Source organism: Juglans microcarpa x Juglans regia, chromosome 8S (genome assembly GCF_004785595.1).
Source record: "Juglans microcarpa x Juglans regia isolate MS1-56 chromosome 8S, Jm3101_v1.0, whole genome shotgun sequence".
Classification (NCBI taxonomy): domain Eukaryota; kingdom Viridiplantae; phylum Streptophyta; class Magnoliopsida; order Fagales; family Juglandaceae; genus Juglans; species Juglans microcarpa x Juglans regia.
Genome location: NC_054609.1, coordinates 17,385,452 through 17,521,772, shown reverse-complemented (window position 1 = coordinate 17,521,772; position 136,321 = coordinate 17,385,452). Strand labels below are relative to the sequence as shown.

The window sequence follows — 136,321 nt, the reverse complement described above, 5'->3', positions numbered from 1 at the left end:
AATGGATTGGGGGAAGGAAGAGATTAAATTATGGTTTACTTTTGTCCAAATCAGCTTGAACTTTGGTAGGGGCTAATCGGCTTTTGGGATTCATATATTTATTCATGCACGTGGGGTTGCAAGAGAGAGGAATTCGGCCCCCCAAATACCCAAAACTGATTTTTTTTGGAAGAAAAAACTGCTTATTTGATTTAAACTTTTTCCTTATATTAATTACACTAATTACAACTAGGAGTGAAAAAAATGATGAACCGGTAAACCAGATCGGACTGGATTGAACTGGTGTATTTGGTCTGATACCAAGTTTGATCTGGTTTGATATCGTTTCTATTTTTCTCAAAACCCATCAAAATCTATTCGTTTCCAATTTTTCTTTTTCTAACAAATCGGACCGAACTGGTTCATATATATATTAATTTTTTTATATTATATAAAATATTTTTTTATATGATTTGTTATATTATATATAATTTATATATAAAATAATTTTGTATTATATGATAGATTACTAATTAATATAATATTAAATTTTAAAATCCTATATAAATAATTATATATTATCACTATAGTCTATAATATAATTATAATATATATTATAATATACTGCAATATGTTTTCACAATATTATTATATACTATAATATATTCACAATATTATATATACTTTATAATATACCGGAAAAATTGGATTGGAATCAGTAAAACTAAAAGTACCGGTTTAGGAGTGTAATTGGTGCGGTATTGGTTTTTCAAATCTCAAAACCGGTATATAACTGTTCAGTTCTAAAATCTGTCCAAAACCGAACTGAACCGAACCAGTTACACCCTAATTATAACTATATATATAAAAAAAAGAAATGATATATACAAGCTCCAAATGCACAAGTTCTATGCAAGGCCTTTATAAAAAAGTGAACCTCACTAAGAAAAAGTGTGAAAATTTTATTTTTTTTATGGGACTCACATTTTTACAAAAGGCTTGTACAAGATTTTTATATTTGAGGCTTGTATATAACATTACTCTACTAGAAATACTTTAGTCAGAAAGAGATTCTATAAAAGTAAGCATACAAATTGACGTGATTTGGTGTGATATGTTAGATTTACTTTATAATAAAATTAGTTTTACAATCTAACGTATCACATTAAGTTACGTCAGTTTGCGAACTTACTTTTATATAATTATTTTGTGGTTGTAACACTTTTCTCCACCAAAATCTTTGTCCGATTATCGTGTCTGTTAGCCTTAGCTTAAAGAACATATAATTCCTTTTCTTACCAATAGGCTAGTGCGTTGTCATAGCCAAAAGAAATAGGCTACCACAAATGTAATTACTATAGTAATCTAACGAATAGATTGTTCTAAAAATCTAATGCAGTTGCTAAGAAGAGAGTTGAACAAGTGGGATGAGGAAAAATGCATGGCTTGATCAACAAAGAAGAAGAGTAGCTCCCTAGAACCTGGCAAAGTACCTCCCCTCGTGCATAGAACAATCATATTTGACTGGCTTACACACATTTTATCAATAATGTCGAGACCTCTAATTTTCAAAAAGATGAATTTCATTCATATGAGGCTGACTTTACAGAATGAATACAAATTTGCTTTATATACAAAGCCTTACTTAACTATAATTGGCTAATACATTAATAGAAATAATGTAACTAGCTTCCTATATACGTGTGAAAAACATAAAGCACTAAACTTCCCCTCAAGATGGAATATATATATTTACTAGTCCCATCTTCTCAATAAGGTGATTAAACTGATATAAACCAAGTGTTGATTTAGTCAGAACATCTGCCATCTGATGACTGGATGCTGCGTGGAAGAGCTTAATGACTCCAACTTGCAGCTTTTCTCGTACAATATGACAATCCAACTCTATATGTTTTGTTCTTTCATGATGTACTGGGTTTGATGAGATGTGAATCGCAGCTTGACTATGACAATACATCAAAACAAGTTGAGAATGCACAATATGAAAATCTGCCAACAAGTTTTTCAATCAAATAATTTCACAAATAGCTGCTACCATTGCTCTATACTTTGCTTTAGCAGAGGATCTGGAGATAGTTTGCTGCTTTTTCGACTTCTAACTAAATTATCACCAAGAAAACAGTGTAACCAGTCACAGATCTCCTGGTATCAGGCATACTGCCCAGTCTGAATCTGTGTAAACTTTCAGCTGCAGATTAGTTGAAGAGGAAGAAAAAAAATAAGCCTAAGCCAATAGAATTCTTAATGTATTGAACCACCCTCTGAGCTGCTATCATATGTGATTTTCGAGGCTTGTGCATGAATTAACTTAACCTTTGAACTGAAAAAGCAATGTCTGGCCTTGTAATGGTCAAGTATATCAACCTTCCAATCAATCTTCTATATTAAGAAGGATTGGCTAATTCATCACCAGTGTTTGCACTTAAAACCAAATTCTGTTCCAATGGAGAACAAACTGGTTTACACCCAAGCAATCCACAATCTTCTATTATGTCTAAGGAATATTTTCTTTGACATAGATGTATTCCCATGGAGGACCTATCAGCTTCAAGACCCAAACAATGCTTTAAAGGTCCTAAGTCCTTCAATTTAAAATGAGCATTAAGAGATGCTTTCAGAGAATCCATAGCTGAAACATTATTACTGGCAATTAAAATATCATCAACATAAACTAGTAACATGATGATTGAAGAACCCTCTTGTTTACTGAAAATAGAGTAATTTGACCTGGATTGGGTGAAACCAGTGGCTAATAGAGTTGAATTTTTTTTTTTGCAAACCATTGTCTTGAAGCTTGTTTTAAGCCATACAAAGACCTCTTGAGTTTGCAAACCAAATTCTGCTCCCTCTTTCTGTCAAATCTAAGTGGTAAAGACATGTAAACTTCTTCATGTAAATCACCATTCAAGAAGGCATTATTCAAATCCATTTGAATAATATGCCAGTTCTTGACAACAGTTATAGACAAAAATATTCAAACTGTGGTAAGTTTTGTCATAGGACTGAATGTATAATAGTAATCAAAACCTTCTAATTGAGTGTAGCCCTTGGCAAACAGCCTAGCTTTGCACCTTTCCACACTACCATCAGACTTAAGTTATAAACCTACTTACAACCAACTGGATGTTTACCAGTAAGTATAGAAACCAATTCCCATGTACCATTGTCTTCCAAGACTGAAATTTCAGCGCCCTCCACTTAGGATACACAATAGCTTGAGAATATGTATTGGGTTCAAGCAAGGTTGAAGTAGCAAGAACAAAAGATTTGTGAGAAGAAGATAATTTGTCATATGTCAGAAAGTTGTTGAGTGGATAGGAGATACTCGAGGAAGAAGAACCAGCAGCTTGTTGATCATTGAAAAAGGATGAGTGCAAGCTGGCCTGTTAACAGTGATAAGATTGTAGATAGGTAAGAGGATGTGTGGATCTAGTTGATTTCCTAGAAAGATCAACTTGAGGAGTAGAGGAAGGAATATAAGTATTATTTGAAATTGGAGTAGGTGAAGAAAGAAACAAATTTGACTTTGGAGCAGGAAATGGAATGGAACAATTAGGAGAATTGTTCTCAGATTTAAAAAAATAAGGATCTGAAGCAGATGAATGTGTTGAGGAAGAAGTATCAAAAGGAAAAACTTCTTCATGGAATACTACAACTCTAGAGATGTAGTAAGTCTGAGTGTCTAGGTTTAATAACCCTTAACATCAAAGGGATATCCTAGAAATACAAACTTTATAGCTCTTGGTGAAAACTTTGATTGATTATGAGAGAGTGTTGAGCCCAGCCAAACACTCTCCGATGTGAAAAATAAGGTGTTTTATGATATAAGAGTTCAAAAAGATCCTTATTCGAAAGAAGAGGAGTTTGATTGATAAGATATACAGATATAAGAATACTGTCTCCCAAGTAAGAAATAGGCAGTTTAGCATGAAATAAAATATACCTTGCCACATTGAGAATGTGTTGATGTTTGCACTCCACAACATAATTTTGTTGTGGAGTAGCAACACAACTCAATTGGTGAAAAACTCATTTAGAAGCAAAAAAGTCTTTTAAAGCAAACTCAAGTCCATTATCTGACTTAATTGCCTTCATTTTGACTGAAAATTGTGTTTCAATGTGAAGAAAGGAAGACTGCAAAAGAGGACTAGCCTTAGATTTTGATTGTATGAGGTACACCCAAGTAGCCCTAGAATAATCATCCACAAAACAAATGAAGTACTTAAATCCATCATGAGTAGGGGTAGCCATGTGACTCCAGATATCACAATGCACATCATGAGTAGGGGTAGCCATGTGACTCCAGATAACACAATGCACTAAGTCAAAAGAAGTATCACATTTATTATTGCCAACATGAAATGACAAACGCTTTTAGTAAGAGGGCAAGTAGTACATGAATCAAATTTAAAAGACAAACAAGGAATGTACTTATGCAAAAGTTGTAGTCTAGAAGAAGAATGAAATCCTAATCTAAAGTGCCACAAGGCTACATCAGATTGAACAGAAAAATAGTTATAGAAAGGCTAGAAGTCACCAATTTGTACAAGTCACCTTGCAATTCACCCATCCTAATCATCTTCCAAGTTGCTAGGTCCTGTAGAAAACACTTGTTAGCTTTAACAATTAGACAACAGTTGAGAGAATGAGCTAATTTGCTGACTGATATAAGGTTGAAAGAGAATGTAGGTACACATAACACATTGGTTAAGGTCAAGGTAGGGCTCAAAACTATATCACTAATGTGTGTAACTTCTCCATAGGAACCATATGTTAACTTGACAGAAGTAAACTTTTGCATAGGAACCATATGTTAACTTGACAGAAGTAGAAACAAGGTTGAGGCGTGCTGGTATAAAGAGTGGAAGAACAAACCATGTGGTCTGAAGCACCACTATCAATTATCCAAGAACATAGAGGAATTGAAGTTTTAGCAGCAGAAAAAATTTGAGAGTTACCTGTGAAATTATGAACTAAAGCCATGTTAACAAAGGGGATAGTAACAAATGATGAAGCTGGTTTCAGCAGAGCCATTAACTGATGGTATTGATCCATAGTTAAAGGCATGTTGGATGGAATGTCAGCAAGTACAACAGAATGTTGGGTGACATTAGCAGATGTTAGAACCTTAGATTTATCTCGAAACTTAAAGTTAGAATGATAGCCATGAAGCTTAAAGCACTTATCCACTTTGTGACCAACAAGACCACAATGACTATAAAGGAGCTTACTACGTGAATTACCCCTAAAGGCCTTAAAAAGTAGTGTCCCCTTTAGTAGCTAGAGCTACTGATTCAACAAATGTAAAAGAAATACTTTGAGTGCTAATAAGCTTTTGTCTCTCTTCTTGGATAACATGAGAGAATGCTTTGTTAGTAGAAGGTAAATAATCCATCATCAAGATCTGACCTCTTACATTATCAAAAGCATTAATAAGTCCCATAAGGAACTTCATGACATAGCTCTGGTGATGATATGCAGCAAAAATCTTAGTAGAATTACACTTGCAACCTTTAAAATAACGGGCAGGTAAGGGCTGGTAATTTAATAGTTCATCCCATAGAACCTTGAATTCTATAAAATATGTACTAACATCATGTTGTTTTTGGCGTAGGGCAGAAATAACAGTTTGTAACTCAAAAATTCGAGGACCATTACCTTGTGAGAATCTCTCCTTCAACTCAAGCCACATTACATTAGAAGAATTAACATATATCACACTCTGAGCAATCTTTGGAGACAAAGAATTAAGCAGCCATGAAAGCACAATTGTATCACATTTACTCCAGGGAGAAAACATGGAATCATCCTCTGTTGGAGCAGGTAAGGAGCAATCAATAAATCCAAGCTTGTTTCGTGCCTTCAACGAAAGGAACATCGAAAGGAACCAGGAGTGATAATTTTTGTTGCTCAACTTCTCACTAACGAGAAGAACACCAAGATGATCAACATTGGTGAGGAAATAAGGACTATGTGGATCAGATTCAACAGCGGAAGGATTAACAGAATCAACCAGGAGTGGAAGAGGATGAGTAGAAATCAGAGGAAAATCCTAATTTCTTCTGATACCATATCAATAATGTCGAGACCTCTAATTTTCAGAAAGATGAATTTCATTCATATGAGATTGACTTTACAGAATGAGTACAAATTTGCTTTATATACAAAGCCTTTACTTAACTATAATTGGCTAATACATTAATAGAAAGAATGTAATTAACTTCCTATACACGTGTGCAAAATATAAAGCACTAAGTCTTAATACATTTTGCTCACTTTACACTATTACCCCTCAGCTCACCCTAATCCTAGGCCTTTTGCTCTTCTGGTGTAAACTCCAAGACTTCATGCACTATTGCTTGCATTAAAGTGATTGTTGAAAACTTCTTAATATTGAACAAAGCCAATCTCTGATAAAAGAGAAGACAAAGGCAAAACACTTTTAGTTTTATACATGGGTATGGATGAGACTAGGCAAGCCAATCTCTGATTATCGCCATGCATGGGGGCTTTGCATGCTTATGGAACTAGGGCATTGAGAATTCGATTGGTGGTGAGTTCGGTGGTGGAGCTTGTGTAAGATGACAAATCGTGGTAGATCTAACTTCCCGATGCATGTCTAGCTAAAGAAGAGAAAAAAGAAAAAAGAAAAAAAGGAAGATAGGCAAAATGAAAGAAGGAAGAGATCTCTAAAAACATAGAATAGAAGTAGTGCATAGGGCTAGCTCTGTCATAAGATCATTTTATGTGTTGATCTTTTTTAATTTTAAATCATAGATTTTAAGCAAAAACTTAAAAAAAAAACCTTGATTAGAAAAAAAAAATGGCATTCTATGGGTTTCTACCTAAAATATATTCAAACGTGCTTATATATGTTCAAATAAGAACTTTGAAAAATCTCAAATATCTTTTTCAAACTTTCTTTGATACAATTATAAGTATGGCTTGAAAAGATTACTGGACTCAACCATCAATTTGAATTTGTTAGAAACCAAATTGATTTTAGTGCATATTTCGCTCGTAGAACCAGTTGAATCGAGCAATTTTATTTGATCCCACTCAAATTAATTGTGTTCGAGAGAAATTTTATTGCTTGTATGAATATCATGTGATAGAACTAAATATATATTAACTATTTCATTTTTGTGTTAGGTAAGAATTCTAGAAAAATTGAAAAAAAAAAATATAGTGCTCTTAATTTACTTTATTTGGTTGAAGAGAGAGAAAAAATTAGGAGAATAAGGGCTGGTAAAGCCAAACTATTTCATCTCATATAATTATTATAATTTTTCTCAACTCTCACACAAAATATAATAAACAATTCAAAATTTTCAAATCTGAAAATAAAAATAATATTAAAAAATAATATTATAACAATATTTTATTCAACTTTCAACAAAATATCTCATCTAAACTGCGTAACCAAACGAGACCTAAGAAATATTTTGTATCGAGTAATATTGTTATTCCTATTATTCATCACCCATTAATATGACATCAAATGATGAGAAAGCTTATTTATTATTTTTAACTTATCCAACAATTATTTGATACATGAGCATTGGCATTGGCTTCATTAAAATCATCTTCAAAATTTAATGAAAACTACATATTTTTCATAATTTCAAAACCTTCCTATCCATAACCTCACATTAGATTAGCCATTAGATTCATCAAAATAATAATATTATTTTTTAAATAATAATAATTTTAATATTTTATTTCATATTTTACAATTACACTATCCAAAGATAGCCCAATGATTAATAATAAAAAATTAAACGGAAGGCATCCCAATTAACATTGGTAATTTTTTTGCTGGCCTGGAATTAGATGGGAGTATCGGATTTTTTAGCTAATAATGTTATATTATATTTTTATAACAAATAAAAATTACTGTAGCTATAACCTTATAGTATTAACCCTATACGAATTTAATTGTGTTATTATTTAAAGAACAAATTGTTATATTACTGTACACCGTTTTCGTATGAAAGAAGTTAGTTTTAGTTTTTGTAATAAAATATTACTTTTGATGATGAACAGTACATCTTTAAATTTGAAGATTTACTTAAAATCACTGTAGCTCAAAGTTTAAACTTTTGCATTTTGATGAATCCAATGTAGATGATTTTATCTACATTTCTTCAAATTTTAAAGATGCATTGACTTTTGATAAAGCCAATACCAATACTTTTTAGGGACAGATGGAAAGATCATGATGGTTAAAAAGTTGAAGAATAACAATTTCTTGTGTATTAGATTTGTGACTATGCACAAAATACAAAGAATATAATCAAATCATAACTTAGAGATATTTATCATTTTCATAAACAAAAATGGTTGAGGCAAAAAAGAAGAAGAAGCATGAATTGCATTCTTACTAAAGTTATTTATTCTTAGTAAAGGTATTTAGATTGACATCGTATTGTTGTTGAAACTAATCAATTGATTCATATTTTCAACCTCTTTTTTAATAATAAATTATTTAAAATATTTGAATTGTATTGTCTATATTTTTTTAATATCCAAACACTCGATTCAAATTTGTCCTATTCATTGAGTCTTTGATTTTGAGCTTCGCTCTAAAGCATGTCGTACAAAGAAAATTGAGTCGGTGGACCATAACAATTATTTTTCCTTCAAATCTTGAAATCCCCTTTCTCTCCCTCTAATAATATTAACTGCTGGATGGTCTACTTAGGGCCTGTTTGGCAACATAACCGTTTTTAAATATTATCATATATATATATATTTTTTCCAAACATCACTAAAAATATGAAATATTTTTCAATTTTAAATTTTAAATTTTTTCATCTAATTATTACTTAATCATTATAATTTTTACAAACTCTAAAACAAAACATAAAAAAAATATTACTTTTTTTACATTTTTAAATAAAACAAATATTTAAACAATTTTTTAATTTTATAATATTTTTATTCAATTTTTTTTTTTCATTTATCAGAATTCAATGAAAAATTTTAATTTTAATTATTTATTACTATTTACAAATATTTACAAATATTTTAAATATCCAAACAGACGATTATAAACCATACACAAAACAGGAGTCCTCGTTGCTGTGCAATCGGGGAGTAGTAAATTAAAACTGAAAAACATAAAACCAGTAGGTAATGTTAGGTAATGTTCGTGCACGACACAATTTAACACTGCTATTATATTTGGTAGGAAGTCAATGGTTGTCCTTGTTAGGCAAATAGTGGTGCTTGTTGTGGTTGGCTGGCTAACTGTACATGTCGAGGTTATAAACTGTTAAATAAAGTTAATTCGAATTATTTTAAGGAGTGGAATCTCTAAAGGTTAGATTTTTGTTCGTCTTATAGCCAATGTTATTTTTGTTGTAATTGTACCTCTACGTCGCTTAAAAGGCTACTAAAATCTCTTAAAATTTTCTACGCTTCAAGATCAAGAGATTTAGATATTTTTTTAGAAAATTAGAGAGAGATGAGAGCTTTTCTTTTTGCACATACACTTTTTCTACTCTTCTTTTTTTAATGTACGGAGAATTTTTATTTGAAGAGTTTTTTTATAGGAGATTAATTAATTTCTTTGAAATTAACCGGTAGCAGTGATGAGTTAATTAATAATCTCTCTACACATGTGGACACATCATGGGTTATGCGGTACCCACTACCAAATTCAACAAAAATATTTTTAATTATTTTTTAAACTTACTTTTAAAAATATAAATAACTTTCCAACTTTCTTTTATAAAGAATCTCGAGAAACTTGTATTTTCTCAAGTTTGATTAATTTTCTTTTGTTTGGGGATGTATTTCCACCAAAGTTCTAGCCTCCCTACCTACCTTTTCATCACTTTGATCGTTGTTCACTCGAAACATTTGTGTGCTGATGAGTTATTGAAGTTAAAGAAGAACCCGTGGCCAATAGGACACAGATCATATAAAGCAATATATAATTCCATGAGATTGAAACTGTCTCCCTATTAAGAACATTTAGTACTACTGATGATGAACCATGGCATCCATGAGCTTTAGCTTTTCATGCAATTAACTTGCTTGTTCTAATAAGTTGTCAATGATTTGAAGGAGGCTAGCTTCGCATGCAACCCTTTTAATTTAAATGTGCTTCATTTAATGGCTCAATTAGTTTATTTGAGAAAAGAAGAGACCCATAATCCAAATTGAATGTTCAATCGAATTACTTTGAATGAAAGACATTCATAAGATTCAGTTAATCTACCCCATTAATTTCTTGTTTGAAAAAGTTTATTTACGAATTTGTTTATTTATTGACATATCTAAGGTATAGTTCTGAACATGAAAACTATGAGTGGTTTGGATTTAGAGATGAGTTGAGATGGGTTGAGATGGTTTGTGAATAGTAGAATAAAAGTTGAATTATTTATTATATTTTATGCGAAAATTTGAGAAAGTTGTTTTAAGATTTGAAAAAGTTGAATTGTTTATTATATTTTGTGTGGAAATTTGAGAACGTTATAATGATGAGATGAGATGAGTTGATGTGAATTTTGAATTCAAACAATGCCACTTTCCACACGAACTAACATATATAAAAATATATTAATTTTTTATAACTATAATAAATCTTACATTAAGCAATTTATTTATGCATCAACTTATAAGTAATAAAATCCTAATTATTTCATATGAATGCAAATTTTCTTTTATTTCTAACCCAAAAAGGATTGGACATGTTAATTTGGTTTTAAGCCAATTTTCAAGATTTTTTTTTTTTAAAAAATTCAACTTTAAATCAAACATATATTAATCTAAAAGAGAAAATTATTATTTTAACTTTTTATTCGATTATTTGCTGAAATTTAGTCGAGAAGTAAAAAAAAAAAAATCCAAATAATTTATACAAAAATCAAAACAAAAAAAATAAAAATAAAAAAAGAATTATATAATTAAATTTTCTTTTTAATTCTTTTCATCCAAACTTATCTAATATAAATTAACATATTTCAAGCAATTTTTAAAAGATTTTCTATCTACTATAGTAAAACAAGGCAAACAAGGCACACAGACTTTGGTATTATATTAATACAACTTTACTATATATTAGTTATTATTTATTTTTACACTTATATCTGACTGTTTTTTATTTTATAAATTTATAAAATATTTTTTATAAAATATAAAGTGTAAGATAATAAATAATAATAGAATAGAATAATTTTTCTAATCAAATATCATTTGAGATATTTTTCTTGGAAGAGTTTCGAGCAGTGTGAACAGAGAAGCCGCTAAAAGGGACGTCGTTTTCAGAAGTTCTACGTCCTCTTCTCCTCCTCCTTGTAGCTCTGGCCTGTAGGTGGGGGATTTCAGAGTTCACGATCAAATGAGAAGTGACCCCTAAAACTGGATAAGCCATCTAGCTCTCACTGCTTTTACTGCTGCTGATGCACCAAAAGCTATAGCTAGGGCTAAGAAAACCTAACATCTATACCCTAGGAATTAGGATGACTTTCCAATTTCCAGATAGAAAACCTAACCAAAAGCCCTTTTATCTCTCTCTCTCTCTCTCTCCTTAATACTGCAAATTCTTGTGTACAAAAACGTGTGACATGCAGACCAAATCATTCCTGTTATTTCTTTTTCGTTTCACATCGGAAAGACTCGTTCTGCATCCTGATCATCTTCTCTCTCTGGGTATCTATCTAGTTGGCTAAAGAAATGAAAATGGTGAAAGAATTTTTTCACTATCAATGCAATCAGATGGTCATTATCTACTTTCAAGGGAGCAGTCAGTACTACTCCGCCGCCGTCCGATCGTCCTTTTGTTTGTTGTAACAGTAGTAGTATCAGTTTTTTAGGGCACACGATGATGTTAACAAAGTGTGGGGATGAGAGCAGAATTTTTTGGGAAGTGGGATCACTGATCTCCCATATTTTATTTTATTAGGCCCCAGTCATCATCACTGTCACTTTAACTTTTCCACGAGAAGATAGGGATTTGAACGGAGCTTTGAGTATCTATAAAAAGAATACACCCTATTAAAAAAAAAATTATAAATATAAAATGAGAGAATAAATAGTAACACATGTATAGCCTCTCTTTAATATATATTTACATAAACAACAATGCTATCTACAGTTTTATATTATACAATTTTATTTAATTTTATCTTTAAAATTTTTTAAAATCATAAAAATATCTATTCTAAAATAATAATTTTTCTCATTTAAAGGACTTATATATATAGTCTTTAAATAAGGACTGTAAATAAAATTTCTCATATATAAATATATAATTATACTATTAAAAGATAAATGACTTGTATTAATTTTAAATAGATAAACTTCATAATTCTTTAAAAAAAATAAATTTCACCTAAAAAAATAAAAAAATAATTTTTTTATTAATAAAATCTATTTTTATAATTTTTTATTAATAAAATTTATTTATTTTTTTATAAAATTTATACGAAATTTATCTATTTAATACTTATATCCAATATTACTCACGTTAGAAAATAGAAATTTAAAATATATGACATGTTTATTTTAATAATCATTTTCGTGATTGTACCTAATCAAATATATAGGAAATGCTTTGAAAAAATACTACTTTGTTTATTCAATTTATCCTCTCATTTTGATATCTCATATATTTTATTTATTTTTACTTAATAGTTAAGAAAGTTACAAAATATTAGTGTATTGATTTTTTTTATATTTTTTAAAAAAATTTTAAAATAATAAAAAAATAGGAATAAAAAATTTTTAAAAAAATATAAAGGTAAATTTAACCTAGTGGTAACTTGCATCGGGCTACTCTAAGCGGTAGAGTAGCACCGCTCAATGCTTTGTGTCCTGAAGGTATCCCAACACATTTGTTTTTTTTTATCTTTTTTATTAGTAATCAAAGAAGTATTTTTTTAATGATAATGTGATTTTTTAAAAAAAATGTTTAAAATTATTAAAAAAATGCAGTAAAAATACATTAAAAAAAAATGAATTACAGTAATCGAGACCAAATCGGAAACCAAAATGGGTAGCTGTAGTGGCGTAATGTTTGTAAAATTGTATTCATAAAGTACTTGATTTATTTCACGAGTTGTCGGTCAATCAATTGTTTGCAAATTGAGATATGAAAACAGATTCAGTGAGTATAGAAAATAGTTGAGGAATATTTTTGGTACAAACATATTAATTTTAAAAAAATAAATTTATATTCTGAAGTTATTTGCAGCATTCTATATTTTAATTTTTTTTTATGATAAAATAAATTTAATGAATTACATAAAATCAAGTTAATTTTTAATTTTTCTTTTATAATATAACACTGCTAATCAAAATAATTATCAGGATGTCAAGATATTTGTCTTAAAAATTGATTAATGTGAGATCCTTCGAAGTAGCAAATTAAAACAAGTAAATTAACAAATTAATCAGGATTGTACGGTCGCCCCTTCCTTGCCCTTTTGTCTAATCAGGATATATGGCATATAGCATATATCCCCTATGAATATGGCAATTTTAATTATTAGATGAAAAAAGACAAAGCACAAGTGGATCGACTGTCATGCAAATATAGAAAGTTGCAATGACATATAATAAATTAAGACTCGATCGGCATATATATAATAAATGATTTAAAAGGTCATATATAGTGAGTGAAGCTTTTAAGTGACAGAACTTGGAATTAAATACATGTCAATGGTACTACTGATCATGAATTAGGGCTGAAATAGTTTTTTTTTTTTTTCACAAATTTGATGACTTTGTGTGCATCATTTTTCAAGTAGGCCTGTGCAAAATGCATGGGCCCGGGATCCGACCCGACCGAAAGATCCAATTGGGCCCATCCAAACAAAAACGGTTTGATCGGGTTAGTAACAAGTCGAGCTTAACACTCTTAAGAGCATTCTCATTGGGTTCTCCATAACCTTTTTTTTTTTTTATAATTTGAGAAAAAATTTAAAAAATGTTCTTAAAACTTCCTTCCATCCGGATCCCTATTTTAGAAAAAAATTTAAGGAATGAGAACTATTATTCATCCCCTAAATCACTTTTATCAATATTTTATTAATTTCAATTAAATTAATTCTTCTTCTAATCATCTACAATTTCTCTCATACTCATATTTGTTATAGTTTTAAATAATAATTTTAATAACTACAAAATATAAAAAAAAAATAATTTTAAAATATTAAAAATAATTTAAAATTTTATTTAAAATTTCACTAAAGTAATACTTCAAAACATAAGAAAAAATATTGAGTAGTTAAATTTGTAAATAAAAATGAGAGAAAAAAGTAATAAAGAAATAATAGATAAATATTATTTTAATAGAACAGAGAATGGATATAGAATGAGATGTAGAAGGTTTTTGAAAGATGAGTAAAATTTAAGAAATGTACTTTTTAACTAAATTATAAGAAATTTTATGAAGAACCCAATATGAATACTCTAAGTCAGTCGACCATGCTCTAAGAAGTAAGCAACCAATTAGACCATGCAACTGCTTATAAAATACTGATATATGAGTAATGATTTATACAAATTCCAAACATACAAATTTGTGCAGATCCTTTATAAAAAAAAGTAGACTATTCTATAAAAGAATGTAAAATTATTAATTTTTTTTTTGTAAAATTCACTTTTTTATAAAAGACTTGCACTACTCGACACTCAACACACAAATTGCCTTATATATATATATATATTACATTAATTACAGACAGCGAGCCAGCGTAATTAGATCGAATACCGGCCTAGCTATGTAGCCAGATAGTTTAATTTTGGTATATATGCATGGATGGTGAGAAGTGTTAGGGCGGGGGTTTAGCAAGAGTAGTACGTACGTAGTAGTTGAGAAGTAAAGCAGGTAAGTCTCCTCGATCTGTCAAATTAAAACTTGGCCATTTAAAGCTGGTATATTGTTTAGCTATTTTTACGAGGGAAAATTCTAGTACGCCGTTCAAATTATATCACTCGGTTTGACTGTTAGAAGTCTTTTTTTTTTTTTAATCGAATGATAAAGAAATTGATTTTAAATATATTAATATTTTTTTTATTTTTTTAAAAAATTTAAATATATTAAAAAAATGTAAATAGAAAAAAAAAAAAATTTACAATTAGCAGTAACACCAAACGATACTACTCGGACGACAAAGTAGCACCGCACTTTTATGAGTATACAGCCCTAGCTGGCCGCTTGGAGAATCGAGATCACTCCATGCAGTTCTGCCATGCATATATAATGCCCCAAAGTAGGTGCCAAAGTCACAGGCCATTGCTTTGGTAGGGTTATGTACACACATTTGTTGAGATATCTCTCCTCATTGAGCTCATTATAATATATAATGAGGACTACTACAGATACAAAAGGATTCTATACACTGACGTAGCACACTCACAGCGTGTGGAGAATCCGCCGGCCCTGAGGTGGTCCCTGACTACCATGGCGGCGACGCGAACAGTAGAGACGGGCTGAGACAGAGAGGGAAAGGGGAGGAGGGGAGGGGCCTTGCACGGGAAGAGAAAAAAAAAAGGAAAAAAATAGAGAAACACGTAGCACACTGTGAGTGTGCCACATCAGTGATTTTGCCGGCCCTGAGGTGGTCCCCAACCACCATGGCGGCGACGTGAACGGTAGAGACGGGCCGAGACAGAGAGGGAAAAGGGAAGGAGGGGAGGGGCCTTGCAAGGGAAGAGAAAAAAAAAAAAGAAAAAAAAAATAGAGAAACACGTGGTACATTGTGAGTGTGCCACATCAGTGTGTGAGATCCCTTTGTGAGATCCCTTTGTGTCTATAGTGTTTTCCATATATAATATATAAGAGCATTTGATACTACTCGTCTTTAATTTTTATTCTTATGAATGGTTTTTTTTTTTTTAATGCAAGGTTAATAAATGTTAGAGCTTGGGAGTAGTTCCTGAAACTTAAAATAATATTATATAGTTTCAACCATTTTATACGGACCAACAACTGGGCTTTTATGGAGTTTTCATTCTCAAACTGATCTAATATTGTTTTAATGTCAAGTTTATTGATTAAATGCATGCAGGTGAATCTAATTTGCAACTGATCATCTTATATATATTTCATGCATGCATTCCATTGCATCCTCGTCTTCATGATCATAAGATTGAAGCAATGCGGTACCGAACACACATGCTTAGATACATTCTGATCATCTAATCTCACTAAAAATTCAAAGAACACATGCATCTTATTGGCTATATTTTTCTCGCCAATGACATGATCACTACTTCTATCGATTTTATCCATAGACAGTAAGAAATCACTTTTGACGTTTAACTATCACGAGATAGATCAGTTTTTTTCCCTTTCTTCTTCTTCTTCTTCTTCTCGGCTTCATCATTTAGATAAGAAATTTTTTTCTCATCAGCCATTATTCACTATCCCACACCTTATGAAAAACACCCATACGGTACCTCATGAAAAAGTTATAGGCGTAGAGTGTGAAAGTGAATAGTAACTAATGAGTAGAATTCCTTGATAAGATAAATATCTAGGCAGCAATATTTGTCAAGGCAAGAATTGGTCTTTTGGAAAACTTTAAAGCTTTGTCATGATATATAGCTCTAGTTATGACATTATTCTTACTGGTCCATATATATATATATATATATATATATATATATATATATCATGTGCATGCATCATGTCTTTTAATTGTCGAATACAAATATTCTACTACTAGTACTTCTTCTTCATTACTTTTTCTTCTAAGAATTGCTTCAAAATCTTGTGCTATAATGGTATTCTCTCTGCTAATTAATATTCAGGTCAGCTAGCAGCTTCTCATTATAACTCTTAAAACATGTAGCATTATCAAGCAAATGCATGCGCGTTTGGTTCTTTGAAATACATGCATGTAAACCATCATGTCAACGTCTTTAGTCGTATGATTCTTTTAATTTGGTCGTATATATGTCTTGATCTGTTCCTTATAAACATTTCCATTAAAATACTTTTAAAACAAGTACCAAATGACAAACATTATTGAATTAATCATGCTGACTTTTGATGATTACTTTACTTCTTAAATATATAGATCATTTAGTATGAATGGACCTATTAATACTGAATTACCTGAACCAGTCATGCACGAACGAACGAACGTGTCAATATTTATGGCCAACCAAAATTGTAATTTGTTCCAATAAAAGTGCTGGCCAGATCAGATATATGATCGATCGCGTGATAAAGCAAGCATTTCAACACGACTTCTTCCAGCTAGCTGTATGCAGCGATGGTCATGCTTGCTTATTAATGAATTATGCAATGCAGAACTTTAATGCTAACCAAGAATTATATTGGCAGCATATATTAATACTAGCATTGTTGCTGCTTAATATCTTCTGTTTTAAATATGTCAGAGGCCAGCAATCAAATGTATATAATTACCTCTATATATATAGTAACTACGTACAGCTAGGAAAATGATAGGGTTATTACTTTTCTACTACTCATTTTATATTTAATTTTTTTTAATTTTTTTAGTTTTACTTAATGATTAAGGAAGTAATTATTAGTAAAATTATATATATTTTTTTAATGGTTAAGGATGTAAAAAAAAAAAATACTTAAAAGAAAATGATAAAAAAATAAAAAATTGAAATGAACTATGAGTAGTAAATGGGTAATAATATGGTAGTAACCCTTTCATACCTATATATATATATTATATTAGAAAACAAGGCCTTTGCCTATGTACCAAACAAAATTGGTTAATAAATGTAAAGATTATTGCCTGAGCTATATGATCGAGTGATGAAGCCTTTCAAGACATATGGTTTCTGCTCTAGGTAGCTAGTCTTGCAGGTTATTGAATTGTGCAAAATATGCAACATTTAACTTAGATTTATTGGTATTGCGGTTTTTGGGTGGTTAATTAAAAGACATCATTGATTGTTTTCTGCACATATAAAATATGAAAGAGGCAATCAGCTGTCTCCGCCATTAGTATGAACATTCCTAGCTACCTGCAGAAAAAAACTGATACATGATCACAGGTAATTCTCATGCTAAACAAACCAAGAAAATGAGTTATAAGTAAAGGAGATTTTCAACATATATATATATATATATATATATATATATATATATATATATATATATATATATACACACAAGCTGATCATGATGAGGTCGGATATTATCAACAAAATTAATCTCTCATGTGCTGTCGGCCTCGTGATCATGCATCAAGATGATCAGCAATTTAGTTTGCAGATTTGGGGTGTTTATATATATATTCTTCATCACAGCTAGCTTACTGTGATAAATAGAACTTTTTAAATTGATTTAATTTCTTTGTTTAAAGAATACAGTTCTATTAAAAACCGTGATAAGAGAAAAACTTATTATACTAATTTTCCTAATTCTGAAAAATTACGTGTTAAAAAAAAATAGAAAGAAAAAATGTATGCTCTTCATATATATATATATATATATATATATAATGATCACCAAATTAAACATGAAAAATATATCAAAAAACACATATATAATGTGTCAACCTTTTAGGAGGAAAGTTTCTATTTTCTTTTTATTTGTTAACATTTAAGCTCCCTAATAATCAGGTTCCAAACATTATTGGAGAAATAAAAAAAGATCCGTCTCATGTCTCATTGTGTATTAGTAAAGTAGTACATTTATTAATTCGTTCTCCTACATGCAAAACCGAACTTGACGATCGAGTTAATTTTAATACCATAGGTGGGTGGAGAAAGTAACCATGCAGCTAGCTAGCTAGCTAGCTAGCCATGCATATTTGTACCTAATTACTATATATACTTGCAACCATGGCAGGTCATGGTCACCGTTGTTTATGCTTTTATGGTTACTTAAATACAGTGCTGCATGGAGTCGATGCATGCTGCATGGTCCAGCTATATACATATATATATATATATATATATATATATATATCAATACTGGTACTAATTCTAGTGGAATAACTAAATTAATTTCAAGTTCTAAAAGTATTTGATGATCATTTATCGGCGGTTGACTTGGTTTAATTCTGCCACAATATTGGCTTACCTAAGTACACAGAAATATTAAATTCTCTTGCTGGCTCTTTGCCTACCTAGCTAGCCTTCTCATGTCATGCTTGCAGCTAGCAATATGCATCCATGCATTGTTAATTTGCACTGCAGTGCTTCCTGAGATCACCATGTGAACCTACATTAGTTAGGAATATGAATATTGATATAAACCAAGTGTTTTAAATTTGAGCATCCACCTAGCTAGCTGCTACTATTTCTTCATTACTGCTGCTGTTGGCATCTCTATTACTGTTACCATACATCATCTCAGTACCCATTAATCCTCATCTGTCTGCTTCAATTTTGAGAATCTGAATTCATAGCTTGGATGGCATATACAAGTACCCAATCTGGAAGTTTTTAATCTACAGCTATATATATACCTCAACATGCTTGCACTGGTTTTATATATATATATATATATATATATATATATATATATATAGCTCAGTAGCAGCTAGCCCTAGCAGATAGATAGTTAGGTGGAAGAATATTATATGGCAAGTGTTGAATCATTTTAGGACGAGATAATTGTTGTGAAAATTACTGAAAATGTTAGGAACCGCGTGGATTATTAGTGCTGAAAGAATATACTATATGTATTTTGGAATTTCAAAAAGACTGTTGAATGGGATCAAGAGATAAACTTAAATATTCTTGTTTAATTAATTATATGTGATGTTCTAACAAAATATCGTGAATTGTTTAGCTTTTTTCCTTTCGAAATTAATTAGGGTTTTTCTTTTTTTCCTTTTTAACAGATGATGCAGATAATTGGTATGTTAAGTTATTTTTTTCTTAAATCATATTTTGAAAAAAGCGAAAGCATTAATTAAACATCCCATAAAATTAAGAAGTCTATTACGTAGTACGTTGTACTGCATGGAGAAAAGAAGTTGTACTGAGGTGTACGCTTTAGAATTTTGATTTCTTGACACTAATGAAAAATTCAGAACAATTGATCAGAAGACCAAAATTCATAACATTATAGTACTATAATATATATATATATATATATATATATTTATAGAAGATAAAACTTCGAAATTAAAAAGACTCGTACGACGTGTATAAATGAATCATCTTATAAAGAAAACTTAAAATCTTCCCGGAGTGAAGAAGATCATGAGGAAATTCATTAATATGGTCGATCTGAGGGTTTTGTGATCATCAGAATTTTCTCCTCGGATCAGAGATCATGAGGTTACAGCTTGTTTTAGTTGAATGAAGATCTAATTAAGACGATTATAGATTAAGGTCAATAAAAGCATTAAAACGTAGAAATTAATTATCAGAATTAATAGGGTGACCGCTTAATTACCACTGGATTATATATGGATACTTGAGTTTGTAAAGGTGCGGCTTTAATTAGTATATAGTCATTCTAAAAATATTCATAATTTTGATATGTTCGCTCGACCAAAAGGTTTACATGACGCATATTGTGAACAGTAGTTGGATTAATGAACAAACATCTCGATCGGGAACCTACCACAAATTTTTCCCAATTTAAAAGTCTGGCAGAAGGTCTCATCTCTTTACATGCAAGGCGTGTACATTGATGAGTGTAGTCCCATGTGAAATGTCGCAAATCCCTTTTGAAACTCGCTCGAGTATGATCAGTCCCGTGGGAGATCTAGCATGCAAACTCTTTGGTTTTACTACATTATTTCTATTTTTTACTAGATACTACCCCAACTCCATTGCAATTCTATTAGAGTACTAAGTTTAAAAACTGATCGAATATGCCAACAATGTCGATATTTTATTTTTTGTGTGATAGGTTGGCATCTAGTTTATGCCTAAAACTCATGAGTGCCTTCATATATATGGTAATTGATCCAAAGAAAGAAGATGAAGTTTAAATCTGGTGTTTAGATCATTTGTTAATCAGGGACTTGAGAGATCACCAGAGTTGTATTTTCTAAAGCTAATAGGTAGAAGTTGATTCAGTTTAGTAAATCCCTAACCAGACGTTCCAACATAGACATGTTAGTATGGAATGCAGGAATCATGTCTTGTTTGAACAGGGCATGCCAAGAAGGATATTGGCAAGAAATGACTCATTTGGATAGTGAGATGAGATGAAATGAAATAATTTTAGATGAGTTGAATAAAATATTATTAAAATATTATTTTTTAATATTATTATTGTTATGAAATTTAAAAAAATGAATTATTTATTATATTTTGTATAATAATTTAAAAAAATTATAATCATAAAATGAGACGAGTCAAAAGTCTTTTTATATCCAAAGAGGCAAACCTCTCCTTTTCCCCATTAAAAAGGTTAGGTGTATGGATTCTGAAGTTAGCAGGGTAGTTGATGAGTGGGCAGTCATTCACTCATCAACTGCCCTGCTAACTTGTGCAGTTTACAGCAGACATGTTACTTCGGTGGGGAACATGTTTACTGCAGGTGGTTTGTGCATTTTCTATCAAGTTCTACGGAAAGCAGGAATCATCTTTTGTATGAATAAGGCATAGCAATAACGATCTTGGGAAGAACTCTCACTCTCTGATATTCCCATTAAAAAAAGTTCGGTGATTGAATTCTGAAGTTACCAGGGCAGTCACTATATGCAGAAATTCAAAGCATACAAACACTTTGTTCCTAAAGAAATTTGAAGAGTTCAACTTTCATAACCAAAAAAAGAGAGGCTTTCCTGCAACTTTCAGAACATGACTTAGAATTTAAAAGTTAAAACTAACTGAATGATAAGCCGTTTTCCTTCTGCTGATCTATTTGATTGTGTGCTAGGGTGATAGAATGTAGAATATAATAAAGAGCTAAAATGGAAAAGTGTAGAATGAAAATAAAATCACACCAATGGATCAAGTCAAGATGATCAGCTCCGACCAATAAAAAAAAATTCTTGCAAGGCAGTCCAGTTACGGACTCCATGCTCAGTTTAACCCCTCACGAATTGAGGGAGTCAGCTTTTAGCCATACTCCAATCAGTGGGAATTGAAGGAATGTTATCCACAATATGTTTGATGTTTTGTAATTCATGGGAGCTTTGAGTCGAATTAGTGTTCATATATATATATATATATATATATATACATATACATATAATATCTATCTACATGTAATATCTATCTACAAATAGGAGTTCATACTATCCAAGTCCAGAACAACTAACAGGCAGTTGGGTTTTCCAATACAACACACCATCAGTAAAATCAGAAATTTATGGCTCCATATGATGTTCATGACGGACGTGGAACTACTTAAAACCGTGCATGTACAACACAAAATAATGGGATCTACTATTTTGACAAGCGATTAGATTGGCAAAGTTTCTGCACGATCTAGACGTTTCTTCCTGTATCTCCATGCTACCTGAATGCGGGATGCAGCTAGGGATCTCCAGTAGGGTGATTCATACCTACAGCAAAGCAAATTTCACACCAAAATGTGAGGTATTAAGAAAAAACTAAAAAAATGCCGTTTCTAGTCATCATGAATGAGAAAAAAATCATTTGTATTGTGTTGTTTAACTCATCCTTAACGGACTGCTTCTTAGAAAGCCATTCAATCAGACTGAATTAATCCACAAACTTGGTGAAACTCTCAAGAACCTTGGGTTACCAAATGATATGCATGTAGCTTCTGTTTTAGAAGCTGAAACACCTGTAGAAAATCCCCAATAAATGGGACCTAGTATGGAATCCGCTTTTATGCATATATCTGATTTAGGACCACTGAAAATTGAAAAAACCTCACCATAATAGAAATCAGTTTCTCAACCTATTAAGCTGCTTGCCATGTATACGAAGGTGGTCCCACTTGATACTGTGAGATACAAGATGGTAAGGGCAAAACCAGATGAGTGAATTGGAAGAACCAGAAGAGTGAATTTATCTCACTCTATCTATCTAGATATTTCATAAAAAGCAAAAAGTAGTAAGTGAAACCCCATCAACTTGTAGGAATACAGATTTAGGAAAGGCAAGCTTGTCTAATTGGGTCAGATATCAAGAAAGTCTAAAGGGACTTTTGTTATAGCTTTCTTTTCTCCGAGTCTCTTCTAGAATGAAGAGCTTTGTATTTCTGGGTTTTCATTACCAAGAGTTAAAGCGAAAGGATATTCGCTTTTTGGAGACTGATTGTTATTTTTATTATTTCTTTGAATATTCTAAACAGCAGTCAACAACTAATATAAGTGAGCTAAAGGACTAGAATTTTAGACTTTGCAATTGAGAATAGATGTGAAATCACCACTTATCCTAAAAGCTTAAACTGATGGGAAGAGGTAAATTTTATTATTTATTTTATATCTTAACACTCTCTATCACTTGTGGGCTAAACTTCCCCTCAATGGATGGCCCAATACTTGGAATATTTAATTAAATGGGGTAGATTGCAGAGTCAAGGTTTGAACTCAAGAACTCTGCTCTGGTACTATGTGAAATCACCATTTACCTCAAAAGTTTAAACTGGTGAAAAGATGTAGATTTTATTATTTATTTTATATCTTAACATTTGGTACAGAAAAATTTATGGGAAGAGGATAAACTGATTATTTTAGAGAAGGGATTATATTGCAGTGCCCCCAAAATGATAAACTATATCATGAAAGGGATTATGTGAGAACTGAGCTCATCATAGGTAGGAACAACCTGAGTGGTAGCGCCTTATTTCTCGAGATCACATACAGAGGGAAGTTGGTTTTGAGCAGCCAAGGGCAAGTAGAACGTGGTAGCAAGCAAGTCCAATGGTGAGCAATACGTGATAGAGAGCAAAGGCGAGCAATACGCAATAGCACGCAAGGGCGAGTAATGCGCGCTAGAGAGCAAGTCCAAGGGTGAGCAATACGCAATAGCGAGCAAGTCCGAGAGACTTAGTGGAATTTGACCAAGTGCTCGGGAGCATTCAAAGTGTTCACTCAATACCTTTATTTCACCAAACACCTGGAATTGCTCGCCGTTCAACCACCCAGCCTGCATTTATAACTGTTAGTCCTGTGAAAGCAAGCCCTTCCCTATAACTAGCTCCATGCCAATCGGTCCCAACACACCCTCTGTTTTTTTGAAACTCCAAAATCTCTCTCTCTCTCTCTCTCTCTCTCTCTCTCTATATATATATATATATATATATATCTCCCTCTCGTCTGCCCTAACCCCCACCCCAAAGAAGAAAGCCATAGCCCCTAGAGCTTAAGCCGCACCATTTCACTCCCCCTATCTTCTTGCCAGACCGCCGGTTGACTCCTCACTCTCTCTTTCTCAGAGAACCGAGGTTTTCTCCTTCTCCTCTCTCTCTCTCTCTCTCTCTCTCAACCTTGAAAGCACCCTCCACTTCTAGAAGTTCCAGACCCACGTGCGTGGACAGCAACAATGCTAGTAAACCTGGTGTGGAGTTCGGAGCATCAACGACCGGCCGATCAACGTCATTACTCCATGGAAGTCAGTGATTGATTGCAAATATGGAAGCATGTGGGGGAGGTGTTGCACTAGGGAGGTCCATGGGGTTTATGGAGTGGGAATTTGGAAACATATTTGAAAAGGGTGGGGGATCTTTAATCGGCATACTAGACTGGTGTCGGACGATGAATCTAGGATAAAATCTTGGACCTATGGTGTGGAGAACAAGCCCTAAAGGATTTATTCCCTTAAGTTTTTATGATTGTAGGTCAGAAAGATGCCTCAGTGGATAATTGCATGAAGTTATTTGGGGAACTAGTCTAATGGAAGGTGAATTTCACTAGAGCCGCCCAAGATTAAGAAGTTGGTAGTTTTGAGGAGTTTTTTTGCTCTTCTATAAACCATGAGGCAGAGAACCCAAGGAGCAGATAAGATGTGGTGGATATCAACAGGTAAAGGTAAATTCTCGGGCTATTCTTTCTATAAGTCGCTTACACAACCGCATAATACACAATTCCCTGGGAGAAAGTTATGGAGAAACAAGGTGCCTCCCAAAGTGGCATTTTTTGTCTGGACAACATTAGGTAAGATCTTGATGACAAATAATCTACGGAGACGTAAGGTGATCATAGTAGATTGGTGTTGTATGCATAGGAAAAATGGTGAAAATGTGGATCATTTATTGTTGCATTGTGAGGTGGCTGTAATGTTATGGAATGAAGTGTTTAATAGAATGGAGTTAGCTTGGGTTATGCCTGCCACAGTGACAGAGCTCATGGCCAGCTGAATAAATCTACAAGGTTTCCCACAAATCTCAACGGTCTGGAAAATGGTCCCGATTTGTATCATGTAGTGCCTATGGAAGGAACGAAATGACTGGACATTTGAAGACAATGAATGCTCACTAGAAGAACTTAGATTATTTTTCGTTACCACTCTTTTTCTTTGGGCCATAGCTATAGATTGTCGGGGCCTCGATTTCAATGATTTTCTTGTTTCCATTACTTCTCTCTAACTTGGTGTGACCTTTTGTATATCATCTTGTGTACTTGGGCTATGCCTATTCATATCAATATTATCGTTTACTTATATATATATATATATATATATATATATATATATAAAACGTCACCGCTCCAGGAAAGAGAAAATAGAAGTTGGGCTCTGTTTCTGGATTATATGGATGATAGCTTGATGTGTCCTTGGTGCTATTTTCGGGACTGTTGTTCTTTTTGTTTAGTTATTACATCTCGGGTAAAGGTCCATTATGTGGGTTTTCTGATTTTGCCTCACTTGGTTCCAGGCCAAATTTTTACCGTGGTGTGTACGTTGTTTTAGGAAATTATCTTCGTGTAAAAGCTTGCCTTGTTAGGCTATATTGCTCACTGTTTCTACTAAAATGAGATACTATATTTTTGTAAAGTGTATGCTTGTTGTTTTTAAACAAAAGAGGAGCATGTGGGTGTGTGAGTGAATCCCGGCCTCAAGTCGAGATAGGGCATTATCTCGATGGAGCTCCCCTGATTACTCGGGAGCGTATAAGCATTGAGTGGTCCCTTGGGTTGTCGTTGGGTGAACAACAAGCTCAGGCAAGACGGTAATGCCCTCAGGTTGATGCAGCTGCCTCTTTATTGGCGGAGGCTAGAGAATGCTGTGATCAAGCACGGGGCGTGAAGCCAAGCGTTGCTCGTAACGAATTCACACGTGTGGTCATTACCAGTGGTGCGATGATGGGAGCCAGTGTGTGTGAATGGTCATTTTTAGGGGACACTGTGGTGCACATGTTAATGAATGAAAACTGGTTTAAGTTGGTATTTATGTTGCTCGGGGGACTTGGGGTTCTCGGGTTAGCTATCATATGTTCAAGTTTTGAGCATGGGATGCTCGATAAGATATTGTGTGAGATTACTTGTATCTTTTCATTGCTTAGACAACTACCTTAAAATATGATCTTTTATTAAAGTTGCTTAGGAACTCTAACCTCCTTAGTATGTATGCTTTCTTTCTCGGTTTCCCTATATTTGTACTTGCATTATTTATTGAAATTTACATGCATTATAAGCTTTTGTCATAAAGACTAACTTACTGAGATTTCTTGAAATTTCACAGTGGTAGTCCCACTAGGTTTCGCTCTTCAAAACCGTAGACTTTGTTGCAGATGTTGGAGAGGAAGGTGATTATGAACAAGAGGACCAAGTACAGCCCGAGGATTAGGACTGGGGCCTGTCCTCAAATGGGCTATCTATCTATATTCGACCAGGGGCGGAACCAGAAAATTTGGTTTGGGGGGGTCAAGTTACAAAAAAAAATTTTGGGGGGGGGGGGGGGGGGTGGAGGGATACAACATTTCAATATAGTCTACTTTATAAAAACACATTTCAATTTGATGGAAAAATTCTTGGTCTGTAATATCCCAACGATTGTGGAGTTATGACTTATGGATAGTTTGATGTGTTTAATAATTTTCTCTGGTATTGATGCATGTAGTATTTATTCATGCCCTTTATATATTTCTGCTACAGATTTTTATCTACACATATGCTGAGCATATAAGCAGTTATCACATTTGCGAGGGATGTGGCCCGTTCGGAACACATCCCAAGGTCCTGGCTTTCCGGCTGGGGGCATCACAGAGTATGATTATCACTAATGATGGATTTTCTTAGGGTTTTAGAATTTTGCTTATTAAGCCTAAAAAAGCTTAAATCAAAGAAATAATATGTAGAAGAATCCAAGATAGAGGAATAGAAAAAAGATCTTTATAATCTTCTTAAGGCCCCTAGGAATCTCATCTGAGAAAAGTTTAATAGAGTTTTATAAACAAACTTCAATAAAAGTTTAGCACACCGTGGGAAACTAAATCTCCTAAGAATCCCTATTAAGTGAAGGCTTACTCTGAACCTGAAGAATGGGACAATAAACTAGACTTTATTTTTTTTTTGCTAAGTAAACAGCATAATAAACTAGACTTACTACCAAACAAACACCAACTCCAATAACACAAACACACACACACACACACACACACACATCCCGCATCTTTCTCCCATTCCACTCTGCTGATGTGTCATTGACCATCAGCATAATTGGATATAAGTGGGATGAGGGTATAATTTTGAGCATTTCTCATATAATAGATACATACTTACACATACACACACTTTTTTTTGAAAAAAAAAATTGGAAGGACTAAAAGGTTTCCGGTAAAAAAATACTCCAACAGGTAGGATCTACAATGGGACCTACATTAAACCACAGGAAACCAGGTCACCTTGCAGTATATTCACCATTCGCATGATTCAAGTTCAGAAGTAAAACCAATAACAGGCAAACCTAACACTTTCAAGAATCTAGATGCTGAAGATGGGGCCCTCACATCAGATTAGAACTTCGATGAACAATTTTCAGATGTATGAACTCAAAAAATTGAAGGTATTTAGTGTTTAGAGTTTAAAGAGTGGTTAAAGAGGTGGCTGAGCTGTTTTAAGTTGGAAACATATGGGCAGGAAAACCTAAAAAGGATTTGTATGCATTAATGATTTTACTTGAAAGAAAGCAGAAAAATATATATATATATATATATATATATATGAAAGAAATTTACTTGTTTTTTAAGGCGACATAATGCAGTCAAACAGCTGCATTTAGAAGAACTCTACAGAATCAAGCATGCAGGTGCAGGATGACATAGAAATAACCTTATGGCTCCTTGAACATGTTGACTGCGCAAGAATCTTGTGAAAAGACTGGTGACTTCCTCAAGGTCTGCAGCTCTTAGTGAAAATGCTTCTACATTTGTTAAGCATGTTACCGTCCTGTTGCAAAGCAATCTCTGTCCAGGAATCTTTATTTTTTTCCCATCTGTAATGGAAATCACAATGATAACTATGCTGGTGTCTTTCGAATGCAGGCATCTTAATGTAAAGCCAAAATTCTGGCTAGCAAGCCCTTACTTGATAATATGGTCAGGCAGTTACTGATTAAACCAATACCTTTATTTACTGAAGATTGCTCAAGACACCATGTGAGAAGTTCCTCACCACAAACATCTCCTTCAGATAAGGGAGCTACTATCCCATCATCTCCTTTGCTCTCTGTTTTTCCACGTACAAGGAAAACCATCTTCTCGACCAGACCACCTTGATGCAAAATTTTGCTGCCTTTAATGTATGTCTTTTGTCTTAGTCGCTCACAAATGGCATCCAGGACAGGGTCATCCATCATGGCAAAGATTCGAACCTGCAGTATATTCTTAAATTTTCACAATATGAATATGAAAAGGTCCCAAATGACTACGATATCAGCAATTTTTCATTGATTCAGGGTGCATTTTGATGACCCATAAAGTATTAAACAATTTTAAGTATAGTGAGTGAAGTAAACATCTATTATCATCCATAATTTAAAGAAAATTGAAGCCAGTGTTGTGACTAAAACATCAGGATCATTTTGGATCCTTTGACATTTATTTTCCAGAGAAACCCATTTGAATCATTTGAGACATCCTAATGTACTCTATTAATCTCATTTTGAATTTCAAATAACTTCTGGACGGATTTCAATTGACTTTCCAGTGGGCCAGATTGGCTCAGATTGCAAAGTCAAACGAATATACTACACCTTGAGTCTGAAGGATCTGAAGTACGTTATATAACCACCTAATTGTACTTCAAAAAAAAAAAAAAAATGAGAGATTTGGTCAAGGAAACTAGTCATGTTATGAAGCTCCAATGTTCTGATACCTACTTTCTTCACAAACTTGAAGAGATGGCGTCTTATGTCTCTCTGAAGGTCTTCAGGCAGATTCTCCAAGAGCTTTTCTTCATTTACCCCTCTGGTAGCAGCCCAATTATACCTTTCAGCTTGTCGTACTTGCCTAAATGATAAGAAAATAGCATGGATCAGATTTCCAATAAATCCTGCATTAGAAGGCACATTTGATATTAAAAAAAAAAAATCTATCTTTCATGGATAGATTATTTGCATAGGGTTTAGCAGAACATACTTGATCAAATTAACAGTTGTGCTACACATATATATATAGGGTTCATTATATTTCACCCCTCTAACTAACCCTATATTACCAATAAACTTTGACCTCTCTTGTAAAAAATCACTATTAACTTTCATGGAAAGATGTATAAAAAGAAAACAATTACCCTTACCATCGAAACTAAACCCAAGCCTTTTCAAAAGTGCATGAAGGGTAATTTCATCTGTCACACACACGCATACACACATATAGATATATTTCCTTTAACATCAACTGTGATTTTTTTATGGAGGGGGTAATTGATACAGAAACTTCAATTATGGTCTGAGTTCTACAATGTCAAAATTTATGGGTAATGGAGTGATATTTTATGGGGGAAAATATAATTAGCAATATAGATCCTTTTATAATAATGAGCGCTATATATAAACATATATATATGTATGATAAAGAAAGAAGCCAACAAGCTCAATGCAAAAGACATTTTCTTCCCTGGTGAGAATTACGTGAAGGATGAGGTCATGGTTTGAAACTCATGGAATTCGTAAGTAACTTAACCCTCTATATGACACATGTTTGGATACACACACACACACACATGTTGTTAATTGGCTTCTGTGATACCCCATATGATGTGTAAGGGTAGGTAGTGTATAGGATCTCACAATGCTTGGGAATGAGAAGTTCTTGCTTTTTATAAATGTTCCAATGGGTTTCCAATTGTATCATTGACTAGTTCAGAGCATATTCCAACTAGAAAGGTGGGACATGAGTTGTGCTAGCTACGATGGACTGGCCCGACAAAGACGTCGGGAATTTAAGAGGGGAAGATTGTGATACCCCATATGATGTGTAAGGGTAGGTGGTGTATAGGATCTCACATTGCTTGAGAAAGAGAAGATGTTCCAATGGGTCTCCAATTGTATCATTGACTAATCCTTTTGGAGTATAGGCCATGTGGTTTGGACCTTCCATTGGGGTGTTACAGCTTCTTTCTATATTTTCCTATATTTATCTTTCTTTATTTTCCTACCTGGTCTATCAAAGAATTATCAAATGTATTGGGTGTCTTTCCTAATCCAATTATCTTATCTTCCTATTCCATAAGCTTCCATAAGCTTGTGATGCTAATCTTGCAATTGAGAGAAACAGAGAATAGAAGAAGAAATGAACCATTACTTTTACACTCTACCATCAATGATAAATAGTTACAGTAGAATAATCTTCTTTTCCACACTTCCTCAAAAACTCTACATGTTTCTTAGTCAGAACATAGACATCATGTTAGATTATTTAAATGGCATGATGTTGATGAAAATTTAACAAAGTGATTTTTAAATGGAGAAGAGGGCAAAGAGGTCATTCCTAGCTGCACATAGCATGACCGTGTTGGGTATGGGAGGGATGCTGGATCCCAGCCGGTCCTTACCCAGGGGGCACCACTGATCGGATCCTCTCAACCACCCCCCCCTTTTTTTTTGGGGGGGGGGGGGGGGGGGGCGCCTAGGAATATTCTTCCTAAGCCAAATCCACTCTCGAGGGGGAGTGAAGGCCTCCCTCCACAAAGGTGTATGCAGGCCACTTCTGTGCAGGGGTGGAGTGGAGGCCACCTGCCTCCACCCCTCATACAGGAGGATCACCAACCCTCGCCAAGAGTGCCATTCAGGGATGGATCAAGATTCAGGAGTGGCCGCACGCATGAGGGGCTGCGGGTGGATGGGATTGTCCCCTCTGCCCTCCCCTCTTTTTTATCTTTCTAAGTTCTATTTACTTTTTGGCCTGTTTTGACTCAAGTTCACCTTATTTGATCCTTTTACGGCCTGTCCAGACCTGATTTAGTCCAACACAGTCCTTTCAGGTCTGTTCTCCTGTCAGTGCAGAAATATTGGGCTCGAAGTGTGTTCTCATTTAAGTTATGATAACAGTAGCAACTAGTCAACCTTACTTGTTTCTTATGGTGATTCTATTCTGTGCAAATAACAAGGACTGCTAGAAACCAAAGAAACTTTTTCTCTCCATACGTGGGCGAAGGAAAAAAAAACTTGTTTCTCTCGTGTTTGCCGTCGAGGATGGTTGTTAGTTAGTCAACTCCGTTGTCGTTGGCTAAGATGGGATGCACAAGGGATCTTTTGATTGAATCAAAGGTTTTCTCCGTCGTTAGAGAAGGTGGTCTGGTAAGTATTACAGAGAGAGGAAGGAGGTTTAAGCAGGAGTTATTGCTAGGGCTAAGTACTGCGCAGTGGCTTGTGAGAGCTTTGGAGGAGAGTGAGTTAGGAGAAAGAAAGGATTATTTCTCGTCAATAAGGGAGGGTTATCAGTGTTTCATTGCACAAAGACGCTCAAATAACCGTGGTAGATTCTTGGAGGTTGCGGTGTATGCTGTGTAGGGGGTCGCCGTAGCTTTATTATTATACCTGAGGAAGAGGGGGGAAGGGGATGGAGAAGAATGAGGGAGGTGTTGAGGGAGGTCACCCAGGGGGATAGAAATAGAGCTGGGTCTGGTGGTGAAGCTCAGAGGAGGTAGTGGGGGGAGGTGGTGCATTCAAAATCTTATAAAGAAGCACTATCTCCGTTGGTGACTTTCGCTGTGCAAAGAAATGGGGCCAGCGGAGGAGGGCATGATGGTAAAGAGTTTTGAACGCCTCTTCTTTCTGGAAAGAGATGGGGAAAGTGACGTGCGGGAGGTACTATGCATGGTGAGGGAGGTGCAACTGCAGTTGGGAAATTTGCAGAGGGATGTGGTCAAGTTGTTGAGTATTGTCAGGGATGGTAATGGCATGGGGATGGGCAATACGGGGCGTTTAGGGGGAGGAAGGATGGAGGGGCCTTTAAGGGCTAGCAAGGGGCCGTGAAGGGCCTTGTTTACTCGGTAGGGTCATTATGGGCCAAGACTGGTCCAGGCCCGTGAACCTCATGGACAAGGGTGGAGGGCCATTAGGCCGAGGCCCAATCCAAAGGCCCGAAACTTGTGGAGACCTAGGGCAGCTTACGCGGGTGGAGAAAGGAGGCCTTCATAGTGGGAGTTGTCACCGCGCCGCCACCAGAGGGCGGTGGACTTGCCGGAGTCCTCGTCGAGTCGCCCTCAGAAGCCACCGATGAAGGTGGTGGAGCAACCAGAGGGTGGGATGAATCTGCAGGAGACGATACAGCAGGCAACAGATTTGGAAGTGGACCTTCCACCACCACCGAGTGCATTTTCTCCTCTGGGGAGTGCACAGACATTGCCGACGGTGTGTGGGGGAGGCGGCGAGGGTAAGGCGAGTGCCCCTGTGCTGTTCAACGGCGTCATTTTAATGGGGGACAGTGAAACAGGGGACTCGGCTAGTGAGGATTTATTCCTTTTTGATGAGGAGAATTCTCAGAGGCTTATTCAAGTGTCTAACAACTCTATGGGGGAAGTGGGTTTGGTGTTAGGAGAAGAACAGATGGAGGAACAACTGGAATTTCGAATGCAAAATCCTCTATCGTTAAAGTTCTTGTTTCCAGATCAGTTGTGTGCATCAGACTGGGTGTTTAACACAATAAAGGATATTCAGGAAATGGTGGGTTTGAAGTGTGAAGGTTACGAGGAGCAGCTCATGGCTTTACTCACAGCTATCAAAGCGGGTCATCAACAACATAGGAAAGTTGGTTCCAAGAAACAACATGAACTTAGGAGGTTGACTTGGTCAATGAACTCTGAATTTAGTTCTAGCAGGGAGAGGACTAAAGGAAAGGGGCTGTCCTTTCCCAAATGAAACCAAAAATTGTTTCATGGAATGTTTGCGGTTTAAATGAACCGAGTAAGCGTCTTCAATTTAGAAACTTGCTGAGAGGGTGGAAGACGGACATTGTTTGTTTACAGGAGACGAAGTTAAAAGTTATTACCACAAGAATTGTAATAAGTTTATGGAGTTGTGCACACATGGAGTGGGTACATTTGGCAGCTAACGGGGCCTCAGGAGGCATTTTGATGATGTGGGACCAAAGGGTGGTGGAGAAAAAGGAGTTCATCGGGTTATTTTCAGTAGCATGCTCTTTTAAGAGCGTCTCAGATGGTTTTTTATGGGCATTGGCAGGGGTTTATGGTCCTAATTCAGACAATGAGCGTAGATTATTGTGGGATGAACTAGCCGGTGTTTACAGTTGGTGGGATCTTCCATGGTGTATTGGTGGAGATTTCAATGTGACAAGATTTTCTAGTGAGAGCTTCGGTAATAGAAGATTGGGGCCAGCTATGTCTGATTTTTCGGAATGTATCTTTGAGTTGAATTTAGTGGATCCACCAATGGCGGGGAATTTATGCACGTGGGCCAATAATCAAACATGGTCTTGACTAGATAGATTCTTAATTTCCCCTGAGTGGGAAATTCACTTCCCGGAGGTTTTGCAAAAGAGATTGCCTCGGTTATGTTCGGACCATTGGCCTATAATGTTGGATTGTGGTGGGATTCAAAGAAGACGTCGGTATTTTAAGTTCGAAAACATGTGGCTGCAAACAGAAGGTTTTGTTGATAGGGTCAAATAGTGGTGGTCATATTATCAGATTCAGAGCACTCCAAGTTTCATGTTGGCGAGTAAATTGAAAGCTCTAAAAGTTGTGGAATAGCCAGTCTTTTGGGAACATCGGAGAACACAAGAAAACCAAGACAAGGGAGATCGAAGAAATGGTAAGACTACAAGAGTCTAGGACCTTAACACAGGAGGAATTGGCTAAAAAACTAGTGCTGGTTGCAGATCTTGAGAGGATTGTTCTATTAGAAGAGATTTCATGGCGGCAAAAGTCGAGAGCGTTATGGTTGAAGGAAGGAGATAGATGTACCAAGTTTTTTCATAGGGTAGCCAATTCTCATAGGAGATCTAATAATATTGAGATGCTGAAGATAAATGGGGCAGATTGTAAGGATGAGCAGAGAATTAATGATCATGTAGTTGGCTTCTTTGAACAGCTACTTACAGAGCAGGAGAGTTGGCGACCGAAGCCTGATGGGCTAGATTTCGACACGATTGGGCCTATGGATGGTATTCGTTTGGAGAGGCCGTTGAGGAGATTGAGATTTTCGAAGTAGTGAGGAAGATGGCCAAATACAAGGCTCCGGGTCCTGATGGGTTTTCTATGGGTTTTGTTCAAACATGCTGGGAGGTATTAAAGGATGATCTCATGAAGGTGTTCCAAGAGTTTCACTTGGCTGGACAATTTGAGAAAAGCCTAAACGCCACTTTTCTTGCTTTAATTCCAAAGAAGGGTGGGGCTGAGGAGATCAGGGAGTTCCGACCTATTAGCTTAGTAAATGGGGTATATAAGATTCTCTCTAAGGTACTTGCGAATCGCCTTAGCGAGGTAGTGGGAAAGATAATCTCAAAGCCTCAAAATGCCTTTGTAAAGGATAGACAGATCTTAGATGCGGTCCTTATCGCAAATGAATGCTAGATTGTAGACTAAAAGCTGGCAATACTGGGATTATATGCAAGTTAGACATAGAGAAAGCGTATGATGTTAATTGGGACTTTCTACTTAACCTCCTAAGGAGGTGTGGTTTTGGGGAGAGATGGAGATCTTGGATCCGTTGGTGTATATCTACGGCAAAATTTTCAGTTTCGATAAATGGAAGTCCAACAGGTTTTTTTAACAGCACACGAGGCCCTAGACAAGGAGATCCACTGTCCCCATTACTGTTTGTTATTGTAATGGAGGCTTTAAGCAGAATGACCTCAGCCCTAGATGCTAATGGACGTGTGATTGGTTATTCGATAGGATCCCCGGGAGGGGGACTTATTAATATTTTGCATTTATTGTTTGCAGATGACACTCTTATTTTTTGTGAGGCTGATAATAACCAGATTCGAGTGTTAAAGGCCCTCCATCTCTGTTTTGAAGCAGCTTCAAGGTTGAAAGTGAACCTAGATAAATCATAGATGGTGCCTATTGGTGGTGTTCAGCGTATAAGACAGTTGGCTAATACTCTGGGGTGTAAGATTGCATCACTCCTTATGACATATCTTGGTCTTCCGTTGGGGGCCACCTCGAGAGCAACTTCTTTATGGGATACAATGACTGAGAAAGTAGAGCGTTGATTAGCAGGATGGAAGAGATTGTATCTGTCAAAAGGCAGTAGGATTACCTTGATAAAGAGTACGTTATCTAACCTACCGACCTATTTTTTGTCCTTGTTCCCTATTCCAGCAAGTGTGGCAGGCCATATTGAGAAACTTCAAAGAGATTTCCTGTGGGAATGATTAGGTGAAGAGTTTAAATTTCACATAGTCATTGTGAGTGGGGCATATGGTGTGAGTTTGTGGAAACATAAGAAAAGGATGGGAGGTCTTTTCCTAGCACACAAGATTTTGTCTTGGAGATGGGACTAGGATCAAATTTTGGTACGACACTTGGAGCGGTAATGGTGCTTTAAAGGATCTATTTCCTGTTCTTTTTAGGGTGGCAAGTGCCAATGATGTCTCTATGGCGGAAGTTATGGTGATAGTGGGGGAACAAACTCAATGGAACATCAATTTTAGCCGGGCAGCACATGATTGGGAACTGGACAGTTATGTAGCTTTTTTCAGCTTCTTGTATTCACTCAAACGCAGCAACCATCAAGCTGATTTATTGTGGTGGACACCTACGGGTAAAGGTTTATTCTCAGTCTACACATATTATAAATCTCTGTCACAAGACCTTTCAACTCTGTTCCCTTGGAAAAGGATTAGGAGACATAAGACGCCTCTCAAAGCAGCGTTTTTTGTGTGGACCACTTCTTTGGGTAAGATCCTCACAACGGTTAATTTGAGAAGACGAGGGGTGATCATCGCAGATTGGTGCTGCATGTGTAGGAATGAAGATGAATCAGTGGACCATCTTCTACTACAAAGGGAGGAGTGAGGTAGCTCGAGGGATATGGAATGAAGTATTTAGAAGACTAGGCTTAGGTTGGGTTATGCCCGAGTCTGTAGTGGAGATGTTGGCTAGTTGGACAGATCTTAGAGGTAACCAGCAAATCAAGGCTGTATGGAAGATGTAGCCTATTTGCGTCATGTGGTGTTTATGGCAGGAGCGCAATGAACGGACGGTTGAGGACAGAGAAAGAACAATGGAGGAACTAAATGCTTTCTTTTTTAGAACTCTTTGTACTTGAGCCATTGCCGTTAACTTTAATGGCCAAGATATCCATGATTTCCTTGTTTCAAATGCTCCTACTTAGCTAGGACATTCTTTGTACTGAACATGGCTTTTGCCTATTCTTTTATTAATATACTTACACTTATAAAAAAAAAAAATTATTCTTGGGGACAACACAGAAATTTTTTTTTTGATAAGTTGGGGACAACAAAGAAATTGAGGAGGCGATAGTGCATGTGGCAGAAATGACTCTCATAACAGCAGCATTAGAGGTCAATAACCACATAGATGTACTCATTATGCTCACAATAACCATTCTTCATATTGTTGTTAGGATTTACATGGCATACCATCTAGGTCAGCTAATCTGAGTGTTTATCACAATGATTTCCCCCTATCATCTAGACCATCTTCCAGCTAGGGCTAGAACACTTATATTCCAAAAGAACTGGCCAAGCTTACAATAAAAGACCCTTGGAATCATTACAAAGCCCAAAAACTTCTCCCTCTTAGGAAGTGTGGGAATATAACTTTCTAAGCTCTAATTCACGGCTCTTCCATAGATGTGGGGTTTTTACAATCTATCCCACTCAAATCTCTAACATTCGTGTCATGTCATTCTGTTGTGGCACGGGTAAGTCCTACACTTTTAGCTATAATTGCCTCTAATGTTATTTGTAACAAATCTAAGGAAAACACAACTTCTCACTCCTAGGTAATATGGGATCTCATTCAGAAAACTCTCATTCACCGTCCTCCCATGGAAGTAGATGTCACAAGAATGCTCAACTTATGTCTTGTAAATGAGCCATCCAATCACATTCACAGCCACCATTTCTCATTTAAGTACTACATCAATCTATCAATCCTATCATCTACTCTGGAATCATGGATTATTGATTTTGGAGCATGTGAATATACGAGTAGTTCATTTAGAACCTTGTATGAGTATCATTGAAGAAAATCTTCCCTCTAATTAATGTTCTCTAGCTAATGATTCAGGTTTGGGGACTACCAAACTTAGACAAATTTTTGGCCTCTTCTTAAAATGCGTAATTTTGCTGCAAAATATTTAGCAGTAAGTGTATCCTACTAGGAGTTTTAGGAACAAAAATTGGAATTAAATAGCTCAATATTGTTAGAGTACTTTTTTTTAACAAAGGGTTATCTAATATTTATGCAACTCTCTATCAATGGCCCACCACAAACTTTTGGAAGGAAGTGTTATGGTTACAATTTATCCAGAATGTAGGGATTTTTCTAGCAAAAGGAGCTAGTCCTAGTCATATGGTACTCAAATATTATACTATACAAGGAGAGAACTATGAAACGTGTTGATGAGAGTGTAAGCAAAATCAAGAGAATGGCATACCTCCTTAGTTCCTCTGGCAAGCGTCGGTGTCTCATCCATTGCTCAACATCACGACGTCTAAGAGACATTTCCAACCTCCTAGGAGATAACGACCAACAAAGCAAATCAACAGGTCAAAGAAGTCCAAAACTTTGCCAGCACATTATAAGTTCAAAACTTAAAACTGAATAGAAAATAGAAATCCGGATCTCTATGACCGAAATACTCAAGTCCTAAAACATATTTAGAGAACGAGATCTATTATTCATTTTTCTACATGAATCTTTGACTTCAAAACTAAAACAGAGAGAAAAATGTTATCCAAAAACTGAGTGGTGTTCTACATGCTTTAATTACTTGAAACATTATAAAATTGATGTTAATGAGATGATATTCCAACACAACACAAGAGAAGTATGACAAAAAAAGTTTCTGAAACTGTTTTGTCAAACATTTTTTTTTTTTATTTGATAAGTAACTGTTTTGTCAAACATTTAAAGGAACTCGTTTACCTATACTACTTGTTTTCGTAACCTAGGGGCCTAGAGAAGAACCGAAGGACTGACCGCCGAGTCCTTTTTCTTTCAGCACTGACCGGCTTGGTTGGGTCATCGGTTTGATGGTGCCAGTTCAAGAAGACTGAGCCGAACAGAACCGGTCCACAATATTTAGGATGGGATTACCATGCCATCCACACTCCATGAGTACATAATAATTTTCCCATCATTTAAGCACTTTAACTCAAGCCACCTTAGCCTTCATTTTTATTGAGCCCAACAGTTTTTCTTTTTGCTTCTTCAATAAGTCCAAGCTGCCGCTGCCAGCCATTGTGCCTTCTTCCACCGTAAACTCTCACCATCACTTCATCTATGTCCGTTAGTGCCTTATTTCTTTTTTCCTTTTCTACCCATATTTTGATGTTGATTTATTTGATTTTATGATTATTTGTGTTGCTTTGATGTTTGGGTAACTGGGTTTGTTTTAGGAGTTATGATTTATTATTTTGCTTATTTGACTTTTAAGGAACCAACGAAAGCAGCGGACCACACTGAGGGTGGCAGGAAAGTTGCCCACTGGCGTGAAGCAGTGAACCACCCCATTGGCATGGTCCAGTCAGCGCACCAAGCCCTAGACTGGGGTCAGTGTGGTCCTTGGTCCAAACCCCTTGCCAGACCAAGGGGATCATATTGCAGCCCTATCATAACCAGAAGGGAAGAAAAAAGGTGGCAACTACACAAGGGAAGAAATTATACAGAATGCACAGCCAGGCACTAGCTTATGTCCTATAAAGGTTTTTTATAGAGTAAGACTAGTGTCGAGGAAAAGATCCAAGAGTTTTGTCCATGTAAACCCAAAAAGAAAAAGAATAGGGGACATAAAAATGATCTAACATTTGATAACACAGATTTTTGAATGGATTAAATTCTAGCATTCATTATAATTATGATATTGCTGAAAATTGGAGAAATATATATATATATATATATATTTTTTGTTTCTGAAGTAGCCATCTCTAATTGATAATCTAGTCAAAAGTTATTAACTAAAAATTCCATCAGAAAATCTCAAAGACACAGCAATCTATAGGCAGCACAAATTCAATGATGAGAAGCAGATCGGTCATGTGCAGGTGAAATAATAGCATGCATGGGTATAAAATGTCAGATTTGGCCGAATACCTCTTTGAGGATTTTCCTTCTCATTATAAAAAATAGTTCCAGAAATAATTGCAAAGATAAGATTGAGAATTCAATTTGAATCTCAACAAACTACGTCTTTATCTTTATCTAAACTAACCTGACTTTATCCTATCTAAATATGTACAAGTTTAATTTAAATACAAGATAAGATTAGAAAATAAATCCTAATCTATTTGAATTTCAATTCTGCTGCATCCCAGTAGGAGATTAGCTGCCATGTAACCCTAGCCGCAACCCAATAAAGTAGGAGATTAGCTGCCATGTAAACCTAGCTGCCGCATCTTAGTAAAGCAAACCCTAGTTTTCCTTTGATATAAAAAAGACTGGCTTGGAAAGTATATTAGCCCTCGCAACTGGTATTGACAAGTTTTGCTATTCACTTAACTTTAATGGAGGATATATCAAAAGAGGTTTAAAGAAGATTAGTTGTATCAACCAACATATATGCTGCTCCCCTTCAAGTGGTCCATGAACAAAAATCTAAGAACAAGAACCAGCCACATTATATTGTACCTTCGTCCAAGAGCCTGAAGAAAGTTCTGCATATTTCCAATGAGTAGAGCAAAGAGCAAAAGGCCGAGCCCAATGATGGCCATGGTAAAAAGGACTTCCCAAACAAAATAACTCGGAGTTTGATTTCCAGCCAGTGTACTGATTTGCTTCATAAAATCATATACAGACATGCAGAGTCCGCAACGGGTGTAATTAATTATACATTTCAGAAAAAATGATTGAATCAGATACACACACACGCTTCTAATTATTTTACAAATGAAACATGCTGGGTTATTATGTAATACAATCTATAAACCGAATAATTTTGAGAGAAGTAATTTCATCGGGACATTCATAGCACTAATTGTCATTTAAAAGTAATCATAACATAAATGCAGAGCGGATGAGGAGACTTCATATCACTAATTGTCATTTAGAAATAATATAATGAAATTGTTGATGATGTGACTTCACAGCGTGCTTTAGAAATTATAAAATATATCTAATCAAGAATGTTATGTCCAAGTATGTATACGAGCAGCATTATAACATTTGTAATGTATTTTTTGTAAACCTCCCTGCAACACAAAACAATACTTATTTTTTTTCTGGATAGGTAAAATAAAATTTTATCGATAGAAGTAAGCAGGGATTGCCCAAGTACACAGGAGGCAAAAGCATTAGTTAATTTAAACACTATAAGATTTATTTCTGATAAATATCAAGTTGTATGGGTACACACGAGATAAACAGATACGGCAAAAACAGTATAAATAAAAAGAAATACCTGAAATCCCCAAAATAATGAATATGTATATCTGGTTATAATGCTATGTTCCGTGGTAAGAATGACAGCTTGCTCATAGATTCCATAAGAAAAACCATCTTTCGTAAAACAATCACTCGCTTTCTCATTGTTTTTCCAGATATTCCATGAGTGATTATAGCGAAATTCTTCAATGTCGCTGCCATGGCCACAGTCAATAAATCTTGTGCATGTTTTCATTCCAGAGTAATGGCAGGCTTCTCGAAGACATTGATTAACCCTCTGAACCAAGAAAGACGAGGTAAAATGAGAAAATTTGAATATTGTTGAACAAGAAAACTCCGTGCATATAGCAACAGAACAATTAGCCAACTAGAAACAAGAAGAGAGAATTGCATACTTAACCCTTTCATGTTTGAAGCATCACAGCCAACATAATGATATTCAATGAGATAATAAATGTCAAAAACCTTTTTTTCTTTGTGGCCTAAATGTTGAAAAATGTGGATCACTAATTTATCAGCAAATTAGACGTAAGTTCATTTTACTAGAGTGGCTCAGGATTGGGAAATTGGGCTATATGAGTTTTTCCACTTGTGCACATTGAGTATTGGTAGGGATGAGGCAGATAAGATGGTTTAGTTTCATTCAGGATGTAGGAAGTTCGCTGTTCAACCCTTACACAAGGTTTTGACACATCATAATCTTAATCCTTTTCCTTGGAAGCGTATATGGAGGTGCAAGGTGCCTCCCAACATTGCTTTCTTGTTTGGAATGCTTCTCTTGGAAAAATTCTAACCGTGGACAATCTGAGGAATTGAGGGCTTGTAGCTATGGATTGGTTGTGTGTAAAAGTGGTGAAACAATGGATCATTTATTACTTCACTGTGAGGTGGCCAGGGTCTTATGGGATGAGATTTTGCATAGGACTGGACTTGCGTGGACAATGCTTAGCAGGGTGGTGGATCTCCTTGCTAGTTGGAGAGGCCTTCAAGGTAATCACCAAACTGCTGCAGTGTAGAATATGATTCCCTTATGTCTCATGCGATGTGTTGGGCTGGAAAGGAATGGTTGAGGTTTTGAAGATGGAGATTACTCTTTGATGATTCTTCTTCCATACTTTATTCTTGTGGGCTTCTGTCATTGTTCTCAATGGGAGTAGTTCCCATGATATCTAGCATTCACTTCTAGATCCCCTCTACCTTGTGGCAGTTTGGGGATTAGAAAGTTAAGAATCTTCAATTCTGCTCTATTAGGGAAATGGCTATGGCGATATCCTTTGGAAAGGGATGCTCTTTGGAGGAATGTTATTGAAGTCAAATACGGGAGCATTTGGGAGGACGGTGCTCTAATGAAGAGGAGCATATGGGGCGGGAGTTTGGAAATGTATCAGGAATGGATGGGAAGATTTCTCCAACAATTTCAGAATTGAGGTGGGAAGGGGAACACGAATCAGATTCTGGTCCAATATATGGTGTGGTGATATCGCCATGAAGAATGCTTTCCCTTCACTCTATAGGATCACATTGGATAAGGATGCTTCAGTGGCTGATAACATGGTCTGTGAGGTTTACTAGAGCTGTTCAGGATTGGGAGGTGGGAGATATTACAGAACTTTACACAGCACTTTATGTGCTGAACCTAAAAGCTGAAGCAGAAGACAGGTTGCTTTGGAATCATACCGGGAACAACAACTTCTCGGTCAGATCCTTCTACAAGGTTTTGTCGCCTCATTCTTCTATTGTTTTCCTTGGAAGAGCATTTGGAGTAATGTTCCGCTCATGCTTTTTTTAGCTGGCTGGCCTCCCATGGGAAAATATTGACTATTGAAAAGCTGAGAAAGCAAGGATTCTTAATAATGGATTGGTGCTTTATGTGTAAAAGTAATGGAGAAACAGCAGATCATCTTCTTTTACACTGCAAAGTGGTTAAGGCTTTATGGGATGATATCTTTTCTAGGCTTGGCATTGCTTGGGTCATGCCTAGGAAGGTGCTTGACTTATTGTTATGCTGGAGAGGAATTAAGGGTAATCGTCAAATTGCGGCTGTTTGAAAGACGGTGCCTCTATGTTTAATGTGGTGTACTTGGAATGAAAGGAATGGCCGTTGCTTTGACAACAGGGAACGGTCAATGGAAGGGTTTAGGGACTTTTTCTATCATACATTGTTACTTTGGGCTTCAGCCATTGTATTGAATGGGACTAACTTTAATGACTTCTATGCTGAAATTCACAGCGCTTAGCTTGTAATTAGGTTTACTTCTAGATCCTAACTTGTAACTAGGTGTTTTCCATGTATACTTCTCGTGTACTTGGGACTACCCTATTTACTTCATAAATAAAATCATATTTACCTATCAAAAGAAAGAAGAAAAAAAAGTTTTCCAGCATACTAGAATGTAATTAGGTGTCTCGCTTTGTATACTTTCTGTTTACTTGGGCATTACCTAGCTTCATTCTATTCAATAAAGATTCCTACTTATCAAAAAAAAGAAAGAAAAAAAAAAGTTCTCGATTTTTTTATAAAGAAAATTTAACTTCAATCCAAACATCTTTTAAACACAATTTTTTTTTTCTATTTCTCAAAAAAGAAATCTCAAAAAAGAAATCTCATCCAATCATTTGCCAAAGTTTCCGTATAAAACACACACACAAACACAAATCCAAGAAAACACCTTTTGCAAAATTTTTATCTGAAATACTTTTCAATTGTACCTACCCCCTTCCCCAAACTCCAATGCAAAATACATATATAGAAAAGTTTTACCCAAGCAACTTCTCATTCTACTCGCCCACTTTCACAAAACCCAATATAGAACACAACTCAAGATTTTTTTAAAAAGCTTTGTTGCTCATCATCCTCACACACCACACACCACACTTTTTTTTAAATTATTTTTTATTATTTTATTTATTTTGGTTGTATTCTTCATAAACTAATTGATTTCATCTAATTGTCATCCATAGATCACAAATTTGGTAAGAGAAAAAATAAAAATAAATAAAAAAATTTATGTATGGTGTGTGGTGTGAGGTGTGAGGATGATGAGTAAAATTTTTCTTTGTTTAAAGATTTCTCAAATATTACAGAAATTCTCATTTACCAAACAGCCCATCTTCTTGGTTTTAATTTTAATGTTTTGTATTACAAATAATCAACTATCATGACAGCTATAAACGAAAACATCATGAGTTTTTTTTTTTTTTTCCCCTTAAAAAATAAAGAGAATAACATGAATGATACTGAGAACACAAGAGATGCAATGCTTATGTCTTTCTTTTCTTATTTTTGTTTGCATGATCTTTGTACTTGATATTCCTACTAGAAATCATTCAGCCAACACTTTGCATTATGCCTGAAATTCATTAAAGGCGACCAGAACTGGAAGATATTTCACTTTGGTAAACACTTCACCAACTAAACACATGCATTTACAGGGGAAAGAGTTTAGTTCAAATAAAATTCCGGAAACAGCAAGAAGAACAAAGTTGTATGAAAGAAAGAAAGTCCGAAAATCATCTTTAGATGATATGACAACCTCCACCCACCTGTAACCCAAAGAGGTACCAGCATGACCCAACAACATGGCCGGACAACATGAAAGTGAGAAGATTTATGACAAAATTTGCCCATGCTGACTCAAATACCAATCTGCTTGAAGACTGACCAGCCAGTAGAGGCAGAAACCTATACAGCTTAGGAATGTACTGAACAAGAACAGCTGTCCGTAAATGATTTTTAGCACTATTGGCTCCTGATCTCAAAGATTTTTGTAGAACAAACAATACTATGATCTGCAATATAAAAATATATATAAATAAAGAAAGAGAAGAAGAAGAAGAAGTTTATGACAAGAATCAGTAAATGGAGATTCACATCAATTAAATGTAGCATGTACTATAGCAGTACTCTGCAGATAAACCAAATGATCAACACAGGTAACCATCGTATAAATTTTAAATACAACACAGAGTTGAGAATATATACGAGTGATGCTAGAAACTACTCCATTATCCCACTTTTGTGACATGGCAGTGTTTAATAACACTGGGATCTTTATCTTTTCTAACAAAGATTGATACAAGGATTATTAAACAACGACACATTCAGTTAGCATTTTTATCTGTTTTACCAAGGATTGATATGAGGGTTATTGAACACTGCCACGTCAGCAGATTGGATAATATCGGGATAGTTCTGTAAATTCTAGCATTTTCTGGATATATGTACATGAACTTTTCTTTCAAATAAAGATGTTAACAAGCAATAATGAATTATATCCTTATGAAAAAACAATAGAAGGAAATAAATCATTATTTCCTGGCATACATACAATTAAATAGAAAACGAGATTGGTAGCTCTCGTCAGCTCTTGTCATTTCACCACACCTAAGAAAGTAAAAGTTTCTTTTAATAACCGATATCGTCAGAAAAGTTTGCCAGTTCCATAGCACTCTAGTCTGGCCTTCTGTACAGTGAACTTTGTTATTGTACCCACTCCACCATATGTCACAAGGGATTGTTCATCATTAAATACCAAAATTCTAATCAACCATCAATTAATAACACATTATAATTTTTAACAGGTACACGTTTCACTACACAGATCAAAACCATACCTTGCACCCTATATTATATAGTCCTTGAGGGTCAACATCCCACTACACACCCTAGATTAGAAACATCATGCACTTTTGTACATTCTAAGCAAATTTCAACAAATTATGATGGGAAAAAAACAATCTATTTAAAATAACTGCAAAAAACACAATTTAGAAGAAAAAAATTTTAATTTAATTAACCAAGAAAATGTTGCCCACAACAAAGTCCAGATTAAGATTGAAATGTGAATCTTCTTATAGAAAATTCCCTAGGCATTAAGCATATGGTTGTGACATATATGTTGATAGTGATGCATTTAAAGTTAATAAAGGGAAGAATAAGAGTGAGAGAGAACTGTTACTTGAGGAAGTGGTAAAACAACAAACAAATCAATGAAAAAAAATCCTCGAATATAGTTGAGAGCAATTTTTTTGGGATGATCAACTAACTCTCCAGCACCAACCACTCTCGACTCAGGGGCCACATAAGCCAACCTAAACTGCCCAAAAGCAAATTACATAAATTAGTCAGCACTATAAGAAGGGCTCCAACCAAATCTAATGATTGAAGGCATTGCAGAACATGAATAAAATTTTTATAAAGATATTACTTAAAAATTGAAAAATGAAGTTCAGTAACATACCATACATTTAATAAAAATAAATGAGGATGCATATGATATTTGCTATAAGATATTTGCTATAAGACGAATAAATATGATGGCAAAATCAAAGAGCTTTCTAAGGATTATGGAGAAAAGTGTAATAACCTATACTTCCTGTTGCTTGCTTTAAAGTGAAGATGAAAATTGAGACACTACCATTTTTACAAATTTTTACAACTCTGTAATATACCATACAGTCAATAAAAATAAATGAGGATGCATATGATATTTGCTATAAGACGAATAAATATGATGGCAAAATCAAAGAGCTTTCTAAGGATAATGGAGAAAAGTGTAATAACCTATACTTCCTGTTGCTTGCTTTAAGGTGAAGATGAAAATTGAGACACTACCATTTTTACAACTTTTTACAACTCTGTTTTAAATTGGGGGAATTTTTGTTAAAAAAAAAATCATTTTTTTTACAAAAATGCCCTCCTTTTAAAACAAAGTTGTAAAAAAGGGTTGTCTTTGCCATTTTCCTATTTTAAAACCCTTTATTGTAACACCCCGTATTTTAGTGTATTTTTACTGAAAGATTATTTTTATTTATTCAAAAATTTATTCTCTTATTTTAAGTTTATCAGATTTTTAGTGAGTTTATTTTTACGATTTTTAGTTTGTGAAAAATTAAATTTGATATGTTTCCTTAATATTAATTACTGTTATGCATTTAAATCTCTCTTTATTTTAAATTAATTGATTGTTGGATTTAATTATTTTGTTTTCATTTTATGATTACGTTTAAATTATTTTATTTGACTTGCTGTTTTAAAATCATTTTCGTTGGATAATTTTCTGTGACCCAAGATGTGAGGATTGAACCTCATTTCTTTCCCTCCATTTTTTCTTTTCCTCTTTTTCTTTCTTCTCCTTTTCTTTTCTCCCATTTCTCCCCCTGCTTCCCGCGCGCTAGGGCTGGGCTCTGACTCCAACGGAGTCGGAGTGCTCCTTTCCGACCTCCGACTCCGACAAGAGTCGGAGCCAAAGTGGAGCTCCGACTCCGACTCCGATCGGAGGTCAGAGCTCCAACCTCCTATAGGAGCTCCGACATAAGATCGAAGCTCGACGTGCGCTCGACGTGGCGTTCGAGCGGAACTCTTTCAGAGAGGTTCGCTTGACTTCCGCTCGACATGTCGCTCGAGCAGAACTCTTCCAGAGAAGTTCGCTCGACTTCCGCTCGACATGTCGCTCGAGCGAACCTCTTTGGAAGAGGTTCGCTTGACTTTCGCTCGACATGTCGCTCTAGCCAATGTTCAATACAACGTGTGCTCGACTTGCGCTCGACACCTCGCTCGAGCGCAAGTGTGCAGTAAAAAAAATTTCGGAGTCGGAATCGGAGCTTCTTGGAGCTCCGACTCCGACTCCGACTCCGAATTCCGACTCCGAATTTCAATGACTCCGACGAAATCGGAGCGGAAGTCAGACGGAGTCGGAATTTTCGGAATTTTGCACACCCCTACCCCGCGCGCACGTCTCTCTCTCCCTTTTCCCGTGCGTCGTTCACCAGCCCGCCGCCGTGTGCCACCGTCCAGCGTCACCGCCCACCACCACAGCTTCCCCTCCCGCCAGTCGTCATCCCCCACCAAGCTCGGCCCCTATCTCGCCGGCGTTCCTTGAGCCCGCGTGCCACCATCGCGTCATCTCCGGCCACAATTTCTTCACCACTTCATCTTCGACCTCATAGCAACCTAATGCACCCAATCCCAACTCCGATCCGCCACCGGTAAAGTACATCCAACTCCATTTCCGTTTTGGATAATTTTTGCACTTCAACCACCCTCTACGTCGCCACCCACGGCAAACCACCACCACCACTAGCTTCACCGACATCTCTAAGCCCTACCCTATCAATTTCGGGTCTTAGTTTGTCCCCATTTAAAAATGGGTATTTGAGACCCACAGCCACAGTGCATTTTGCACTGTTACGTTGCTGTGCCGCCACTTCTTGCAGCTCCGTAATCATTCGAAAATTATTTTATAGCACTGTAAGTATTTTTTCAAAAGAACTATCGTGATTTAAATATATTTTTGCACTAACTCATATTATTGTGATCTGATTGGACATGCCGGACTGAGTCCGAGGAGTTCGGGGGTCGGATGGATTGTGGACGGAGTTGTGTGTTTGGTTGGTATTGTGAAATGTTGGTTGTTGGTATGGTGTTGTTCATGTACATGGCATATTGCACGCATGATCATGTTTATAAAGGAAACTGGGTTTTCGTGTACATACATTTATGTTCATGTGTTTATTGAAAACTAAGTTTTCATGTGTTAAAGGATTTTGGGTGCGTGTGTATCACGACCCCAAGCCGAGATTGGGCATTATCTCGGTGGAGCTCCTCTGGTCACTCGGAAGCGGAATATACTGAGTGACGTCCCCTGAGTTGTCGCTGGGCGACAACGGGATCAGACGAGATGGTCTCGTGCCGACTTCGTGGCCCCTCTGCTGGTGGGGGCTAGAGGATGCTTGGCCACGAACGCGCTGGGTGCAAAACTGGGCATCGCTCATTGCATAGTGGGTGCTTGGCCACGAACGCGCTGGGCGCGGAACTGGGCATTGCTACGAAGCCAAGACGTGCGGATGATCCTTAGGAGAGATCATGATGCATATGGTTAATGGATTAATGGGCTGTTTTCTGGAAAAATAGCGTGTGTTGAATAAAAAGATTTTATATGATTCATTTTCTGGAAAAATGATGTTTTATTGATTTGAGTCATTTTCTGGAAAAATGACGGGTTATTATCTTTGGGCCAAAATGGGATTTTGGCGTGTGTTGAAAAATATCTATTTTCAGGGAAAATGATATTTTTGGATCTGACGCATATTTTGTCATATGCATGCATGTTGGTTGCATCAATATGTTTGTATCCCGAGAGTTGTTTGGTTTATACTTACCTGTGGTACCATTTTATGGTATCGCAGATTTTGATGCAGATGAGGATGACGAGCCTTAAGCTTGACTCCGTTGGAGGAGTGATCTGGGATTGCTCCCGTTTATCGAGATTAGCTTTATCAATTATTTATGTATTTGTTTGTAATATATTTTGGAATGACTATATAACTTTTTTAAAGATGATTTGTTTTGAATATTTGTATTTAAAAACTCTGGTACTTAGTAAACTTATTTATATTATCCGTTACGTTGTTTATTGTACACTGTTGCATATACACACACTTGGCACTTTCGTTGGGATGTGTGACCGTGTAGTCATCATCCTGACGTCACGATTCCTGTGTTTTTTTGTACGTGGGAGTTGGGACGTCACATTTATCCACTAGCCTTTTGATCGCATAAGTTGCATGTGAGAAATTGGAGTGGTATAAAATAAATTAAAAAACTTTAATAGGCTCAGGGTATTGTACAGTTAGGGCTGCAAAAAAAACCACCCAACTCGTGCTGACTGTGCAGCAGTTTAGTTCAATTTCAAATTCACTTAAATGAACAGGTTGGTTTGGTTATCGAGTTTATATATTTAACCCGATTATATTATGACCTGAACAAACGGTAATTCCACAAATAAAAATACAAGTGGCAAACATTATTGGCATGTATATGCACAAAACATACAATTTCCCAATTCAAAGTTTCCCCAAACTTACTTCCCCCAATTCAATATGTCCCTCTCTCATGTCTCAATCTCATATCGCCCTCAACATCAACCACCCCATCACCATTGCTGCACCATCAATGACAGCAGTCCGTGAACCCTTGACTACCCTCCCTTATTTGCGTACTTCAAAACCTCCTAGTCCATTTTTTCCAACCTCATTGACCTCCAACTTGTTCACCTTTAAAAGGGCCTCAACTATAATTCAACACTATAATATTATCAAAGTTATGTTTTTCATATGGGCTTTATAGATTGACCAAGGATTTGGATTTCAATTAGGCAGAATTAGAAGGGTAATTGTCATTTGGTCCCCAATGCTTGGGATTGTGGACCAAATACATTTCTAGTACAATCACTATTCGTCAAGGTCCTTATTGATTTTGCTTTCATACTTGGAGGCAGGTTTGTTCACAGTCCTGTTGTGTTTCAAGCACTTATGTGCAATGGCAGCCCAGGTTTATTTCTGTGCATGTTCAGGCTTTAATTTTAGGGTGGAATGGTGCAAGGCTTTGGGCAAGCTTTTGGCAGTTGCCGTGGGATTCTGGGGGCATTTCCGTCTGGGTAGCTCCTCCACAAAGGCTTCAGCATATAGTGCATATCAGGAGATTATTAAATGAACTAGCTAGTTTCAATAATAATAATAATAAAGGAAATAAAAATAATAGTAGAAGTTTGGGTTTAGAGAGAATAAAGAACTGAAAAGTGGTAAAATGGTAGATGATTCAAGATCTTATCCTGACCGCTTTTATGCAATTTTTTTTTTTACTGTTGCAATATATACAGCCTTTCATCTGACATTTATACCCTCCCGGGGTATACTTAATACAATTATGCATGCCCCCTGACAACAAAAACAATAAATAAATACCAGCAGCAGCTTCTATAAATGGAAACGGAGCAATTACCTGAAGAAGCATGCGGAAGAAATATATGAGATCAGTCAAACTTCTGAAAGCCACAATTGTTTTGGTCAGGGGCCAGTTAATTACTATACACTTGTTATCCTGCATTCAAGGAGCGAAAATGCAAGTAATCTTGTGCTATGGTAAACCACAAGGAAATTATAGATTTCAAATGTAAAAGCACAATGACAATATATACTTCAAATGTAAAACATGGGTTAACGAAGTTAGGAACATGATCGTGGTCACAAAAGACAGACTGTGGACAACAAAGATTTTCAGCCAAGAATTGCCAATTTTTAACAAAGAGATATATATGGTTTATAGATTCACAGTACAACGACAATTTGCTATCCAGTCATAATGATGATGATTATTAATCATTCCTCATGCCTTATTGCTTGCTTTGATAAGGTTTTCAAGTTGTGAGTGGATCGGAAGAATATAGCCAGCAGCTCAATTGCAAGCCTTGACATAGGACCATTGGCTTTTCATGATGTCTGCAGGAGGGTAGCAATAAAATCTACCTAGCACAAAAATCTCAAGCCCTTTGGTTGAAGGAAGGGGATAAGAGCACAAAGTTTTTCCACAAAGTAGCTAATTCCCATCGAAGAAACAACGCCATTGTGGTTCTTCATTCAGAAGGCAGGGTTTTTTCGAACAGAGTCGCAATTAAGGATCACATTGTCCACTTTTATGACAAGCTTCTAAAGGAGCAACACCAATGGAGGCCCAGGGTAGACGAACTAGTTTTTTATTCGATTGACCAATCAAGTGCGGCTTGGTTGGAGAGGCCGTTTGAAGAGGATGAGATGCTTAGCGTGCTAAAAGGGCTAGACAAAGACAAAGCACCGGGCCCAAATGGCTTCACAATGGCTTTCTTTCAAGCTTGGACATTGTCAAGGAGGATCTCATGAAAGTTTTTCTTGAATTTCACTCTTTAATGAAATTTGAGAAAAGCCTTAATGCCTCTTTCATCGACCTTATTCCAAAAAGGGCGAGGTCGGTGGAGGTGCAAGACTTCCGTCCCATAAGTTTGGAGACTGTGGTTTACAAGATCATCTCTGTAGATGTAAAAGTTTCACTAGGAGTAGATGACTAAGTTGATAAGTTTTGATAGGATTAGGTGACTAAAATGATAGAGTTTATCCTATCATTACGTTGGTAATTTTGGATGAATGTAAATTATTTATTGACTTTATCTATAACAATATTAAGTTTATCTAAGAGGTATTAGAAGTTGTTTAGATAAGTCATAAGTGGAAAAATCGAGTCCCAAGGAATCAGCACTTATTCAGATAAGAGGTTGATCTGAAATATGTTACTGCAGTGAAGAGTTATCGCGAAATGTCAGCATTCCGTCAGGAGACGACTTCACGACCATCAGCAAAGTCCTACTGCAAATCAAATTCCTACTAGACTCATTCCGTTAGCAGAGTCCTACTGCAGATCAAACTCCTATTAGATTTGTTCCGTCAGCAGAATCCTACTACAATTGGAATTGATTTTCAGATTGTTTATTTAAGAGATCCTATTGATTAGGATCAGTAGAGATTCAGATTTGCATATTTTCTAGAGCACCTTCTAGTGCATATTTTGGTGAGAAAATTCATTAGAGAATTTTCATATTGTTTCTCTCAGAGAGTGGTACTTGAGTGTCAGTGTTTTACCTCTCTTTTTGAGTGCGTGCATACTCCGTGTCGGAGTTGAGATGATCGAATTCAGCCACTGGAGTTCCAAGAGAAAAGCCAACATTAGAAGATCTTCAGAGGTTCTGGCTGCTACTGCGGTAGAAGACAAATGGGTCATTTATCTTGTCAAGTAAGAGTGTCAATTTACAAAGATTTTGTAATTGAGTTTTACTTGTAATTGATTTTCAAATAATAAAATTGATTTTTCTGGGTTTGGCTGCCCCGTAGGATTTTACATCTGAAAAGTTCTTTAAAGGGTTTCCCGTCGATACCAATCTTGGTGTTACGCACTTCGTTTATTTTATGTATTTGATTGTTTATCAAATTAATTGCATGTTTGACGACCAACCAACTTGTTGAGTGAATTGGTAGATATTCCCGCTACGTTATAGGGATGCTTGGGTAATTTCAATCTCAAAAGTTCTAGCTAAGCGGATGAGTGAAGTTATGGGGAAGATCATCTTGAAGTCACAAAATGCCTTTGTTAAAGGAAGGCAAATTCTAAACTCGCTCCTCATTGCTGATGAATGCTTGGAGAGTAGAGTCAGAGCCGGCACCTTAGGTATCTTATGTAAATTGGATATAGAGAAGGCTTTTGATCATGTGAACTGGAATTTCTTGTTGTATATACTTGGTAGGTATGGTTTTGGGGAAAGATGGTGTCAGTGGATAAAACATTACATCACAATCATCAGATTCTCAATTTTGGTTAATGGCACTCCTAAAGGTTTCTTCAACAGTTCTCGAGGCTTGAGACAAAGGGACCCTTTATCCCCACTTTTATTCATTTTATTGATGGATGTGCTGAGTAGAATATTGGAGGGGGTGGTGGACATGGGTTTCATATTGGGCTTCTCGGTGAGTGGTTCCTCACATGGTAGCTTATCAATCTCTCATCTCCTTTTCGCTGATGATACGTTGATTTTTTGTGATCCAAATCCAGATCAGATTTGCTCCTTGGGAACCCTCCTACTTTGCTTCGAAGTTGTCTCTGGTCTTAAGATGAATTTATCAAAATCTGAAATAGTTCCAGTTGACTTGGTTAATAATTTAAGTGAAGTGGATGCCATCTTGGGCTGCAAGGTGTCATCCTTGTCTATGAAGTACCTTGAACTTCCTTTGGCAGCTCCACATAAATCCAAGGCAATGTGGGATGGAATTGTTGAGAAAATTGAATGCAAACTAGCTAGTTGGAAAAGAATTTACTTATCTAAAGGCGGTAGAATCACACTAATCAAGAGTACGTTATCTAATCTCCCAACGTACTTTTTATCTTTATTTCCTTTGCCTACAGGGGTGGCGAATAGACTAGAGAAGATTTTTCGTGACTTCATGTGGGATGGGTTAGAGGATGAGAAAAAATTCCATTTGATTAAATGGGATAAAGTCTGCACCCCTTTGTCTTGTGGTGGGTTGGGAGTAAGAAAATTGAGAACCTTCAACAAGGTCCTTCTTGGAAAATAGTTATGGCGGTATCATCAGAAAGGGGATGTTCTTTGGAGGAACATCATCGATGTTAAATATGGGAGCATTTGGGAAGGTTGGTGCTCTAGTGAAGTAAGATGGGCTTACGGCATGGGAGTTTGGAAATTTATCCGAAATGGATGGGAAGATTTACTCGGTAATTTCAAATTTGATGTGGGAAGGGGCACTCGAATCAGGTTTTGACACGATATTTGGTGTGGTGATGTTGCTTTGAAAAACGCTTTCCCCTCTCTTTATAGGATTGTGTCAGATAAGGGTGCCTCTGTGGCCAATAATATGAGCATCTCCATTGATTCCCTTCATTGGTCCGCGAGATTTACTAGAGCTGTATAGGATTGGGAGGTGGGAGACATTGCTGAATTTTACAGCATGTTATATGCGCTGAAACTACAGGCAGAAGGGGAGGACAAATTACTTTGGACACTTACAGGGAACAAGAGATTTTCAGTCCAATCATATTACAAGGCATTTACAACTCGCTCTTCCAATGCCTTCCCATGGAAGAGTATTTGGAGGAGCAATGTTCCCCTCAAGGTTGCCTTCTTCGGCTAGTTGGCATCCCATGGGAAAATATTGACTATCGACAAGCTGAAAAGAGTGGCCTCTACATAATAGATTGGTGCTTCATTTGCAAACACAATAGTGAATCAGTAGATCACCTACTTCTTCATTGTGAAGTAGTCAAGGCTTTATGGGATGAAATCTTCACTAGGTGATAGATTAATTGTCATGTTGGAGAGGGATTCGGGCAATCATCACATTGCAGCTGTTTGGAAGATGGTGCCTCTATGCTTAATGTGGTGCACATGTAACGAAAGAAATGGTCGTACTTATCAAATTAGGCGTACTTATCAAATACATGCATACGGACATATACACATGTATACACACACACACACACATAAAGAAAGAAAAAATAGCATCAATTATGTTATTTGTACTCTGCTTCTTTAGCAAATAAATTCAGAATTTGTTTTTTGTAAAGAATAAAAAAATTTCCAAAGAAGAGTACTATAATAAAAGTAATGGTCACAAAAAGAGAAATTTCAATACAAGAATGTCATACCTTTATAGTGGATAGCAAGAAGAAAAATAATGGGTCCACAAAAATTGCCACCAAGCAAGAAATGACAAAAAATTTGTTCCATTGTTGCACAACTTTAGCATGAGGGTTCATGATGCCAGGAATATATTGTTGGAGAGAAGAAAAAAAGCCCTTAGCCCAGCCTTTAGCGTCCCCATAGAGAACATTATGAAACTACATACAATCAAAGTAATAAAACTGAATGAGATCATTGCAATTTATGCATAACAATCTTACCAAGCAAGTATTTGCACATCATATTCTAGATAACAAAAGCTAGAGAAAATTAAACACGATAAAGTCATGGGGGAGATAATGGTAGATTAACGAATCTGTGTAACCTCAACAAAAAAAGGTACTAGCATAAAAAACTAGAAAAAACATGCAAGACATCTAACACGTCCACCTACAACACCGACACCACTAGGCAGTAACCATATAACCACCAACTCCACTGAAGTGCACACCCCCACTGATAATAACTGCCAACCCCATCCCCATTGAAGTCTGCACCACCTTCATTAAAAAGGAATATATACACCACCTCCTGCTCTTGTGAAAATTACTACTGCTTCCTCCATGAAACAAAATAACCTCAAGCTCTATCAATCCCATTTCCCCACTCCCAATGCAACAGCATTGATGTGACACTAGACTTGTCACCCTGATCTAAGAAATTATTTCTATTGACAGCAAAACTGTACTAATACCAGTAGTACCAGGCCTGCACAATTTTCTGCCTCATAATAGAGAGCATCGCAATCTAGCAAACATTTCCTTTTCCTTTCAATCCAAACCAAATTAAGGAAAATACAAAAATAGAGCAACATATCTGATAATTTTGCATTTTTTTTGGGTGGGGGGATGGGGGGGATTGAGCAAAAGAATGGTACCAAACAGGACTAAATTTAGGAGGCAACACTTATATTACAAGCCAATCGTAACATATTCATGACCACAACCACATTTGATTTTCATCCCTTGGAAGACAAAAATCTGTTTTCCATTCTCTTGTGTTTCTTTTATTTTCTTTTATCCTACTTGGGTCAGGTGGGGGGATTAAAAAGAAAAAGGCCCTACACCAAAAAGGTTCCCACATTGTTGTAGTACGATGGCTTTCATCAATAGAATTACTAAATTGATCCAGTAAACAAAATGTCCACATAAGCGAACTGATTCCAAATTTAGCCAATTACCAGAAAGGATGATGATCATACCTTGCTCAAAATTCCGGACCACACCTAAACAAGTATTTTGCAAAGTACAACAACAACAATAAAACCTTCCTATGTTTCCCCCACAAATACATCCAGGTAACCTAAAGCATATCCACAGTTAACTTTCTAGCAAGATCATTCAAAGCCCCAACCAATACAAGGTATGTTACAGTTTAAACCCAGAAATAGGTTTCCAAAAAGAACAACATTTTGATATCAATGGAGCAAGACAAGTTAACAAATTTGATATCTAAAACAAAATTCAATATAAACGGAAAAAAATAAAAAGTAAAAAAATAAAGATAAAGAGGACTCAACTAGATTGTTATAGAACAAATAACGTGAAATTTCAAAGAGAGCTTTCACCAGTGATGGAGCCAAGGCAGGTGGGGCAATTGCCTCCATTAAAATTAAGGAAAATTTAGAGAGCTTCTGTGTATAAAAACAAGATTTAAAGCATCCTCAAAAAAAAAAAAAAAAAAAAAGGTGGGGCTTTCGAATCGTATCACATTGCCCCATGAAAATTTTAAAGTTTTTGGACCCTATTAGCCTAAACTTCCACTCAATTTAAGCTATGTAGGTGATCCATTGTACACAGGAAAACCTAACATCCCAATGTAATAGGATTAAAGTTTTTCCAATTAGAACTCAGCTCAACAGGAAAGAAAAACCTAACTTGAAATAAGAAAAAATCATAAAAATAGGAATCTTAGATGAAAAAGAGATTATGACAGACAAAAGCACAAAACAAGAAGTAAATGAACATTTCATTACATTGGGTTATTCAAAAGAATGAAATAAGAGAGTTGGCCATAGCTATTCATGGTGATTTAAAACATTTACTTGGTATGTTAACTTCTCTGCAAAAGTTTTGCCTCTTGGAAAATGATACACATACAACCCTTTTCACAACTCTTTACACAACCGTGTTATAAAAAAGGGGCATTTTTGTAAAATAACTTATAAACATAAACATAACATCCTTTTACGGAAATACCCTCAATTTAAAACATGGTTGTAGAAAGGGCCGTACGTGTATCATTACTCGGAAAATGATACACATACAACCCTTTCACAACCCTTTGCTCTTTGATAAGAAGTTTCAACTAGTATCTCTTTAATCCATAATCTATTTCATCATTCAGGATCTTATTTTTAGTGTAATAGATGTGCATTGCTCAATGCTTTTCTGATGTGAAAGATCTCGTAACAATACTTGCACATCACACCTAAAATTCAATTACCAAAAGCTACATGAGTTACTAGTAGACCTGTTCTTCACAGTTATCTACCCAAGATTTTTTATAGAGACTGTAGATTGTTTTTATCTCAGGGCATATGGTAGATGAATGTCCCTATCATTTTTTCCTTTCTTAGATCCACAGCACAGTAACTGCCTCCCTCTGAACAATTTACTTGCTGTGCCGCTGACAACTGCCTCTATTCACGAGGAGGCTCTTTACGATAATCCAAATTGGAAAGCCTATAACAGGCTTTTCTAATTTAGATAGATGAACTAAGTAAAGCTTTTAAAATTACTAACATCCGCACTTCTTTTAAGATATCGAACACTCATAATTGACGAGGGCATTTCTTACCATGTTACAGATTATTTGTACTTAAGAATTTTTTCTCTTCTGAGCTCATCTTCTTTATTATGTAACCATATTATCTGGACCAAGCAAAGGTTATTGCTGTGCCTGGGAGAATGCACGTTGACAATCACTTATGGAAATCTTAGATTTTGTATATAGGAGGTGATGGCAGATGCATAAATGGGATTTGACATCTCTTATCTCTTTTCTGATAAGTAATAAGACTGTGTTCGATATCTTAATTTCAAAGTGCCAGATGCTAGGAGTTGTAGGACTCAAAGAATTAGATTTTTTTTTTTTTTTATAAGGACTCAAAGAATTAGATATAAACATCACTCCACAGATAGGCTAAATGCAAAGCATGCATGAACAAGTATGGCAAATATTTCTTCATCAAACAGTTAAAATAAATACTAAAGAAAATAATTTATGAACTGACACAGATCCTATGCTATTTATACCTATATTTTTTGGGAAAAAAGTCCTACATGCGACAGAAGCAGCATCCAACTCGAGATCTATTCAACAATGTAGCTAAACAGAATGAAGGTTTGGGCTATGATGCAGGCATGTATAATAATAAAAAATAAATAATAAATAATAATAATAATAATAATAATAATAATAATAACAATAATAATAATAACAACAATAATAATAATAATTGTCTAGCAAAGCAATACAGGGGAACATGAAATAGGGCAGTAACCATTAGGACAGAAAAAAGAATAACCTTTGGGTAAAGAAAGAATAACACCTTAGGATCAAAAGCTAATGAAGCTTTAGAGTTCATTTGTTGAGCTGCTATGAAGTTGTTATATGTTGGGCAAGTTGTACAATAAGGATCATTGCACATTCCCAACTGCCCAGACCTCAGCAAATGTTCATTTTTCCCAAAATTGTTGTCATGTGGCCAGTCATCTTGATCCTTGCCTTTAAATGAAGTAAACTTGCTCACTAAAGGTTCCATTGTTTTGGGTCCTGTGACACCTTGATTTGGCAAAAAAAGGTTTTCAGGTTTGCGGCTAACATATAGTGGACCACTCATCTGTATGAATGGAGTTCTTCTTTCACTCCGTAAAGGACCAGTATGGCCCATAAGATGAGTTTCACTAGCATAGGACTCCATTGAGTCCATAGGAATGGAAAGTGATGCACTCCTTGTCCTGTATGCAAATCTCTGGAATTGAGAATCTGCATGTCTGTCCAAAGACCGCCCATTTGTGTCTGAAAGCATAGGTATGTCATCTTTTTCAAAACCAGCCATCTTTTATTAATTAGACCTGCAGAAGAGTGTAAGATAAATAATCAGAACGCGTGTATCACATGCTAGTATTGCATAAACATTTTCTTTACAGGTAAGTATTGCATGACCTTTTGAAAGTGTGAGTTTAATTTAACTATCAAATGGAGGAAGCAAGTGTAATGACTCAAGGAAAAGACTCACATAAGCCTATTACTCCAAAAGGACTAGTCAAGATTATAATTGGAACCCCATGGAATCACTTTAACACAGAAAAACTTCTCCATATCAAGCAATGTGGGACTCATTCACCATTCTCCTTTACTCAACCGTGGGTATGAATCTCCCTCTAAATCTCAAACATCCTTGCTAGGCCATTCTATGGTTGATGGCACAACTCAAGTCCCACACTTTTGGTTGAGGATTGTCCTTGATGCCATTTGTAATGGTAAAAAAAAAAAAAAAAAATCAAGTCATATCGTGGCTTCTACCCTAAAAGGTCTAGTCAAAGTTACAATTGAAGTTCATTAAAATCATGCTAACAACAAGATCTCCCCCTGACAAAGTGGGATCCATTCATAACCTCTTATACTCAATCTGGGGCATTACAATGTGAGAAATACCAAAAGCACAATTTTTGGTAGCAATCATAGTTCAAATATCGCCATACTGCACTCTATATGAGCAACACTCACAACAAGCAAGAACGATTTCTTACACTATCGCCTGGAATAGTATTAGGCGATATAGCATATATATTGGCAAAATATTTGACAAATATTGACAAAAGAAATTGGGAATATTGCAAAAAGTACATAAAAATTATAAAAATTTGAATTTTTTGAATGATCAAATATAGTTTAACATGAAAAATGCTGAATAATATTTCAAATATTAGTGAGATATCATTTTTACGAAGCCTGTCCAATATCATTGATACTTTTGAATTAAAAACCTAATTTTTCTTTTCTTTTTCACAACCTAATTTTCATCTTTCATAATACATTTTCTTAAAATGTACTTCAAAAAAAAAAAAAAAAAACATAAAACATAAGCTTTAGAACAAAATTTGACTTCAACTCAACATTTTTTGTTTACTGCAACCAGGAAAAAACATACGCACACTTGTGCTATAACGTTTTCGTTTTCCAGCATCACAAAACATAAACCCAATTCTGAAAACAAGAGTAACATTTTTTTTTTTGAAAAGTTAAAAAACAAGAGTAACATAATAGTGATTAGTGAAGGAACCAGGAACCTTTAGCCAGGATGTGTCCAATTGTAACATCAGGAAGAAAATATACAAGCCCACCTCGGACGTAGATGAGAAGAAATATGAGGCAATCAAACTTGAGAAAACACCAGTTGGTTATCATCGTCGCCTCGTGAAATAATAAAAACTAGTGATACAGTAGAGTTAATTTCTAGGTAGAAATAAGTACCAACGATGGCCAGTCAAGCTTGCGAAAATGTACTTTGATATACTGGCAGAGTTAGCAACTTTATACAGTCACTCTTTTTAATTTTTATGACTATATTATGGAAGGAAATTTACAAAAACCAAAAATCTAAAAGAATTTGTCTTCTTAACAACTAATAGCTCTTAAAAATAATAACTAATGAAGTAAATTTCCGTTCACTATCTGAGCCAATCGTTTGAAACTGGAAAAAAAAAAATAGAAGGAAAATAAACCAATAGAAGAAAGTAGAGGGGAAAGGAACGGAGAAGAGAAAGATCACTAGAGAATTTACGTTGTTCGGTCTAATGGCCGATATTGTTGGCTTCATCAGCTTAGTTCCGATTAAGCTCATTTAAATTTAAGTTCATTAAGGTTATATAGGAAACAGTAAACACAGTGCACCACCATACATATTCTGCTACTCCGCTTCAAGAAAACAAACAAACAAACAAGTTCAAAGAAAGAATGCCAATTGACTTGTAGAACAGCTAAAAGGAATCACACAAAGTCGTATAAAAAGAAAGCTGCAATTTTTACACACCTTATCGAAGCTGAATATACCCAACTGGGAGTTGCAAACTGCATCAACAACGCACCAACAGAGACAATGCCCCACTCATTGCGCAAATCAAGGAAGAAAATCCAGTTGCCATGTTTGTATTTTACTCTGAACACCTCTTCAGAGAGGGTATAGAAGTCTGAAATAGTCGGAGCAGTGGGGATGATTTGACAACTCCGCTTGACTCTGGAGACAGGCAAGAAAAAAAATAAGACTTTGAGAAGTCAATCGCTTGGAAAAAGCAAGGCGAAAGGAAAGCGTTTATGGGTACTATACTACTATGTGTTTGGCTGGCATTGTTGGACGCTTGCGCGGAAGTCTAAAGAAATTCTCAGCAGGCGAACTACGCCAAGTGACAGCATTTACGTTCCCACGGAGACAGGATTGCCTTCCCTTGTTATTTTTCCCACAAATTCCGTCCCATTGAAGACGCTGGTTCCTCATTGGTGGACCTAACCGCGTTCACAAAATCACATCACTTTGGTTCAATATCAGTCAACATCATAAATAAAGTAAAAGTAAGCAAAGAGGAACAAAGCCAGAACAGTATAGTGAGGTTCAAGATATGCTATTCAATTAGAAAAAGTCTTGACGCATCCATCCAAAACACATCTTTGGCTAAGTAAATTGATAAATTTATTTTTAAGTAAATTGACAAAGTCTCTCGAAGTCCCCCTCCCCACTAATTCGAAAAGTTGAAAACACTTCATTGCTATTAGGGATTGATTTGAGTTTCGATGGAGAGGGAGGAAGGAGTTGCCGTGACTGAGATTCAACAGTGGGAGCTGCTGTGAGGTTGCAAGATTCAATGGTGGTGGCTGGGTTGATCTACAGTGGCAGCATGGTGGCGAGAAAGGGGGAGACCCATTTCGGTTTGGGCTAATATGAGTTGTGATGGGGTTGTTGTGACTTGGGTCGACAATGGGAGTTGTTGTGAGGTCGTGGGGCTTGATAGTGGTGGCCGGGCTGGCTTACGGCGGCGGGTGGCAGCATTTCGGGAATAAATCCATGTGAGACCCATTTCAGGAGCGGAGAGAACGTTGAGCGTGGAGGCTCGAAGGTGGCTGGAGGGTCGTCGGTGTGAGGGGGAGCCGATGAGGTAGTTGGTGGTGCTGCTGGGTGGGCCAACAACAGCAGAGAGAGGCCAAACACGATTCGATTACTTGGCGAGGAATGAGTACACGGCGCGACGAGAGAAAAGTATACAAGCATCACCAGCACCAACGGTGGAGTTGGAGGTTGACGATGGTGGTGGCCGGTGACTGTAGGTGGCGCACGGCGGGGCTGGGTGGGCTAAGAGAGGGAATCAGGTGGGGGTAGGGGTTGAAATGCGTCGATTTTGGATTTAAAAAAATAAAATAAAATACACGTCACGTATGCTACTCATCATCCTCACACATCACACTCCACACTTTTAAAAAAAAATTTATTTTATTTTTCTTAAATTTATTGAATTTTTCTACTCATTATCAATATACCACACATTTGGTAAGAGAAAATAATAATAATAATAAATAAAATGTGGTATGTAATGTGCGGAGATGATAAATAAAATTTTTCCAAGTATATATTATGTACGTTGATTTATAAATAAATGAATTTTAAATAAATTTCATCAAACTATAAGGGGAATGATAATCCTATAGGTATAGAAAAATGTAGAATGGCAAATGCATATTAATTTAGTTAGTTTACTACGTCATCCTTGAGATGGTATAGGACAAGACGTATTTTTAAATTTTTAAAATATATAAACAATCCTATTGGACCCATTCAATGGCGCATGAAAAATTAAGATGGCAATTTAATTAAATGATTATACCCTTCTGGTTACACTTTCTTATTGGGTTTTTATTTTCTCTATAATTATTCAAGAGCTAGTCTTTCAACCAATTGAAATTATTTTAGAATTTTAGCCTTTTAAATCTTAGTTCTATTTTATTTTATTCTTTTTAGACACATCACATGTATGTTGTGATGTACTATTAGATATAGAAATGGACTTCAAGTGCATGGAATTATTTTCCCTTGAATATAATAAATTTCATCCAAAAATAAAGATTTAACTTTTGTTATTAATTGCTTGTCATTTATATGAATAATGATATATACAGTCATTTATCGTGCAAGTATTGCGTACTCATTTTAGAAAAAGTGAAATCTACTTAAAAATTTAATTTTTGTCGTTTGGAATCCACAATTAAAATATTAATTTTTTCATGTGATCACATATTTATTTAATTTTTTTTAAAATGAATATGCAACGGATATGAACTTTATGATTGTAAATATTATTTATCATCTCATTTTTACTTAATTATTTCAAAATGAATGCTCGATTCTTACACAGTTTATAATTACAAATATTATTTCTCCCAAAATTTATTTTGGTAAGCAAGCTAATTTCTTCTTCTTTTTTTATTTAATAAAAATTTATTTATTTTCTTGAGAGAACATATATTTATCAATTTAATGAAACTTTGAGTCACTGTATTAATTTGTTTCAGCAAGATACAACGTTAAAATGTGCAATTCAAAAAAAAAAAAAAAAAAAAAAGAAAAAAAAAGTGCAAGTCTTGCATACTTAGAAGAATAATGCCATGTTTGTGTGTTGAGCTCATCTTCTCAAATCAATTCTAGATGAGACTCAATATTTTTTTAACTTTCTATAAAACATTAAACATATTTCAATCTAATTTATACATTAAGATGTTGTTTAGATAGTGAGATAAGATATGATGATTTTAGATGAAAGTTAAATAAAATATTGTTAAAATATTATTTTTTAATATTATTATTATTTTAAAATTTAAAAATATTGAATTATTTATTATATTTTGTATGAAAGTTAAGAAAATTGTAATGATAAGATAAGATGAGATAAAACACTTTTACTATCCAAACAGAGCCTCAAACACATTTCAATAGAACCTAAAATACTATTATTTATAGATCAACTCAAATCATTTGAAATCACCTCAGTGCCAAAATGCAACCTAATAGTTCTTTTATTTATTTTTAACATTTCCTTCTTTCTTATTTATCTTCTTTTTTAACTCAAATTAAAACGAATATAGTTTTAACGTCTAAGATTTATTTAATAAGTGGAAATAATAATATTTTTGCAGCCTGCCGGCACCAAAACTATCTCGTGGTTCCTCAATTTGTACCAACTAATATATTTGTTTAAAATTAACACCTTTTTAATTATCACTATCATTGTTACCAACAAGTGATACTTTTTTATTATATTTATTTTATCATTTTGATTACATATTAACAATGATATTTTAAAAACAGATAAATAAAGAAATGTGATAATTTCATATGTAAAACGTGATTTTGGGTAATTTGATACAGCAATTTGAGGACGCAAGAATCAAGATAAATTTTCCTGAATTTAATATACATATTTAAATATTTTTAAAACATAAAAAAATATTTCAATATATTAAAAGTTATTTTTTTAGTTTTTAAGTAAATAAAATAAAATAATAAGCGATCAAAGTGATAGAGTGGACCACCCGGGCCAGTCACCAGACCCTTCTGGAGAAAGTGCCGCCCTTTGTTTTGGGTTCTTTCTTGGTGCCCAAGTACGAATTCCCGAACATGACACAGCTTATAAATAGCAAATTCATCGTACACAGGCAGATTTCGTGGGAAAAAGAAAAAAATTAGAAAACCTCATCGCTTTATTCTCTTGTAAGGTAAAGAATTTCTACGTTCTTTTTATTTTTTATTTTTTATTTTTTATATTAAGGTTCTTCCAGTTTTATTCTGAATTTCTAAGCTCCTTTGTGAGTTTGGATGATCATTTTATTATCACATCGAGTGCAGATAATTGATCATTTTGGTTTTGTTTGGAGTTTGTGTTCACCATTCACGAGAGCGATTACGGAATATTCCAATGGTAAGTTCGTTCATGAATTTTCCATCTATGTTATGCAGTTTGTTTGTAGAACTTAAAAGATTATATATTTAACGCTGTAATATTATCAGTTATCATCCCAGAAAATATGTTGGAACGCCGTTGAAAATGTGTGAAGATTTGTAAACGAGAAAAAGTCTGCACCTGAATATATTGAATTGATCGTGTTTTACTTTGTTTCTAATATCAGTTACTTCCCAGTACAATGTACTGTTACCATGTTCAAAATCTGAAATTGGATACCATGATGAATGATTGCTGGTTGATTATGTTCGCAAGGGGCTTGATTTCTATAAACCCATTTGATTTTTGAGTTTGTTGTGAATTTATGTTCTCTATTCTCTTTTATGAATAGCTTTTCATGTGGTTATGACATTTACACAAATTTTAATTACCAAGGGATTGTTCAATGATAGGCTATCACTAATTAATTTGACTAGAATGATTATGCAAAATTTGGCCGTAAAGTTTACATTTCTTGTGGCTTTTTGTTCAATGTGGAACTGACATAGCTTGCTTAATGTTCATTTCTCTCAGGAAACTCCTCTAGTAATTGGTGGTGCTGTGGCAGGTGCTGCCTTAGGGACCAGATACTTGATTGCAGCATGGCAAGCATTCAAAGCTCGCCCAAGGATGCCCCATGCTCGAAGATTTTATTATGGTGGGTTTGAGAAAGTCATGACTAGGCGAGAAGCAGCATTGGTCCTTGGAGTCAGGTGATTGTCTTCTCCATAACCCAGTCACATTTTCATTTTAGGTATATGTGTAATTATTTGAATAATAAGTCCGTTTGGATACAGAGGTGAGATGAAACACCTCATCTTGTCTAATTTTAACTAATAATCTTAGTACTATTTATAAACCATCTCAACTCATCTGACTATCCAAATGGGTCTAAATGATTAAAGTTGCGTTTGGATATAGAAACGGTTTCATCTCATCACTATAACTTTTCTAAATTGTTACATAAAATATAATAAACAATTTAACTTTTTCAAATCTCAAAATAATAATAATATTAAAAAATAATATTCTAACAATATTTTATTTTACTTTCAACTTTATGTAAAACCATCTCATCTCATCTCACTATTCAAACGGTGCCTAATTCCATCATATATTATTAATATAAACTTTAAACTTCTGGGATGAACGATAATTTACCAGGAATGAGCAAGAAAAGGAATATACCATCGAATTTTGCAGTTCCTAGTGTAAATTGGGAACCATTCGACTGTTTGCTTCATTGGATACACCAGCACAATTTGCATACAATGATAAAGTTGTGCCTTTTATTCTTATTCTACTTATGTGTTAACTAGAAGATTGATTATGTTTGTTGTCAATAAAATTAAAACGACTTTTACTCTAATTCTCTTTTCAGAGAGAGTGCTGTGTTAGAGAAGATTAAGGAGGCTCATAAGAGGGTGATGATGGCAAATCATCCGGATGCTGGCGGGAGCCATTATCTTGCTTCCAAGATAAATGAAGCCAAGGATGTATTGACAGGTAGAAACAAGGTAGGTAGCTCAGCATTTTAGATGATACAGGGCAGCAGGTAGAAGTGTACGTTGAGGGGCATTCAATTTTTTAAATAAGTACTCTGAGGGTTATTATTTGAAAAAGAAAACTTGTATATCTAAGGTTCTCTTCTTGGGTTTCTCTATACTTGTCGTTTAAGTCAAGTCAAAGTAACGTTTTGACTACTGCGAGCATGGTATGACATTCTCTTTACATGTTTGTTTTGAATAATTACCGGAAATAAAGTGGTCAATCGAAGAATGTGTTTTAGATTAACTGGAAATGTGGATTTCAGAGTCATCCTGCATTCAAATTGAATAGATTTGAATAAGGGACACGCCTTTCAAAAGAAGCGACTTTTTCCTTCCGATCGTAGCCCGTAGCTTACACATAGAAAAGGTTTTCAAAAAATCAAAAGTAATATAAGTGAAATCAATTTCTTTTTTTTCTTTTTATCAGAAGATATAAAAGTTAAATCTGAACTTTCCAAATCCACATGAAAAAAAATAGTTTCTCTCAGACACGATAGATTGTCGATTACAAGCGAATTCGAATTGGAGACAAAATGACAGTTATATCTTTATGACATGGAGAGAAGAGAGAGAGGAGAGAAATGAAACATACCCTAGTTGATGCAAATATGTCTCTCCAAAACCAAATCAAAGTAAAATCTAAACTCAATCCAAAAGGAAATTGCAAATAAGAAGAATCGCATAAAAAATGCAGCACGCATATTTCTCACACAATCAAAAGCGATATATTAGCTACACAATAATAATAATATAGACACTTCTCTGCCACGAGGATGGTTGCAGATAATCGAGGTGTAAATCAGATATCTTTGAAGTATTCATGCTCGAGGGCACTCCTGGCCGTGATCCTTCTGCTGGGATCCAAGGAGAGCATTTTCTGGAACATGATAAAAAAATGATCAAGAAACAGGAAAACATAGTCATGTTGTGTATACCATAATCCATTTGTGATTGTCTAGAATGCTGATGTGCTCAACCCATAAATAGTTTATATATATATATATATCAGGAGTTAATAGGATAAGAAAAATGTCATCATGCAGAGCAGGGCTTGGGTTCATATCATCACCATTTGAGCTAGATGGGAAAATAAGCTTATTGCCAAAATAATCAATGCAATAGCAGACGGAAAAAACGATAAATTACAAACTCATTTTTTAAGTTCACACAGCAGAGCTTAGAGTTTTTTTCTTTTTCTTTTTTTTAACAAAGCTGGAGATGACTCAGGAAAGAGAAAAAATTGTGTTTGCAGGTAGTTGACTAAAAGATAAACTTAAGTGACCAAGAAGCCACCATCAAAATAAAAGGACTAGGAATTATCATGTTGTCTCGTAGTGGCATGCAACTGCAATCTATATGTAAACTTACAGAAAGAAGATCAACTCCGGTTGAATCCAGACTTGAAACCACAGCAGCTAGATCCTGCATGGTAAATGATGCATCTTTAAAATTTTCAATAGAGTATATACTCCAGAATTGATAACTGATTTTTTTAACCCCATCATGGTAAATAGAAATTTCGGGAACATAATATATAAGAAAAGGCTAAGTTACCTTAGGAGGCCATTTGGGAAAGGCACCTTTATAATCGGGCAAAGAAGTCACACCAGGCCATGTATCCTCATTTGGAGTACCCAAGACTCTTCATATAAGAAGAAAGATATATTAATACAGTGCTATACTTGCTTGCTCATTTACCAACTCTTTTGCAATTGTTTTCATATGTTTAACTAATTGACAAGAACTTCCAGCATTATTTTCTTTCAATTATGGGGATGTTTGGAAACAAGAAATTTTTAAAGATTTTCCCAAAATACTTGCACTATCAACCCAAACACCTTCATGCCAAAAAAAATCTGAAAATTAATTTTTATAAAATCATCTCACCTTGATTTCCATAACAAACAAAAATCAAAACAAGTTTCACAAAACTCAAATAAATAAAAAAATATATCACAAAAATTTCTTCCCTAACATATTTTCAATGGACCCTACCAACTTTTTCATGACACACTGGACTACAGAACATATTTAGATGCATTAGAAATATTAATCCATGCCACATTCAAAAATCCTCTTCCAAACACACGGATGCAACTATATTCTCCAAGAAAACTAATAGTGAAAAATGTGGCCACAAAGCTATTCACCTGAAAATCTTGAAAAGTTCATCAATCTCAGAGTCGCCAGGAAATAATGGCCGTTGGTTAACCATCTCAGCAAATATACAACCCACCGACCACACATCAACAGGAGTAGAGTAGTGGCGAGATCCAAGCAATATTTCTGGAGCTCTGTACCACAGAGTAACCACCTAAAAGGAGCCACCAAGAATCATAAACCAGGGATGGTACTAATTGACAGCTTAAAATTGTCATGCCTCATTTGAATTTCTCATTACGTGATGACTGAAGTATTGTTAAAACATAGGATTTTTTCTTTTTTTTTTTTTTTTTTTTTTTTTTTTTTATCCTATAAAAAAAAATCCTATGTTTTTACAATACTTCAGCCATACCACCAGATGCCCTATATCGTTTTGTGCCTGGAAATTGATAACATGTAAGAATAAACTAATATTTTAGATAGTTTGCTTTTTAACCATACAGATTTTTCAAAGATTCTACTGTCCTACAAGGGTACATCACTGGTAATTTGAAAATTTCATATGGGATTGAACCTTTGATGTCACCCTTGAACATCTTTTAATGGGTATGGTGATGTCATTTGATCCAAAGAACATTTGCATTACATTTTTGTTTTTAACTTTTGGTATGAGGTGCATACAAATTCGTCTTAGTTGTCAAATTTTGGGGATGAACAAAGAAATTCTAGAGAAATTGCTACAATTAAACATCAGGATACACTATTACTAGAGAAAAGCAAATAAGAAGATTAGGAAAAGTTGAACCAGTGCATAATCATACCTCATGTGTAAACGTCCTTACTGGAATGCCAAATGCTCTGGCCAGTCCAAAGTCTGCAAGCTTTAGCGAATTGGTGCGGCGATCTATTAGCAAATTCTGGGGTTTCAGATCTCGATGAAGAACTCTATGGGAATGACAATAAGCAATGCCACGGAGAATTTGATGAAGGAACATCTGCATAAAATGAGAAATGTCATCAACTGTATCTTTCCACAGCAAGTGGTCCCATTGCATTATGTTGCCAAATTTAATGATAAGAGAATGACTCAGAAATCAAGTTTAAGCATGCATTTAAAACTAAAGAAATTAACCACAAGTAAAAACTATGGGGAAATTATGCACATCATATTAGATTGAATAAATAAGTACTCTTAAATATGCACAATAGGTAAAGAGAGGAAAAAATGTAATAATAACACATACATTAGGCTCACAAATTGGTTTCCAGAAACTGATTGAATTTAGTAAAAGATGAAAATATCTGTGCCAAAAACATTAAAAAAAAAAGCGTCTTCTTTGTCTACCATCTCCCTAACCTCATCATTAAAGCCAACAGGCACTATGCCAAGAAATGGCCTGCACCGAACATGAAATGCTTCGGTTTGCTGATTAATTAAAAAATAAACTATAACTTTTTCACAAGAATATTTAAAAAAAAAAATGTTGCATATGGTGCAAAAACTCCAAACAGCAGGAGTCGCCTACTTTTATTTGTCGTAGATCCTTTGCGAATTCTGGAGATGAATCCATGTGCTTCTTCAGATCCAAGTCAAGGTACTCAAAAACCAGATACAAGCGCTTCTCACTGTGCACCACATCCTGTAACCTGTCAACAAAAATCCATCAACAATAAAAGGCAACTCAGAAGAGACAGAATAACCATCCAAATTCAAATAGGAAAATAATCGAGGCAAAACAGAACATATACGAAGATTTCCGCCGGTTAAATACATACAGCATATTCACCCTTAAAACAATCTTTGTAGTTTAACTAAAAAAAATGCACTCATGTTTTCATTGATGTTTCCATGCTGACAATCATTTTTTTTTTTTATGAAGGGGGGAACTACCCCATGGCAAAGCCCTTAGGACTCACCCATGGAACCTAAACCCCCGGGGAGACTAGCCCAGCAACCCACCACCATGGCCTCCCCTTAAATCACAGTTTGATCCCAGGGGGAATCGAACCTGTGACATGGGGCTCATGCACACAAGTTCCCCCTTACCACTTGGGCTACCCACAGGTGGTTTTCCATGCTGACAATCATACACCACCCAGACACCAAGAGTAATGTCATTGTCTTTGTTAAGCTAGAGAATATTATCAGAACTAAAATTATCAAAATAGACCGATAATTCTGTAGCACACATCAAAAGGAAAAAAGAAACGGGAAAAAAGGGTCTACCCATACATAAGCCTTGGAACTGTATATGCATTCATCCATCAGTTTAACAAGAAATCAATTACATGAAAATGGTAAAGGATTTATCCTGAAGAAAGAAACCATGATTGCTTTGGGAAAGAATGATCAAGGCACTTATCCCTTCAAAAAATTAGAAAAAAGTGGTAGCAGCAGTGCTCTTGATGATTTAGAAGAGCAATTAAAAGTTAGTTTATGATTGGCAAGGAAAAAAACCACATGGTAGCAGAGGACACGGTGCATTCAAATTTTGCATTCCTAATACTTTCATACTCATGTTATAGGCATGCTCCTAAATCAAAAAGATCAGTTAAGGACATGAATCTAATGAATACTTGACAATGTTTCCATGCTGCATTTCTTTCAGGAGGGAGATTTCCCTTATTGCTGTGCTCGGTACTCCCTCATCTTCCTGCTCCAAGCGAATCTTTTTTAAGGCTATAGTCTCATTTGTCGTACGGTCACGAGCCTTATAAACCACACCATAGGTTCCTTCTCCAATCTTCTCAACTTTCTCGTACTGTCACATTCAGAGACATCATAACTATCACAAGAATTGCAAACAAAACTACTCACAAAATATAAGTTTTCTTTTATAGGTAGTAAGAGAAAATATATGTAAAAACTGAGAATAACATAAACTAACCTGTTCCATCCAGTCCAGGTAAAACAGCCCTCTGCTCAAGTTGAGTTGAAGTTACAATGACCAATATAGCAGATTTAGTAAATTTTATAAAGAAGAATAGTTATGATACTAAAATAAATGAAACTAGCGGATAAATATAGCACTAATCAGGAAAATGCCAGCAAGTAAGAGAGCAAAATATATCAGCTATGTGCTCGATTATAGAAACAGCATCGGATACCTCAATAACTGTCCTGATCGCAACAAAAAAAAAGTGAAACTTTGCTGATTACTTTTTTTGATAGGTAAAACTTTGCTGATTACAAAATGGTCATGGTCAGTATTCTATCACAATGCACTTCATGTCATCTTCAAATTTTCATTGCTCATCTATTCTATATAACCAGTAAAGAATCCAACCAGTTTAGGTTGTACTTAGTTGATTTTGTTTTGCAACCTATGTCCTACAACTACATTATGATTTCGAAAGGATAATTATTCAATGCAATAGAAATGCTATTTCTACTGCAGAATGAGATTTAGTCAAACTTTTTCAATAATGAATGCACTGATCCACACATTATACACACGTGCGCTTGCAAAATCCTAAATTCCTATAAATTATGAAAAACAACAATATAGCCACTTATCAATCATGCAAAACACAATTTGAAGAAATGTTCTAATTTCAGCACCGCAAGAAGAACAAAATCCTTCAAATCCAGAAGAAAGTAACTAATCCATCATTCAGCATTGCGAATTTAACATAGATAATGCATCATTTCCAGATAATGACGCACATATTTTCATATATCACATAACTGAGGGGACCTATCTAAAACAAAAACATAAAAACAAAATTATCGCAGAGAAAATCGCAGTCAAAACGAAGCAAACAAAAGAATAAATTGGTGGTGGTGAAGTTCAGTTTCAGTGAGTAAAATTTACATAATGGTAGGAAAAAAATGAACGAGTTTGCGTATCCGAGAAGGGAAAATGGAAGAGCAGCTACGTACCGAGAGAGGAAGGATGGATCTGGCAGAGCTCGGTCGTGTCGCTAGGGTTTTCTGAGAGAAGCCACTACGAGAGTCGCAGAGCCACCACGACGACTCCGCTGTGACTTTAGCCAAAGACCAAAGACACAGACTCCAAACAGCAAAGCACGAGGAGACAGTGCTCACTCTCCACTTACCTTTCTTTTCTTTTTTTTCCTTTTTTTTAAATATTTTTGTTCCCTAACTCCAATTTTCATATTATTTATTTATTAAACTTGTGCTTTTAATTTTTTATTTTATTTTATATAATAACCATAAAAATTTATGAAAAAACAATGACTTAAGCCAAGATCATGATAACTCCCTAACAAGCAAAATTAGTCTCAATTTTCGATTTTTTCATTCAAATTTGTGTAATTTTATATATTACTATTTAAATAAATAATCAATTAAAATATGTTATATCAGTATATATAATTTAGGATTATAAAATCAAAGATAAATAACAGTACTTATGATCCCAAATGCTCAAATGTTGTATTTCTAGTCATCTATTTATTGCAATAAGTCACACATAATTTTACTAAAACTAAACAAAAACTCATGATTGGTACTTTGCATTTTTTTAAGTAATTGATTAATTATTTTCTAATTAATATATAAATATTTATATAGATATCAATTTTGTTAGTTTTTATCAAATCAAACCTAGAGTTGTGGGGTTAATCCACCAACCTTTCTTCCAAAGAAAACTCTCAAGCCGATCCCTCTATTTGCTCATCTACTCCTCTCTCATTTCTTTTACAAATATTTTTTCAATAGTTCTTGTCTTTAGGCTTGGTTTGAATAGTAAAACTATCTCAACTCATTTTATTTAATAATTACAATTTTTCAAACTCTAAACAAAATATAATAAATAATTCAATTTTTCAAATTTCAAAACGAAGAGATCCCACAAAAATAAACTCACATGACTTCACGTGGTACATTAGATTTATTTTATAATAAAACTAGTTTTACAATCTAACATACTACATCAATTTAGTTTATGAGTAAATTTTTGTATAATTTCTTTGTGATTAGAATATTTTTCTTTTTGTTTTATCTTATTATTTTGTATTGATTAGAATGAGGATTTTGTCAAGGTCTTTGCCCCTTCTTTTATATATTCATATTTATTATCAATGCAATGTTGTTTAGAGGGAGGGGGGGGACCTTTTCTTCTATGATAACATTAAAAATTGCCAACAAATGATGCCCTAATTAAAAATAAATTTTTACTCTCTAGTTAACCAATTAGATATGGGCGGTGCTACTCTCACAGCTGGGAGCTCCTGTTGGGGCTCCTGCTAGTTGTTTTCTATTTTTTTTTAATGTATTTTTTAACACTTTTAAATATTTTTAAAAAATAAAAAAATTATAATATTATTAAAAAATATTTACTTAATCATTAAGTAAAAATAATAAAAATATCTTAACAGTAACTTTCAGTGAAAAAAATGAGTAAGAAGACTAGCATTTTCCATTGGATAAATGAAAGTTAGAGAGCGGAACCGAAGGCCTAATGAAAAAGCGAAGCCCATTGGGTTTGAAGGGTTGTAGAGAAAGGAATATTGAAAGCAAAGTCAATAGAAGATATCCAAAAAAATAAATTGTCACGTACCTTAGAAGTCATATTTAGCTCGTATCAAATTTTGATACTTTCCAAATATGCAACATTGATTATTAAAAAGAAAAACAAAATAATCAAACATAAATAATTACAAAACAAGAACATAAGCTAAAATGAAAACCAAAAAACTCACCCGATGGGTTTGGCATGGGGTTCATCCTTGACAGTATTCAAAATAGTTTTGTTATTCATCGTATTCACACACTAAACATTATATTTATTTATAATTTATTTTATTTTATTATTCATAAATTAATTGAGTTCTTCTACTCATTATCTATACACCATATATTTGATAAGAGAACAAAATTAAAAAATTATGTATGATGTGTAGTGTCAAAATAATAAATAAAATCTTTCGTATTTAAGATAGGTTGTAAAGTTACTATCACCCTCCAAAAGTTTATTGGTTGGCCACCACCTAACTTGCAATGGAGAGATTGTGAGCATTACCTTGCAAAGGTAGTAGCGGCCAACCCTTTTGGAATGGGGGATGGGGGATTGTTGGGGTAAATAAATCATATATGTACCATGTCCAAGACGCATGAGGCCCCAATCTACTAATCTATTATAAAGCAATTGTCAAAAAGTAAGGAGGAAAAAAAAAAAAGGAAAAAGACAAGACAAGGCAAAAGTTAAGAGAGGAAGGCAAGTTAGATATGCGGAGAGAGATCATGAAGTGACTTAAAATTGACATTTCTCACCATCTCAAAAGGCCTTAATAAAGAGGGCTCCGGGACAACTTCAAAGGAGGGAGTTCATCTTCAACCTTGAAGGCGGGATGCTTTTTTTTAAAAATTAATTAATTAATTATTTATTTATCTTCAACCTGGCAAGATAGATCCCGTTCTTTTTATCTTCTCTAAATCTAAACTAAACGGGTCTTTGACTTTCATTGTATAGAGAGATGTGAGAGGTTATGAGAGACTGTAAAATATTCTCATTATAGTAGATTTGTCTTTCAAACAATTTGTTAACGTAGGTCCTGTACATATTAATGTAAATCCATATTTCATTCTTTATTTACATTTTTTTGTACTTTTTTACTATTTATTGTTATGAATGTATATACAGGTATCGTACCGGCTCCTAAACTGTCATCATGGGATTCAAACCGCATACTCGGGGCCCTAGTCACATTCGTGGGTTGTGAATGAGTCATTTTCTCTTGTGTGAATTTATGCATTAACAAGATACATCTCTTCCAACCCTTCCAAAGGTTGGCCCAAAGGAGCATCCCTTCATCGCATATTTCACCTCTTCCTTAGTGACCATTTTTGTGCCTTTTTATAATTATTATTGTTTGTTTTTACTTTTTTTTTTTTTTAAAGGTCGATTAGCTTTGGAGACCTGTTAACTTTGAAGATGTTTGGCATTATACTTTGGGCACATGAAATTAGTAATATCATTTAACCACATAGAAAAAAAATAAAAAAACTACAAGCAAGTATATCAAAAATTTCTATGAGAATAAATGCTTTGTTGGAACTTATTGATAGGCAATTATTGTATAATTATATATATTAGGTGGGAGCAACGTGCAAAGCACGTTTGCCTAATTTTATAAAATAGTTATTTGTAAAAAATAATATATACTTTATAAAAATGATTGATTTCACTTAATAATTTAAGGCATAGTTGAGAAAATAAAAACATTAGTTCAAAATATCATTCAATCCAATACATATTTATAACATCCATAATTTTAGCAAAGCTTCCTGCATTAAGTTTAATAAAAGTCCAATAAAAACGGTAGTTTAAAATATGTGTCGTTTGGTGTTTGTACTATGATTCATCATTTTGTGTTATTCTGTACTGGATCAATAGAGACGACGTTGAAATTCTTGTGCTGCTGTTGGTTGAGTCGGTCAGGGTCAACATAAAGTTGAATCATCCATTATTTTTGTGAAGCTTGTGTTGTAATTTTTTTTTTATATATAACAAATGTTTCTGTAAAATAATACAAATTTTGTAATGCAATGTTTATTATGAAATTAGTATTCACGATGTAAATAAAAGCCAATTTGAATATAAAAGTCATTTACTTATTGATAATGTAATAAGTGTGTGAAAAATTTTAAGATAGACTTTTTTACTCACATCAATAAAGCAATAGAAAATAAGAAAACATACCTCACTAGTATGATTTATAAGCTCAACTTCTGAACAGCCGAATGCTTCTTTTACAACTTCACCAAACATAACAGTAGACAGTCTTCCTATACCAACGTCGAGTTCGATATATGCTCGAGAACTATAAATTAGATTGAAATATAATTTTAAGTTTGAGTCAATAAATACTACACATTAAATCTATTACATAAATTATAAAAATAAAATAAAAATTGAAAGATATATAATGTGATTGAGAAATGCTTTGGTTTTTGCAATGGTAACAAAGGAAGCTATCATTATAATCATACCCAGTTTCTTTTTTACAGCTAATACATGACATGTAAAAGGCACAAGTCAATCACCATTATTTTTGCCTTTATCCAAAATTTTGTTTTATACATTATATTAGAAACACATTTTTAAATGAAGCGATAGTATAAATATTTTAATTTGTTAGTAAGAATAGGATTTTACCTCCATTGGTTACAAACTTTTTATCAACTTAGCGATATCAGAATTCTTGATTATTTCTTGAATACCAACAAAAGATAGAGGTGCATATGGGTATTGCAAGGATTTTGCAATTATACTTTCAAGTAATGAATCAATAATCAAACAAATACCTAATTTCCATGAGAAGATCAGAGTCATAAAAAGCAGAGATCAGAGTAAAGAAGTGAGGAATGAAACAAAGAAGTGAGGAATGAAACAAAAATTGAACACCTCGAGACATTGAAAGAAAAGTAAACAAGTAATGTGATGTGTGCAATTAGAGAAAGATGAACAATGAACCAAACCTGCATATTAAATGCTACCATTTGAGCCCCATGCGTCCAACCAATTAATGGGTTGTATTGGAGGAGTTAAACCGAGTACCCTTGGGGTACACTCTCAGAAATTTCTCTGGGTAAATCTAAATATGCAGGGGAATTGCTAGCATCAATTTATAAAAACTTGGTAGAAACAACAAAAAGAAAGTATGAGAGAATTGTTTTGACAGCTTATCCTAGAAATTTGTTTAGTACCTAACAACATCCGTTCCATGAGATGAAACAGCCTTTTCAAGTGCTCGTTCACTCAAACTAAGGCGACTAACTTTGTTCAGTTCAACTTATAACGCCTCCTTTAGACCACCCTTTGGTTTTCCAGCGTTAATAACAATTAGACACTTGTATGAACATGGACCTGGTGGACGTGACTCATGATCAGAGTCATCATGATCCTCATCATCCTGATTGTGTTGACTTGAATCACTATCAATCTGCAATTGAATTGAGCAAGATTTATATAACTAAAAACCTAATAGGCAGGAATGAAGTTCCTATGTGGTGAATTTTCTATCTCAGCACACCATATCATCATCTTGTTCATCAGAATCCTTTCCCTTGAGTGACTTCTCCATCTTTTCCTTGCTACTCTTAGCTTGAAGAAACTCCTTTGGAGGTTTGGTTGAGATAATAAACCGATACTTCAATTCTTCTGGTGAAGGGATCTCTTTTAAACATTCAGATCTCTTTTAAGGTAGAACAGAAAAACAAAGATCCATGAAAAGGAATAATAAATGCAGTTCCCTTAAATTTCCAATAACTAAAGTTTACTAATTGATTCTCTTCTGCACATTAAGGTAACCACAGCCCATTTCCAAAAAACATAGAAGATTCCCATTAATGCACATGGGCTCCTGAGTCCACTTGATCCCCTTTCAATGAAAATAAGGCAGTCACCTTCATTTGAACGTTGACAAGTTACCCCTTTTTGAATCTTTGATCACAAGAAAAAGTATCCCTACATCTACTTTCAAGGCTTCCCCCAAGTTGAAATGCCGGGGATTATAACCTTCAACCACCATTAAGGCTTTAAAAGATTTAAGGCAATCACCTTCCATTTGAACGTTGACAAGTTACCCATTTCTGAATCCTTTAATCGTAAGAAAAGTCCCTACCTCTACTTTCAAGGCTTCCCCGCTGAGGGATTATAATCTTCAACCACCACAGAGGCTTTAAAAGACTGCCTGGACTTTAATTGGCTTAGACTGCTGAAAGAGCAAGCCATGAAAATTGAAATTGGAAAAAACCATGTCAAATTGAATCTCCAATGATAATGGACATCCAAAGATACAAAAAGAACGTTAAATTTTCAAACACACCAATGACAGAGCAACTGTGGGAGAATTACAGTGACTTTAAGGAAACTCTTGAACTGCAAGAGAGATAATCAACTCCCACAATCTAATATATTCAGAGTTAGATGTGATTTTCATACCATCCATGATAAACATGAACACCATCTTTTGCATCATTATTCGGCCAAAGATCAATCTCTACTACTCTTACACCTCTCTTCAGTGCCTTCATAATTGGAAGAACACTGCAGTCACTATTGAGTTGGTTACCAGTCAGATATGAATTATGACCAGTATGGATGAAATAATTAGACACTGGAGCTGTCATATCCTGGTGAATCTGAAACGAAAATGAATATATATTTAGTGTCGAACAGCAATGGACTAGATGATAAATTGAACTTGCTCTTTTTTATGGTTGTTTGTTACTTGGAAACATTCAAGTAACAAAATGCCATCAAAAAGTAATTCTTTCCTCTCCATGGATTTTCCCAATAAACCAAACAAAGCAACGATTGCATCAAAATAATCCAGATTTCGGAGAAAGCACAGGAAAAGAAGAAAAGCCCACCTGAGAGCATTGGGAAAGAAGCTTTCCACAAGCGGCTTTGGAACTCGATTTGGTCAGTGCAGCTTTTTTGTAGGACGCTTCTTCGAACGTAGTGCAGTGCTGGCCGCCTTTGATTTATCAGCATCCACGACAGCTCCACCTAAATCCACCACCAACCCCAGAACAAAAAATAAAACCACCTAAATGGACAACTCAAACAAAAATCCAGATTTCAAACACACTCAAGAGCACATGCAAAAGCTAAAGCTTTGAAATTATTTTACCCAAAGAGTCAGAGTTTGAGAAACAATAATGAGAAAGAAAAATACAAGTGATAAAGATATTGTTGAAGCTGAGAATTCATACAAGCCGAAAAGCATCAATCAAGTTGAATCCACTGCCAATGCTTGCAATAGCAAAATGCGGCCAAATGGGTTCGGAGGGCACCTTTTCAAGAACCTCTTCTACAGCAATCTGTCATTTCCAACATAAAATTAAAAAATGCCAGGTAAATTAAAATCAAAAGAGCAATTTCCAAAATCTTCTAGTATCAAATTAGTCACAAATTAAGCTGGCACAAAAGAAAATTTACTTATTCCTAGTTGAATCACTTGTAGCTTCATGTAAATAATCTCAAACCAAATTTCCAATTCAATCACTTTCAGCTTATTTTTTCCTAATATCGCCCATTTGAAGCAGATAATTTCAAAGACTCTGTTTTTATAAAACAATTTTAGTTTACAAGTAAATGAATTTCAAAATCCATGAATATTAAATTTCCTATCAATAAGGAGGCAAAGGAAGGTTTAGGAAAAAGGTTTAAAGAGAGTGGTAGAAATGAAGAATGATGACTTTACTCGGAGAGAGGGTTGAGAGAGAGAGAGCAGAAGTGAGCTGGGGCGAGAGAATAGGATGCAATTGCAGAGGTGGTTCCAGGATTTGCTAGTGCACGCCGCCGATGCGAAGGAAAAGGCCATTAGCCTGGAGAGAATGTTGTGGTGAAGGTCGTCGTTGATCGGGGTGAGCATCGTAAACGGCTTTTTGGGTTCGCTGTTGGTCTTTGGCGATGACAATGGCTTCCCCTCCGTTGCTTAGTCGCTTTGCTTGCTTCGTGCAAATTGCTATGAGTTTTTCCCCCAACAAGATGCATACATAGAGCAAAACTCAAAAATACACTGGACCCAGAAATCTCACACACCCATATGCACCTAGACAATCGTAAAGGATAAAGAGGGTACCTTGGATCGTTTGGCAGTGGTGGGAGGAGGGGAGGAGAGGGCACATTTGGAAGAGGAGGAGCTGCGTCTGGTTTCAACCATGGTGTTGAAACCAAATTCCTTTTTGTCCCTCTGATTCTTCACTTTTAGAACACAAATCCTCTCTCTCTCATTGTCGACTCTCCCTCCCTCCCGAGTTCTCTCTTCAATGACATGAAAAAAAAAAATCGCAGATACGATTCACGAAGACGAAGAGAAAAAGAGAAGATGAAGAGACAAAGAAGGAAAGGAGTTTGGTTTTGGAGAGTTGTTTGTGTCCGTTTGTCCCTCCCTCCCGAGTTCTCTCTTCAATGACATGAAAAAAAAAAAATCGCAGATACGATTTTAAGAGAAGATGAAGAGACAAAGAAGGAAAGGAGTTCGGTTTTGGAGAGTTGTTTGTGTCCGTTTGTATTCCGTAATTATGCAGGAAAATGTCCACAAACGGGGGCTTAACTGAGACTTAACGGAAAATAAGGAAACTAACGGTAAAATTAAAAAAAAAAAAAATTATTGTTTACAGCTAGATAGACACTTATTATAATAAAATAGATATATATATATATATATAAAATATATAATAACAAGAGTAAGCATCAATTAATTAAAATGGCAAGTTTCCTCTCAACTCTAGAGGGCTTTAGTGAGGTGGAAGAGTATCCTTCACTTTGATGGAAGGTTTGTTTGCCAAAGACAAGCGGTAGATGTCAAGTATCAGATTTCTGAGCCAGAGTTTATATAAGAAGAAATTTAGTAAGATTGAGGGCAAGATGGGAGAAATTTTAGCAAACGTACGGAATAAACTATCACTGACAGAGGAAGAAAATGATGAAGTGGTAATCACAAGGAAGGATATCAAAAACACCGTGGAAAGAGGTAAATTCTATCTACTGGGCAAAGTTAAAGCAGATAAAAAAAAAATCAGCAATGAGGCTTTTAAGAATACCATGTCCAAGGTCTATAAATTCTATGTTGGAACTAAAATAATTGAGAGGGAAAGAACCTTTGTATCTTTGAATTTCAATCAGAAGTTGAATTAAGTAGGATTTGGGAGGGCCAGGATGTTTGATATGAACTTGATCTGTTCTAAAAGATTTGAAGGGTTTCAATCCACTACTGAATTACTTTTTACTCATACTAATATGTGGGTTCAATTACACAACCTACATTTGGGATGCATGAACAAGGAAGTAGGCACCAGTCTTGGATCTACTATTGGTACAGTCCTACAGGTGGATGCTGATTACAATGAAGATTGCTGGGGAAATGGCTAAGGGTTCTAATTGAAGTAGACTTGATGAAACCATTGGCTAGATGAAAAGTAATGAAACTGCTAGGTCAAAGAAGGTTTGTGCAATTTAAATATGAAAGGTTACCTAGGTTCTATTTTAATTATGGGGTCATTTTGATGAAACTATTGGCTAGATGAAAAGTAATGAAACTGCTATAGGTCAAAGAAGGTTTGTGCAATTTAAATATGAAAGGTTACCTAGGTTCTGTTTTAATTATGGGGTCATTATGCATGCCTCAAATGGCTATGCTGGTAAGACTAATCATTTAGATTCATCTAGAGAAACAAGTACCACTCAGTATGGATCATGGCTGAGAGCCACTAGCTCAGGTCCAAGTCCAACAATTTTAGGAACCAATTCCGACTATGGGAGCAGTTCAGGAAAATAGATGATAGACATACCCAAGTATGGGTCTGAAAGGTAGCAAAATCTGGGAAAGATCATTATTAAAGATACAGAAGATATTGAGAAAGCAGGAGGATAGTTGAGGAGGAAGAACCTACCAAATTTATATTTGCAGGACAGTAAAACAGGAATATATGGGATGAGTGACCTACCTTTGTTAACTATGGAAATACAAACCAATACTGTTTCAGATTCAACATCAACTTTCTTAACTAAAACAAATGAAGTCGGGCAAGAGCCAACACAAGCTCAACTGAATGATAGTGTATCACGGCAAGCATCAAAGGCAAGTGTTAATAAATGGAAGAGAAGGGCAATGGGACAAGTCACTGTAAATATGATGTCTGCCATTCCTTATGCTACTCAAAAAAGGAAGACCGAGGAAGAAAATATTCTCTTCGATTTAGAGAATAACCAAGATGCTGAAGGCAAAAAATAGGTCAAGGCATCTGAAGTGAATATATTGGCGGAGATTATTAATCAGTCCGTCTTGGAGAAATGAGGCTTCTAAGTTGGAACTGCCAAGGGCTTGGCAACCTTCGGACAATTAGAGACCTTAGTCATTTGGTTAAGGTCCACAAGCCTAGTATCTTGTTCCTTATCAAGATTAAGATACAAATGCATCAGATTGAAGCAATTAGAAATAGTTTGGGTTTTAAATGCTTATTTTTAGTGGAAGGAGCAAATAAAAGTGGAGGTTGGCTGTGTTATGGGATGATGAGATCAGACTCAGAATTCACACTTACTCACACTGACACATCAATGCATGGATTGATCACAAGGATTTATCATGGATGTTAACATGCTTATTTGGTGACCCTGAAACAGAAAAGAGACATAAAAGCTGAAGTCTTTTGAGACATTTGAAACTACAAAATCCCAAGAGGTGGCTTTGTATAGGAGATTTCAATGAAATCCTATATCAAAGTGAGAAATATGGTGGAGTTAGAAGTGATTAAAAGCAAATGAAAATGTTCAAAAATGTGCTAATAGATTGTAAGCTCAATGATTTGGGGTTAAAAAAGGTAACTATACATGGGCTAACAACAGATCAGATCACTCTTTCACAAAAGAAAGATTAGACAGAGTTATAGCAACTTCTGAATGGTGTGCATAATTTGGGGGTGGCGAGGTTCAAGTGTTGGCATCATCCATATTTGATTTAATCTCCTTAAACATGCAGAATGAGATGATAAAGAGATACAATTATGTGAGCAGATACGAGGATAGGTGGTCAACTTTCTCTAATTGTGAAGAAATAATTTCTAAGGCATGGCAGCAAGATGGGACTGATACAGATAGATTAGGAACAATAAAGCAGAAATTGGAAGGTTACATGAGGGAATTGAAGAAGTGGAGCTACAAAAAGGAATATGATTCAAAATGGAGATTAACACAGAAAATTCAAAGACTACAGGAACTGTAGCAGTAAAAAACAAAAAATACAGTGCACCAAGCAAAACAATTGCAACGGAAAATTGAAATATTCTTGAAAGGGACCATTTGACATGGAGGCAAAGGGCAAAAGTTATATGGCAACAGCAAGGGGATCGAAACACTAGATATTATCATTTATGTGCAAGCTAGAAAAAGAAAAGGAATACAATTAAGCATATTACAGATGAGAATGGAATATATCTTTCAGATCCTAGAATAATAGGGAAGGCCTTCACTAATTACTATAGAGTTTTGTTTACAACCTCTCAGCCTTGCAATATAGAGGCTTTTCTCAATGCAACTCCTAAAAAAGTTATTTAGTCCATAAATGAAGAGCTGCTTTTACCTTTTAGCAAATAAGAGATCAAGAATACAGTCTTTCAAATGGGTCCACATAAAGCATTTGGTCCATATGGGTATGGGGCCTGCTTTTATCAAAAGTATTAGTCAATCGTGGGAGAAGATGTATGTCAAGCAATTCTATCTTTTTTAAACTCTAAACAAGATATGGCAACCATCAACTTCACATACCTAGTGATGATTCCAAAGCACTCTAATCCACAAAACATTACAGAGTATATACCTATAAGCCTTTGTAATGTTTTGTACAAAATCATCACAAAAGTACTGGCTAATAGATTGAAGCAGATTCTTACATCATTAATCTCACAAAATCAGTATGCCTTTGTCCCAGGGAGACTTATTTCTGATAACATTTTAACTGCATATGAAACACTTCACACAATGAGAACAAAGATGCATGGACAAAAAGGATACATGACATTAAAATTGGATATGAGTAAGGCATATGATATGATAGAGTGGAGTTTTCTATAAAAAAAATAAAATAAAATAAAAACCATGTCAAAAATGGGGTTTGATGCAAGGTGGACTGATTTGATTCAAAAGTGTATAAACTCCTCTTCATTCTTAGTTTTGCTTAATGAGGTTCCTCAAGAAGAGTTCAAACCTTCAAGAGGATTAAGACAAGGATGCCCTCTATCTGCTTTTCTATTTATAATATGTGTTGAAGCCTTAACTACAAAGCTTCATGAGACAGAAATGAATGGCACAATTTTAGGGTTCCATTTGCAAGAGGAAAAGAAAGAATGAATCATGTGTTCTTTGCAGATGATAGTTTGTTATTTTGTCAAGCAAATATGTAGGAGTGGAAGGGATTAAACCAAATTTTCTATGAATATGAGCAGGCATCTGAACAAAAACTCAACAGGGAGAAGATAGTTTTGTTTTTTAGCACAAATACCAAGCAACCAGTAAGGAATTACATAAACAGATTGTTGGATTAAGAGATTCATCCAACTTGGAGAAATACTTGTGATTGCCATCCCTAATAGGCAGGTCTAAGGTAAGAGAATTTTAAGGCATACTCAAAAGAGTTAGCAAAAGAATAGGAAATTGGAAAACAAAATTCATCTCACAAACTGGAAAGGAAATCCTGCTCAAAGCTGTCATTTAAGTCATTCCAACATATAGCATGAATGTGTTTCTATTAACAAAGCTTCAATGTAATGAGCTCAACTCTTTGATGTCTAATTTCTGGTGGAGTTTTCAAGATAATGCTGCTAAAATATATTGAAAAAATTGAGACAATTTATGTTTCATCAAGATAAAGGGTGAGCTTGGTTTTAGAGACTTAGTAAGCTTCAACTTAGCCCTCTTGGCTAAACAAGTATGGAGGATGCTCACAAATGAAACATCACTTGCAGCCAAAATTCTAAAAGCCATTTACTATCCTCACACTTCTATTTTACAGGCTAAAGAAGGTCAAGATCTTCCTTTGCATGGGAGAGTATATATTCAACAATTAATATTGTCAAGGAAGGAACTATATGGTGAGTTGGGGATGGAAAGAATATCAAGGTGTGGCAAGAAAAATGGATCCAAAGGGAAGGATCATGCACAGTTCAATCACTAAGGAAAATTCTATCAGAAGAAGCAGTGGTAGCTGACTTAATTGATCAACAATGAGGGTGGTGGAACATCCAGCTTTTAAAAGAAATATTCAATAAAGGTGAGGTACTGGAAATCTTACAAATACCTGTATCACAAACTGGTTCTTTAGATAGAATGGTTTGGAAAGGCATATCAAATGGCTGCTTCTCAGTAAGGAATGCCTACCACCTGCAAAAACATAAACAAGGAAGCAAACAAGGGGAATCCTCAAACACAGGTGACAAAAGAGAAATGTGGAAGAATATATGGAACATGAAGACCACTAATGTTGTCAAAGTATCCATATAGCTTGCATGTAAGGATGCTCTACCTACCAAACATAATTTATACAAAAAGGAAATCACCACAAATCCTTTATGTCGCATTTGCCACAATTCACAAGAAACACCAGGACATATACATGGTCAAGCCCCTCTACGCAAGATGTTTGGTTGTTGGGAAATAGAAAAATGCAAAAAGCTTCGATAACAGATGAGGATTTTGGGAATATTTTTATGCAAGTTTTTAATAGAATTGGTCTAGAAGAGATAAGTTTGTTTGTAGAGACATCAAGGTCAATATGGATAAAAAGAAACAAGTGGATATTTGAAGACAACTTCTTATCTCCATCAGTTTTGTTTAACAAATCTATATAAGCATATAAAGAGTTTTATCTAGCCCAAAGATAGACGAGAAACATAAGCATGATACAAAACCAGCAAGAGCATACAATGGCAACCTCCACCATCAGATTGACTAAAAATGAATTGGGATGTTGCTACCAGGAATGCAAAGCAAAAGATAGGTGTTGGAGTGGTTTTAAGGGACAAAGAGGGGGTAGTTTTGGCTACACTAATGCAACCAGTAACATTTTGTCTACAACCTATTCTTGTGCTAGGGGATTAGTTATAGTAGCATTTTGGTGTAAAGCAATGAGATTGCAAAATGTAGTTTTTGAAGGGGACTCGAGGCAAGTTGTGAATGCAATAAAGAATAAAAAAGAACAACATGGTATCCTAAGTTGCTTGGTGAAGGATGCAAAATCCATCTTGGCTGATACAAAGTGGGAGATCAAACACACACCAGGAGGGAGGCAAATAAGGTGGCACATCAATTGGCTCAACAAGCAGCTTCACTATGTACTGGATTCATAGACTTAGATCATATAATACCATGTATCTTGTCTCTTGTAATGGCTAAATGCCGATAACAGTTTGATGAAACGAAGTTTGAATGGTTTAAAAAAAAAAAATTAATCGAAAAGGCATCTACCTCCCACTTTGCTCGAATTAAGGGAGGTTTGATACAAAAATTCTTTTGACTCATCTCATCTAATAATTATAATTTTTTTAAATTTTTACATAAAATATAATAAACAATTCAAAATTTTCAAATCCTATAATAATAATATTAAAAAATAATATTCTAACAATATTTTATTCAATTTTTAACTTTCATCCCAATTCATCTCATCTCAATTCACTATTCAAATCCCTCATAAATCTGAGACTCTTGAAAAACCAATTTTTTAATGTGTACTCTACTTTTTTCTTTAAGTGAAGTACATGAACTTGCACACTTTAGATACAATCCTAAAGTATGTAAGTTCTATTCCATTTGAAAAAAAAAAAAAAATCTACCATCAAAAATTTTATTTTTTAATGTAGATCTTTGATTTATCTAATTTTTTAAAAAGAATTATACGAAATTTATATATTTTAAGATTATAGATATTATTTCTATGATGCTGATGACGATGATGGATTTGTCATGTCACATATTGGATTTTCTCAATGTAGAATTCAGAATCATATAAGACTTTGGTATCGTTTGGATTTAAAGATGAGTTGTAAATAGTAGTGATATAGATTATGAATAGTAATGAGATTTATGAGTTAAAGTTGATGAATAATAATAAATAATAATGAAATGAGTTGAGATGGATTGAGATAAATTACGAATATAAACCGAACCTTTGTCCATACAAGAGAATTCAAAAGAAATGAGAGTGAATCAAATGTTGTGCAACCGTTGGACAGTCCGCCCGCTCAGTCATCCGCTCTTCACCATTCCTCCCATCAACAAATCCTTCTGTCCCATACGCCCCGCCAACCTCTCTCACTCTCCGATAATGGGCGCCAGCTCCAAAACCGTCGTCGGTGACGCACCGCTGACGCAGCCATCGGGCTTCGACTTCCTCACCAGGAAACCCTACGTCCCTCCTCACTGGGCCTCCCATCTCAATCCCATCCCCTCTCACGTCTTCTCACTCGGTCATGTGAGCCAAGCTATTTAAACCGAGAACAGTGTTTTTCTTTCTTCTTTTAGCTATATTTTGCTTGAACTAATGGCAGTTTGTTTGTTCTTATTCTTCTCAGCTTCCGACTCCAATCCACAAATGGAACCTCCCCAATTTGCCCAACAACACCGAGGTCTGGTTGAAGGTAATCTCTTTATATACCCCTAGGTTCATCGCGATCTTGATGAATTGTTTTGAAGTTCAACATATTGCTTCGATTTCTTCTTCACTCTCCTGGTTTTCACTGACGGAAGAAAATTTGCAATTCTATAGCGTGATGACCTTTCCGGCATGCAACTGAGCGGGAACAAAGTCAGAAAATTGGAGTTCTTGATGGCCGATGCCGTGGCGCAGGGTGCTGACTGTGTTATAACCATCGGAGGCATCCAAAGCAACCACTGCCGTGCAACTGCCGTGGCTGCCAAGTATCTGAATCTTGACTGCTATCTTATACTAAGAACATCTAAGGTCATTTTTTTTTCCTTAAAATTTCCAAACACTTTCTAGAAATATATACCATGTATGTATGTGTGTGTATATATATATATATATATATATATATATATATATATATATGCGTGTGTGTGGTTTATGATTATATACGTAGCATCTGCGTGTGTGTGTATATATATATATATATATATATATATTTGTGTGTGTGTGAGGGAAGGAAGGAGGGAGGGAGGTTTGCTTCTCTTCTTGAATAAGATGTGTGACACCCTTTCTGTTAATTGTCTTTTTATCAGGTCCTTGTGGACCAAGATCCTGGACTGACTGGCAATCTCCTGGTCGAGCGTTTAGTTGGAGCTAACGTCAATCTTATTTCGAAAGAAGAATATGCAAAAATTGGAAGCGTGGTTTGTCTTCCTCTTTTGGTCCTTGTTCTAAGATTTGAATTCTTAATTGCATACTTGATGTGATCACATTATTATTACTGCATGTATCATAGGATAGTTTTTTTATGCGTTCTAAATCCGCCGTTACTGCTCTTAACATCTGTTGAATTCTACCTGAAATGTGCTCGTTTAAGTGATGTTTTTGTTTGACTTATTTCAAAAACAACTTAAGCAATATATATAGTCGACATGGAGTGTTTTGTTTGAAACAACAAGAAGGAGAGAAAAAAATTTTGTGACTCTTGGGGAAATTACCACATACAGACATATTGGATATTTGGACAACACGAAAAATGCTGGTTGACTTCATATTATGAAGTCAGTTTAGGGGTATATGGATATGCATCTGGTATATCCCATCTTTTAGTGTAATGTATGACTAAAAGTAAATTAATTTCCTTGAGTTTGGTATGGATATGCATCCCGCTATACTGATGATGCAGGAAAAAATAGGGATCCTATACCTACACTCAAAATAAGAGCAAATTCCTTTTTCTTTGATTTTGGTACATTTTTTGTATTGTACGTCATTTATCTGAGTCCAGATTCTTCATGCTAAGGGTCACTGATTTATTTATTTTGATAAGTAAGAAGCAATTGTATTGATAAAGATAAGCATAGGCCAAGTACACCGGAGGTATGTATATGAGTACACCAAATTAAGAAAACGGTCACTGATTTAATTACATCCATAACATTGCTCTTACCCTGTAGAGAAGTTAAATAGTCTACTTCAACTGATTTTCCTTTTTGCAGTTCTACTTTTGTTATTTTTCCTTTACTTGTCCAGGCCTTTTACACTGAATAATCCGGGCTGTTTATATATTATAAAGCTCTAGTGGCTAGATAAGCATATTAGCAATATCTATGTTGTTTTCTTTTGTTATTCTATACCCATTCATCCTACTATTCACCATTGGTGTGGCTCTGTGTCTGAACTAATGGAGTGAATTACCTCGATCTATAGCTGAGATAATGCATTTTTCATCGATTGATGATGGACTCATCTGAGCTACATGTGACAGGCTATGCTAATGTTGTTTACCAACATTCATTCCCTGATAGTATTCCATTGAAAATATTTTGTTAGTAATGTTCTTTGTTATGGATTTGATCTCAGACTCTTACTAATATCTTGAAAGAGAAGTTGCTAAACGAAGGGAGAAGACCATATGTTATTCCCGTAGGTGGATCAAACTCCCTAGGGACTTGGTGAGATTTGGGTTGCTGATGTCTATGCTATTTTTGCCATTTTCATTCTGCTCTTCGGGAGAAATAATGTTATAAACTGAAAAATATAGTTGATTTCCTTGTTATTTAGATTTTGTGAGCTGTTAGCTGTCACAATCCCCTTGGTTCAGATGACTTTTCAGTCACATTTTCTGTGGATCTAGTGATCTAGTTTGTCGTCTCCTTTTCTTTTCTTTTTGTCTTTCTTTTCCTTTTTTTTTTTTTTTTTTTTTTTGCTCTTTCCCCTTTTTTGTTTTCTGTGGTAGAGTTTTGAGGCACCACAGAATGAAGGTCGGTTTAGTTACCTTCGATTGACCCTTGGGTGTTCTACTGCTGAACACTTTTCTGAACTTGGTTTACATACCTTTGTATTTCTTTTAATCAATCACTCTGAAAATTTGAAAAATTATTTGGGGCTAATTGCCAAGTTTTCTTATCCATCTCTCTCTTGCTTTCTTCCTTTTTTGTTTGGTATGTGCTTGCACAATTTCCTCCAAATTCAAAGTTTTAATCAGCTTCTTTCTCAACAAGTTCATCATTCTTTCCGAACTTCCCTAGATTTCTCGGTTAAATGCTATTATAATTGCTGTCTGCCACTAACTTTTACATGTGATATTATTCTGTTCAGGGGCTATATTGAAGCGATTCGGGAGATTGAGCAGCAGCTTCAGACTGGGACTGGTGATATAAAATTTGATGATATAGTTGTAGCATGTGGCAGGTACTTCATCTATTAGGCCTTGTTTGTTTTCGCAAATGAGATGAGATGAGTTGGGATAAAAGTTGAAAATTGAATAAAATATTGTTAGAATATATATATGGAATTTGGGAAAGTTGTAATGATTAGATTAGATGAGATGTATTGTGAAAACAAACGAGGCAGTATTTGCTGCTACCAGTGAGTTTTTTCTTTTAGCTTCCATTTTACCTAGGGCAATACCGACATAGCACAGGATTCAATTCCAAGATTAGGGGCTGCCTATGATCATAATAAGTAGGCTAAAGGCTTTCAATTTGGGATTTATGATTAAGAAGGCTAATTGAAAATTTATGGATGGGAAAAGGACTAGACAATATTATGCTTGGAAGAGTTGAATGGATTCAATACAAAGAGGAGTGAGGTTGCAGGATTTTTTTGAAAATTGCCTGTGTTGCATGGGCTAAAATTGGGATCTGGGTGTAGTTTCCTCCAGACGTGCCTAAAGTCTCTTTTGATGATCCCTTTTGAAGCCATTAATTTGGTTAAGCAATTGGAGTCAAGTAAGAAATTCATGCGATACTTATACTAGTAACCGTCCCCAAATATGGAGAGATGTCACTCTACCACCAAATGAGCTCACTTGTGACTGCTCCCCATAGTAGGTTGAGGCCAACCTCCCGGATTGGAAGATACTAGCCCAGATAATTTGTTTAAGCTTTTGAAGGCTAGATATTTGACTTTAGGAATATTATCAAGAAACACAAAAGTATAGTTTGGGTCTCATTGTACATTGAGAATAGGGAAGGCTCTATGTATAACCTGGGTTTGTATCAATTATTTCCTTTTTCTGAAAGGCTTTTTTTTAGTGCAAAATAAAATCACCTTACTTGCAGTTTATTGAGGGAAGATGATAGGGGCATGATACAAAATTATGATGCAGAAAAAATGAGGTTGATGATTATACTAATATATTGTTGCAGTGGGGGTACTATTGCTGGTCTGTCTCTGGGATCATCACTGAGTACATTGGACGCAAAGGTTTGTCCTTCATAATGTTTGTAGTTTCTTATCTGCTGTTCATGGCATATCAATTAATTTCATATCTATTTTTCACTTGTAGGTTCATGCATTCTCCGTTTGTGACGACCCTGATTACTTTTACGACTTTGTTCAAGGCCTACTTGATGGACTTGGAGCAGACGTTGACTCACATAATATTGTTAACGTTCAAAATGTGAGTGCCTAGCCATCATTTACATGCTCCATTACGTGTTCACTTTGTTGAATGCATAAATTGCATGCATGATGGACCTTTTAAAAAAATGCGTATGCATCATGGAAAATCTTCCTTGGTAATGTATTACTAGTAACATGACTGAGCTTGCTATAGTTTGCCTGCTCTAATTTGGAAGTTCATATATCCAATCTATTCAAAGGGCAGCCTGCAAATGAATTTTATCTGGTTCAACATAGCAACATAGCATGCGTGTTTCAGAGAACCGAACCGGGGGGGTGGGGGGGGGGGGGGGGGGTGACAGAGACAGGTGTTACAAGGCTGCAATCATTTTAGTTTGCCTGGTGTTTCTAGCTTTAAATAAATAAAATGAAATTAAAGCTTTTTTTTGTTTAATGTTGTAGTCGAACATAGAAAGAGAATACTACTTGTTATTCATTGATGTTCAACAGCAAATACATACTACATACAAATGACAATTATACCCTCATAAGTTACATTAATTACAATCATGTCCTCTAACAAATGTAATGAGGGTGGGTGGTTGAGTGAGGGTATGTGGGACACACATATGCCTACACTTTCAGGTATGTTCTTGCATTCTTACCTCTGCAGTTTATATTAAGCCTCGTACAAATCTCTTCTTTCTAGTTAATATGGAAATTAACACTGAAATGGTGTATTCTTTTTCTTTTTTCCTATTGACAAGTTACACGCACACATTGGATTCGGAAATCACAACATGTCTTCCATGGTTTTTTATTGGACCCACATGTGCAGGCACACACATGATTGAGAGAATTTTATCTACTTCCTTAATCAGGCTGAGGATGCCATTCAATTGATTATAAAAGAAGTAATCGGATTCTTATCTTCCTTCAGGCCAAAGGTCTGGGCTATGCAATTAACACCTCTGAGGAGCTTAAATTCGTTAGGGAAGTTGCTGCAGCCACTGGTGTTGTCCTTGATCCAGTGTATAGGTATGAGTAATATGTTTTGCAATTGATCATATCTAGATAAAGATAAGGTTCATGTCTTGCAGTGAACCTTTTGGTGTAAGGTTACATGTGTGACCCAAAAGATAAGATGGGAAATTTTGACAACAAACGCAAATTTACTGCCACAATTTGACAAACATATCTCGACTGTTTCAGTTCTGAATGAAACAAGATTATTGTTGTTATCATTGATATTTCCATCGTGAGTAAGCATAGGTGGTTTAGACCATATTTTCCCTTTTTTTGATTGTGCATTCTTTTTAGTGGGAAAGCTGCTTATGGGATGATGAAAGACATGGCTGAGAATCCAAAGAAGTGGGAAGGGAGAAAGATCCTCTTCATACATACAGGTGGACTCCTGGGTTTGTTTGACAAAGTTGAGCAGATGGCCACATCGTTGGGTAATTGGCGTCGAATGGATCTCGATGAAGACATTCCTCGCAAAGATGGTATTGGAAAAATGTTTTAAGGTAAAACAAACATTGAAGTGATTGTGTAGCACTTTTGTGTTGAAAATACTCCTAATGAGTTGCGAATTCTTCGCTACAAAGGGTTCTGATAGTCTCAAAAGTGTTAAATCTTTTTTCAACTTAACAAAATTTGGAATCAGAAGTTTGACTTCATTTAAGAAAAATTGTATTCATCATCTCCACACACGACATTTCTATTTATTTATTTTTACCAAATATGTGATATATAGATGGTGAGTAGAAAATAAGTTCAAGAATAATAAAATCAAAAAAACATTTTAAAAAAGTTTTAAAAAATAAAAAAAGTATGTTGCATGGTGTATAAGGATGATGAATAGATCTCGCCCACTACACTTGAAGGATTTTAAGCTTCTTCGGCCTTATATTCCACATGCAGATTAATACTCTTGGACCTTGATTGTGCAAATTAATACCGCTTTATTCACTCATTTTTTTAACTTTTTAAGCTCCCCAATATTAGGTCTTCCATTGAAGCTAATATCTCTAAGCTAATATCTCTGAATGTTTCGATTTTCAAATTTGTTAAGAGCATTCTCATCAAGTTTCCTAAATTTTAGCTAAAAAGGACATTCCTTATAATTTTATCTTAAATTTTACTCATCTTCAAAAATTTTCTACATCTCATATCCTATTTTTTCTCTATTCTATTAAAATAATATTCTTCTATTCTTTCTTTATTACTTTTTTTTCTTACTTCCATTTTCATTTTTAACCATCAACTCTTTTGTCTTATTCTCTTCTTTTCAAATATCACATTTTATAAATAATTATACGATTTTTTTTCCCGGATATAGCATTATTTTTCAATCCAATATCAGTATTAAAAATAATAATTTTTTTAATATATACATTTTTCAACACGATGGTATTTTTTAATATGATTTTGTCCGTATATACTTGAGTAATATTTGATTTGCATTTTTCTAACAGTAACACTTTTTTTTATTTTCATATGACGGTAATATTTTTTTCAGTTTCTCTAACGGTAATACTTATCCGCGTATTGATGATAAATTTTTTTACAAAATAGTACAATGGTAACATTTTGAATTCCTACCTCCAACAATAACACACTTTGTCATTTTTCCAACAGTAACTTTTTTTTTCTTTTCTCTAACGGTAACATTTTCTGTCTTATATGTAACGATAACTTTTTCCTCTATAAATATGTCTTCTGCTTGCATTCACTTTCTCAAAAATCCAAGTCTCATCTCCAACTTCCTTCATCAAATGACTCGTTCTTTTTTTTGCAAATTGTTTACATAATTGTCATATGATAATGAGTTGGATGTTGTTCTTAAGCCGAGGTCGATGGAGAGTCATCAAGACATCGTGGCAATCGCCAAAGTCGTAAGTTTATTCGGCGTGATCATATTCAAGGGCACGAGCGCATTTTTCGTGACTATTTCGCAGAAAATCCAGTATATCTATCTAATCTCAAATGAGATTTCAGATGAGTCATCCCCTATTTCTCTGTATTCTAAATGAGGTAGAGGCTTACGAGCTCTGCTTCGTCCAGAGAAGAGATAATGTCGGAAGACTCGGTCTATCTTCTATGCAAAAGATAACCGCAATATTTATGATGCTGGCGTATGTAGTTACTAGAGATTTTATGGATGAATACATATGTATTGGAGAAAGCACCGCAATGGAGAGCCTTAAAAAATTCTACAAGACAATCGTAACTGTTTTTTCAAATGAATATTTGCAGTCTCTAAATGCCAATGATATTGCTCGATTGCTTGCGGTTGGTGAACAACGGGGGTTTCTAGGGATGCTGGGAAGCATTGATTGCATGTATTGGAAGTGAAAAAATTATCCCGCTGCCTGGAAAAGTATGTACTCTGGCCATATTCGTGAACTAACTATTATTTTAGAAATAGTTGTTTCATATAATATTTGGATATGACATGCATTTTTTGATATACCCGGTTTACACAATGATATTAATGTCATAGATATTTTATTTTCACAGAATTTGTCCAAGGGCGTGCTCCTCCAATCAATTGCAACGACTACACTATGGGATACTACCTTGTCGATGGTATTTATCCCAAGTAGTCGACGTTTGTAAAGACAATTTCATCACCCTAAGAGAATAAGAAGAAAAACTTTACCGCATCATAAGAATCTGTAAGAAAAGATGTCGAGCGTACCTTCAGAGTACTTCAACAACAATTTGCAATTATTCATGGATCTTCCCGATTTCTCAAAGTCAATAAGCTAACAAATATTATGAAATCATGTATTATTCTACTTAACATGATCATTGAGGATGAGCGTGATGATAGTTAGGGTCCAAACATGGAGTACGATTAAGTTGATGATATTCAAGAATTGTTGCGCAATCCAACAACGAATTTATTAACTTCATTCAGTGCCATTATGAAATTAGAGACGGCTCGATACATCATCAATTACAAGCAGATTTAATTGAACATCAATAATAAATTTATTCCCAACAATAGAAGAGAAGGTTCTGGGATTCTGTATCTTCTCATAAGTAGCGACCATGTATTTCTGTTTCCACAATTTCCATTCCAAAAAACATGTTTTCTTCAAAAACATGCTGATTGTTATTATAATATTTTCATTATCTGTAATAGCTTAAAGATTTGTAATGTCGAACTATAATCAAACAACATCTATCAATGTTAGACAACTCAACGACCACCTTTTTTTATCTTCTCAATAAATACTTGCTAACATGCAAATGATAAAATACAATGAACGTGCCAAAATCCTTAAAAAAAAAAAAAATCTTAATATCAATCTCAACAGTCAAGCAAGTTATACTAATATCCCAAGCATAAAATACAAATGCCCGAATATTGAATAAAAAAATAAGTTACAAAAAAAATCTAGCCTCAATTTTCTGATGCATTGCATCTCTCCAATATCTCATTTTGAAGTTGCTGAAAATATACCCGCTAAACTCCAGGCAACATACTCAAATCAAGCAACATTATGCATTCATCTCTCTCCCACCAGCCACTTTCCAGTTCTCCGCCTCCAACATCAATCTCTCGTCCTGTTGTCTACATTTTTTTCCCTCCATTTCTCGATCATATGCCATCTTTTCGGCCTTGAGTTGAAAAAATTCTCTCCTAAGCACGTGACTTCTCTAGAAGAGTACACTTACACTTGCTCAGCTCTACAAGGTCATCTGATGCCTACCTTGGACCTTACATTTTCCTTTCTCAGCTTTTCTTCCCATTGGCCTATCCAATTTGATGACATTATTATTCACTACATTCTCAATATCTGTACTATCACCTAAATCTATAAGTGAATCAGGTGCAACTGCTAAGGTACGTGAATATGTCGGGGACATCGTCGACCTTCACTTTATCATCACATCTTTTGTACAACGCTGAATCCATTTCGGTTGGTCCTTCACAGTTGCCAACAATGCTCGAGCTGAAATGGCGTTTTCTCAAGTGATTAGTACATAATTTTCGCTTTGTCAAACTTTCAATTCAAGCATAAAATCAAATAATTAACCACCCATTAAAGATAAGAAAACATAACACATAAATATAATAATTAAGTGCTAGAAATAATATAAAACTAAATACTTATACATTGTCTTGTTCAGTCACGCCACTTTGATTCAACCCTTCAACTTGGGCGAATTTAGCACAAAAATTATTGGTCACCTTTTGAATGGCAGACCACCAATGCATTAAAGACTCAGCACTCCCCTCATTTGTACTTTCTTTATACCCATTGAAGTGTTGACTATTTTTTTTCTAAAGTTGGGTGTGTTTTTGGTCCGTTAGCTAGATGGCAGCAACGCTAATATTCAACCATGCAGAAAAAAGTAACTTGTCTTTTTCGGGAATGAAGTTTGCACTCCTAGCTGATTTTCTTTGAGATAAAAGCTCTACTTAGGGTGAGGGTGGAGAGTCATCCAAGGTACAAGAGATTGTTCACCTTGACCACCATAAATATGGTCAATTTCAGATTCATGACTTAGAAGACTGGTGAAGAACATATTTTCATGCTTTTGTGAATCCATTTCTAAAAGATTGTAGACACAAAAGAATAGGTACACATGTTAGACAATTATGACCACATGGTAACTCAAGAAGTCCTATGGTACCTTATGAGCACATTTGGCACCCTCTCTCGCATGGCTGCAACAACCGCTTGCCACTATTTATTGATCATTCAGATTACCATGCCATGGAGGTGTGTGCCAAGCGTGCCAAATGTCCCCATAAGAATTTCTCATCATTATAGCTGAGGATGTAGAGAACTCAAATCCATCTCTAATAAGTTTCCAAAATAGAAAATAAGAGTATTCTCATTCGCTTTCCTAACAGTTGTGTTTTAAATGTGGCTCAGAATTATTTACAAAATTTACATCATGTGTAAGGCAGGAGCTCAACTAAGATAATGGCTGCAAAACCAAAAAACTCCGATTGCCTTTTGTGAAAATGATCACAAAAAGGTTGGTGGCCATCCGGATTCAGATTAAACTGCCACTTTCAATTGAGTCCCATTAAAAACACTTGTGAAATTACCCCCTCCCATGGAGTCACTTGAACCATCATCACAACTTTATACAATTCTAAATCAATACCAAATAGCGTATGAATGCATACAAAGGTATTGGGTACAATCAATATAACAACAGCTTCTTTAATCCAAACTAGGTAATTAAAACCATGATTAAGTCCATAGTAACAATAGAAGAGATACCACCAAATACAATTGTGAGATATTCAATAATAATTAATAATGATAAGTAATGAGATCATAAACAAACTAATGCACAAAAGCATGTGTTAATAAGTCCATGCCAAGTAAACAAGTAACCAACAGCTCACAAGTAATAGATAAGTATGACAAGTCTTGCCAAAAAAAATAATAATAATAACAGTAAACATAATAAAATGTCAACTTAAAACGTATATATCTATATAGTTTGCTTGTTCTCATGAGAATGTTATTCAAATAAGATATATAAACCCCATCATTCAAATGACTAAACTTGCTATCCAAAGATGTATTCAAGCAAACAACTATAAAATTGCTCACTGCAAAATTTCATGCCAAGCAAACACTAAGAAATGCTTATGGCAATGTACTCATGAAGTCCCCCTGTGTTTTAAATTTCATTCAACAAGGCCAACACTAAGCAATTTATCTAAATTGCTGACAACAGGTCATATCTAACCCAACACTCCTCAAACATCGCGTCAAGTTAATGTCTTAGACCAACAAATTATATAAATATGGAATTCCTCAAAACCACCTGTTGAATTTCAAAATGGCAAATACAATGAATAGCCAACAACACCAAAATCAGAAACTAGATTTCAAAATGCCAAGCACAGATCATAACCAACAACATCATCAACTACAAACAAGATTTTAAAATGCCAAATACAGATCATAACCAACAGCCCCAAAATCACAAACTAGATTTCAAAATGCCAAGCACAAATCATAACCAACAACCCCAAGATCATGTACAAGATTTCGAAATGCCAAGCACAGATTATAACCAACAACCCCAAAATCACAAACTAGATTTTAAAATGCCAAGCACAAAGCATAACCAATAGCCTCAAAATCACACACTTGGTTATTCGAAATGCCTAACACTGTGAATAAAGAACAGCCCCAAAATCACAAAGATTTTGAAATGCCAAGCACAGTGAATAACCAACAACCCCTCAAATCACAAACAATCAATCGAAATGCCGAGAACTCAAATTCAAAAAGAAAAGCCCCAAAAAATGCATAGCTCCAACAAGTCGAAAAGCAACACAGATCATAAGTCATGGCCTTTTGAAATTATTATTCACAACAAATCGAATCGAAATGCCAAACCCTAGCGCAATGTCGTAAGCCCAAGTCTCAAAAATAAAAAATTTCGAAAGCTAGAGGTAAGGAGATAAAATACAATTGTCATATGCATCGGATTCAGCCATGAGAGGGGGGCTTTAGTGAGTAAAATAGCAGTGGGAGAGAGAAATACTTACATATATTTGGGCCGATGAAGAGAAACCACCATTAATGGTGGCTACGGTGCAACAGAGGGAAACATCAAAGAGGGCAACAGAGAGTGGAGAGAGAGAGTACGCAAGACCAACAGACGAAGGAGATGGGAAAGAGCTTTTGGGGATGTACAATGGTTCCCCATATATGATGAGGAATCACTGTAACTCCCCTAAATCAAAACCCTAAAATAGGGAATGGGATGGGAGAGAGTTTTTCAGCCCCTCCCTAAATTTTTCCCCATAATTTGGGAATAACAGTGATTTAGGATACCGGATGGGAATGCTCTTAGTATATTTGGTTCCTAAAATAAGAAAAATGATTATATCAACATAATATACGCAGATTTTGAAGGGCTAGCCGACCTCCCTCTCCATTTTAACTGTACCATCCTCCACTGACCCTTGATGTACATAATTTTTCATTAGCTACACCTAACATCATCAAATATCCGTAGTTATAGCAGTTTGAAGAAATCAAGGCTCCAAAAACTTGAAGTAGGGCCAAGTCTTTTCCTATTTTCCCTTCATAAAACATTTCCATGCATCACCATGCACGTATCTACTAGTAATTACGAATCGAGAATGATATTAAAACCAAAATGCCTCTACTACCATGGCATTCATCTCGTCAAGTTAACTCCTAATTTTTCAAAAACAATATTGCTGCAAACAAGCACCCAGTCTTTCCATTGATAACTTGAACTCTCGATTATGGTAGAATTATCATCTCATGATCACAGGCAAAAGAAAGAGATAACTGGGGGATGGAGGATAGCAAACAAGGCCTTGACAAAAAGCATGCAGCTGGTACAATACCAAAATACAGATGCATTATACCGTGATTAGTACGAATGGTTCAGCTGCATTTATAAAAACACCGGGACACTTTGTTTTCACCACAAAAGATATTCACCAATGAAGTTGAACGAACTCTGAATCTTGAGGCAGAAAATAGTCATCTGAAAATCGAGCATGCAAAACAGCACAACACTTCCGTTTTTGACCAATGAAGTTGAACAAGTTCTGAATCTCGAGGCAGAAAATGGTCACCTGAAAATCGAGTATTAAAAATACATCTTGTTACTTCAGATAAAATCTGTACTTGCAACACAGCACAAGAGACTGCACTACATGACTGAAAGCCTTCAAGACAATAATTCAGACGGTTATGGTTAAAATACAAAAACATAGTTTAATGTATGAAAATGAACCTGCATATAAACAGAATAAAAGGGGCAGGCTTTTAACCATACAAACTCGACCCACATCAAAACTTGAAATTCATTGCGTTGTTTCACATGAAGTTGAAACTTGACAAGCTACCTGCTTTCACCAACAAAATTTGGGCATGCACAGAGAAAATATAAAGCTGCCTTAAAATATAGTAAGACGTCATGCACATATAATTATTTGAATGCCGCGGATAGTGAGGGCAAGAATGAAGAATTGACATGTGCATTCACCTCTTAACTGCATGCAAACACTAAAAAATTTTATATGCCCATGCCAAGATTCATGATAATATGATTAAACCATCTTTGCTACCGCTTTCAAGGGCATTAATGATCCCTTTGCTAGGAAAAAAAGTATAAAATGGATATAAATACAGGATAAAGAGAGAGAGAGAGATAATAATAGCACATAACTTAATCAAGAAATACAATTACAAATTTACAACTCAAAATTTTTAAGAAACAATTAATCAAAAAAGCAGCATTATAAGTTTGTTAGGTACGACTACATTAATGAAAGCGAGGTTGTCAGAACTACAGAGAAAAATAAAAAGAATTATGCACTAAAAACACCTACAGATCTAGCATAAAGAGTGGCAGGCAAACTTACAGAATTAATCAATTTATAAAAGTACTAACCTTGGCTTCTGTTCTAAACTTTCAACAACCTGGCTCAGAGCATGAACAGTCATTTTCTTCACCTGTTCCAAGCAGAGTAGAAATAAAAAACCTTACAAGCACAATTTGTAATAAAGTTTTTACAATGAAACATTTCGTATTATACAATTATCATATGCCATATCACAAATTCCTAGCTGCAAGCAATTTCAGTCAATCAACCTACGATAAGCACGCACCAGGATTAAATTTAAGTTAATGCCAATCCAAATCATCATATATCACAATCAAGTAAGCACAAGTTCACGGAAATAAGATAGGTACCATGCATTGAGGACACAAAAGTGTGTGTGTAAATTAGTGCAGGTAGAATAATCAGAGAAAATGGTGTTTTATGGTGCAATCCATCTGCAGTTAGATCATGATGAGGTGAGAGAAGATTCAAGAGGTAATGGATTGCATTGGAGCAGTGGGATGGGATAATTGTGATGGAAACAGTAATCAAGAAGTACCGTGCAATCAGTAAGTTAAAGCTATGCAAAAAAATAATAATAATAATAATAATAATTGAGCAGTCAGATAATTTATAGCTCTACAAACTAAATGCTTTATCATTTGCAGCATAACGTAAACATGCCACACTACATGATATGTTATCCAAACACTTGAGATCACATAATAAAGGTACAAACAATCACATACCTCCAACTTGTCCTCCTTGGCCCTATGATTAAGGGGAAGTGTACGGAATTCCTCTGTCAAACGTATGCACTCACCAACATTTTCAGGTGAGACAAAGTCTAGTGCGACCTTTATGCATGACTAAACAGAACAAAAAAAAGAACAAAGTCACTTGTTTTGATAGGTACAGAAAACAAAAATGAACAAATTCATCAACATAAAGTTATGCCCATGGAAACACATCTAATAATAGCAATCGTTTTCATACGTCACAACAAGAGCAAGTAAACATTGATTTTTACTAAACTATTTCATTTTGTGCCAGTGTTAACAAGTGCATTGACAGAATCACTTTATAGCAACCTATAAACAACGATTAGTACACTTCATGAAGATGTAATACCTTGCATAAACTATAATTTATTTCATCGGTCTATATATCAAGTGTTTTTTCATTAGATTACTACATTGCATAGTTTAGATGTAAAGGTATCGTTGCAACTAAATTTGCTAGGTAAACGACTCAGAGTTCCCAATGGTTTACTAAGTGAGGAGATCGCAGAGTTCTGTTCATCATGAGACTAATCAGATCTGCAGTAGACACCCAAGAGACTTCAACAAGGCAGGCCAAAAGAGGAAGAGTAGAACAAGCAAAAAGTTATGCTTCAATTTTTTTGAGATCGAACTCAAGTTTTTTAAATAGAGGGTGGGTGGCCAAGTAAAGAGATGTACTTATCTTTTATAGCAGTCCTAATCTAGCAGTTTGAAGCCTTGAGAGGAGGAACAGTTTATTTTTTCAACACATGGTTCATTTGTGTTACGTCAAGTTCTGTTTATTCCTCATTCGATTTAGAACTCTTAGCAAAGTTGATGGTGAGATTGACTTTTTGTTCAAGGTTCAAGAATACCACACATAATTGTAAAAAATGCTATCCTCATGGACCTGTGCCAAAGCTCCCTTGAGCGGGTGATTCTGGAGGAGTTAGGTTGCCCAATTATTCCTGTTGTTAAAAGGAAAATTAAATTAATTGCTTGGCGACCACCAGAGAGAGGACGGGTGAAGTTGAATGTTGATGGAAGCTCTTGCGGCAATCCGGGTATTTCAGGTGGGGGAGGTATTATTCAGAATTTTCAAGGTGGAGTAGTGACGGGTTTTGCTCATTCATATGGCGGGTTGTGTAGGCAATTGGAGTTGAGAGATGTTTTGGTAGAGTCAGACTCATTGGTCATAATTGGGTGGTTGGCTTCGGAAGTGTGTAAGTATTGGTTTCTTTGGAATTTTTGAGAGGAAATTACAACTATTGTTGGAGAGCTTAATGTTTGATTTTGTCACATTTTTAGAGAAGCAAACATGGCAACGGACTTTCTGGCTAAGTAGGGGACGTGAGGGGTCAATTCAGATTTTGGTGATGATACTTTCATGCATGGCCCCATTCGGGGTATTATTCGTATGGATAAACTTGACATTCCATTTCTTAGATGATGTTGATTTTGAGGGATTGGTTGTTGGGGTTTTTTTTTTTTTTTTTTTCTTTATTCTTGAGGTTTTAAGATTTCAAGGTCTTTGTTTATTGGTATTCCTCCGCCATAAGTGAGGGTTTTTCTAATAAAAGTGAAAATGGGTCACTATTGGACATGTGACCTCCGCTCTTTAAAAAAAAAAAAAAAGTTCAAGCAAGGCTCAAAAAATTGGTGCTGAATTGGAATTAGATAAGGATTGATTTGATTGAACTTAAATCAGTTGATCGAACCACTTTGTGGGCAAATAAAAAAATACACCCAAATCAATTTGGTTTTTAACCAATCAAATTGCCTCATTTGAATCAATCAGAAACGAATAGTGTTTTTGAGCCATGGGTTAAAGTGTTAAACAAGGGCCAAGTTTATGATTTTAGAAGAAATATGATAGAAAATTGAGAAGGCAATAGAAGAGGAGAAAAATAGGGGGTTACTAAGGTCATAGCAGCTGAAAATGATAGCATATGTCATTAGTATACGTGTTATGTTGCTTCATCTAAACCTCTCTTGTTTTCAAACGAAGAGGTGGACTAGAGTATCATTATCTTTTAGCAATCAATTCGGGCTTAGTTGGACACTTAAGAGTAGGGCTGTAACCGGTCCGGTTTAGGACCAAACCGGTATGTACTGGTTTTGCATTTTTAAAACCGATTACGCACTGATTACCCCCCCTAAATCGGTACATCCGATTTTACCCGTTCCGGTCTAATTCGGTCCTGTTTTAATAAAATGCAAATTTATATATATAGGAAAAAAAAATGCTTTAAAAAAATCTGTTTTATACTTCTATTCCAAAATCTGTTGCTATTAATTAAAAAGAAAAAAATAACTGCCCTAACACCTCTTGACATGTTTTTATAAGGAAACCTTCTCTTTAAACAATCAACTAATAGTATTAAACTATTAACATTAGGCCATAAAATGTAAGTTATAATTAATATACATTAGATACTAATGTATATTAGTATTACTAATTTACTAATGTATTATGTACTTATCAAAAAAAATATATTGAGAATTTATTAGGCCATAAAATTTGGTAATAATATTTGGGTGATTTTCTTTTTTTTTTTGGTAAATAATATTTTAGTGATCTTATTTACAACTTTGGTATATAAATTCAAATATTTTGATATTTAGAATTTTTTTTTCAATTGATGTGATTTATCAATTTTAGTTTATTTTTAAATTAATTTATATTATTATATATACTATATATAAATATTATATATAATATAAAAAAAAATAATTTAAAATATATATTATATAGAACCAATCCAGTCTGGGCCTAAAAAGCCTAGAATCAAAACCGGACCGATTCTAGCCGGTTTTGCCATTACATAAACTGGTTTCGGACCGGACCGGTCCAAAACGGAACCGGTTTGACCAATTCGGGCAAGTCCGGTCTGGTTTTCCGGTTTTTTTTTTACACTCTTGCCTTAGAGTATATCATAATTCTGTGAATAGTAGTGAAATAGTTTAAGTTAAGATATTTTATTGAGTTTTGGAAAAGGAGAGAAAAAATTGAATAAAAATATTATAAAATTTATAAATTATTTGAATGTAATTTTTTAATATTATTTTTTTCTTGAAGTTTGTAAAGTTGTATTGATTTTCGTGTTTTGTTTTAGAGTTAGTAAAAAGTGTATCGGTTTTTGTGTTTGGATAATGATTAGGTAATGATTAGATGAAAAAATTGAAAATTGAAAATTGAAAAATATTGTGTTTTGAGTGGTGTTTGAAAATGAATATGAGAAATTTTGTAAATTTTGTGCCCCATCTCTATGTCCAAACATCCTCTTAGTCATTTGATTAGAGCAATGATATCAAAACCAGTCCTTTATAGCTAAGACACAAACCTAGTGTTGTCCTAATGATTTTAAGGACTTTATTGACCCTACTGAAGTAGCTCACATCACATGACCATTTTAGAAGACTCAAATAAAATAAAATAAAAACATTGCTTGACTTCCAATAAGAACTAAACAAGATTAGGCCAACTTTAATGAACACGCATGAACCTTTTCGGGTGGGTGGGAACTTAAGTCCGGCTTTAAAGTGGCTAGAGATTCAGCATATGGCTCAGGATCACCATGCTTCAGTTCTTCCTAAGAGATTCATGTACTTCCAATAGTAGGATTTCTCAACCAATTGATCCCCAATCACAACTACAAATTCCTTTGTAGTGAATTGGCCTCTCTTATGTTTAGAATATCTTCAACTTTGAGAAGCTTCTTAGGAAGTAGTTTCAAAATAGTTGGAGCTGTTTCACCATTTCCTTTGAACTCATCAAAGCACAAACCTGTAACATTAGATATCAGAGTAATTTCTAGGTCATTGAGCAGCTCTATGATATAGGAATTAGTGCTATCTTCTTTAACACCTTACACAAGCCAAATCTTCTTGCCTAGTTTTTGGTATGTGCCTTCAAACTCTTTCAAACACTAGTGTTTATTAGCTGTCTCCCCATCCATTTTGATGCTTGTTACAATGGGAGCACATAATCACAAAAGCACCTCAAATGTTCCGCAAAGGCTTCTCCATCTTCACTCACCCTATTTCTTGGGGTAACGGACCAAGACATAACAAATGCTATCGTTCATAATCATATACAGCCTCAAAAGAAGTCTTCTAAGTGGTCATATTCATTGTATTATTACAAGTGAACATTTGGTTGAGGAAGTATTCTTCACATAATCTTCTATTTATAGCTTCAATTTGGCCATCCATTTAAGGGTCATGTGTGCTAGAATACTTCCAATTGTGTGCCCAATCTTCTCCATAACAAATGCCAAAAGTGTCTCATAAACTTCACAGCTCAGTCTAACACAATAAAACAAGGAATTTCGTGAAGATTAACAATTTCCTTGAAAAAAAAAATCAAATGCATCATTTGTGAGAATGTATTGACCACAAGTATATCTTTGAGGGTTGAAGTTGTTGGGATTGAAGTTAGCAAGTCTAAAAAAGGTACTAGTCTATCTCAGACAAAGTATGTACTTGACTTATTGGAAGAAACTGGGTTATTGGGTGCTCGACCTATTGATACTCCTATAGATCAAAATCATAAGCTCTTTAAAGATAAGGGAGATTTGTTTGAAGATCCAATCAAGCACGTCGACTTGTTGGAAAGTTGAATTCTATTACCATCATCGCACCTAACATTTCTTATGTAGTGATTGTAGCGAGTCAATTCTCCGCCAGTGTCTCACATTGGAATGCTTAATTCATATTCTTTGCTATTGTAAGTGAGCTCTTGCGCTTAGATTGCTATAGAAATTAAATGGACATCTTTGAGTGGAAGCTTTTTCTGATGTTGATTGGGTAAGGTTTCCTTCAAATACAAGATATACTACTGGGTGGTATACCTTTTTGGGGGGTAATTTAGTTACATGAAAGAGTAAGAAACAAATAATAGTAGCCCATTCTAGTGCAAAAGCTGAATACGAGGCAATGCTCATATTACTAGTGAATTGACATGGTTACAACACTTTCTTCAAGAGATTGGCTTCCCAACTCCTACTCTTCTCTAGTTGCTTTGTGATAATCAAGCTACATCACATATTACCTCTAATCAAGTATTTCATAATTGGACTGAACATATAGAGATTGATTGTCATTTCTTCTGAGATAAAATACTTATTGGTGATATTTCCACACTTTTTGTGAAGTCTAGAGCAACTTACAAATGTATCTACCAAGTCATTATGTCAGTCATTTATAGTTTATTTGTTCTAAACTGAGTTTAAATGACATATATGCTCCAACTTGAAGAATGTTGGAGGGCATTACTGTACTAAGTATACTCCATATGGGTATAAATGTAAAACACAAGCTAATTTATATATGGTGCAATGGTAAGAGGGTAGGACAAGAGTTTTGAACTACCCATTATTTTCTCTCAAAATCTTAATCTTGACAATTTGTTCAAAAAGGCATAATCCAAGTACACAGGGAGTATACATCAAATATGCCTAATTACCACTAAGCACTAATGAGAGACAAATCATGAAAATTGTCCAGGTTACAAGTAATGGCCGAAGCCCAAGAAAATAAAGTACTACAAAAGAATCTCTTCAGCTCATCCAAAGAATGTTCCTTATCTTCAAAGCACATCTTGTTTCTCTCCATCCACATACACCATATAATACAATGAGGGATCATTCTCCACACAGCAACAATGTGGACATTTCCCCTAATACTTGTCCAGCACTTCAAAATACCCATAACTCTTACAGGCATAACCCATGCCAGCCTGCTCCAATTAAGGATCTCATTTCATAAACACCGGGCCACTTCACAATGTAACAAAAGATGATCCAATGAGTCCCCATCTTTCTTGCACAAAAAGCACCAATCCATAAATGATAAGACCGTGTTTCTTTAAATTGTCAAATGTGAGAATTCTCCCAAGAGATGCAGTCTATATAAAGAAAGCAATCTTAGGAGGTGCCTTAGAATTCCAAATAGCCTTTCAAGGAAAACAATGATCATTAAAGAATCCCAAGAGGGCCTTATAGAAGTAACGCAACGAAAACTTGTTATTTCCACCAAGAGTCTAAATCATCCTATCCTCCAACAGATTGCCAAACGACATAGCATTCAATGAGTCAAAAAAACCAGCAAACATTTCGAATTCCCAATCATGAGCCACTTTCAAAAACTACCATTCCAATGGACAGAACCAATGGAAAACACCAATAAATCAGCCACCATGCCTCTATCCCTTGAAATCTGGTAGGGCATGGGAAAAACATGCTTAAGAGCCCTTTCACCACACCAAACATCAGCCAAAAATAAACACAATGACCTCTTCCAACAGCAAATCTGAAAAATTTGGAGAACCTCCCCCATCTAGAGCGAATATTTTTTCACAACCTCACATCATGTCCCCTTAACTTCATTAGAACACCAGCCCACCTATACTCACATATTTTGAATCTATGACTTCTCTCCACAAACCCTCACCTTCTTGATAATATCTCTACAACCATTTTCCCAAGAGTGCTTTGTTGAAGACCCTCGAATTACGCACCCCCAAACCACCACAAGATATCGGGGAACAAACTTTATCCCAACCAACAAGATGAAACTTTGTTTCCTCCCCAAATTACAAAAAGTTTTCTCCATATGAGAGGCCACACCTGTAGGCAACGGAAATAGAGAAATGAAATATGTAGGGAGGTTAGATAAAGTGCTCTTGAATCTTGATGAGAGTAAGCTATGTTTGGGCACTTAAATGAGATGACTCGTCTCAAAAGTTTTCACAATTTTCTTCTCAAACATCATTCAAACACAAAATACTTTTCATCTAATCATTATAATTTTCTCAAACTTTCAAACAAAAACACACAAAAAAAAAAAAAACTAATTTTTCATATTTCAAATTAAATGATAATATGCAAATAATATTTTAATTTTATAATATTTTTATTTAACTTTTTCTCTCTTTTCTCAAAATCTAATAAAGCATCTTAACTCAAACAATTTCACTATTATTTGCCAAATTCTCATCATATCTCATTACTCAACCATGCCCTTAATCTACCACCCTTTGATAAATAGATTGGTTTCCAACCTCCCAAACTTCTGTCAATTTTTTCTAACACACCCTCTCAAATACATTTTGCCTTGAAAGCAGCCTCCACAGAAGACCAAGGTATTTCAAGGGCAGTGAAGCAACCGTACAGCCCAAGATATTTGCCAAGCCATTAATATTGTTCACTATACCCACAAGAGTCGTTTCAGATTCGAGAGATTTCAAGCCCGAAACAGTTTCAAAGCAAAGTAATACAACCCTCAAATATTGCATATCACCACGATCCAGGCTCACAAAAAAGGGAAGTAGCATCAGCAAAGAGAAGGTGAGATATATTAACACCTCCCACTGAAAAACCAACAAGAAAACCTCCATTAACAGCCCCTCCCAACATGCGAATCAGTGTGACCATAACAATGACAAACAGAAAAGAGGAGAGGGGATCCCCTTATCTTAATCCCGTAGAGCTGTTTAAAAATCCCTCCAATGCACCATTCACCAAAACCAAATAATGGATAGTAGATATACAATACCTAATCCATGAAATCCATCTATCCCCAAAACCACACCTCCCAAGTAAGTAATAAAAAACCCCAATTAACATGGACATAAGCCTTTTCCGTATCCAACTTGAACAAGAACCCAAGTGTACCTTCCTTAATTCTACAATCCAAACATTCATTGGCAATCAAAACCAAGTACAAGATTTGTCTCTCCACAAAAACATTTTGAGATTTTCATATAATACTACTCATAACAGAACTCATACAATTGGCAAACACCTTTGAGATTATCTTATACACCCATTAATGAGACTAATACGTCGAAAAATCTTCACCTCCATTGCCCCAACTTTCTTATGAATAAAAGCAATACAAGATGTATTAATGCTTTTTTCGAATTTACCAGAAGTGTAAAGTTCATGAAAACCTTCATAATATCCTCACCAACGACATCCCAACAATCATGATAAAAAGCCATAGAGAACCCGTCTAGACCCGGGGCTTTATCCTTAGCCATCCCACAAATCACCTAAAAAACCCCATCTGCCTCAAAATGTCTCTCCAACCAAATAGAGCTTGATTGATTGATAGTCCTAAAGGGCAAGCTATCAAGTTTGGGACTCCAAGGAAATTTTACAAAAAGGAGATCTTCATAGAAGTTGACAATGACTCTTAATAACATCATGGTCAGAGCAAACATGTCCATCAACTTGAAGTATCTCGATGGCATTATTCATACGATAAGAATTAGCCACCCGATGGAAAAACTTAGTACAATAGTCCCCTTCTTTCAAACAAAGGGCACGTGACTTCTGTCTCCATGAGATTTCTTCCATTAAACGCACATTTTCAAGCTCCGTAGTGATAAATAGTTTCCTACAAGAATCCTCCTTAGAAAGAGGAACGCTCACCTCCCTATCCTCCAAAACCTGTAAAGCCTCTATAAAGAACCTTTTTGACTATCAAGATGTCCAAAGACATCTGCATTCCACATCTTCAAGTCCCTCTTCAATGCTTTCAATTTCCCAACCAGCATAAAACTTGGTGAGCCCTCTAAAAACTACAAGGACCACCATGACCTAACTTTTTCCACAAAACCATCAACTTTCAACCACATATTTTCAAACTTAAAATATCTTTTACACTCATGAATGCCCACACAGTCCAGTACAATAGGGAAATGGAACGACAAAACTCTATCCAACCTCTTCTGGAGTAAGTTAGAATAGTGAGTCTCCCATGTGGAGACACCAAAAATCTGTCCAAACTGGACCAGGCCCGATTATTGGACCAAGTGTGCACACCACCAAAAAGTGGCAGATCCACCAAATTCAAAAAATATTTGGACCTCACAATCCTTTGTATCCCTCAATATAGTTGCTACTAAAACAATTGTAACCACCAAACTCCTTCCATAGCTGATGGCACGTCATTTAATGACAAAAAGTAGAGTTTTTGATGTGTCACTTCTTCCTCCTAATCAACCAATTAAACTCTTCTTTATGGACATGCATACAACAAATGACCTCACTCCACAATTTAATGGCAAAAAGTAGAGTTTTTGACAACTAATACTAGAAACTTCCTTCCCTTTCTCCACTCAGTCAACACCACTAGTAAGTCAAATCCCATCATGGTTGGAATATCCCTCACCATTGGCACTATGCAGAGCTGTTTGATCAGCTCTTGAAATACTAGCAGCAGTAGGGCCTCACTGAACTGTAGAACTAGCAGCCCTAGGTGTTAAAAGTCTTCTCAGCCCAAGCCTTAATATCCTTTGCTTCAGACAACAAGGCATTTTTGTTGCATCCTCCGAATCTGTGAGCCTAATAACTCCCATCACATCTTGAATTGAAGAACTCAACCCCAAAAGATAGCAAGTTGTCAGTTGCACATTCCTTTCATTGAGGTTGACATGAATAGATAAATTATTAAATTCAGACGAATATGCTTCTATGCTTAGTTTGCATCAAATCATAAAAATGTTGGTACAAATCCACCAACAGGGAAAAACTATTTCTCATCTTTATTTTCATATGGTCCCATGTGCAGGTTTTTGGCTTTCCTTGACCATGAAGTTCCTCAACTATAAGAGCAGCCCCTCATAATTCACAAACTGCACTCAAAATAGTGCTCAACATTGGCTTCCAAATCATAATAATCTTCAGTATGCACAACACCAGAAAGTTCAGCAACCCCCACCATCGCACCACCCATACTCAAATCAAGAGTTCTCACTAATCTCTGCAATCCAGAAAAATGAGCTGACTCCACTCAAAACACCATGGAGTGGATAAATCTTCAAGATTAGTTCCTCCCTATCCTCACGGCCACCTTTTGGTACACCAAAGAGATCATGGTTTCCTTCTCGAAATTGCTCCCGGGCCGCCTCACGTCTCATCACTAGAGAGCTTGAACAACCCACTACAAATAAACCATACAAACCACATCTACCAGTCTACTCTTTTAAATAACTGAATAAGATAAAGGCAATACGACATCACCTGAACAAAGAATTATGACACTCAAATATTGTCCTTGCAAGATGGAATGACTTATAGATGCTAGAAATACAACAAGTCCACGAAGATATCATCCTAGTCGAGCTGTAAAAGAACATTACTTGAACAAGAGACGGGTGTAGAAGGATAGACTAGTTGATACCTTATTGATGTGTAAATCCCTCTGCTTTATTTCAAGGGAAATGTAGCAAAATAATTTTGTATGACTAGTTACTGGTGCAAGAGGTACTTTAAATTTATATCCAATTTTTATGAACTAGAGAAACAAGAAAAAAAAAAAAAACCCCAAGAGAAATTTACTATACCTCTAGGTTTCTGACTTGATGCGGACAGCCAGCAGGAATGAAGACAGCATCCCCAAGATTTTGGACAAATGTCCATGGTTCAATTCCTATGACACCATAAAATTACCATAAAAAAGAATCATAATAAATTACGATAAAAAAAAAGATTGCAGCATTCAGTCCAACTAGCTCCACATATTTAACAAACTGACCATACTCATCCTTGAGCTTTCTCTTGTGCTCCACAGTCAGATAAAAGGTCTGGTCATGTATAGGGTGAACAACCTGTAGCACCAAAAGATATAATAAACTGATTCCACAGAAATATTTGTCAAGTATTAACAGGAATTTAATGCTATATTTCCACTCAATGATTTGTTTATTCACATCCTAAGTCCTGCTGGTGCAGAGCTGGTCAGGCAGATATCTACATAAGTTCAGATTCCTGCTGCACCCGATCCGAGCTGTACTTCTGACCTGGCCTGAGCCAAAACAATCAAAATCCCAGCAGGCAGAAGGAAGTCTTTCTACCCAAGCAGACAGTATAATAATGATAAAAAAAAAAAAAAAAGGCAAAAAAAACCAAAAGAATGTGGGCCAAAGGGGAGCCAAACCCATGTTTGGGCCAATAAGAAAATTCTTGATCTGCAATTCGATCCTTACATCTCCTGAACCGACAGTCAGAACTCGGTTCAACTCAGAAGGCTGATCTCAACTTGGCTTCTGCATGGTCTGCCTTCCGACTTCCGTCATGTCAGAAGAATATCCCTACCTATATCCCAATTTGTTACATGATTTGGATTTCCAACAGTTCCCTTTGGCACAAATTAAAGGTAATTTTAAAAGGTTCAAAATCTTTTTCTACAAACCTTAGCTGTATGCATATTATAAAAAGTAACACCATTTCTTAGTATTTACACATTAAAAAGCAACACCATTTCTTAGTATCGACCAAACGAAAATGGCATGCCAAATTACCTGCGGCAATGGACAACAATGGATGTGCCTGAATTCCCGGAAATGCTTCTTAAGATACTCCTGCAGCTTAGGACTGTCTTGTCTTCGGAAGATGTCCCAAAGGGCACCACTCTGAGAAGCTTCTAACCCATCCAAATTATTTCCAGAACTTGTAAGAAAACTCCCACCATTGTTAGCTTCATCCACTTTTGGCACTTGAGTCTTTTCCAGCACTGAGCCCCTTGAAAAGCCTGCCCCATCCATCCTTGAATCACCAGCGAGTTGAGCAACATGATTAGCCGGTTCTGTAACGGTTACAAAGGTGTTCTGATCCCCAGGTTCACCGCTAAATTCTTTATCATTAGCAGTAAGTGTACAAGACCCACCGCCAGAAATGTTAATCTTGACCTTTTCATCCACAGGCAGAAAATCCCCAAAGATTTCTTTTTGGTCTTGCTCAAAGTGCTTCCTTTTCAACTTCTCTATACTCTCGAGTGTCTCAGCTTTAAAGGTCGGCTTGGCAGTATGTGTCAAAACATTTACCTGAAAATTTGAATTAAGAACAAATTAAATTAAGAGTCTCAAACAACAAAAAGGAAAACTTAATTTTTATTTATGTCCCTTGTATCTATTACGAGACGTGTTCTTCACCAAGGGATTCAATTACAACAAAAACCGCACCTAAGCCTTACCCATCATTGCAATATTCTCTGTTTCCTTTTACACATGTTTTACTTCCATCAAGTCAATTGTGTCCAAAGCATAATGGTACCTATTCACACCCCCCCCCCAAAAAAAAAGAAAAAAAACTTCCTTTTTTAACTTCTATAGAAAGTAAAATAACATTATAATGAAGGAAGCTAATGAATACCCCTAATTTGGGGTGGCCGGGTGGGTTAAGGGCATGACAATTGAATCTGTGCCACTATGTAGAGTAAACCCTAAAAACATAGACTACACCCTAAAAACGTGAATATTGCACCTAAGTGACTAAGAATACATGACATTGTAATAACTGCTGATTGCAGGAATATGAATCAAAGGCAACTATATTATTTAAATCAAGTATGATTAACAAAAATTAAGAAACATAAAGCAATGTGTGAAGTTGTGAATATTCTAGGTTTGGACTCAATGTAGTAATTGTCCATTAAACTAAACTTAAAACAACCCAATACCAGATTGGCAAACTGCAAACAGCTTTGCCAAAGGTCATTGAAGCTTATATAACATAACTGGTACGAAAGATTATAAGATAAGTATGCCATAGAATTTAGTCAACTGTGGCAAGGTATCAAACCCATAAATGTTTGTGATGGGCAGTAATAGACACAGCCATGAAGTGTTCACCAGATACCAAAACTTATGTGATTCATCTGGCCCTTGGCCCTTAACTTGGAATTCCTTTAGCCTGTACAAACAAACATAGACAGTTCCAAGCAGCGACCATGCAAAGAGAAGTTCCACTCCAACAAACAAAAAGGTAGAAGTGCCAACAAAACCACATACCGCATCAGACATGTCGCAGTGAAGCTTAGTGACAGAGTCCCCACGGCCAAGCTCCTGAGGAATTCCATAAGCAATATAAGTCTTGGGGCCCATATCTGGCTTAAGAGATTTCTCAGGCAAGTTGACTGCAATATTTAAAAGACCCTTGCGTGGATGTGTATATTCCTTAAAGGGCAAGCAACAGATGAACTCAGCACCATGACGTGGCAAGCGTTCCTCAAACAAATTAGATGGAGGCCAGTCTTTCAGTTTTAGTATCAAGGGCCACAAGCGCTGATCAACACGACCATGCATATACCATGTAAAGAACTGGTGGATATTGATATTGCACTGCAATTCATCATACAAATTAGAATCGTAAAGCAAATCTAAGACCAGACCTGCTGACTCAGATGAGCCTCACAAGACGAAAAACAAAAGGCTATGCAATAGAGTAAAAAATAAATTGTTTACATTTAATGCAATCAAGGCTACTTCTATTTGGAAATGATAGCAGTGACCTGTGACGAGAGGAGCTAATTACTAGAGACCGAACGAGAGCAGGCTGAGAAGACAACTGGGAAAGTACTCTTAATTTCTTCCTATAGATAAATTTTTTTTTTAGCGAAAAGGAGTGCAATCCAAGAGTACAGGAAGTACACGAAGATATTCACCTAACTAGCAAAAGAAAAAAGTGATAGAGAAAGAGTTGAGCCTTGACACCAATCTCCTGCAATCCTCAAAATTACGCTTATTTCTCTCTCTAAAGGCACCACAATAAAGCACAATGGAGTCATCATCCACAATAAGGCACACTTGTAGCTACCAATTTGACCTTAACAACATGTTAGAAGATCCACCTTGCAAGAAGGCACAACCCAATCTATCCCAAAGAGTCCAAAACCCCTAAAGCTCTAAAAAAAGAGGGAAAAGCAAAAGAAACAACCATGAATTATGGCTCAAAAACTAGGTACCAACAGTCACCAAAATTGGGACCAAAGTTTTCAATTTGAGATTGAAAGGACACGAAAGCAGTCATTATGATCTTCCCCTGAAAAAAAAAATCCGAGAAGGGAGCATATCCAGCTGTTAATTTTCAAGGGAGGGGATTATAGATGACATGGTAAAGTTATGGACAAGTTGATATTGGAAAACGTATTGCTGTCTTAAAAACTGAAGGAATTTCACTGGTAAAATTAGTTTGAAATTTCCAAATAAAAGATTCTTCTATTCCAAGTAACTACATAGACATTTTCATCAAACATGATTAAGCAAAGTAAATTAGACACAAACAGCATTGGAATGAAAATGAGAAGTTAAGACATCCAGAAATAAGATTCTTTAGAAGGATGGTAATGAACTCACCTCACACCAATCCAAGCAATCAATAGCCTTAACTTCCAACTCCCTATCATGTTTGGCATGTTTCAACTGACGGACTGCACGCCACATGACCTCTGGTTCCCAACTTAAACCAGATGCAGATTCAAGCACATTACTGACAAGTATGGGCTCAGCTCTGCTCCAGTGCCACTGGAAATGTTTCAAATCCCCCTGGTGTATATCTTGGGCCCTCGGGCAATACAAATAGTTGTCATCAGAATCTTCTCGAGACGCCGCTTTTCGTAACCTATCATTGCTGAAGTCGACTTCTCCCACAGAGTTGAAGCACAAACACCGTTGTAAAGATATTGCAGCCACATCCATAAGTTTGCAACTTCTGGCTATTTCTTCTGCTTTTTTGACCAAGTCTGAAATGAAATTTTCTGAAAAAACACATCGCAATTCTAGAATTCCCTGACCACAACCACCCATGTCTTTTGAGGGGCAAGGAATGCTACCATCTTCTTTTGATTTCCACCCAGATTTTGACTTCATATGATCCACAGGGCACGTCTCAGCAGGTAATTTCACTTCCTTACCCTCTCCACCATGCATATAGTCAAAGCCACGGTCAATATACTTCATAATCACTTCTTCATCAACTCCCCAGATGTTTTCATCACGAATCTCCCGGCAACAGATAAGGCAAAGATCATAGGAACATCTAGGACAACTTCTGTGAAAATCATATATGGAAGTCTTGCAGTTGTCACTGCAAAACAAATGTAGCAGGAAGAAACCTTCGTAAAGCTATGTAACTATGAGAAACAGAAGGCATCTCCAGAAAAGACCTTTTTTTTTAATTGGTAAATAAATTTTTATTGATCAAAAGAGTAGGCAAGAGCCCAAGTATACAAGACATATACAAGAACAACGCCTAAACATGCTAGTTTAGTGATATAAGGAATTCATAGAAGGTCATGCCAACCAGAAAAGACCTTACCAATACATACGTTCGTCAATAGGGCAATCTACTTGCTTTATCTCTAAAAGCGGATGCAATAACCCTATCAAATGAGCATGACATAATCAAATCAGAAGATTACATCCAAAAAACAACCTACTAAAGAGCAACTGCCTGCAACGGTCAAAATTAACATCAATCCAAATTAAAGAAAAGTGTAGATTATAATGTTCAGCAATGAAGCAAGCCAAAAGTGATTTTCTCAAACCGGTAAAAATTTCAATTTCCACATTTATGAGACATCTTCCAATCCAGACTAACTCAATTTCTGTGGTCACTTCAAAACTATAACAAGAGTTGCATGACGGACAAGGTTCTAACCTTTTTTTCTTCCTTTTGAATAAGGAAAGAAAGAAAATACCTTGTCTTTTGGCCTCCATTTCCTTTTCAGTCATTTGTTCTTCATTAAGTTGCTTCAAAATTGGAAGAATTGTTTGCAGCACATATTTATAGTGCTCAGACTGCTCGTCTTCACTGACAGTAAATTCTAGGTTCTTCAAATTCTGCACCACAACTTATAATGTGTCAAACTCACATTCATGATAATATAAGAAAAAGCACAGCATCAGAAAATAAACTATCTTATGAAATGTGAGAAAAAGGATAAACTAACCTTAACAGGCACGTCCAATCGTAAGCATGCTTTGCAATTGCAATTTCCACGACACACTGGACAAGCCTCTGCAACAGCATCCTTCTCCATATTTGGATACCTACACAATACATATGGTAACTGCACATGCAGAAGCTCATATTTTGATACAGAATGTTTTGTTTTACAGCTAGAAATATTTTTGGACCTCCCTTAACTTTCATCGTCAGCCTCAGGGGCATAGGTTCCAATCCATAGAAATCAATTGTACAAGTTTTGGAATTTGGACCGATCCCTAATAAAAGTTTAATGAAGCTGAACAGCATGACTACCTTATTTTGCTCTGATGAGACATACTTTCTATTATTCATTCATGCAATTCATCATGTCTGAGGATGGCTTGCTTAATAAAACTGTGCCTCTGATTTTCATTAGAAGTGGCTGGCTTACTCACCAACAAAAAAATTGTAAATTAATGTCTCGAGCTTTATAATGCATAGTTTGCATGTTCACCGTCTTATGAGATTATGTGATTCACAATAGAATGACTAATTTCAAGATTAGAGCTGAAACTTCTTTGCGGGTATAAACCAAGATAACTTCAATTCAAAGTGCCAAAACTAACACGTAAACCACACTGATATTGACATGGTTCTATATAAAAGTGAATACCAAATCAACAAACTAGTTAAGCAAAAAGAAAAGGAAAAAAAAAATTTACCATCTTTTCAGGCAAGGAACACAATATCGTTTTCTCTTACAACTCTTGCACCGAACAACCTCGCCTTTATCATTCCTCTGACATTGATGACACATTAAGGACTCCTCTTCGATCCACTGTCGAATCCAAAGTCAGTCAAACACGATCTAGAAAACTAACTACTAGAACCGCACAACAAAGCAAAAACACAAAAAAAAAAAAAAAAAAAAAAAAAAAGGGAAGAAGATTGGTACTTTATCATATTTATTTACTTTAGCAATATCTTGGTTCGGAACTTCTGTAGCCCTCAATGAATAACCTGTCCTACTGTTGCTTCCATAAAAATCCTTCCTCTCTGCCCCATTGTTCTTCTTTTTGTTTTCCAAAACCGCCTGTTTCGTAACCTTGTTTGCAACTCCAACTCTACCACGCTTCTTCTTTGGCCTTCCCCGCATCTTCCCCTTATTTGCATTGCCATCAATGCCTTGCCCTGGATCGAACCCATTAATTTCCTGAACTTTCTCATCCTGCTGAGCACCACAACTTTCTCCATGGCCTTTCTCGGCCGATAAGTTCTTTCTCTTCCTCCCACGCTTCTTTATTGGCCTATCCAGTATCCTCTGCTTATCTGCGTAATCTAAAATTCCTTGTTCTGACGCCAACCCATTGTTATCCTCAACCTTCTCATTCTTCTGAACAACATAATCTTCACCAGTAGATAGCTTGCTTTTCTTCCTCCGACGCTTCTTCACCAAAACCTCACCATCATCTTCGCCCATGATTTCAGCATAGTTCAGCCTCTTCAACCCCCGAGTCCTCGGCCCACTTCCCATAGAAACCCCATCTCCATTAACAGAAGCATCCCCTTTCTCGGCCTTCTCCACCGAAGCCCCAGGATCCTTCTTCGTCACAGGCTCAACTGCTTCTCCAACTACTCCTTCCCCCTTAGGACCACATCCTTCCTGCAAATCCCGCTTCTTTCTTCCACGCGCCATCACAAACCCAGCAAAACAGAGAAAGTTTGGTGAAGGAGCAAGTAGCAACTGGTTTTGAAGAGAGAGAGCGTATATATGTCACAAAAAGTGAAGGTGTTTTCAGGAAAACGGTGGGTACGGACTTTTTTGAGTTTTGAAAGTGTGGCGCCAAGGACGGATGGATATACCAATACCACCCTCAGCCTCAGGGTTAGCTTCTTCCTACTCTACCATTTTAGGGTTGTAATTGTACTAGTATTCACCATTCAGTGGGCTGTGGGCCGAATTCCAAAAACCCTCGCGGATATCAACACCTGCATTGCTGCCTGATAAAAGTTTTACTGTGGTAGACACAGAGAATATAATAAAAGGGTCTGATACATCATAATGGAAATGCCCCATTTGTAATAGATATAACTTCCTACATCCCAGCTCCACATGTCAATGCTCGACAGAACGACACTATCAACTACGTAAGAGAATATCTTCAAACCAGTCGGTCTGCTATTCCTCTAATAATAGCCTTCCAATGAGTATTTGCAACGTAGCTCTTCTATTTTACATCTCATATGCCTGCCTACAGCTGATAATGTTGTGAAAAAAACTCCCTCGTATCTCTCTGCTCTGCCCTCCCGTGAAAAAATCTCCTTCCCTCTCTCAGCTATAATTCCTCGACCAGTTATGAGGAGGGCAAATGAGTTGGTCATTGGAACTGACGGATCGTTGCAAACATTAGCTTTGTGGAGTGAAGTTATAAATCAATAACATAGCTAGCTAACGTATGCAACATATCAGAGCTTGAAATGGCAGAAAAATGGAAAGTGATGTGATTCATAGCAGTGGTTTTATTCCTTGGGATTGCTCTCACTCGCAAAAGGATAACGATGTTTCCTATTGGGCCATGAAGCATAAATCTTACTCATTCCCATAAATCCAAAAAAACAAAATCTGATAGCAAAAGACTGCGATTAATTTTTTGAGAGAATACTGTGATCTCTCCGAAGGGAATAAGGAAGAAAATCTGCTATAAAATAGATCCTTAATTTGTGCAGTGCTAACTTTCACTTCTTAATATTGGCCATTCGGCGAATTGGGTTAGACCGATCTGCATGATTCTTAATTTGTCTGAAATTTTAGGATTTAAAATGTAATCTCGTTTGAAAAAAGTTGTGGATGGGCGACGGAACAAACTGGGGAGAAAGAGCTTCACGGGGGCGACGAAACTTGGTGGGTGCGAAGACGTTGTCTGGCTGTGGTGGCGACTGATCTGGTTTCGTGCAGCGGTGGTCTGGGTTCCGTGCGGTAGCGATCTGGTTCTTCCCAAAATAAAAGAGATGAAGTTCGAATGAAATTAGATTAATTTCGTTGTTTCTCTTCTCAGAATTTGCTTCCGTTCGTTTTATCAAGTGAGATCAGATTTATTGAGTCTAGTGTAAAACTTTATATGTGTCTTGTTTTGATTGGAGGCTGTTAAACGACTAACACCAGCCCGACCGTTCCAAATAGGAACTCACTACGTAATTATGTTTTGGATGTGAGATTGACATCCGTTTGGATACATAAATCATTTTGTCTCATCTCGTCATATCTTATTATTATAATTTTTTTTAAATTTACATATAAATTTTAATAAATAATTTAATTTTTTTAAATCTTAAAATAATAATAATATTAAAAAATAATATTCTAATAATATTTTATTTAACTTCTAACTTTCATATAAAATTATCTCATCTCATCCTACCTCACTATTTTATTTAACTTTGAAAAGAAGAGGTGCATGATCTGATGCTATTCTAGTTCTCGGGTAATTTGTTCTCCAAACTCCATTTGCAATGGCTTTGTCGAGTCTCTCTTGGATCATTGCGTTGTAATGTCTATCATTAAACCATGTGTATTTGTTTCCTTTGAACTCCAAGTCGATTATTCTTTGATACTCCATAAGTCTTTTATGCCCCACTTTGGATGAGGATGCTACCATTGCTCCTCTTTTTTTTATCGGCTATCGTAACGCATCCAAAATTACTTGAAGAAAATATATTAAAATTATATTTAGATGTTGAACTGAATTGAATTGAGTTGAAAAAATATTGTTAGAATATTATTTTTTAATATTATTATTATTTTAAAATTTGAAAAAATTGAATTGTTTATTATAATTTGTATTGAAAAGTACTACTCACTAACAAACAACAAGAAGAAGACTGAGCCAACCAAAGCCCATAATAAACATCGGCCCATCAGTGTTCATGTATGGAACTGTGACAGCTATGGAAAGTAAATAATTATATTATTATTGATAATGTTAATTAATAATTAGAGATAGTAATATTTTGGAATAAAATATGTATTTTGGTTACGAACAGTATCTAGTTAAAGATGGAAAAAGATTTGAATTTATTATATGTGGAGCTCTAAGTTTTTCCTACTCTAATGCTGAGGATTTCACAAATATAAAGCTAAAATTTTTAGATGCACTGATATTTGGCTAAGTAAATACCATTGCTCTAAATGAATACGATCAACCATGGGATGCTTGCGAATCTGAGAACATAACCACATTTATCATGGTATTATTAATAGATATTTCACAACTCTATAATAAAAAATATTTTTTTTTTAAATTTAAACGCATCAAGTTAAAAATAAAAGTGAAAAAAGTGTTATAAAAATGATATTTTTTTACGTAGTTGTGTAATAATTGTAATTTGTGTGATAGTAGTATCTTTAGATTTTTGTTTATCTATTGCAGATAAATGTTATAATTTATTATATGAGTAATATTAGATATAGTCTTAGAATATGCAAGTCTTACACATTTTCTTGAAGAAAATTAGGATCCATCATTAAAAAAATAATTTTTTTATGTAGGTTTTAGATTTACCCATTTTTCTGAAAGTGATATATAGTCCGAAGCTTGCACAATTAAGATTGCGAATATCATTTCTCTTATTATAATATGTTATAATCTCACAACGTATGATTGATTTAGGCCGCGTTTAGATGTTGAACTGAATTGAATTGAGTTGAAATGATAAAATATTATTAGAATATTATTTTTTAATATTATTATTATTATTTTGAGATATGAAAAAGTTGAATTATTTATTATATTTTGTATTAAAATTTAAAAAAATTATAATGATGAGTTGAGATGAATTTGGTAACTAAACATACCTATTTTACGTGTTTTTATATATCGATTATATTAAATGAAAAAATAACTTAAAAATAATTATTTCACTTTATGCTTTGTGACTTTGAATCCAATTTTTCCTTCATCATCTTTTTTCAAAAGAAAAGATAAATTTTTCTTTTCTTATCTATATTCTACTTTTGGACCCTTTACTAGGTTGAATATCGTCAAGACTTTACTGGTATTGCAAGCAAAGCTATGAATTTCACTTGCACAAAATGATCGAACTATTTCATACCAGTAATTAGATATTTATGCCTCGTTTGGATAGTAAGTTAAAATAAAATGAGATGAAATGAAATAATTTTAAATGAGTTAAATAAAATATTATTATAATATTATATTTTAATATTATTATTACTTTAAAATTTGAAAATATTAAATTATTTATTATATTTTGTACAAAAATTTTAAAAAATCATAATAATGAGATGAGATGAGATGAGATCGTTTATCTATCTAAACAATCCCTAATCATTCAATTACATTAAAAATCTTGCTTTATTTAGCTTAATTCACACATTTTTTTTTTCTTTATTGGATTTGTTGAATGAGTGGTGCTAGGCACACAACTCTTTTAAGGTTTTTTTTTTTTTTTTTTTTTTTTAATACAGTTTTCTGTTAAATGAATGCTATTTTTATAAAATAATAACGTTCATACGCCTCAGTTTTACAAAAATACCATCCATTTAATAAAACTTTGTAAAATAGTTATACAAAGAGTTGTATCTATATCACCACTTATATTGAATATATTAAGGTATTTTAGTTTTATTATATATAATATTTTTAGTTTGGATGAAATTCGATCGTTGTTCTTCTATTCAGCAGTCTCATATCATAAATTTATTGATGTAAATCTTTATTTTTTTATTTTTTTGCTCAGTAGGTGTTGTTAAATAGAATTTTTCAATTCGTAATATTCAAAAGTATATTTTTAAAATATTATAATATCTCATACCTTCTTGAATTCATTGTTAAGCTTTCTATTTTTTTACTACTTTTTCTAATTATTATTGTTATAAGAAGGAGTATCTAAATTCTAAGGTATATAATCAGAGAGAAACATACGAAGTGAGTCTTAAAAAATTATAAATTTTTGTATGAATTTCCCGACTATCATTAAATACTTAATGCCACAATCTCTATTAATTCAATAAATATATATAATCTACTAATTCAATAAATATGATAATTACTAAGGTGATTTTTTTTCACCTCAGTAACTCTATCTAGATATGATTAGAAGGGAAAATATTCTCTCTCGTGAGTGGCCTGAACCCCAAGCCATAGAGGTCCATGAACCTAAAATCACAGGCCCACCTAGTAGAAGACCAGGGCCGTGACCGCCAAACAAATTTAATAGAGTTCGGGTCTAGCCATCATTAATAACGATTTAGGTATTGTTTGCATTCAAAATCTATCTCAATTCATCTCATCTTATATTATCATTATAATATTTTAAATTTTTATATAAAATATAATAAATAATTTAACTTTTATTGTACTATTCACAAACTATCTTAACCTATCTCAACTCATTTCTAAATCTAAACAACTCCTTGATGATGTAACGGCAAGAAATAATATGAACGATTTCAAAAATGATAATCATCCAAAATACTCTTTCCAGTATATCAATCCCGCCTGGCACGATAGCATATTCAAAGTGCTAGCAACCCACAGTCCAACCATGATTGGAGATCTTTAGACAAGTTATACCAATGGAGCACTCAATCTATATAAATGGGGATCAAAACACATGCTAGAGGTAACTTCTAAACAGAATTGAAATACTCTATACACGTTATTTTGACTTGGTCTCGTTTATTTTTATAACTTCTCTCAATTCATCTCATCTAATCATTATAATTTTTTTAAATTTTTATATAAAATAAAATAAAAAATTTAATTTTTTTAAATCTCAAAATAAAAATAATATTAAAAAAATATATTTTAATAATATTTTATTCAATTTTTAATTTTAATCTCAACTAATCTCATCTCACCTATGAAAATAAATGTGACCTTAGGCAAAAAGCTATTTATAAGCAAAACACGTCGACAACAATGATAATAATTACATTGCATGTGCCCTCTCACACACTACTTGAGCCATAGCTTGACTTCATATCTAAATAAATAGTGAATATGAATTTTGGACTTTACATGTATACTCAAATCCCAACCCCACTAAAGGCAAACTGGTACTGAGTTGATGAACAAATGATTACACACCTACAAGCTGTGGAAGCGTGAAAGTAAACATGAATATCGATCCTTACAACTCAGAGAGTAGTTCTAAATCAAATTATTCATGTGCATACAATTTTATTATGATTATGTTCTTTCTTTTATTTATCAATTAAAGCTAACTTGTTGGCAACACTGACCCAATTATCCCTTTATGGTCAGAATTGGGGACCATCGTGTAGTATTGGCAGTGATCGCAAAGTCGTTTTTTGTTCTTTTTTTCTTATTATTTGTGGAGAAGATTTTTTTTTTTTTTTTAAAAGAATGATGTATGTAAAAATATTTTTTTATAAAATTATATTTTAAATTAAGAGTATTTATGTAAAGCGACATTAATTTTATAAGTTATTTTTATAAAAATATGTTTTATTTAGAATAAAATTAAATAAAAAAATTATGAAAATAATTGTATGTGTATCATTTTTTTTTTTTTTATTCTAAGAGAGTTTTCAACTACATATGATTTCTTGCATTCGTCTAGATTGGTTTTGATTTATGAGTAATGTTAGGTACAAGTTTTAACTAGACAAATTTTACATAAGTCATTTGTAAAAGGTGGGTCCTAAAAAAACATAGATTTTTTTACTCTTTTTCAATGTGTGATATGCTTTTTTTATAAAAGCTTACACGAGACTTGTTTATTTACATATATCTTTATATATATAAAGTGGCTATCAAACAATAAATCTTGTTTTAACGGTTTTTATTGTTTTTCCGTTAAAGTTAACGCAGTTTGTCTAAATCCATCCGTGTGCTGTGAATGTAACGGGCGTGTGAAAGTTATCGTGGATTGACCATCATATTTGAATTAAACTTCATTAAATACTGCATTTTGATTGATAATTTCAAAACAATTATTTATTAGCTATTACAATTCTTCAATTATTTATTGGATGTTACAATTCTCCAATTGACAATTACATATTAAAAAAAACAAATACAAATGGATAAAATCTAAAATTTATTGGTTGTTACAATTCTCTAATTATTTATTAGATATTATAATTCTCCAATTGACAATTACATATTAAAAAAATAAATACAAATGAATAAAATTTAAAGAATAACCCACACAAATGCATGTCCATCAAACCTTTTATCTGTTATCAATTCCTGCCGAAACATGTGCATGCACATGTATTCTGTCATTCATTGTATTTACTCTACTAGACATTAATCTCGTCTAATTAATGTTACAATTCTCCAATTGACAATTACATATTAAAAAAACAAATACAAATGAATAAAATTTAAAGAATAACACACATAAACGCATCAAGTACACATTCACAGCCGAAGAAATCCCCTCTACTTCTCCTTGTGTTTGTATTCATCTTTGTGTTGTTGGAAACTACTAGGGATTTACTCTGGTTGAAAGTATTGATCTATAATAATCAGCATTTTTTAGTTCTTCAAATATATGGTTTATGTTTATATTCTCTTCTAAATCCAAAAATCAAAATTCTCCTCTATTTTGGTTTCAGATTGTATTGATCTTTCTGCTGTTGGGAGGTATTCAAATTTTGCTAGGTTTATGATAATCATTTGTATCTTTGTTAATCTGTTTTATGTTAACTATCAGAGAAAAAAAAATCTTGTTTTGCCTTCAAGATTTGCGTATTTCACACTAGTTTTCTATCAATAAGTTACTAAAAAGTAATAAAGAAATCTAAGTAAACATCTGGTGCATATAACTAACATTTCATAATTTTGAAAGTATCAAACTAAACTATCTTAAATCTGAAATTTTGAAAGGAAGAATTTGAACCCCATAAACTTTTTTAGTTTAAAATATCCTAAACTACCCTATATTAGAGATTTACTCTGGTTAAAAGTATTGATATATATTAATTAGTATTTTTTAGTTCTTCAAATATATAATTTATGTTTATCTTCTCTTCTAAATCTCAAAACCAAAATTTCTCTCTATTTTAGTTTCAGAGTGTATTGATCTTTCTACTGTAGGAAGGTATTCAAATTTTGCTAGGTTTAAGGCAATCATCTGTATCTTTATTAATCTGTTTTATGTTAACTATTAGAGAAAAAAAATCTTGTTTTGACTTCAAGATCTGCATCTTTCACACTAGTTTTTTTTTATCAATAAGTTAGTAAAGATTAAAAAAGAAATCTAAGTAAATATCTGATTCATATAACTAACATTTCATAATTTTAAAAGTATCAAACTAAGCTATCTTAAATCTGAAATTTTGAAAGGAAAAATTTGAAACCCATAAGCTTTTTCAGTTTAAAATATCCTAAACTACCTTATACTATGAATTTATTTTGGTTGAAAGTATTGATCTATATTAATCAGCATTTCTTAGTTCTTCAAATATATGATTTATGTTTATCTTCTCTTCTAAATCCTAAATAGGGGTGTAACTGGTCCAGTCCAGTCCTCTTTTAAACAAAATTTAGGACCGAACCGGTATGTACCGGTTTTACATTTTTCAAAACCAATTATGCCCCGGTTACCCTCCTAAACTGATACCTCCGGTTTTACCTATTTCCGGTACGGTTTTCCGGTTGTTTTAAAATGTAAAAAACATATAATAAAGTGTTATTTCTTATGATAAAATGTTATTAATAATTTAATATATATATTTTATGTTTAAAGCATATGATCAATTAAATTTTTATCTTTAAGATTAAACTTTTATTTTATAAATTATGATAACATTATCTTATATATAATTATATTAATAACATATAATCAAACAAATTATAAATATTCATATTTAAGATTAATATTTCAGGTTATAATTTATAAATTATAATATGAAATTATTTTGCATATGATATATAATTATATATAAAAATTTAATATATAATTATATATTATATATAAAACTTACATATATAACAAATATTTTGTATAATATATAAAATTAATATATATATTTTTCTAATCGGTCTAGTTCGGTCCTGAAAACTACGGAATCGAAACCAGACCAGGTCTGACTGGTTTTCATAATATAGGAACCAGTTTCGGACTAGACCGGTTCAAAGCCGGACCAACAGGTCCAGTCCGGTTCGGTCCGATTTTTCAGTTTTCCAGTTTAAATTTACACCCTTAATCCCAAAATCAAAATTCCTCTTTATTTTGGATTAAGATTGTATTGATCTTTCTGGTGTTGAGAGGTATCCAAATTTTACTGGCTTTAAGGTAATCATCCGTATCTTTATTAATCTGTTTTATGTTAATTATTAGAGAAAAAAAATCCTATTTTGCCTTCAAGATCTAGATATTTCACAATAGTTTTCTATCAATAAGTTACTAAAGATTAATAAAGAAATCTAAGTAAATATCTTGTGCATATAACTAACATTTCATAATTTTAAACGGAAGAATTTGAAACCCATAAGCTTTTTTAGTTTAAAATATCCTAAACTACCTATGCTTACTATGTTGTGTTCTTTATGCTATTGAAAACTTTTTTTTTTAGGTATATGTAGCTTTTGAGTTGAATAAGTATAAAATTATACTCAATTAAACCAGAAATGAATAAATCAAGCCGTGAAACCACAGCAAAACAAAGAAACAGAATACTTAATGAAATATATACTTGCAAAGTTGAAAAATAATGCAAGAGATGAGAAGAGAAGACTCGGATTTGCAACAAAATAGTAACAAGATCATATAGATTAAAATGCAAGCTATTACCAGACGAAAGAGGAGGAGGAGAGTTGCGGAACAACCAAATTTGCAAATGAAGAAAAATAAAACCAAAAAATCTTCTCAGAGCACCAGTAGAGGGAAAAAGAAATGGAAATTAGGATTGCTACCCGCTCCTTATGGAGCAGGGCCACCCCTTCCCCGCCCCCACATGGGTAGGGTGGGGAATTTTTCCCTGGACCCCGCCCCCGTCCACTTGTTGGGTTGCGGGAATGAACCTCCATCCATTCGCCCCTGCCCCCTACTGGGCCTTCAGCCCATCTCAGTTATCTGGGTCCTAAATAGCCCAGAATCTGTTTTTTGGGCCACTTTGGACCCATAATTTAACTAAAAAAATAAATATATTTAAAAATAGAAAAAAGAAATATATATATATATATATAACTATTAACTATATACTAAGTTTCAACTATTAACTAATTAAGTAATAACCATCACTAAGGCACTAAGCTATTACAATTTATAATTATACAAATTAAGCAAACTAATAAACTATTACAATATTACAAACTTCTCTAAAAATATTAAATATTACAAATTGTAGTAACATTACACTTAATTGTAAATTAAAAAAATCATAACTTTTCAATTTGATCAATTAGGGGTAGTGTTGTGGCGGTGAGTTCACTGAGTGGTGAGTTATGTCGACTGTTGTGAGATTGAAAATCAAGATCATAAAAGTTAATAACTTATAAAATCCAAAATATTAATAAGTTAAAAAATAAAACAAATTAGAATAATAAAGTTATAAAATGAAACAAAAATTAAAAAAATTAAAATACAAAATATTAAAAGTACTAAGTAAGATGAGATTGAGAATTTGGGATTAGGCCATTGGAATTTGAGATGAAGATGAGGCAGATGAGCACAGATCGGTCATTAGGATTCGACATATGTATATTGAGAATATAAAAACTAAAAAACATATAAGCAAAATAATTAGATACTAAAATATGATATAAAATTATAAATGCAAAAAACAAATAAGGGACAAATTGTGCAAACTATGACAATGGTGGATCCAATACAAAGTCATACTGCATCGGAGGTAGCCGTAGATGCCGTCTCATATATCACTATAACAATTAAATTTGAAATGAAATTAATGAACACCAATTAAATGAAAATAAATAAATTGATAAGAAATTAGAAAATGAAATTAAAATAAATACCAAATCCAGGCTGATTATCACCTTCCTCCTCAACGTCGGCCTCTTCATACTTAAGAACATCCGAAACATAAATTGGAGTTCACTTGATCCAATTCTGCGTACAAATTAAAGTCTCCAGAGTGGTAGGAGCTAATGAATTCCAAAATGAATCCAATACACACCTTCTGGTGCTAAAGGCCGGCTCTGAGGCTATGGTGTTAACAAGGATGGCCAAAAGACTGCAGGTTATCTCTCCAAGGATAGGATACTTCATGATATTCAACTTTCACCAACTTAATACACTGAAATCTCGTGAAAATGGTAGAAGCACCTCTGCTAAGTATTTCTCTATCTCTGACTGAGCCTCTATAGAACTCTAGATGAATGGGGTCTACTCAAACCTCTCACCCCAATTCAATCTACGTATTTTCCCAACCTCGACTTCTAGAACCTGTTGGGGGTAGTGTAGGTGCCGTAATATTATCACCCCGCAGAACGGTAAACTCATCAAATAATCTATTAAGGGTTTCCCGAACTCTTGTTGCAATAAGATATGCCCATGTTTGCCCGTACGCAAGGCACAATCCAAATGCCATGCTATCCACCTTAAACCTCGGGTTAAGGACGACAGCTACATATAACAAAGTATTAGTCCTAGTAAAATCTCCCAAATACTTGTCGTACTTTGACCTCATAACTAATGTCATCTCCCATAGCCTAATGTGACCACCCGTGACCATGTCATCTAATTCTTCTTTTACCCTACATATTTGCTGACAGAATTGATGGTATGTAGGGTGCAAAGTTCTAGATATCGTCATGGTTAGGGGTGTAAATTCAAACTGAAAAACCAGTCCGAACTAGACTGAACCGGACCGGTTTTACCAGTTTTGAATCGGTCCGGTCCGGGACCGATTCTTAGAATGTGAAAACCGGCCGGTTCCGGTTTTAGGATTTTTCGGATCGGACCGGTTGATAATATATATATATATAAAATAATATTTGTATTATTGTATATATAAATTTTATACAAAATATATATATATATATATTAATATATATAAATTTTATATATTGTGTGTAATTATAAATTTTTATGTCAAATTCTTATATATAATATATAATTATATATATTCATATATGAAATAATTTCTTACTATAATTTATAAATTATTACATAAAATGTTAATACTAAATCAATAAAAGTTTATCACTAATATTAATAGTCTAATATAGACTAATGACTATAGTTATACTTGTAATTAATATTACAAGTTTTTACTAAAAGTTTATAACTAATACTAATATTAAATATATAATTTATAACTAATACTAATATATAACTTATAACTATACCAATAGTCTAATATTAATACTATTATATAGTCTAATATATTAATAAAAGTATAAAACATATTTTTTTTAAATCAGTTTTTTTTTTATTAAACAAATTTTTAAGAACAAATTGTGAAACTTACATTTTAAAAAAATAGAAAATCGGACCGGACCAGACCAGAAACCGGTAAAACTAGAAGTACCGATTTATGAGGGTAATCGGTGCGTAATCGATTTTAGAAAATATAAAACTGGTACATACCGGTTCGGTTCTAAATTTTGTCCAAAACTGGACCGGTTACACCCCTAGTCTTGGTGGCCTCGTAAAAAAGTCTAAAAAACTCTGCAAAAATAGATATAATTTCCCAATCATTATCTACAGGTTTCCTCAATCCTCCGTGATCATCAAAATATTTAATATATTGGATATCTTCATCACCCAATAATGCAAATACCAGCTTATATTCTTGGTCCGCCTCCAACATAAAAAATGTTGAATTCCATCGTGTAGGCATATCAGTACAAAGACATTTCTTGGATGTTAGGCCCGCAAACCTCGCAGCAATCTTGAATTGCTCCAATCTCGAAGGAGAAGATCTCGCCATCTCATAGCAGTCCTGACCCTAGCAATCGAGTCATGAAGATCCCTCAAACCATCAGTGATAATAAGATTCAAAATATATGCCGCACATCTCACATGCAGACATTCACCACCCATGATTGTCTTATTTGCCTTTCTAAGATAGGTCTTTAGATATCCCAATGCGACATCGTCAGACGAGGTATTATCAACTGTGACTGTAACAACTCGGGTCAACCCCCACTCTTTTATTGTGGCCTCCAAGGTCTTCCTAATTGACTCACCTTTGTGATCAGTGATTTGACAAAATTTTATAATTTTCTTATGCAATGTTCAATGACAATCAACAAAATGCACAATTAAAGACATATAATTAAAATTTTAGACTGATGTCTAAGTATCAGTGGTGAGACAAACAAATTGATCTGCCAATTTACCCCTCAACTTCTCTTTTTCAGACAAAAAATATTTTTTTCTTTTACATTCTTTGCCACTGTGTGGCAAGAAAGAATATTAGACATTGGTTCCAAGTAGCGAGAATACGCTTGGAACCCTTTTCTATCAACAACTTGAAAATGTAGTTCGTCCATGATGATCATACGAGGTAGGTGTCTTCTACACTCATCGGGATCATATTTAGTATACCCCCTCAAAGTTGCACCCCCACTAGTCTCATCTGTCATTTTTTGAAGTCCAATTTCTAACCTAAATTGGCTCTTCTCTTATAATGATCTTAATATTAGATTTTTTTTTTATATTGTTCTTCTAAGTGTACATTTAATTATGAGGTGCCATATTTCCTATAGTGGCATCCATAAATTTTTCCACAATGATTACACTTGGCTTAGGGGTTGTTGGAGTCACCACCCTCTAGTTTGGTAAAATGAGCCTAAACTATGGAAGCAGGCTTCTTACCGGGCTTGGAGGAGGGGCAAGGTGCCGTAGGGGTAGGTGTTGTGCTAGGGGTAGGGAAGTAGGAGTATAGGTAGATGTAGGGGTAAGAGTACGGGTACGGGTATCCTGGGCATGGAAATGAGAGCTCACACTAGAATCTACTAGCATATCCATGAACTCAAGCAAATAAGAAATATGAAATTATAGTAAACATAACAACATATCAAACAATTAATATCTAAGTATTTACATATATATTGGAAGTTAGAAGATCAAACATCAATGATCAAACATCAAACATAAAAAAATGAAATACCCAAATTAAAAACTAAACTTAAAAAAAAAATGAAATACCCAAATTAAAAAGAGATCAAGACGGAGCATCAATGTATATAGAAGAAATAAAACAACTTTGGGATTGGATGAGTATCAAAAAAAGGAGATCATTATGAAAACAAGTGTATTGAGTGTATTCATAAATTAAATAATAAATAGATTTTGTTTCTAAATATATATATTATTTATTTATTGATATGTGCACAATACTGCCAACTTTGAGGTAAGCATTTCCCAATATATTATTACCAAGAGATAATGAATATCCGATAAGTGAATTTAGGACATGATCATGATCAAACCAGATCAAAGAGATATATATGAAAAAATTCTTTTGACTTTTCTAGTTGTCATTTATTTTAAAACAACTTTACTTTTTGTGTTGGTAAATTTTATTGGCCAAAAAATACTTTCTATGTTGTTGATTTTCAAATAATATAAAAAAAATTGAAACCCTTAAATTATTTTAGGGGTGAACCGAAATCCTAAATTAATTTAGGAGTTCTAATCCGAAACCCTAAATGAATTTAGGAATTTCAAGCTTTGAAACCCTTAAATTATTTTAGGATATTTTGAAACACACATTACATAATATAAACCAAAAAAATAAAAAACACACGAACCGATTCAGAGCTCACACATGACTACACATCATTCATCAATCATTTAAACCACATGCACAATCAAGTCTCCATAGCACACAATTCATAAAATCCCATCCTCTATTTCCGATTAGACCTCATCCTTCCTCCAATCTAAATTTCATAAAATATAAATCACAAAACATTAAAGTATATTTAGAGTTTCTTACCTTTGGCAACGGAGATGAAGACGGAGTCACGAAAGGCTACGGCGACGGCTACGGTGACGGCGGCGACGACGAAGATGCAGAAGGTAATTGACCGAGCGGCGAGCGAGACTCAGAGAGAGAGAGAGAGAGAGAGATTCTGGGTAGGGTAAGCTTGTAGGGGGGATCTAAACAAATAACAAAACGACGCTCTTTTTCCATTGACGAAACAACGTTATTTCATTATTTGTTATTAAGTTAAAAAAAAAAAAAGTCAGGCATGAAACGACTAAATTATTTATATATATATATATATACTTATATATAATTATATAAATTATTAAGTAGGGCGGGGCGGGGGTTACCCCTATCCTGCCCCCGCCTTGGGTGCCAGATGCATGCGGGCCCCCTGCATTTAACGGACGGGATACGCCGTCCTGCCACACAGGGAGAAAGAGAGTGGCGACGGAGAGAGAGTGGCGAGTATGGAAGTATGCTCACAGTTTGGGGTTAAAACAGGGCACGGGTTGGGGCCAAAAAATAGAGCATGAGATGAGGGAGAAATTGAGGTGAGGGCAGATGGTGGTTCTCATTGCAGAGCGCGGGGCACGAAGGAGAAATGGCAGAGAGAGAGAGAGAGAAACGCAAGCAAGGAGGCTCACGGATAAGGATGCAATAGAGAATAACAGAGGAAACCGAGAAAAGGAAAAAGAAGGAAGGCAGCGACGTGCAGGAGAAGAAGAAAAGAAGAAGAAAACCCTAAGGGCTGGCAAAAAGGGCACCGTTTGAGGAAGAAATGGTTGGGCTAAAACAAACCCACGGGCTAGGCCCAAAACAAAGAAAACCCACTAAAACAAGTTCTATCCGAAAAATACAAGCCCAATAAAATAAAAAGACACAAAAAAAAAAAAAGCCAAAATAGCCCTATTTGAGGAAGAGAGGGTTAGGTAGAAAACAAGCCCACGGGTTGGGCTTCACAAAGCCAAACGGCTAGGCCCAAAATAGAGAAACCCACTAAAAACAAGCCATATCCAAAAAATATAGGCCCAATAAAATAAAAAAACACAAAAAAATAGAAAAAAAGGCAAATAAAAACACTACAACTAAAAATTAATTAAATAAAACAAAAAAGCCCAATGATGAAATAAATTAAAATAGAGAGCAATTTAAATACTAACATATAAACCCAAACACTCAACCTATATCAATCGGAATACACAAAATTTTAAAAGATAATAATTAAAAATTAAAAAAAAAAGTGTAAATCTTAATGATTTAGATATAGTAAGAAACCGATTGACACAAATCACATGCCACATTGATCGACCTCATTCCCCAAGACTCAAACCATCCCCTTCCCCCTGAAAATCAAAAATTAAAAAAAAAAACTATAAAATCATAACATCCAAATAAAAAATTAGTAGAGAAATATTTTAAAATAATTAGTAGAGAAATAGTTGGTAGCTGCTTGGAATAGGGAATTAAGTTTGAAAAATAGTTTCTAAAAACATTAATATTGTTATTTAATTAACCAAAAACATTATGTCCTTATTAATAAAAAATTAGTTCTTAACAAAATAAAATTAAATATAAACTAAGCAAACGTGCATTGCACGTTGCTTTTACCTAATGTGTATATATATATATATATATAAATATCTACTCTATTATAATAAGTGACTATCTAACTGTAAATAGTAACTTTTGTTATTTTTTTCGTTAACTTTTTTTATTTTTCCGTTAAGTTTGTTTAGTCATGTTTTATCAAAAGGCTCTTAAAATACTTGACAATTTGACGTGTAGCTCCTTTATAGAATTTAATAAAGGATCCCATTTTACCAAAAGGTCTTTAAAATTCTTGACCATTTGACGTGTAACTGCCTTGTAAAATTTAATGAATGATCATGTTTTACCAAAATGGTCTTAGTAGAATATAATTGTTATTAATATTAATATTGAATATTATTAATTTGATTAGAATATAATTATTATTAATATTTCAATTAGCAGAACTATAAAATGTGATAAAATTAAAAATTAAAAAAAATTAAATTATTAAATTAATAATATTTAATTATTATATAGAGAGTAAATAGATAATTCAATATGGATATAAACCAATGCTCATACTTTGTTGAAGTTTAGATTTTTTTTTTTACTCTTGATTCTTTGTCTTTCTTTAATCTTGTATTTTCCTTTCCCAGACAAATAAGGTACTGACTTTTTCACTTTTTTTTTTTTATTTAAATCATTATATCAAATGCACCTTGGGGCTAACGCACCAAGGGCGGTTCCCTAGTATATATATTTATATATATATATATATATATATATATATATATAGCTATTTCATGCTTGGTGATTCCCACTACTAGTGATGAATCCTAAATATATGTGACAGAGTTTCATTTAAGATGTAAAGATAATCTCAATCCATTTCAAATAAATTATTGATGGAACTTATTATTTTTTAACTTTTCATAAAAAATTAAATCCATCTCAATCTTCTTTATAATTCAAATACAGAGCCACTTTGGATCAGCCTAGTTGTAGTTGGAGGAAAAACAGCCCATCAGTCAAAATGCGACACGTCAACTTCTGGAGGTTGTGAACAATATAAGAAAAACAGATAATTATTTCCCTTCCCTTTCCCCTTCGCTTCCCTCTACTTCCCCTCCCCGTTCCAGCTCTATCGAAGCTTATTTTTGTTCTAGGAACTCAAAAGTCACTATAAAATCACTCCTCCGAGATCCTTCTGATAAGGAAATTAGCTACTTTTATTGCCTTCACCGCTACCAATGGTTTGATTTTTGCACGTTATTTATCTCTTTTGTAGAGTCTCTTTCCAAACAAAAAAAATGCATATAAGAACTTTATAAACCAACACATAGTTCTGCACTTTGTTTCTCTTGTAGGCACCCCCTATTTTTTTTATTGTTTCTCTCTTTTGCACTGGATGTAGAGTCTTGATTTTTATTTTTTTCCCCAGATTTACTTTTGTTTCACCCCTTCTTGTTACTTATCAAAACAATAATGTGTTAGAAAATGTAACTAGAAATTGAGAACACTAACTATTTGTAAAAATGTCAGACATAATTTTTTGAAGAGTACTAGTTTGGTCT

The 136,321-nt window shown here is 34.7% G+C and overlaps 5 protein-coding genes and 1 pseudogene across 9 annotated transcripts; 2 read left to right on the top strand and 4 right to left on the bottom strand.

The window, feature by feature from the left end:
* Positions 1-22,062: 22,062 nt before the first annotated feature.
* LOC121244447 (probable cyclic nucleotide-gated ion channel 20, chloroplastic) lies at positions 22,063-61,385 on the bottom strand. Of its 3 annotated transcripts, none has more exons than XM_041142520.1 (14): positions 61,203-61,385; positions 60,909-61,112; positions 58,422-58,947; positions 54,835-55,026; positions 50,596-50,694; positions 45,773-45,910; positions 44,358-44,603; positions 40,831-41,091; positions 40,062-40,207; positions 37,870-37,947; positions 29,155-29,284; positions 28,401-28,647; positions 28,107-28,293; positions 22,063-22,430 (listed from the first exon to the last, which is right to left on the bottom strand). In XM_041142520.1, exons 3-14 carry the CDS (start codon positions 58,929-58,931, stop codon positions 22,328-22,330), a joined length of 2,337 nt encoding a protein of 778 aa, XP_040998454.1. In that variant the 5' UTR covers positions 58,932-58,947; positions 60,909-61,112; positions 61,203-61,385; the 3' UTR covers positions 22,063-22,327. The 3 variants fall into 3 exon arrangements, with proteins under 3 accessions (XP_040998454.1, XP_040998455.1, XP_040998456.1); XM_041142521.1 differs by having other exon boundaries at positions 61,206-61,385; XM_041142522.1 differs by lacking the exon at positions 61,203-61,385 and having other exon boundaries at positions 28,107-28,269; positions 60,909-61,196.
* Positions 61,386-64,476: 3,091 nt separating this feature from the next.
* Positions 64,477-66,651, top strand: LOC121243824 (mitochondrial import inner membrane translocase subunit TIM14-3-like). Of its 2 annotated transcripts, none has more exons than XM_041141888.1 (4): positions 64,477-64,633; positions 64,764-64,836; positions 65,392-65,570; positions 66,239-66,651. In XM_041141888.1, the coding sequence occupies exons 2-4, from the start codon at positions 64,834-64,836 to the stop codon at positions 66,393-66,395; spliced, it is 339 nt and encodes a 112-aa protein (XP_040997822.1). In that variant the 5' UTR covers positions 64,477-64,633; positions 64,764-64,833; the 3' UTR covers positions 66,396-66,651. The 2 variants fall into 2 exon arrangements, with proteins under 2 accessions (XP_040997822.1, XP_040997823.1); XM_041141889.1 differs by having other exon boundaries at positions 64,490-64,633; positions 64,755-64,836.
* A 278-nt stretch (positions 66,652-66,929) lies between these two features.
* LOC121244826 (cell division control protein 2 homolog A) lies at positions 66,930-72,563 on the bottom strand. Its single transcript, XM_041143042.1, has 9 exons — positions 72,394-72,563; positions 71,399-71,429; positions 71,088-71,272; positions 70,037-70,157; positions 69,332-69,505; positions 68,558-68,721; positions 67,962-68,049; positions 67,776-67,829; positions 66,930-67,284 (listed from the first exon to the last, which is right to left on the bottom strand). The coding sequence occupies exons 2-9, from the start codon at positions 71,405-71,407 to the stop codon at positions 67,207-67,209; spliced, it is 873 nt and encodes a 290-aa protein (XP_040998976.1). The 5' UTR covers positions 71,408-71,429; positions 72,394-72,563; the 3' UTR covers positions 66,930-67,206.
* Positions 72,564-76,806: 4,243 nt separating this feature from the next.
* On the bottom strand, positions 76,807-80,150 carry LOC121244285 (annotated as a pseudogene).
* A 7,005-nt stretch (positions 80,151-87,155) lies between these two features.
* LOC121244724 (bifunctional D-cysteine desulfhydrase/1-aminocyclopropane-1-carboxylate deaminase, mitochondrial) lies at positions 87,156-93,092 on the top strand. The gene is made up of 10 exons (XM_041142916.1): positions 87,156-87,452; positions 87,553-87,618; positions 87,747-87,941; positions 88,220-88,330; positions 89,490-89,581; positions 90,228-90,320; positions 91,280-91,337; positions 91,420-91,533; positions 92,416-92,513; positions 92,796-93,092. Exons 1-10 carry the CDS (start codon positions 87,177-87,179, stop codon positions 92,998-93,000), a joined length of 1,308 nt encoding a protein of 435 aa, XP_040998850.1. The 5' UTR covers positions 87,156-87,176; the 3' UTR covers positions 93,001-93,092.
* A 6,532-nt stretch (positions 93,093-99,624) lies between these two features.
* LOC121244082 (lysine-specific demethylase JMJ25-like) lies at positions 99,625-119,078 on the bottom strand. 2 transcript variants are annotated; one of them, XM_041142123.1, is made up of 13 exons: positions 118,272-119,078; positions 118,039-118,154; positions 117,339-117,438; positions 117,087-117,228; positions 116,705-116,768; positions 115,744-116,473; positions 114,400-114,729; positions 112,912-113,433; positions 112,146-112,218; positions 111,955-112,040; positions 101,589-101,708; positions 100,908-100,969; positions 99,625-100,086 (listed from the first exon to the last, which is right to left on the bottom strand). In XM_041142123.1, the coding sequence occupies exons 1-13, from the start codon at positions 119,010-119,012 to the stop codon at positions 100,083-100,085; spliced, it is 3,090 nt and encodes a 1,029-aa protein (XP_040998057.1). In that variant the 5' UTR covers positions 119,013-119,078; the 3' UTR covers positions 99,625-100,082. The 2 variants fall into 2 exon arrangements, with proteins under 2 accessions (XP_040998057.1, XP_040998058.1); XM_041142124.1 differs by lacking the exons at positions 99,625-100,086; positions 100,908-100,969; positions 101,589-101,708 and adding an exon at positions 106,980-108,229.
* Between the last annotated feature and the right edge of the window lie 17,243 nt (positions 119,079-136,321).

Excerpts from the sequence above, each read along its gene's own strand:
- LOC121243824 (XM_041141888.1), top strand. Across the intron at positions 65,571-66,238 it reads GCATTGGTCCTTGGAGTCAG|AGAGAGTGCTGTGTTAGAGA; the intron begins GTGATTGTCTTC and ends TTCTCTTTTCAG.
- LOC121244082 (XM_041142123.1), bottom strand. The coding sequence starts at position 119,012 with ATGGCGCGTGGAAGAAAGAAGCGGGATTTGCAGGAAGGATGTGGTCCT. Across the intron at positions 117,439-118,038 it reads GTTCCTTGCCTGAAAAGATG|GTATCCAAATATGGAGAAGG; the intron begins GTAAATTTTTTT and ends TGTATTGTGTAG. Across the intron at positions 112,219-112,911 it reads ATTGTTGTCCATTGCCGCAG|GTTGTTCACCCTATACATGA; the intron begins GTAATTTGGCAT and ends TTGGTGCTACAG.
- LOC121244826 (XM_041143042.1), bottom strand. Across the intron at positions 67,830-67,961 it reads TTCCCAAATGGCCTCCTAAG|GATCTAGCTGCTGTGGTTTC; the intron begins GTAACTTAGCCT and ends TTTACCATGCAG. Across the intron at positions 67,285-67,775 it reads CCGGAGTTGATCTTCTTTCT|AAAATGCTCTCCTTGGATCC; the intron begins GTAAGTTTACAT and ends ATCATGTTCCAG.
- LOC121244447 (XM_041142520.1), bottom strand. The coding sequence starts at position 58,931 with ATGGCTGGTTTTGAAAAAGATGACATACCTATGCTTTCAGACACAAAT. Across the intron at positions 29,285-37,869 it reads TTGCCAGAGGAACTAAGGAG|GCAAGTACGACAAGCTGAAA; the intron begins GTATGCCATTCT and ends CTTATCATTTAG. Across the intron at positions 28,294-28,400 it reads GCAATCTTCAGTAAATAAAG|TTATCATTGTGATTTCCATT; the intron begins GTATTGGTTTAA and ends ACACCAGCATAG.
- LOC121244724 (XM_041142916.1), top strand. The coding sequence starts at position 87,177 with ATGAGAGTGAATCAAATGTTGTGCAACCGTTGGACAGTCCGCCCGCTC. Across the intron at positions 88,331-89,489 it reads ATGCAAAAATTGGAAGCGTG|ACTCTTACTAATATCTTGAA; the intron begins GTTTGTCTTCCT and ends ATTTGATCTCAG. Across the intron at positions 90,321-91,279 it reads ATAGTTGTAGCATGTGGCAG|TGGGGGTACTATTGCTGGTC; the intron begins GTACTTCATCTA and ends ATATTGTTGCAG.